This window comes from Dipodomys spectabilis, unplaced genomic scaffold (genome assembly GCF_019054845.1).
Source record: "Dipodomys spectabilis isolate Male_0828 unplaced genomic scaffold, ASM1905484v1 ptg000422l, whole genome shotgun sequence".
NCBI lineage: Eukaryota > Metazoa > Chordata > Mammalia > Rodentia > Heteromyidae > Dipodomys > Dipodomys spectabilis.
This window is the reverse complement of record NW_024871099.1, coordinates 6,564,496-6,702,750: the sequence shown is the minus strand read 5'-3', so window position 1 is coordinate 6,702,750 and position 138,255 is coordinate 6,564,496. Positions and strand designations below refer to the sequence as shown.

At 50.9% G+C, this 138,255-nt stretch overlaps 5 protein-coding genes and 1 long non-coding RNA gene across 13 annotated transcripts; 4 read left to right on the top strand and 2 right to left on the bottom strand.

Annotated features, from left to right (window-relative positions):
* Window positions 1–8,721: 8,721 nt before the first annotated feature.
* On the bottom strand, window positions 8,722–21,049 carry LOC122097399 (cytochrome P450 2B4-like). Its single transcript, XM_042667857.1, has 9 exons — window positions 20,856–21,049; window positions 17,280–17,442; window positions 17,019–17,168; window positions 16,025–16,185; window positions 14,886–15,062; window positions 12,570–12,711; window positions 11,420–11,607; window positions 10,540–10,681; window positions 8,722–9,116 (listed from the first exon to the last, which is right to left on the bottom strand). The coding sequence occupies exons 1-9, from the start codon at window positions 21,024–21,026 to the stop codon at window positions 8,935–8,937; spliced, it is 1,476 nt and encodes a 491-aa protein (XP_042523791.1). The 5' UTR covers window positions 21,027–21,049; the 3' UTR covers window positions 8,722–8,934.
* Window positions 21,050–47,046: 25,997 nt separating this feature from the next.
* LOC122097473 (cytochrome P450 2S1) lies at window positions 47,047–60,523 on the top strand. The gene is made up of 9 exons (XM_042667989.1): window positions 47,047–47,240; window positions 49,210–49,375; window positions 51,843–51,992; window positions 52,349–52,509; window positions 52,610–52,789; window positions 55,193–55,334; window positions 57,221–57,408; window positions 59,650–59,791; window positions 59,937–60,523. The coding sequence occupies exons 1-9, from the start codon at window positions 47,055–47,057 to the stop codon at window positions 60,125–60,127; spliced, it is 1,506 nt and encodes a 501-aa protein (XP_042523923.1). The 5' UTR covers window positions 47,047–47,054; the 3' UTR covers window positions 60,128–60,523.
* Window positions 60,524–65,824: 5,301 nt separating this feature from the next.
* On the top strand, window positions 65,825–91,172 carry Axl (AXL receptor tyrosine kinase). Of its 4 annotated transcripts, none has more exons than XM_042668140.1 (20): window positions 65,825–66,173; window positions 67,064–67,289; window positions 67,593–67,693; window positions 69,402–69,578; window positions 73,782–73,862; window positions 74,003–74,118; window positions 76,534–76,744; window positions 77,054–77,193; window positions 78,143–78,293; window positions 78,638–78,664; window positions 80,672–80,804; window positions 81,050–81,141; window positions 85,509–85,604; window positions 85,781–85,858; window positions 86,851–86,943; window positions 87,391–87,512; window positions 88,545–88,654; window positions 89,620–89,779; window positions 90,150–90,286; window positions 90,727–91,172. In XM_042668140.1, exons 1-20 carry the CDS (start codon window positions 66,098–66,100, stop codon window positions 91,076–91,078), a joined length of 2,679 nt encoding a protein of 892 aa, XP_042524074.1. In that variant the 5' UTR covers window positions 65,825–66,097; the 3' UTR covers window positions 91,079–91,172. The 4 variants fall into 4 exon arrangements, with proteins under 4 accessions (XP_042524074.1, XP_042524072.1, XP_042524076.1 ...); XM_042668138.1 differs by having other exon boundaries at window positions 67,061–67,289; XM_042668142.1 differs by lacking the exon at window positions 78,638–78,664.
* Window positions 83,555–87,529, bottom strand: LOC122097561. Its single transcript, XR_006145544.1, has 3 exons — window positions 87,448–87,529; window positions 84,614–84,659; window positions 83,555–84,003 (listed from the first exon to the last, which is right to left on the bottom strand). It is a non-coding gene; the product is annotated as an uncharacterized LOC122097561 (long non-coding RNA).
* A 4,408-nt stretch (window positions 91,173–95,580) lies between the features above and the next one.
* Window positions 95,581–124,932, top strand: Hnrnpul1 (heterogeneous nuclear ribonucleoprotein U like 1). 2 transcript variants are annotated; one of them, XM_042668143.1, is made up of 15 exons: window positions 95,581–96,140; window positions 99,574–99,699; window positions 102,289–102,442; window positions 104,368–104,441; window positions 105,724–105,863; window positions 109,668–109,767; window positions 111,112–111,224; window positions 113,301–113,567; window positions 115,391–115,513; window positions 115,611–115,739; window positions 120,433–120,601; window positions 121,259–121,543; window positions 122,122–122,408; window positions 123,463–123,654; window positions 124,008–124,932. In XM_042668143.1, exons 1-15 carry the CDS (start codon window positions 95,843–95,845, stop codon window positions 124,122–124,124), a joined length of 2,574 nt encoding a protein of 857 aa, XP_042524077.1. In that variant the 5' UTR covers window positions 95,581–95,842; the 3' UTR covers window positions 124,125–124,932. The 2 variants fall into 2 exon arrangements, with proteins under 2 accessions (XP_042524077.1, XP_042524078.1); XM_042668144.1 differs by having other exon boundaries at window positions 95,952–96,034.
* A 2,530-nt stretch (window positions 124,933–127,462) lies between these two features.
* Window positions 127,463–132,935, top strand: Ccdc97 (coiled-coil domain containing 97). 4 transcript variants are annotated; one of them, XM_042667880.1, is made up of 5 exons: window positions 127,463–127,581; window positions 128,925–129,371; window positions 130,514–130,792; window positions 130,970–131,099; window positions 132,312–132,935. In XM_042667880.1, the coding sequence occupies exons 1-5, from the start codon at window positions 127,536–127,538 to the stop codon at window positions 132,430–132,432; spliced, it is 1,023 nt and encodes a 340-aa protein (XP_042523814.1). In that variant the 5' UTR covers window positions 127,463–127,535; the 3' UTR covers window positions 132,433–132,935. The 4 variants fall into 4 exon arrangements, with proteins under 4 accessions (XP_042523814.1, XP_042523813.1, XP_042523815.1 ...); XM_042667879.1 differs by having other exon boundaries at window positions 128,916–129,371; XM_042667881.1 differs by having other exon boundaries at window positions 127,574–127,637; window positions 128,916–129,371.
* The last annotated feature ends 5,320 nt before the right edge of the window (window positions 132,936–138,255 follow it).

Sequence of the window (138,255 nt, the reverse complement as noted above, 5' to 3'; positions counted from 1 at the left end):
TAGATTTTGAGCCTGAGTTCTGAAAACTCCTCTTTCAAGGAGACTGGGGAGATGGGGTGAGAGGAGAGTGTCTGAGAGAATGGCGAAGGAGTACCTGAAGCCATAGAGGTCAAGGGTGTGTCTGGAGACAGCAGTTGGTAGTCAAAGGTCAACTAACAGTGTCCCCAGCCAGAATGCCTTTGCTACAAGGCCTGGGGAAACAGCCTGGATCTCGAAATTCCACTTCCTAAAGTTCTATGTGTTAGGTGGGACAGCTTGGAAGAAATGAATGGAGAGACCCATGAGAGATAAGCAAGGCTGTGGGAGAAAAGATCCAGGAGTGAGTTCAGTGCAGTGGACCAGAGAGGAGACAGGCCATGGCTTAGCCTAAGATAGTAAGGCCAGCTGCAGACCAATAGCTTGGAGGATCTAGAACAAAATAATCTGCAGCAATTTCTAGAACTTGTATCTACAACACCCAGCCTACTGGAACCCCAGGATTGTCAGCCTTCTAGAAAAATCCATGGTACTCAGCTAGGCTCTCTTTTAAGCCTTGCCAAACCCTGGTACCTGTCTCTGCTGAGATGTAGCTGTAGGAAAGAGTGGAAGAGGCCTGGCCTTTGACAGCCAAAGCACATGTGGTATGAGTGTATCTTCTGGCCTGGGGTGAGGAGTCAGCTTGGGAGGGAGGCCAGGATCCACCCAGAATGACTCAATTACTGTAAAATCTTCCAGTAGCAACCTCTACATCTTTGTTCTGTGCACTTGTTGCTTTGGGGTGAATGTTTAGAGGCTGTCAAGTTATCCTTCAATCATTTCTTCAGAGCTGAAACCCAGAGCCTCAAGTCTATAGTACTAGCTTCTACGAGTCTGAGATCCCAAGGATCAAGGTTCAAGGCTAGGTTGGGCAGTAAAGTCCATTCCATTTCATCTATTAAAAATTAACCATAGCCAGGAGCCAGGGCTCACACCTGTAATCCTAATTACTCAGGAGACTGAGATCTGAGGATCATAGTTCAAAGCCAGCCTGGGCAGGAAAGTCTGTGAGACTTTTATCTCCAATTAACCACCAGAAAACCTGAATTGGTGCTATGGCTCAAATGATAGAGCTCAAAAGCTCAAGGACAGCACCCAGGCCCAGCGTTCAAGCCCCCACAGCTGACAAAAAAAAATTAACCAGAAATGGCCAGGCATTGGTGGCTCAAACTTGTCACACTAGCTATTCAGGAGGCTGAGATCTGAGGATCACAGTTCTAAGCCAGCTCAGCCAAGAAAGTCCATGAGATTCTTATCCCCAGTGAACCAGCAAAAAGCTGGAAGTAGGGGTTTGGCTCAAGAGGTAGAGTGCCAGCCAATGAATGAACAAGCCAAGTGAGAGCAGAAGGCCCTCAGTGCAAGTCCCAATACTGGTATAAAAACAAAGGGAGTAAAACAGAGAGAGAGCACTGGGGGAAGGGACAAGGGAAGAGCACAGTTAGGAAACAGGTGCAGGCAAGTGAGGGGCGGCGGATGATGTTCTCAGGACAGCAAATGGTGGCTGGCCACAGTCACAGGCATTGTTGCCTGGCAGATGCTCTGCTTCTCTTTTCCTTGGGGGCAGCTTCCATCCCTCCTTGTGAAATGTTATTGGTCCTGTCCTTCCTCCAACCCTGGGGAGAAAGGCATGGAGAGAAGCATGTGCACTGGACACAGAAATACCAAGCTTTCCTCTTTTGCAGTGCCTTTGTGTGTGTGTGTGTGTGTGTGTGTGTGTGTGTGTGTGTGTGTGTGTGTGTGTGTGTGTGTTTGTTCTTGAGCTTGAATTCAGAACCTCGGCACTGTTCCTAGGCTTTTCTTTGGTCAGTTGTTGGGCTTGAACTCTTGGTCTGGGCACTTGGTTTAGGCACTGTCCCTAGGCTCTTCAAATCAAAGTGAGTGCTCTAATACTTGAACCACACCACCATTTCCAGTTTTCTAGTGGTTAATTGGAGATAAGAGTCTCACAGACTTTACTGCCCAGGCTAGCTACTCAGCCTTCTGAGTAGCTAGGATTACAGACATGAGCCACCAGTGCCCACCCCCTAAGCTTTTTTACTCAAAGCTAGTACTCTACCACTTGAGCCAAAGTTTCATTTCTGGCTTTTTGCTGGTTCATTGGAGATAAGAGTTTCATAACCTTTCCTGCCTGGGCTAGATTTGAACTGAGATGCTCAGATCTCAGCCTCATGAGTAGTGAGGGTAACAGGCATGAAACACTGGGACACAGCAAGGCATTTATTTGTATTGCTTATTATATCTGGACTTGGCTCTATTTTCAACCAGGCTGAAGTGGTGTTCCTATTAAATCCTGAATACACAGCCGAGCACCAGTGGTTCACAATTGTAATCCTCGCTACTCAGGAGGCTGAGATCTGAGGATCCCAGTTCAGAGCCAGCTTGGGCAGAAAAGCCTGTGAACCTCTTACTTCCAAAAACTACTCAGAAAAAGCCAGGAGTGGCACTGTGGCTCAAGTGGTATTGGGTTAGCTTTGAGCACAAAAAGGCTCAGGGACAGTGCCTAAGGCCTGAGTTCAAGCCCCAGGACTGGCAAGAAAATAAAAATAAATTTAAAGCTCCTGACCACAAACTTGCTGGCACAAAAGAGTTAACAGGCACCTAGAAGCAAGGTAGCTGAACTTAAGGCATCTGGCTTTTTCTAGAAGCTGCCAACCCTACCTCTGCCACCCCTCCAGCAAGTGGCCTCCAGGGGAAATAAATAGAACAATCAATAATTAGCATCAGGTGCAGGTGGCTGCAGGTAAACCAAGCCTCAGATGGCCACAGTCCCTTTATTTACATACTAGTACTTCCTATCTGGAGGCCCCCTCCCTAAATCTGATCCCAGAAGAAAAAGGGAAGTGAGAGGAGGGCCGGGGTGACCTGGGTTATCCTCTCATGCCTGTGTCCCCAACATCAGGCTGGGGTTCCTAGGAGAAATCTGACCACCAAGAGAGACAAGCTGGCCAGCCAGGAGGCGGGGCATGCCGGAGCCCCGCCCCTGCCCCGCCCTCTCCACCCTCCTGCGCCTGATCTCTTCTGGCCCAGCCCCTGGGAGGAGGGGAGAGAGTCGACCTGCAGAGATGGACGCGGCCAGCACCTGGGCGCTGTTGCTGCTGCTGCTGCTGGGAAAACTGGTGACATTGTCACTTTGGGGACCCGGGCCACCGGCCACCTGCCCCCAGGGCCCACGCCACTGCCTCTACTGGGTAACTTCTTCCAGCTGCGTCCTGGGGCCATCTGCTCCAGGCTCATAGGGTGAGTGAGCCTGGCAACGATCTGGCTCGGGGCAGGGAGCAAGAGGGTGTGGGATCCCCTGAGTACTAGGGAAAAAAAGGCAGGTGCAAGGGGTCTCAGCGTCAAAGGGGACCCTCTAGGCAGGAGTAGTGCTGAGAGGGAAGGGGTGTCCTGCAGAGAGATGATCCTAGGCTAGGAGAAGCCACAGAGTCCTCTAAATGGAGTCAAAGTTGGGGGAGCAGGATCCAGGAAGTGGGGAGGGGTCCACAGCACCCTGGAAAAGTGGTGGGCAAGGAAGGACCACAAAGAAAAGCCCTGGGGAGGAAGAGTAGCTGCTGTGGTTGAGTTGAGCTTGTTGCCAGGAGTAGAAGAATTATTTTACCAGGCCTGGAACATGAATTTAGGGCTTGAGCACTGTCCTTGAGCTATTTTGTTCAAGGCTGGTGCTCTATCACTTGAACCACAGCCCCACTTCCAGCTTTTTTTTTACTGGGTCATTAGAGGGAAGAGTCTCATAGACTTTCCTGCTCAGGCTGGCTTTGAAACAGCATCCTCAGATCTCAGGTTCCTGAGTACTTAGGATCACAGGCATGAACCACTGGCACCCACACTAACTTTCTAGAATCTTGAGAAACTGACCCTCCAACTTGTGAAATAATCTGACCACAAGAAGAGCCCTTGTCTTCCAAACTCCTGACATTAAGCAGAGATATACCCTGATGCTCAAGTAAGTTCTCATGAAGTTTCTGATTCTGGGATTGTTTTCCACATTCTAAGATGGCCGACCAAGTGTGTCCCCTATGTGTGCTTTTGCCCTGGGCACCTGGCCGTGGGGTTCATGGCTTCCTCTCCTGTAGGGGGTGGCCCACAGACTCACCTTCATGAAAGAGTGAAAAAGGCATCGATGCAGAACTGCAGCACGTTCCCCAGGAAAGGAATTGGGGTGGGGCCTGGGGGCAGCTTTCCTCCCTTGTTGATTTGATTCCAGGCCATGAGGATGTACAGACAAGACATACTGAGTGCCAGAAACATGGTCAAGGCCCCGCCTAGGTCCACTGTGCCACACGGAGAGAGAGGTTTGCTCCTCGGCTTCAGATCCTTCCTCAATAGTTTCTGGGAGGTGAACCTAAAATCTGAGCATCCTGAAGCTCGGGTGTGCAGGGTGTAATGATTCCTTGGCAGGGGGTTTTTGTAAGTCATAATCTCCCCCCTGAGTACAATATATTGAATTCACCCTTGGGAAAATCTCTGGGAAGGGGCCTTCTCCTTTCTTCCTATTTCTTGTTGGTTTTTCTTCTTCTTCATTTTTTGTCAGTTGTGGGGCTTGAACTCAGGGCCTGGACACTGACTCTGAGCTCTTTTGCTCTACCACTAATAGAGCTAGTGCTCTACCACTTTGAGCCACAGTGTCACTTCTGGCTTTCTAGTGGTTGATTGGAGATAAGAGTCTGACAGGGACTTTCCTGCCTGGACTGGCTTTGAACCACAATCAACAGATCTCAGTCTCCTAAGTAGCTAAGATGACAGGCGTGAGTCACCAGCAGCCGGATTCCAATTCTTAATTTTGACAGGAAGCCAAAGGGAAAAGAATAATCTCTTGGATAAACTGTTGGAGCCAGTCAGAAATGGCACTGTGGCTCAAAGTGGTGGAGTGCTAGCCTTGAGCATCAAAGCTAAGAGACAGTGCCCAGGCCCTGACTTCAAACCCCATGATGAACAAAAATGGGAAATTTGTTCCATAAATACTTGACATCAAGTTAACTTAAAATACCACAGGCTGTTATGGCCGGGCAGGTGTGATGCCACCGGGGTCTGGTCTGGGGCTGGTGTGGTGGTTTGGATGCTGAATGTCCTCCAACAAAGGCTTGGGCCCCAACTGGCTGTGAGTGGACAGAGGTAAAAACTCTAAGAGTCTGGACTTAATGGGAGATGTTAGGTTATTTTGAGGCTGCCTTATAAAGGCCCATGCAGAGTTCCAAGCCCTTCCTCTTCCTCTTCCTCACTTCCCATCCATGGAGGAACAGCTTTGATCTCCCCTTCCTGTTCCAGGTACTGCCTCCTCCCACCTCCAAAGTTCTCTCTTTCACTCTATGACTCTATGACTCTATCTCTCTGTCTCTTTGTCTCTGTCTGTCTGCCTCTCTCTCTCTATCTATCTATCTATCTATCTATCTCTATCTCATGCAAGTAGAGGGGCTTGAACTCGGGGCCTGAGCACTATTCCTGAGCTTCTTTGCCCAAGGCTGGCACTCTACCACTTGAGTCACAGCTATACTTCTGGCTTTACTGTAGTTCATTGGAGAGAGTATCATTGACTTTCCTGCCCAGGCTGGTTTTGAACCACAGTGCTCAGATCTCTGCCTCCTGAGCAGGTAGGCGGACAAGCTTGAGCTAGTGGCCCCCAGCTTTAGCTGTCTCTCACAGCACCTATCACTGTCTGCCCTCACCCTGTTTATTAATCCTCTCCTGCAGTGATGTCAGTTCACCAGGAGAGGGATGTTTCCTTGGTTTGATGGCCAAATCCCAACTCAGCACTCTGCTGCCACCTAGTGGTCAAGGGGGAGCAGTGCATGAGCTCCCCTCAAACACTTGTCAGCCTGTTTGTTTGATGGTGGGTGGGGAAAACGGAAAACTCTTTGTGAACATTACTAAGAATTCACAAAATATGTACTTTGCAACATGAGAGGAAAAAAGTCACCTCATGGACAAGGTACTGGCAAACAAATCAAAATGTGTGGAATTTACAAGTCACTGTGTAGACTTCCCAGTCTTCCTAAGGGCTCAACTCCCCTGTCTAGAACCAAGCATTGTGAAATGTCAAGTGTTTGGTAAATGCCGAAGCTCACACACACACACACACACACACACACACACACACACACACACACACACACACACACACACACACAATGTTCTGTAAGCAGAATATTCTATTTACAGTATTGTGGAATATTCACACAAATACAAAATGTTCTGTAAGCAGAATACTCTGTTTACAGAGCATTGTGGAATATTCTGTGAAGCGCTCTTTCTAAAGGCAATGGGGTGAGTGCGCGTGCATGGGCGTATGCATGCACTCGCCTGAATTCATTCTCTCTCCCTCTTCCCCCACCCTCTCTGAACCTTGCTCTCTCCACTGGTTTATTCTCACCCTACTACGTTTAGACATCTGGCTTCTAACCAGATTCTGCTGTCAGCTCCTTCTCATCTGAGTGGAAATACAAGAGAAATCTGCTCCCAACCGATGTGCAAATCACAATCTAGAAACACAAGTAATATGAAAAGGCAAAGCCACATATCACTCCTTCAGGACCAAAGGGACTCACGAATAAAATCTATCAGATATTTGTAGGCAAAACTATGCTTTGATTTTAAAATGGCCCTCAAATTATCCACCCTCCTCCCCCTCAAAAAAATATAGGAAGGGAAACAATGTTACTGAAATCATTCTATGAAGCCAGTATGAGACCCTATAAACCAAAACCTGGAAAAGACATCACAAAAAGAAAATTGTCACCCAATTTCCTCAATGAGTGTGCACACAAAAATTTCCAAAAAGGCCAGGCACCAGTGACTTGGGCTGTAAACCTAGCTATTCAGGAGGCTGTGATCTGAGGGTTATGGGTCACATCCAGCCAGGGCAGGAAAGTCTATAAGACTCTTCCTCCAATGAACCAACAAAAAGCCAGAAGTGGAGCAATGGCTCAAGTGGTAGAGCACTAGCGTTGAGCATAGAAAGCTAAGTGTGATGTAAGGCCCTGGGTTCAAGCCCCAGTACTAGCACAAAAATAGATAAAAGGATGGACAGATGGATGGATAGATAGATAGATGATAGAGATGGATAGCTAGAGATAGATGAATAGACAGATAGATGATAATGAAGAAAGAAAGAAAGAAAGAAAAAGAAAGAGTAGGTACTCCAAGGTGCCAATATAAGAATCTCACCACTCAGGGGCATGGATCAAGGAGATGCTTGTTCAGAGAGAAGTAGAGGAGGAAGGTGAGAATGCAGGTGGCAGAGGGCTATGGCCTTGGGTGGTTATGATCCTTTCCATTGGGGAGGAACATGGAAAGTACCATGTGGAGTAAAAGCAGCAGACACAGGAGATCACCTGTTTGATTCTTTTTTTTTTGTTCTGTTATGAGGCCTGAACTCTGGGCCTAGGCTCCATCCCTCAGCTCTTCAGCTCAAGGCTAGCACACTACCACTTGAGCCACAGCGCCACTTCTGGGTTTTTCTGCTTATGTGGTGCTGAGGAATCGAACCCAGGGCCTCATGCAAGCAAGGGAAGCGCTCTACCACTGAGCCACCTTCTCTGATTGTATTTATTGAAAATCTGCCGAATAGAGAAGCCAGTCCACACCAGGCCCGTTGCTGGGGGCAAGGACTGGGGGAGGGAGGAATGGGAGGCAGGAATTGAGGGATGATCGTTTTATTAGGTGCCAAGTTGTGGAAGGAATGACCAAAATGTGCTGAACTCAGAACCAGTCATGGTGCAACTCTGTGAATGAGCCAAACGCCACATTGGAAAGCAGTGCATTTTGCATGCTGTGCATCTTTCTTGGGATCTACATGGAGGGCGAGGGGTGGCCCCAGGGAAGAGTTTGGACAAATTCTGGAGTCACACAGAACCCGGCCCCTCCACTCACGCCGGTGTGACCACACACCACCGATGCCATGTTGTGCTAGGGGTCTCGTGTGCATCTGTAAGAGCAGCGTGCAGCCGGGGGCTCATGCCTGTCAGCCTGGCTACTCAGGAGGCTGAGATTGGAGGATCCTGAAGACCATGGTTCAAAACCAACATTCTCCCCAACTCCTGGGCAGGAAAAATCCATGAGCCTCTTATCTCCAACGAACCAGCAAAAACAAAAAAAGCTAGAAGTTGGGTGGAGGTGTGACTCAAGTTGTAGAGCACCACCTTTGAGTGAAAAATGAAGTAAGAACATGACACTCTGGGTTCAAGCCGTAGGACAGGCAAAGAGAAAGGGAGGGAGCAAATGAGCAAGAGAGAGACACAGACAGACGTGGCCATTGTACCCACCCCATTGGACAGACAAGTTGAGTATTGAGAAGGCATAGCAGAGTCCTTGAAATCCTGCAGAGCACGGGAAGCCAATGGATGGGGGGGGGGGGGGGGGCGGGGCATGGAGCTGAGCAAGGGAGCGCCATTTTGCATTAGACAGTGGCTTAGAAACATAACCACACAAGGATCTTGAGCCAAATTTCTCCTCTCAGCCCTGCTTCTGGATATGTACACCCAAGAAAGAGGCTTTGTGGTTGTTATCATTCTTGTTGTTTTGCATGATTGCTTCTAATGGCTGAAATCTTTCTTGTCAGTTATGGGGCTGGAACTCAGGGTCTGGGTGCTAGCCCTGAGCCTCTTTGTGCTCAAAGCTAGCACTTTACCACCTGAGCCACAGCGTCACTTCAGGTTTTTCAGTGGTTCATTGGAGGTAAGAGTCTCATGGACTTTCCTGCCCAGGCTGGCTTTGAACTTTGATTCTCAGATCTCAGTCTCCTGAGTAGCTAGGATGACAGGCGTGAGCCATCAGCACCCAGCTTGCAATTGTTTAGAGGAGAAGAAAGACCTGGTCAAGCTATGAACATGAGAGACTGTTCACATCCAAGATGGTGGATAAGGCTTTCCTACAGAGGTGGGGGACATTTCATGACCTCAAATCCTCTGAGCCCTCTTCTGCGGTTCAGAGGGGCAGGAAGCGCAGCTGGTAGGTGGGGGGCACTCTGCCCACGCCACACTCACGGGGGGACAGGTCAATGTCCTTCGGAGCCATGGGGCTGGCCAAGGAGAAGTGCTGAAGGATGGTGGTAAAGAAGAGGAATAATTCACTCCGGGCGATTCCTTCACCGAGACAGATGCGCTTCCCTGTGGGCACAGAAGAGCAGCCTGTGGATGCTGGGACAGGGCAGAGTCTTGGCCTGGCCTCATCCTTACACCCAGATGCCTGTGCCCTCAGAGGGAATGGACTACAGACTGGAGATTAGGGGTACATCTTTTTTTTGGGGGGGGTAGGGTCCTGATCCTTCTGACGCTGGGAGGAGAAGTTGAGGTGGGTGTCCTGTGTGCATTTCTCTACTTCTTTTGTGCCCACCCTGGGATTTGAACTCAGAGCCTAGGCACTGACCTTCAGCACTTCTCATTCAAGGCTGCTACTCTACCATTTGAGTCACAGCTCCACATCTGGCTTTTTTGGTGGTAACCGGAGTTAAGAGTCTCATTGACTGTTCTGCCTGGGCTGGATTTGAATCCTCAGATCTCAGCCTCTTGAGCAGCTGGGATTACTGGTGTGAGCACCGGCACCCAGCTGAAAAGTAGGTCTTATAGACTGTTAGCTCAACATTGGTTCCCATGAGGAATCCTAATGTGGGTGGGGTGGGTGGGGAATCGCGCCTGCGTGGGCAAGGGTCCAACATCCTTTGGCACCTCTAGAATGGAGGAGGCAGGTGGTAGGGAGGGCTCAGGCAGGCCCTTCCCCAGGAACTGGTTCTGGGACTGGCTTTTCTCCCTTCTTTTTCCTTAGGGCTACTTGGATAACCTTGATATCTCCTTGGTTCTCGTGGTCTATTAATTCAGTCTGTCTGCAGTAGGAAGCCTCTATATGTTTCTTTTCCTTGTTGTTGTTGTTGATGGGGGGGGGGGGGCACATGCACGCCAGACCTGGGGATTAAACTCAAGGTCTTGGTGCTGTCCTGAGCTCTTTCTTCTCAAGACTGTGACTTGAGCCACAGCTCTACTTCTGACTTTTTGCTGGTTCATTGGAGATAAGAGTCTCAAGGATGGGGCTGGGAAGGTGGCTCAGTGGTAGAGCGCTTGCCTTGCATGCATGAGGCCCTGGGTTCGATTCCTCAGCACCACATAAGCAAAAAGAAAAAAAAGCTGGAAGTGGCGCTGTGGCTCAAGTGGTAGAGCACTAGCCTTGAGCTGAAGAGCTGAGGGATAGTGCCCAGGCCCAGAGTTCAGGCCCCACAACTGGACCCAAAAAAAAAAAAGAGTCTCAAGGATTTTCCTACCCTGGCTGGCTTTGAACTGTGATCCTCAGATCTCAGCTTCCTGAGTAAGATGACAGGGGTGAGCCACTGGGGCCCACCCCAAGATGTGTCTTTAGGACATAATCTAACCTCTCAAGTCCCCTCACCAGATTGTAGTGCAGACAGAATGGGGGTGGTTCAGACTAAGCAGCTAGAATGTGCTATATGCTCAATAAACAAGTACCTGCTGTTGTCTGTCTCAGGAAGAGGGTCGGGCCTGCCCTCTGGTGTCCGGGAAAGGAATGGAGGATACCACTTACCAATGGAAAAAGGCATGAAGGCATCATTCTTCTTCACTGCCCCGCTGGCATCCAGAAAGTGGTCAGGGTTGAACTCATCTGGTTTTGCAAAGTAGTGTGGGTCATGGAGAGCAGAACTCAGGATGGGGTAGACTTCAGTGTTCTAGAAAAGGTTACAAGATCAAAGATCAAAGATATTGCTCTTTCTGGGACTGGACTGGAGGTGTGGTTTAGCTGTAGAGCACCTGCCTAGCCAGCGTAAAACCAAAACAAAGTTCAAACACCAGTAGCATCATATATATATATATATATTATACTCACATGTAAGAAAATAGATTAAGTTTTGCAAAAATAACGAGACCCTGTTGAAAAATAGCAACAAGTTGAGATAGAGGGTTAAGGACAGAAGAGATAACCTGGGCACCTGTAGTTCACACCCATAATCCTAGCTACTCAGGACCTGAGATCTAGAGCATCTCAGTTTGAACCCAGCCCAGATAGGAAAATCCATGAAACTCTTCTGTGGTTCAAGTGGTAGAGCACCAGCCTTGAACACAAAAACTCAGGAACAGACCCCAGGCACTGAGTTCAAGGTGAAAAAAAGGAGGGGGAGGCAAAGGAGGAGGAGGAAGGAGGAGGAGGGTAAGGAGAATAAGATGAAGGAGGAGGAGACAGAAAAAGAATGGCAAGGAGAAGAAAAGGAGGAAGAGGAAGAGGACGAAGGAGGAGAAGGAGAAGGGAAGAGGAGAAGAAGGAAGAGAAAGAGACAGAGAAGGAGAGGAGCAGGAGAAAGAGGAAGAGCAGGAGGGCGAGGATGAAGACTAGGTCGAGGACTAGGTCGAGGAGGAGGGAGAGGGGAAGGGAGAGGGGAAGGGAGAGGGAGGGGCCCAGCCTGCCTCACCTTGGGGATGATGTACCCTCGGAACTCAGTGTCCTTGGTGACCACATGAGGCACCCCGATAGGGAGGAGGTCAGAGAACCTCTGGATCTCGTGGATGACAGCGTCGGTGTAGGGCATTTTGGTGCGGTCATCGAGGGCTGGCGGGCGGTGAAGGCCAATGACCTCCTTGATTTCCTTTTGGACTCTCTCTGCACAGACAAGAGGGACCGTGAGCTGCACCTCACGGAGACACTGCAGCGAGGACACTGTTTCCCGAGTGTTCATGATGCCATGACAACCTGCAGCGACTAGCTCCGTGATCGATGCCCTCAGCACAGTCCTCTAGGGGACAGGGCAGGGGGAGACACAGCAAGAATTCACAGCATGTCCCGTCATAAAAGTGTGTGCCCTTGTGGGGCTGGGAAGGTGGCTCAGTGGTAGAGCACTTGCCTTGCATGCATGAGGCCCTGGGTTCGATTCCTCAGCACCACATAAGCAAAAAGAAAAAAGCCAGAAGTGGCGCTGTGGCTCAGGTGGTAGAGCGCTAGCCTTGAGCTGAAGAGCTGAGGGACAGTGCCCAGGCCCAGAGTTCAGGCCCCACGAACGGACCCAAAAATAATAATAATAATAAAAGTGTGTGCCCTTGGGTACCCATGAGTAAATCAATCGATCAATGAGTAGATGGATGGGTGAGTGGATGAGTGGATGGATAGATGAACGGATGGTTGGTTGGGTGAATGGATGAATAGATGCATGGGTTGATTGGCTAGATGAGTGGATGAGTGGATTGGTGGACAGATGGATAGAGTGGATGGATGGATGGATGGATGGATGGATGGATGGATGGATGGATGGATGGATGGATGGATGGATAGATGGATGGATGGATGGATGGATGGATGGATGGATGGATGGATGGATGGATGGGTGTGTGGATGGGTGGATGGGTGGGTAGATTGATGAGTGGATAGCTCAATTTTTTAAGCAATGTGACAAAGGAGTGGAAGAAAGAATCAACAATTCTTTCTTTGCCCAGCAGAGGACAGGCTTAGTTAGGAGGTCGTCCACAGCCTGGAGAGAGGCTGGAATAAGAGGCCAGCGTCTCTCTCATGCTTTGCCCACCTCTGCAGCGCACAGAGGCTCCGCAGGCCTCGCCGATCGGCTGCCCTACCTGCGACGTGGGGGAACTTCATCAAGATGAGGCAGCCGAAGCGCAGGGTGGTGCTGCTGGTCTCGGTGCCCGCAAAGAAGAGCGAGAGCAAGGAAATGATGAGATTCTGATGGTGGAACTCGGTGTGAGGGTTGGATTTCTCCTGGTTTAGAGGAACAGGGGAGGAGGGGGATCAGAGGAGACAGAGACCTCACTGTGGGAAGGTGCACAGAGTCTCCGGGTGCCCTCCCTGTTTTAGGATTCATGCTATTTCACCTGCTTTGCTGTGCTGAACACATCAACCATTCAATTCTGTCTCTGGCTCTCTCTTCCCTCTATCTTACTCTCTTATTCTTTTTGTTATTGTTGTTGTTGGTCATGGGGTTTGAACTCTGGGCCTGGGTGCTGTCCCTCAGCTCTTCAACTCAAGGCGAGAACTCTACCACTTGAGTCACAACGCCACTTCCGGTTTTCTGGTGCTTAATTGGAGATAAGAGTCCCACAGACTTTCCTGACTGGCTGGCTTTGAACAGTGATCCTCAGATCTCAGCCTCCTGCATAGCTAGGATTACAGGAGTGAGCCACCAGCACCTGGCTTCTTCTGTTGTTTGGTTCTCTCTCTCTCTCTCTCTCTCTCTCTCTCTCTCTTTCTCTCTCTCCTCTCTCTCTCTCTCTCTCTCACATACACACACACACACACACACACACACAAATACACATTGTAAAGTTGATGGGGAGGATGTTACAGTTATATAAGCCAATCCTGGGGCTTGAACTCAGGGACTGGGCACTGTCTTGAGCTTTTTTTTTTTTTTTGGTGAATCGTGGGGCTTGAATTCTGGGCTTGGGCACTATCCCTCAGCTTTTCAGCTCAAGGCCAGTGCTCTGCAGCTTAAAGCACAGCACCACTTCTGGTTTTCTGGTGGTTTATGGGAAATAATAGTCTCATGGACTTTCCTGCCAGGACTGGCTGGGAACCCTGATCCTCAGAGCTCAGCCTCCTAAGTAGCTAGGATTAGAGGTGTGAGCCACCGGAGCCCTGCTGTCCCTGAGCTTCTTTTGCTCAACATTAGCACCCTACCACTTGAGCCACAGTGCCACTTCCAGCTTTTTCTGTTTATGCGGTACTAAGGAATCTAATCCAGGGCTTCATGCATGCTTAGCAACCACTCTACCACTAAGCCACATTCCAAGCCCAATGAGTACATTTCTTTTTTTTTGTTTGTTTGTTTTGGGTCCAGTCGTGGGGCCTGAACTCTGGGCCTGGGCACTGTCCCTCAGCTCTTCAGCTCAAGGCTAGCGCTCTACTACTTGAGCCACAGCGCCACTTCCAGCTTTTTTTCTTTTTGCTTATGTGGTGCTGAGGAATCGAACCCAGGGCCTCAAGCATGCAAGGCAAGCGCTCTACCACTGAGCCATCTTGCCAGCCCAGTACATTTCTTTTTAAACACTGTTATCTCCTCCCCACACCCCTTCCAGTTTCTCTCTTTCTCTCCCATTCTCTTTCTGTATCTGTGGGTCTTTTTTCCCCTGGGGTTTTCTTTTTGCTGTTGTTTTATTTTACCATGCCCATTTTCCTCTGACAGTCCCCTTCTCTGGATGGATGGATGGATGGATGGATGGATGGATGGATGGATGGATGGATGGATGGATGGATGGATGGATGGGTGGATGGATGGATGGATGGATGGGTGGGTGGGTGGGTGGGTGGGTGGATGGGTGGGTGGGTGGGTGGGTGGATGGATGGATGGGTGGATGGATGGATGGATGGATAGGTGGGTGGGTGGGTGGGTGGGTGGATATATGAGTGGTTGCATGCGTTGATCAATGGGTTGATACGGGGGTGGATGGGTAGTGGTGGATAAGTGAATGGGTGGATAAGTGGCTGGATAAGGGATGGGTGGGTGGATAGATAGATGGGTAGATGGATGGATAGCTGGAAAACTGAATGAATGGGTGGAGGGTGGGTAAGTGGATGGAGGATGGATATGAGTGAATAGATGGATATTGTTTAGAGGAATGGATGGGCATGGGTGGATGCATTGATGGATAAAAGAGTGGTTGGGTAGATAAATAGATGGGTGGTTGAATGTGTGGGTAAGTGAATGGATGGAGAAAGTGGAAGATGGATTGTGAATGAGTAGATGGGTGTTGGGTAGATGGATGATAGATAGTGGGTGGAGGCCTTGGTGGATGGATGGGTGGATGTGATAATCGATGTCTGAATTGATCCTTCTCTTCCTTCCTTATAATCCTATCCCTGTCCTCTCCACTCTGCTCTTCCTCTCCTCCATTTCCTTTCCTCTCTGGCTGCCACCCTTTTCCCGTGGCACCTACTTTGTCCATGCGCAGGAGGTAGGTATCGATGAAGTCTCTCGGCATGCTGGGGTCCAGGGTTGCCCGGTGCCATTCCACACGCTGGGCAATGAACGCGTTGACCTCCTGCAGGTTTTTGTAGATCTCTCTGTGCTTCCCAGGAAAGTGCTTCATGACACTGGAGAAAAGCTCAAACACCTGCCACCAGAAGCAGGGGCCAGAATATCCGGGGCGGGTCAGGGAGGGGCGCTTCATGTGGAACCCTCACTCCCCCCTTCCCTCCCTTTCTCACACACACACACACACACACACACACACACACATTGTCTTGCACAATTTGCCTCTATTCTGTCTTTTTTTTTTTTTTTTTTGGTGGGCCGTGGGGCTTGAACTCTGGGCCTGGGCACTGTCCCTCAGCTCTTTAGCTCAAGGCGAGTGCTCTACCACTTGAGCTACAGCGCCACTTCCGGTTTTCTGGTGGTTATTGGAGATAGGAGTCTCAGGGTCTCTCCTGCCCGGGCTGGCTTTGAACCGCAATCCTCAGATCTCAGCCTCCTGAGTAGCTAGGATTACAGGCGTGAGCCACCAGCGCCCGGCTCTGTCTTGTCTTCTTATACTTAACTCTTCCTATCTTCTTCTTTCCTTTCTTTGCCAAGTTCTCATTCTCTTGTCATCTCTCTGACTCTCAGCTGGCTTCCCTCTTCCTTCCTTTCCACCTTTCTTCCTTCTTTCCTTCCTTCCTTCCTCTTTCCTTCCTTCCCTTCTTTACATTCTTTCCACTTTCCTTCCCTGGTTCATTCCTTCCTTCCTCCCTCCCTTGCTTTCTTCCTCCTTTCTTTCCTTCTTCCTTTTTTCCTTCCTTCCTTTTCTCCTTCCTTCTTTCCTTCCTTTTCACCTTCATTCCTCCCTCCCTCCCTCCTTTCCCTCTTTCCTTTCTTTTTCCTTTTCTCTCTGTCTCTCTGTCTCTCTCTGTCTCTGTCTCTCTCTCTTTCTCTCTCTCTCTCTGTTCACCGTCTCTCCCTAAATACAGATCTCAGCCTCCCTGTCTCCCGCTGTGGTTTCTGCCTCTTCCATTCCTTTTGAGCCTCCAAAACACATCCTCCTTTTCCCTTCCACCCTGTGTGGGAGCCTCTGCCCCCTTCTCTCCCTCCCCTCCACACCTGGCTGTAGAAGGAGCTGATGAGCGCGAAGCTCTGATAGAACATGTCCAGGAGGTGCAGGAAGTTGTGATCTTTGTAGTCAAATCGTTCTCCAAAGACGATGGAACAGATGATGTTGGCCGTGATGGACTGGAAGAGGAAGGTGGGGTCCACGAGTTCCCCTGGGAGGAGAAGTGGGGGGCACAAGAGTCTGGGGATCAGCTTTCCTCCTCTGTGTGTGACTTTTCTGCATTGCTCAGTACTGAGCATTTTTTAAAAATCTGTCTCTCCTTCCCTGTTTCTCTGCCTGTGCCACTCTGGTTCTGTGTGTGTGTGTGTGTGTGTGTGTGTGTGTGTGTGTGTGCTATTGAGGCTTGAAGTCAAGGCCTCTCACCATCCCTTGGCTTTCTTGTTCACAGCTGGAGCTCTACCACTTGAACCATGCTTCCATCTCTGCTTTTTTTGTTGGCCCTAGGGCTTGAACTCCAAGCCTGAGCTCTTTTGCTCAAGGCTAGCACTCTACCACTTTGAGTCACAACACTACTTCCGGTTTTCTGGTGGTTCCTTGGAAATAAGAATCTCACAGACTTTCCTGATGGGCGTGGCTTTGGATGGTAAATCCTCAGATCTCAGCTTCCTGCATAGCTAGGATGACAGACATGAATCACCTGCACCCTGCTGCATCTCTGCTTGTTTGCTGGCTCGCTGGAGATGAGTATCTCACAGATGTTTCTGTCCTGGCTGGCTTCAAATTGCAATCCTCAGATCTTGGCCTCCTGAGTATAGCTAAGCTGATAAGGCAGGAGCCACCAGCGCCCAGCACTTGAGTCATTCTTGAACATAATCATCAATAATCAATAATCATGCTTATTTCCTTGGGGGTCCACCTGTCTGTCTGTCTGTGTATCTCTCATTCTCGTCTTCATCCTTAGCTCTCTGCTCACATGGACAGCTCTGTCTCTCAATTGCTCCCCACCCCCAGCCCATCCCCCTCCTCTCTGGGCCTGGGCCTCACCATTGGTTTTCCGCAGCTCCTCCACCAAACACTGCGCCTCCTCCTGGATCCGCTCCTCCACACTCCGCTTCCCCATCCCAAAATCCCTCATGGTGGCCAGAGAGAACCGCCGAAGGGTCTTCCACCGCTCCCCGTTGGCAAATACCACACCTGGCAGGGGAGAGGGGTCATGGAGGCAGGAGTTACAGGAGGAAGATCCAAGGAGACCAGGTCCTCCTCTCCCCCTTCCCACCTTCTCCCCTACATCCTGCAGGCCCTTACCATAGTCCTGGAAGATTGGCTGGACGCTGGCAATCGTCCCTCGGCCAGAGAAGGCCTCAGCCTGGTCCACCAGGGCCTCCCGGATGGTGTCAGTCCCACACAGCATGACCACCGGCCTTGATCCCAGATACACGGTGAACACATCCCCATACCGTTCTCGAAGCTGCCATGGCAAGAGTTACTGCTAGTTCCTTATGAGACTGTTCAAACCATTAGATGCAGCCAGCCCTCTGGCTGATGGCTCACGCCTGTAAGCCTAGATACTCAGGAGGCTGAGATCTAAGGATTGTGGGTTGACCCAGCCCATGCAGCAAAGTCCATGAGACTCTGAGCTCTAATGAACCACCAGGAAATCAGAAATGGAGCTGTGGCTCAAAGTAGTAGAGTGCTAGACTTGAGCACAAAAGCTCAGGGCCCATTCTCAGGTCCTGAGTTCAAGCCCCATGACTGAGAAAAAATAATAATAATAACAAAAGCAAAAAAAAAGGACTGTATGTGAGGCCCAAGTGGTAGAGTTTCCTGCACAGCAAAGCATGAGGCTCTTGAGTTTCAAACCCTAGTACCACCAAAAAAATAAATATAACAAATGAATATAAGATACATATAATTATAAGGCAGGCAGTAATTGATCCCTCTGGTGGAATGTTACACAATGAAAAGGATAAGTCTACCGCTATCACTGACAACAGGGATGGAATTAGAAGAGAGAATGTGGGGTGAAAGCAGCTAGACACAAAAACCCCATTTGGTTTGTCTTTTGGTGCTACTTACAGGAAGTTTAGCCCCAGGTGCATCCAATGCCCAGCAGCAGGATAATGACTAGAATGTGGGAGGTGGCAGGTTACCCCAGAACGGGCTCTGGTCTTACTTGGTCTGTGTGTTCTGTTACAATCTCCTCAGGCTGTGCACTCTTCAGGGTGATGGTCAACTTCACTTTTGTTGTTGCTGTTGTTGTCAGTCATGGGGCTTGAACTCAGGGCTTGGGCGCTGTCCCTGCACTCTTAGCTGAAGGCAAGTGCTCTACCGCCTAAGCCACAGCACCACTTCTAGTTTTCTAGTGGTTAATTGGAGATAAGTGTCTCACAGATTTTCCTGCTCAGGCTGGCTTTGAACCGTGATCCTCAGATCTCAGTCTCCTGAGTAGCTAGGATGACAGGCTCACACCAGCACCCGGCTCAACTTTACTCTTGACTCAAATAATCATAGTAATAAGCCTGGTAGCGCCTATCTGTAATCCCAGCACTCACTCAAGAAGCTAACTCCTGGGAGGTATGGGAAGGGGAAACAAAGGAGGAGGCAACAATGCTTGATAAGAAATGTACTCATTACCTTGCCCATGTAATTGTAACCCCTCTGGTTGGATCTTTACTTTTCCCAGTCTGGTTTTGTGTGAGGACTTAGGCTCCTAGAGTCTGTAGTCTCGTCTGCAGCTCAAACACTGGGTTTTCACCAATTCTCTGTGTATATGCACATGTGTGTGCATGCATGCATGTGTGTTCACATGCATACAAAGCCTGGGGCTTGAACTGAGGGCCTAGGCACTGTCTCTGAGCGTTTATGCTCCAGGCTGGCGCTCTACCACTTGAGCCACAGCTCCACTTGCAGTGATTTTGCTGATTCATTGGAGGTAAGAGTCGCACAGTCTCTCCTGCCTGGGTTGGTTTTGAACCACGATCCTCTAGATCTCAGCTAGGAAGACAGCTGTGAGCCACTGGCATCTAGCTAGTTTTCCCCAACATTTCAACCACTGTGTGTCAACTTTAGGAGAATGCCCACCTTCTCTACATGGCCACGATGCTGCAAAACTCGTTTTGTTTATCAAGTTCAATTCATATGATTCATGCGTTGTGTTGTTGATACCATCGGGGTTTTGTTGCTGTATTGCTTTTATGCCTCCACAGGAAAACACGCAGCTGCTCTGATCATCTTATTCCACCCCCAGAAACCCAAAATCCATGTCCTTGCTACATGGAAGATGCATTCCTGCCCCCCCACGAGCCTGACTCATTCCAGCATCGACAGAATCATCTGAAAGTCCAGAGTGTTCGCTGGGTGCCGGCAGCTCACATCTGTCACCCCAGCTACTCAGGAGGCTGAGATCTGGAGGATCGAGGTTCAAGGCCAGCCTGATCTTGGGATGAGATCAGCTGCCAAAAGCCGTTGTTAGTTATACACCTCTTGACTTTGCCAAGTTCTCAGCCTCAAGCGTTTTGTGATATCAACAGGAAACAAAGACACCTGCGAGACACCGTCTTGCCCACCCTCTGAGGCCACTCTGCTGCTTCCATGACCTTTGGCATTGGCTAAGCCAAGTTCTTGCTCTACCATCATCATTGAATGGCTGCCTCATCACCATGGGTGGACCGAAACCCACTCTTCCATGCCCCTCAGCCTTCTCGTGAACAGCTCCTCCAGAATGGCTTCTTCTTCGGGATCATCCTTGCTCCCTCATCCAGTTTTAGAGGCTCTGTTTAACTTCCATCTCCCTTTTTTTTGTTGGACATGGAGCTTGAACTCTGGGCCTGGGTGCTGTCCTTCAGTTATTTTGCTCAAGGCCAACACTCTACCACTTTGAGCCACAGCGCCACTTCCAGTTTTCTGGTGATTTATTGGAGAAAATGAGTCTCACGGACTTTCCTCGCCTGGGCTGGCTTTGAACCACAATCCTCAGATCTCAGCCTCTTGAGTAATTAGGATGACAGGCGTGAGCCTCTGGCACCCAGCTTTAAGTCCCATCTCTTACAGAAACTCTTCCTGGACCTTTGTGTTCTAATAGCAGAGTGTTCTCTTGGCCTCCCTTATAAGCACAAAAGCACGTGTTTGAAACACTGGAGGAGCCAAGCATGGTGACACACTCCTGTAATCCCAACCCTCAGGAGGCAAAAACAGGAACAATGTGAACTCAAGGCTAACCCTGTTTCATTAAGGAGGAAAAATATAAAAATCCAGTGCTCAGGGGTAGAGCACTTGCCTGGCGTGAGCAAAGCTCTGGGTTTTATACTCAACACTGCAAAAAGAATACAATAAAAATGGAATGGCTCTTCTGGGCTCTATTCTGTGCTGGCCCCCTCATCAGGCTTTTATTGACAGGCAGTAGACCCGCCCTTAACCCCCCTCTACCCCCCCCCCCCCGTCCTCCACTGACCTCCCTTTAGTCCTGACACCAACTCCTGCCAGACTTTGCTCACCCTTGTTGATCACAACAAAACCGATTCCGCTGTTACTTCCACCCTGTTTCTTTGTTTGTTTGTTTGTCTCTCTCTTCCAGGATATGTACCCAAGGACATAGCAAAGGGTGACAGAGGAGAGTACAAGTTGACACCCCGACACCCTGTCTGGGAACAGTAGCCCCCCAGAACTTCCCAACAGAGCAAGATTGCTTCTGACAACCTACCCACCATCCGTCATGCTTCAGGATCCTGCCTTGGACTCCTCACTCTCCCCTCCCGCCCGCCCAACCCCTGCGTCTGGAGAGGGGTCCTCGCTCTCTACTGTGTGATCCCCACTCCCCTTCCTGTCCAAGTGGAGGAATCCCCCCACCACCTATATCCCAGGCTCCGTCCAGCCCTGTCTCACCTGCAGGAAAGATTTCAGGAGCCCGTGTCTATCCATTTGCAGAACGTTCCCCAACAAGGGCAGAGGCCGGGGCCCCGGAGGGAGGTGGCCACGGGCCTTTGAGCCAGCCCTGAGCAGGAGAAGGAGGAGGCCAGTGAGGAGCACCAGGGAGAGGAGGACGCTGAGCTCCATGATCCTGGGCTGGGTGGTGTCCACTTCAGCCCAGCCTTGAACTTGCCCTTTTATTCTGATCAAGTCTCCTCACCCAGTTGGCCACGCCTCCCCTTCCTGCCTTTTCCCTCCCCCCCTTCCCCCCCTCCTTGTCCCCAAGTGCCAGCTCAGGGGAGGGGTGCAGGCTCCTCTGCTTCCTGCCCAGCCAGCCTGGCCACTCTGCTCCCCCACCTCAGCCCTAGAAACCATTTGGCAGAAGTGCACGAGTGTGAGTGTGTGTGCACATGTGTGTCTGTGTGTGTCTGTGTGTGTGTGTGTGTGTGTGTTTGTGTCCAAGACTGAGCGGGAGCTCCTATAGTAAAGGTATCTGCTTTACCATGCCAAAGGTGTGTTTGCCTTAGTCGAGCTTGTGGAGGGAGTCATTTGTGTGAGATCGAGGTGTGTGTATGTGTATGTGTGTATGTGCATGCACCTATGCGCGTGCAAGTTGTGCCCCAGCCCCATTGTACCCCCATCCACCCAAGGCCTCCCTGAAGACCCATGGGGCTCTTCCCAGGGTCTACCTGCTCCCGCTGGGAGGTCAAGAGTTGTAAGGCCCACAGGTAGAGGGGCCAGAGGGGACACTGAGGCAGCCAGTCAGATGTGGGGTCCTTGGGTCTCTGACTTCTGCCCACCCTGGTGTCTGCATTGGGGGTAGTTCTTGCTTCCTCTCTCTCTCTCCTCTCCTACTTCTCTCTCTCTCTGCTTCTTTGTCTGTCTGTTTCTTTTTGTGTCTTTCTCTCTCTGGGTCTCTTGTCTCTCTGTTTGTCTGTCTCTCTGTGTCTCCCTGTCTCTGTCTCTTTGTGTTTCTCTGTCTTTCTGTCTCTGCCTCTCTGTCTCTCTCTCTGTCTCTTTTTGTTTCTCTGTCGCTCTGTCTCTCTGTCTCTGTCTCTCTCTGATTCTCTGTCTCTGTGTCTCTGTCTAATCTGTCTTTCTCTGTGTCTCTTTCTCTATGTCTCTGTCTCTGTTTCTCTGTCTCTACATCTGTCTCCCTCTATTTCTCTACCTCTGTCTGTGGGTCACTATGTATCTGTCTCTGTTTCTATCTCTCTCAGACCCCGGACTCCAGAAGCACAAGGACCGTGCCGTGCCTCATTCGATGTTCGGCAGGTGCAGCCGAGGCTGAGTTCGCAGTGGATGGAAGTGCACCTGGCCCCTGGAGCCTGCCGAAGGCTTTTCTCCCAGCACTGCAGAAGAGCAAGCAATGGGGAGAGGAGGGGAAAGTGTGCCAGCCCACTCCCACAACAATGCCATTCATCCATTCCCGGGGCAGAGCCTCGGGTCCCCAGCACGTTTTGGAGATCTCACTTTTTTCCCTTGGACAGTCAGGACGGGGGATGGAATCACAAACAGGAGGATCACAGCCCAGGCTCGCTGAGGCACACAGCGACACTCCTATCTCACAACAACCTGACAGTGGCTCCAGGGCAGAGCACTGGCCCAGCAAACATATGAGGTCTTGAATTTGAAACCCCAGTGCTAGCCTAGTGCTAGCGCTCACACCTGGGATCCTAGCAACTCAGGAAGCTGAGATCTGAGGATCAGGGCTCAAAGCCAGCCTGGACAAGGAAAATTCCATGAGACCCTTATCTCCAATGAACCACCAAAAAGCCACACGTGGAGCTGTGGCTCCAATAGTAGAGCTCTAGCCTTGAGTGAAAGAGCTCAGGAGCAGCACCCAGGCCCTGAGTTCAAGCCACTAAAAACAGTGGGAATGTGGTGAGGGGTGGGGGTGGAGAGTAGACACAGAATCTTCTTGCAGTGTTCAGCAAAGTCAGGGACAGCTGGGTTGCGGCCCAGTGATCCTCGAGAAAAGCAAATAACAAGCAGCCGTCCACGTAAGGGTGAGATATGACTTTATATAATCTTGGAGGACTTTCCTGACCCCAGGACCTTGCTCCCGGCTATGCTGGGTGATATGGCAATGAACATGGGCCCCAGGCTTTGTGGCAGGAAGAGTATGAAGTGCTTAACACAGTACCTCTCTGAGGACTCTCATTCTGGAAGAGAGTTTGTCATCCCCTCCGTTTTCCAGATGGAGGGCAGCAAACAGAGGGAGGTGGAGTCTAGGTGTCATTACAGAGTGGCTTAGGCCACAAGGTTTGACATGGCAGCCCCTGGCCAGACTCGGCTGCAAAACATGGCCCAGGTGAATGGACCCATACCATTGAAATTTTTTTTTAATGAATTAAACTGATGCCAAGAGTCAGATGCTGGTGGCTTACTAACTACTCAGGAGGCTGAGATCTGAGGATCGAGGTTCAAAGCCAGCCCAGGAAGAAGTCTGAGAGGCTCCTATCTCCAATGAACCACCAGAAAACCAGAAGTGGCGCTGTGGTTCCAAGTGGCAGGATGTCAGCCTTGAGCATAAAAGAGCTAAGGGACAGCACCCAGGTGCCAAGTTCGAGTCCCATTACCAACAGAAAAAGATTTCTGAAGAAATTTTAGGGTTCTGATTACCATATGCTTTCACTGCATATCTTAATCAGTGTGCCTCTCTCACACACACTCTCTCCCCATCTCTCTCCAATCTCTTTCTCTAACTTATTTCCATATATCTCTATCTTGCTCTGTGTGTGTGTGTGTGTGTGTGTGTGTATCTGTCTCCATCTCTATCTGTGATAAGAGGTACAGGTGGAAATAGAGAGATGTGGAGGCAGAAGTCTGTCAGAGAGAGACTAGAAGTCTCCGCAAACGAGAGGCCAGAGTGAGGCAGAGACCAAAGATCCGGGAATGGAGGAGGAGCCAAAGGGGTTCAAGTTCAGGGTCCAGTGTCTGAGGGACCCACGGGAGCCACTCAAGCACAGGCAGGGCTGGCATCTGTCCAGATGTGTCTTCATGAAGCCCGCTCCTAATAATGTCTCAACTTTCATTGCTTTCGTGGGCAGCACATGGCAGGGAGGAAAGCGCAGGAGCCCAATTGTGCCATTGTACACACAGGACACTGTGCGCACAACAAGCCATGGTCGCAAGCAAGATCCTAAATATGTCCACTCTCCTGCCCACACTCGCCTTGAACCTCAGTCCTCGGATCTCAGCCTCCTCAGTGGCTAGGATGACAGTGTGAGCCACTGGCACCTGACAATGTGGATGGGGGGGGGGGGGGGGAGGGTTGGTTTTGGTTGTTTTTTTTCTATGTAGAATTTTTTTTCACTTTGATGCATTCCCATTGATCAGTAGTTGCTATTATTGTCTGAGCTATTGAAGTCTTCACTGGAATCGTTCTCTGCCTCAATCTTGATGTGTTTCCTCTCTATTTTCTTCTAGCTGTTTTAAGTTTCCGGTCTTTAATCTATTTTGTGTTGGTTTTTATACAGGGTAAGATGTAGCTTCAGTCTTCTGAACCCATTGTGAAGGAAGATGGCTTTCTTTCCAAATTTTGTGTGTGTGTGTGTGTGTGTGTGTGTGTGTGTGTGTGTGTGTGTGTGTGTGTGAGAGAGAGAGAGAGAGAGAGAATGTATGTCCTGTTGCTGATCAGGGCCTTCTTCACCTCCTTTTGTTTTGGGCGGGGGAGGGGGGAGGAGGATGAATCACAGAGAGATGGAGAGAAAAGCAGCAGAGCAAGGATGAGAAAGACACAGGGTGAGATGCAGAGGGAATGTGGGACAGGCTGAGAGTGGAAGCCAGGCCATGCTCTGGGGACATCCAGGCACCCGCTGCACCTCCTTCTCCTCTTCCTCCTCCTCTTCCTCCTCCTCCTCCCTCCTCCTTCTCTCTCTGTCTCTCTCCTTCCTCTTCCCCTCTCTCTTCCTCTTCCCCTGCTTCTTTCTCTTAGCAGGAAGCCATCAAGAACTTCCCTGCTCTGGGCTGGGAAGGTGGCTCAGTGGTAGAGCGCTTGCCTTGCATGCCTGAGGCCCTGGGTTCGATTCCTCAGCACCACATAAGCAAACAGAAAAAAGCCAGAAGTGTTGCTGTGGCTCAAGTGGTAGAGTGCTAGCCTTGAGCTGAAGAGCTGAGGGACAGTGCCCAGGCCCAGAGTTCAGGTCCCATGACCGGACCAAAAAAAAAGAAAAAGAAAAAGAACTTCCCTGGTCTAGGACTTTGCTCCTGCCTGGGTTGGCATCTGGCACTGAGCCCAGGGCCTCTCCAGCTCAGGCTTTCTGGTTACAAGGTATAAGGTGCTTTACATTGTAACTCACTTAATTTTAACTCTCTAAGAGGACAAGATTGTCCTCACCAAGTCGCACAGCAGGCTAGAGGTAGAATCCAGTGTCACACCCAGTCATGCCCAGCAACCTGCTATCTTCACTGTCTCAGAGGGATGTAGAGGCAAGGAGAGGGACAGAAGCAAGGGCTGGGGATGGGTGGCTCAGGTACGGAATCCTAGCTACTCAGCAGACTGAGATCTGGGGATTGTGGTTTGAAACCAGCACGAGCAGGAAAGTCTGTGAAACTCTTATCTCCAATTAGCCAGCAAAAAAAAAAAAAAAAAACAGAAGAGCTGTGGCTTCTCACCAAGCCTGGTACCCCATGTCCAGGCTCAGCAAACTTCCTTCTCCTCTGGGGAATGTGTATGAGTCTAGCTAGCAGCTAACAGGTGGTTTTTCTCCCTGAAGGTGCTGGACAGGTTGCTGCATGCATGAAATGTAAAGTTTACACAGGAAAACAAAAAACTGGCTGTGAGAGCTGCAAGGCTGAGATAAAAGAAGATGGAAGGAGGTGGAAGGAGATGGAAGGAGGTAGAAGGAGATGGAAGGAGGTGGAAGGAAATGGAAGGAGGTGGAATGAGACAGAAGGAGGTGGAATTGTGGGAGCCAGCGTAGCAGAGGGCTTCCCCCATGCTGTCATCCCTACCATGCCCCACCCCAACCTGTCCTGCAGGGCATCAACATGGGTGGGTCACTGGGCAGCTTGAGGGGCAGGCCACTGGATATGGAAGGGCAGGAGTTCGGGGTCAGAGAAGAAGAGGCCAAGAAAAGTGAGCAGGAAAACAACAGGCTGAAGAAAGGAGATTGTCACTCTTCAGAAAGTTAGAGGACACTCATGCTCCGGTGGGGAATGTCTGCAAAATGGAAAGAGAAAAAAAAAAAAAGGCAAAAAAAAAACTGGTTAAAAGATCTGTCACAAAACTACACCAAAGAAAAGCGACTAGAGAAAAAGGCCAAACAGACTGCCACGGTCCTCACCATACAAAGGGTAATGCAGAAGCAGCGTGTCCCAATGGAATGGGTGGAGTGTACCACTGAGAACTGAAAGGAGGATCTGAAAAGCAAACAAAGATGCTGTGTAAAGGAGCAGCAGGCTGAGAGCAGGCAGTTGAACAATTGAAGGAACTCTTCTGTGCCCCTAGCAGAACACACTTGCAGGTTAAGGAGGCCCTCGAGAAGGAGGTTGGGATCATGAAGGAGAGCTTGAGAGAAAAGGAGGAGGAAAGTCAAAACAAAATGGAAAACGTCTCCAAGCTCCACACTGAGCTTCAGAGTACTAAACAGATGTTAAAGAAATTAGAGACTCCTGAGGTTCAGGGACACAGCCGCGCTGATCAGGTAGCTCAGGAGGCTGTCCTAAAACCAATGGGACCTCTAGAGCTACTAGTCATTAAGATTAAAGGAAGAGACATAAAAAAACAGTGGTGACAAGTATGCAAATGAGGAGACTTCCCTTGCAAGAACATGTGGAGAGGGTGTGTATTTGAAGAACCTCAGTGAATTTTGGGAAGTGCACTTCACAGAGGTAAAGCCTGAAAAATATGGGGATCGGTATCAGTAAGTACTAATGGAGACTTGTTCGGCCTGGGCTGAGGCTTTCCCCACAAAAACTGAAACTGCTCAGGTAACGGTTAATTCCTTGATTTAGCTTACCCTTAGCAGTGGGGTCTGATAATAGCCTGGCCTTTATGGCCCAAGTTACTCAATTATTAGCTGTGGCCCTAAAAATAAATAGGAAATTACATTGTACTCATAGACCTCCAAGTTCAGGACAGGTAGATAGAATGAATAGGACCTTAAAGGAAACTTTAACTAGATGAATGACAGACACTGGCCATGACTGGGTAAGCCTTCTCCCCTTTGCTCTCTTCTGAGCAAGATGGACTATTCAGGACACTCAGAGGATCCTCTAAAGATAAGACTTACCAGGTGTTAATTAATGTTTCTATGGTTCCTTGTTTTTAGTGCATTACTATGGGAAGAGCTTTTCTGCCCACACCTTTGAACAGGCAGCTTCTTTTAATTAGTTGGATTTGCCACACTCTTAGCCAGTTAGATGGGGGAAGGGGAAGTTTAGGATTTGGCCCAAAAGAGGAATGTAAAAATCAATGATTTGGGCTGGGAAGGTGGCTCAGTGGTAGAGTACTTGCCTTGCATGCATGAGGCCCTGGGTTTAATTCCTTAGCACCACAGAAGCAGAAAAAGCCAGAAGTGGTGCTGTGACTCGAGTGGTAGAGTGCTAGCCTTAAGCTGAAGAGCTGAGGGACAGCGCCCAGGCCCAGAGTTCAGGCCCCACAACTGACCTAAAAAAAAAAAAAAATCAATTATTTGATTGGACAGAAAAACCAGTGGGGAATGTGAGAACCAGTGGGGCGGAAGGTTCCTCCTGTTCTGATATCACTGCCATGCCTCACCCCCTAACCCCTGCTGGCAGGGCGGATGTCAAAGGGGCTGGGGCAGTGGGCGGCTTGGGGGGCAGGCCACCAGATATGGAGGAGGGGGAGTTCCAGGGAAGAGAAAAAGCACAGGGAGAGAAGGTGGGAAAAAGACTCCGAGAGGGAAGTGGCAGGACACACACTGGAATGAGAGAGCATGGAGAGAGGCGTGTCTTGCCCTCGGGGCTGGTGGAGAGGCCCTCAAGAGACACGTGAGGCCTGTGGAGAGGTCCGTGGAGAGGCCAATGGAAAGAAAGAGCTGAGAGGCCTGCAGAGAGGCGAGACCTGTGGGAAGGAGGAAAGGCGGGGGAGGGAAAAACTCACTCCTTGGAGGTTGCAGCTGCTCGTAGTTCTGAGGTAGCTCAGAGCAGGACAGTTGCAGACTAACTAGTAAACTCCTTTGTTACCTTTAATCATGCCTCCATGGATTTTCTCGCTTGTAGGTTACTACAGAAAGAGGAGGCAGAAGATGGAAGGAGGAGGAAGATAGGAGGTGGAAAGAGATGGAAAGAGGTACAACGGGAACTACACAAGGGCACACAAGATGCTGCCCAGAGAGCAATGGGTGACATCCAAGACAGGGGGTGCAACACTGAGGAGCACCCACTCATTCATCCACTCATTCATCCACTCAATCCCTCATCCACTCACTCACTCATTCACTAGCTCATCCACTCAATCCCTCATCCACTCAATCCCTCATCCACTCACTCACTCAGGCACTCACTCATTCATCCACTCAATCCCTCATCCACTCACTCACTTAGGCACTCACTCATCCATTCACTCACTCAGGCACTCACTCATTCATCCACTCAATCCCTCATCCACTCACTCACTCATTCACTAGCTCATCCACTCATTCATCCACTCAATCCCTCATCCACTCAATCCCTCATCCACTCACTCACTCAGGTACTCACTCACTCATCCACTCACTCATTCATCCACTCATTCATCCACTCAATCCCTCATCCACTCACTCACTCAGGCACTCACTCATTCACTAGCTCATCCACTCACTCACTCATTTACTCACTCACTCATTCATTCATTTATTCATTTATTCACTCATTCACTCATCCATTACTCATTCAGTCGCTCTCATGGATTCACTCATCCACTTGTTCATTTATTCCTTTATTTCTTTTTCTTTCATTTTGTTTACTCACTTATTAACTCACTCACCCATTAGGCACTCATTCATTAATTCACTCACTCATTCATTCACTCCCCCACTCATTCACTCTCTCATTTACTCAATCACCAATTCACTCTGATTTCTTCATTCACGCACTCAGTCACCCACTTATCACTCTCACTCCTTTATGAACTCACTCATTCACATGTTCATTTATTCATTCATTTATTCACTCACTCATTAATTTTTACAACCAATAGTCAGTCACTCTTGAATTCATTCACTAACTCACTCATTTATTCACTTGTCATTCACTCATTCACTCACTAATTCTCTCATTTAATCACTAATTCACTCTGATTCATTCATTCATTCACCCACCCATCACTCATTCATTCATTCATTTGTTCAACAAACATTTACTGAGCATCTACCATGAGCCAAGCCCTACTGTACGCTCTGAAGATTCCACTTCAGACAAAGCCGGTGGACACCCCATATCTTACAGACTAACCATTCTAGTGAGAGAAACAGATGCATATTGCCAGTGACTGTGAAAATATCACCATGTTTTGTCCTGGCTGGTGGCTTGCTGCCAGCCTCCGGCTGGCTGGGAAAGTGAGTGCTTTCTGCCAAAATTTCCTGGTTTAACCTTTCTGGCAGCCTTTGGCAAGCATAAACTCTGACCAGCCGGGCAGCACACGCTGGGTATAAGGACTTGCACCACTTGTGCAGAGCCAGAAGCACCTCTGAAGTGGACATGTTTTGGGGTGTGGGTACCTGAGTCCCTCCCCACCAACAGGGCCACCGGCCATCTTCCAAGTTTCCCCTCCTTCAACTCCAAGGACAGCCATGAGCCTCTGGGCCACCAGCTCCCTCTGGGGACAGGGAGCCCAGCAGCCAGCCCCGTCCTTGTGAAGCTCAGAGTCCAGACACAGGGGTTTGGGGCGGGGGGGACCAGAGTATCACCAAGCTCACTGCTGCATGCTATGTGTGGTAATGAGGCTGAGACAAGTGGGGATTGGGGGGAGGGGGGGTAGGAGTGAGCCGAGACCCTCCTTCTGGAAGTCCCTGCTCTCACAGGGAGCAGGGTCCCACATGTCATGGTGGGGAAGGACAGGCAGAAAGTGATGGGGAGAGACTTGACATAATTTATGTATGGGTGTGTGTGTGTGTGTGTGTGCAGATCATGGGGCTTGAATCAGGATTTGAGCACTGTCCCTGAGCTTCATTGTGCTCTACCCTTTAAGCCATAGCTCTGCTCCTGGATTTTGGCTGATTCATTGGAGAGAAGAGTCTCACAGATTTTTTTTTCTACCTGGGCTGGCTTCAAACCGTGAACCTCCGATCTGAGCCTTCCCAGTAGTTAGGATGACAGGTGTGAGCCATCAGCGCCCTGCTCTGTTTTGCTCATCTGACTTTTTGTGTTGCCATGCTGAGGCTGTCACTCAAAACTTCCTTATATTCTAAAGGGAACCCTGACCTCTACCCCAACCTTCCATTTACATTCCAAAAGGATCCATGCATCTAGCAGTTAGGGCTGTCTGTGCCCAGGCAACTGAAGACTCTGAGATGGCAAATGGTAGATGAGGGAGCCCCAGGGTCATTGCTCAAATTTCCACAGGAGCAGAGAGCCCAGCCAGGATTACCATCCCCACTCTGTCCCTTCCCTCCAGGGCTGGTGAGCAGCAGAATGTAAAGCAAAGAGACAGATCAAGTGCTTTCTCTCCTCTTTTGCATAACTCAGTTCCCTAGGGCAAGGCAGCTTATGTAGAGGAATTCTGGGCAGTGGGTGACAGTGCCAGCCTGCCCCTGCCCCCCGGTGGAGCTGTGAGTTTACTGCAAGGAAAAGAGTCATCCCACCTTGTGTCCTGGCTTCATTATGATGATGATCGTTTTTGTTCTTGTCCTGGGGCTTGAACTCAGGGGCCTGATAGCTGTCCATGAGCTTCATTTTGCACCTGCTATTGGAGACACCTCCACTTCCAGGTCATTTTTGTTTTTGGTAGTTGAATGGAGATAAGAGTCTCACAGACTTTCCTGCTTGGGCTGGCTTCAAACCACCATCTTCAGATCTCAGCCTCCTGAGTAGCTGGGATTACAGGCATGAGCCACCAGTCTGGCATCTATATATATACATATACATATACACATATACATAATATATACATGTACATATGTATTTTATATATATATAAATATATATATTAAACCCAGTCTGGCTTACTTATTAACAGCATTCTTTCTCCTGCTCAAAACAATCCGGGGGAGGTAGCATACAATATACATTGTTGGATCCCTGATTTTATTTTTTTTGGGGGGGGTCCAGTCGTGGGGCCTGAACTCTGGGCCTGGGAGCTGTCCCTCAGCTCTTCAGCTCAAGGCTAGCGCTCTACCACTTGAGCCACAGCGCCACTTCCAGCTTTTTTTTTTCTGCTTATGTGGTGCTGAGGAATCGAACCCAGGGCCTCATGCATGCAAGGCAAGTGCTCTACCACTGAGCCACCTTGACGTGGCTACCTTATTTTTTTCTTTTATCAGAGTCATAGCTACTTAGGAGGCTGCAGTCTGAAGATCGTCTCTTTTGATTGCGCAGGTGTCAGCCAGGCCTGGCGTTTTGCCGCACCCACACTGGAAAGAGGAGAGTAGTTCAGGGCAGAAAGAAGGGAGGCAAGACTGGGACCTCTTCTTCCCTGGGTCACATTCCTAATTGCAGGCCTCACGGGGACACTCCTCTGAGAGCAAATAAACACCTTGGACAATTGTTCTTAATCTCCACAAGAATGTCTCTTGGATCAGGGCACTGAGGTCAGGGTCTGGGCCTCACCCTCCTCTTCCGTGCTCTCTAAGGCCTGCTAGGCTCCACCATGTTGTTCTCAAAAAAAAAAAAAAGATATCAGATGCCAGCCCTACTCCATCGTAGGAGGACTGCTGTGGTTTGGATCAATCTTGTCTCCCCCAAAGAGTCTCCAGTGTAATGACCTTGAGGGTTAGATCTTCAAGGTACCCCTGTCACAAATGGACTCATGTCTTTCTCAAGAAACTGGGTGCTGGTGGCTCATTCCTGTCATCCTAGCTACTCAGAAGGCTGAGATCTAAGGATCATGGTTCAAAGCCAACCCAGGAAGGAAAGACTGAGATTCTTACCGCTAATAAATCTTTAAAAAGCCAAAGTGGAGATGTGGCTCAAGTGGTAGAATACTAGCCTTGAGCAAAAGAAATTCAGGAACAACACTAAGCACTGAATTCAAGGCCCAGGACTGGTACCAAAAGAGAGAGTAAGAGAGACAAGAAACGGAGACAGAGGCTAAATTGAGTCTGGATTCGTTGCCATGAGAACAGATGGTTATACATCAAGTTTAACTCCTGGCATTTTGGCCTCATCTACACACATCTTTTTACCACCTTCCCACATGATCCCAACCATGTAAGGCACCCACGATGAAGCCTTCATCAGAAGCCTACCAAATGCCAGCACCAGAATCAGGAGTTCAATAAATCTCTTTTCTTGATAAAGTTTCCAGGCTTGGCTATTTTCTGATGGCAACAGCAAATGAGCTAAACAGAAGGGAAGAGCTTAAGTTCCTGTCCTGTTATGTCTGCTTGACTTTATTAACATACTCCCTTCCAAGTACTAGACTTCCCTTCCATGTAGTTGAGACAGAAACTGTGAATAAATACCTCTACTCACTTCTCCTTTCTGCTCAAGTAGACAGCTACAGCTACATTTCCTCTGCAGTGAGGTTGGTGACATGACTGGGTTCTGTGTGTGTGTGTGTGTGTGTGTGTGTGTGTGTGTGTATGTGTGCATGCTCACACACAGATCCTGGGGCTTGAACTGTGGTCCTGGGCACTGTCCCTGAGATTGTTTTGCTAACGGCTAGCACTCTACCACTTGAACCACGGCGCCACTCTCAGCTTTTTCTGAGTAGTTTATTGGAAATGAGAGTCTCATGAGGCCAAGTCCTGGTGGCTCATTCCTACAGTCCTAGCTACTCAGGAGACTGAGGTCTAAGTATTGGCAGGACAGTCTATGAGACTTATCTCCAATAAACTTCTCAGAAAAAGCCAAAAGTGGCACTGTGACTCAAGTTGTAGAGCGTTACCCTTGAGCAAAACAAACTCAGGGACAGCACCCAGGTCCTAAGTTCAAATCCCAAGACCAGTAAAAAAAAAGAAAAAAATCCTATCTGAGCCAAGTACTGATGGCTCATATCTGTAATCCTAGCTACTTAGGAGACTGAGATCTGAAGATTGTAGTTGGAAGCCAGTCCAGCCTGAAAAGTCCATGAGACTCTTACATCCAATTAACCAGCAAAAAAAGGATGGAAGTAGAGCTGTGGCTCAAGTGGTAGAGCACCAGCCAGCCTGGAGTGAAAAAGCTCAGAGATAGTACCCAGGCCCCAAGTTCAAGCCCTAATACCAGCACACACAAACACACAAAATCATGACTTAAACTTCAGACAGCTCTGCCTTCAATTCTGCTCCTACACAGTTCCTTCACTTCCTGGAGTCTATTTGTCTCTCTCTGTTTGTCAAAAAAAAAAAAAAAGCAACCACATATTGTTATATAATGTGTTACACAAGATAAACAAACGAAGCGGGAGGAGAGAGAGTTGAGCTTGGCTTCCTCTGCAGGCCAGAAGATGACATGTGAGCCATGAGCTGGATGCAGGCACCAGGCACAAAATAAGTCATGGAAATATCTAGGGACTGGACACAGGAGCCCATGGCTTGGGCTTTTGTCCCCAAAGCAGAGGGCACTGACATGAAGCACCAGGCAGGAAGGCCCAGTTGGGAAACTGAGGCAGGGAGCCTGCATGGTAATGACTGCATTAGTTGTCCAGGCTCTAGTAAGAAAATAGCATGGGCTGGGTGGTCTCAATGACAGCAATTCCTGTCCCCTGGTGGACGAAGGGTAGAGAAGGCCATGATTAGACTATCAGTGGGTCTGGCTTTTCCAAGGCTGGCAGGGACAATTAGCACCATACCTGTTCTATAGCTCCTGGTTTTGTGGTCATCTTTGCCATGCCAGGACTTGTAGAGGCATCACTTAATCTCTGCTTTTATCTTTAGGCCCCTGAATTCAAGACTCAGAACTGGCACAAAGGAAGGAGGGGCGTTCATGCTGATCCTGCCATCCAAAGGCAGCAGGTGTCTCAGAATCTCCAACCTTTGGCACAGGGAGTGTCCCTGCAGGCTGGGGCACGCTGACTTGGGGCAGGAAGCAAGGGGTCAGGGTGCCATGGTCTACTTGAGACTCTCAGAGCTGATTTATTGGTTCATTCTTTGATTTCATGTCAGTCCTGGGGCTTGAACTCAGGGCCTGGGCGCTTTTCCTGAGCTCCATTTTGCTCAAGGCCAAAATGGTGCCATTTTTGAGCCACAGTTCCACTTCCTGCTTTTTCTGTAATAAATAAGAGCCTCATGGACTTTCCTTCCCGGGCTGGCTTTGTACCTCGATCCTCAGATCTCAGCCTCTTGAGTAGCTAGGATTACAGATGTGAGCAACCAGCACCTGGCTTCTCTGGGCTGTATTATTCTTTCATTTTTTTTCTTTCATGCCAGTACTAAGACTTGAACATGAGACCTGGGTGCTGTCCCTGAGCTTTTTCACTCAAGGCTGGTTGCTCTACCACTTGAGTCACAGTTCCACTTCTGGCTTTGCAATGGTTAATTGGAGATAAGAGTCTTATGGACTTCCCACTCCTGGCTGACTTTGACCCCTGATCCTCAGATCTCAGCCTCCTGAGTAGCTAGGATGACAAGTGTGAGCCACCGGTACCTGGCTCTTAGGGATATTTCAAGATTCTGTGACACTAGTCCCATACTCAGCAGGTAAGAGTTGTTGAACAAAAGTCCACTTCTCACCCTGCTTCTGATTGGCCAGGACCAGTGGTGGGGTGGGGCTGAGGCACTGGGCAGCTGGACAAAGTGAAGACATGGAGGCTCCAGGAGGACAGACGGGGCGGGTTGGGAGGGATAAAGTTGTTCTAATCTGATATGGAGTGCTGTGACCCAGATCTCAGACTCATCCAAGCTAGGGATGTCTCCACATAGCAGCTCACCACACGAGATGTGCAGAGAAAATGGACAATGGAGGTCAAACACCAAGCCTTGCTTTCACCCGAACCCTGGCCCTAAATTATGGGGACATTCTGAGATCAGATTCCCGTCAGTTGGTGAATATTCTCTTTCTAACCTGGCATTCATTTCACAGAAGCTGCTGGAGAGAGGGGCTAAGATCTAGTGGAGTCAAGGATGGGGACCCACTGTCCAGTGAGAAAATGGTGTGTGACAATGCTTGGAGACACGGGGTGCAGGTGGCTCACATCCTGTTACTCAAGAGGCTGAGATCTGAGGATCCTGGTTTGAGACCAGCCAGGCAGGAAAGTCCATGAGTATCTCATCTCCAAGGAACCACAAAAGAGTCAGAATTGGAGGTGTGACTCAAGTGTTATAGTGCCATTCTTGAGTGAAAAAAAAAAAAACTAAGAAAGAGCATGATGCCCTGAGTTCAAGCTCTGGTACAGGCCCAAAGCAAAGCAAACTTCTTTGTTGTTGTTGTTGGTCATGAGGCTTGAACTCTGGTCCTGGGTGCTCAGCTCTTCAGATCAAGATTAGTGCTCTACCACCTGAGCCAATAGCACCACTTTGAATTTCTGGTGCTTTATTGGAGATAAGAGTCTCACAGACTTTCCTGTCCAGGCTGGCTTTGAACTGCAATCCTCAGATCTCAGCCTCCTGAGTACCTAGGATTGCAGGTGTGAGCCACAGGTGTGCCACAAACAAACATTTATTTTTTTAATAAATAAAATATAATATCCATTTTAGAGGTCAAGAGACTAGCTCAGTGTTAGACCACACAGACCCTGGGTTTCATCCTTAGCATGCCAAATAATAACAACAACAACAACAACAGGGCTGGGAATGTGTCTTAGTGGTAGAGTGTTTGCCTGGCACGCATGAAGCCCTGGGTTTGGTTCCTCAGTACCACATACACAGAAAAAGCCAGAAGTGGGACTGTAGCTTCAGTGATAGGGGACTAGCCTTGAGCAAAAGAAGCTCAGGGACAGTGCCCAGGCCCTGAGTTCAAGCCCCAGGACTGGCAAAATAATAATAATAGCAGCAGTAGTAATAAATCACTTCTGTAGAAAATTGGATTTTTTAAATTTTCCTCCAACTTCTAGTGCCTGGGCTAGAAATGGAGGAGAGAGAGAGAGACAGACAGAGACAGAGACAGAGAGACAGAGAGACAGAGACAGAGACAGAGAGAGAGAGAGAGAGAGAGAGAGCGCAAGTCATCCATAATCTTCCCTAGATGTCCCTAGGTCCTGTCCTGAATTTCACAATCATTGAACAGGTGAGAGAATAGGGGGAGACACTGAGACCCAGAAGCTGATCCAGCCCAAAGAAAGATGTCCACAAACCTGTGGGGTGCTTTCCATCTTCCTGAGTTGTCCTGATAACTAGAGAACTGATTGCTTTCATTGTCCTGATTTTAGAAAAGAATGGAGTATGACTGACATAAAGGGCTAAAGAGCTAGTGAGATCTCTCTCTCTCTCTCTCTCTCTCATACACACACACACACACACACACACACACACACACACACACACACACACACACACACACACACACACACACACACAGGTTCGTTAATCAGCTGGGTGAGAGCGCCACCTGGTGGTGTCTGCATGACCTGCTTCTGGAATGGGAAAGAGACACAAGAGGTTTTTTTGGAACAAAGAAAAAAAAAATTTATTATCTTTAAGTAGTTGTACAAAGAAGTTCTCATTCTACAAAACAGTCTATGAGTACAAGGTGTCTGACAACATTGTCACCCGTCGCTCCTAACCCATCCCTTCTCTCACTTTTCTTTTTAAATTGAGATGAGGTGATTACATAAATTTCACATATTTCACAGAATTGTGGAATAGTGATATTTAGTTAAAGTCACAATCGCATTTTAACCTTCACAAGGCAAATCATCATTATCATGGTCTATAAAGTTTGTAAATTCTATGAGCTTTGACAATGCAATTATTTCTTCCACATCAGGTGATAGTTACATTTCTTTCCTTTTGCTTAGTGTAGGCTGTTCCTTCTTTCCCTCTCATTCCTCCCTTCCCATCACTGTCTTCAGTTGCTTAGTTCATTTTCATCTATGTCCAGTGCAGCTGATGGCCCCTTTGTTTGGAACAAAAAAATATTTTTAAAGAGAAAATATATCAGCAACAACAGAATAGTGGCTATGTATGTTGATGCATGCTCTAATCCTGCCTTCTTGGGGGCTGAGGCAGAAGGATCCAGAGTTTGAAGCCAGTGAGAGCCTGTCTCAAAAAAAACCACATGAAAACATAAGTAAAAAAAGGTAAAAGCAATCTTGGCAACTCAATCATATGTGAAAGGACTTCTTAAGAAAAAAAAGCTGATGACACTCTGGTCACAATACAGTATTTACTGGCTCTACTTTAAAATGTGTGGACCAATGGTTCAACTTATACATGTGTCAAACACAGGGTTTGCTGACCAGTTTTCTTTTTCTTCCCAACTTCTGAGCTTCCTTATTCCCACAACTACTAGTATTTGTTCTGCCCAATAATCGACCAATTTCTCTTTTGTTCTTGGCTGGCCACTTCCCTTCTCCAAGCTCAGTCCCACCGTGACTATACTCCACCAAGCTTTGTGTTTCTGATGGTTTCTTTAGGATCTATTTCTATGAAGGCAATCTCTAGGTAATAGATGTGAGGAATATGAACTGTTATAAGAAAGAAAGCCCACAGCTTAAAAGCTCAACTAGTGAAAGCTCATCTGTCAATCACACCACTGACCAAAGTGAATGTGTGACATGTGCCCTTTAATGTAGTCCCCTGGGGATCCAGGATGCTTCTAGATTATTCCACCACCATCTTCAGCAAGTACTTAAGGGCCACTAAGACCCAGAAACAGAGAGCAGAGGAGATGTTTACATCTGTTTCCATACCAGCCTGGAAGCAATATGCACCTGCTACATTCACTTTCCATGATGGAGGGCTGGTGACGTGAGCTGGATGTACCTCCAGGGGAACTGAGGAACAGAACCCCCAGCTGGGCACTGGGGAAGGATATCATCAATGGACAGAGGCCATCTGACCATAAACAGTATGGATTTCCCAAAGCCTTGGATATCTGTCCCCAAGAGCCGGGCTGTTTGTCATGAAGAGCCTTGGTGACTAGGTTTTTTCAAAAAGGAAGGCAGCTAGTGGAACAAATCTTGTTTGTCACAGAGAGAAGCAAACCATGAGCTACATATGGACGTCTGTCTGGGCCGGCCGCAGGGTAAAACAGTGTGAGGCTCTCTCTTGCTCTGGGAGCCTCCGCGCCTCCATCTCCACAGGATCCTTGTACTCCAGACGCACGCCCACCTCCTGCTTTCTAGATACCTCCAGGCCTCCTTCAGCTCAATGACGTTACCCATTGAAGCTGGTGACTCCCTGCCAGGGCTGCCTCTTAGTGGTGTTAGGTTCCTCATATACATCTGCACCACTTGCTCTGTCTTCCTTGCACATTAGAGATGAATGAAGACATCGAGGCCAACAGACTCGGTACCAGCCACTTAAGCCTTTGCTGAAGGCCCATGATGTGGGAGGGTCTGTGGGAACAGCTTCCATTCCACCATTCTCTGGAGTTCTTTTTACTGACTGATATCCCCAGAAACTGCAATGCCATCCGGGCTCTTTCCTCCCCAACAGACAGGAGAGTTTCAGAGCGCAGGCGTGAGCCAGAGCGGAGGAGACACAAGATAAAAAATCATAAGGAGAGGGGCTGGGAAGATGCCTCAGTGGTAGAGCGCTTGCCTTGCATGCATGAGACCCTGGGTTCGATTCCTCAGCACCACATAAGCAAAAAGAAAAAAGTCGGAAGTGGCGCTGTGGCTCAAGTGGTAGAGCGCTAGCCTTGAGTTGAAGAGCTGAGGGACAGCACCCAGGCCCAGAGTTCAGGCCCCACGACTGGACCCAAAAAAAAAAAAAAAATCATAAGGAGGCCCACCGCCGGTGGCTCAACTCTGTCATCCTAGTTACCCGGGAGGCTGAGATCAGAGGATCACAGTTCAAAGCCAGCCAGGACAGTAAAGTTTATGAGACTTTTATTCCCAACAAACAAACCAAAAATAAAAATAAATTAAAAAGCCAGAAGTGGAGCGGTGGCCCAAGTAGTAGAGTCACCAGTAAAAAAAAAAAACCTAAGGAATGGGGCTGGGAAGGTGGCTCAGTGGTAGAGTGCTTGCCTCACATGCATGAGGCTCTGGGTGCGATTCTCAGCACCACATAAACAGGAAAAAAAATCCAGAAGTGGCGCTGTGGCTCAAGTAGTAGAGCACTAGCCTTGAGCTGAAGAGCTGAGGGACAGCGCCCAGGCCTGTGTTCAAGCCCCAGCACTCACACATACAGAAGAAAAAAAAAAAAAAGACTGGGAATGTGGCTTAGTGGTAGAGTGCTTGCTTAGCATGCATGAAGCCCTGGGTTCAATTCCTCAGTACCACATACACAAAAAGCCTCAAGTAGAACTGTGGCTCAAATGGTGGAGTGCTAACATTGAGCAAAAAGAAGGCCTGAATTCATACCCCAGAAGTAGAAAAAAAGAAAAGGAAAGGAAAGGGAAAAGGGGTTTAGAGTGTAACTCACGTGTCAGAGTGCCTGCCCTAGCATGTGTGAGAATTCAAACCCCAGTATTGGTCCCCCCAAAAATCTCAACTTGGTACATATATATATATATGCATATATATATGCTGGTACATATATGTGTGTGTGTGTGATATATCTGTGTGTATGTATGTGTGTGCCATGGGGTTTGAACTTGGCCTGGGCGCTGTCCCTGAGCTCTTTTGATTACAGCTAGCATGCTTCCACTTTGAGCCATAGCACCACTTCCAGCTTTTTTCTGAGTAGTTTATTGGAAATAAGAGTCTCAGGGACTTTCTACCCAGGCTGGCTTCAAACCATGATCCTCAGATCTCAGCCTCCTGAGTAGCTAAGATTACAGGTATGAGCCACCAGTGCCTGGCTTTCGACCTGGTATATATTTATTTGACCTATTTCAAGTTGATTCCTGCAAATTTATCCAAGATTGCCTCCAGTGTACCCCACAACCAGGCCTGGGCATAGCAGAGACTCACCTCTGCAGATAAGTTGAAAAGCCAGGTGCTAGTGGCTCACTCGTATCATCCTAGCTATCCAGGAGACTCAGATCTGAGGATCCCAGTTCAAAGCCAACCCACACAGGAAAGTCCATGAGACTCTTATCTCCAAGGAACCACCAAAAAAAAAAAAAAAAACAGAAAACAAACTGAAAGAAAAAGAACAACAAAAAACAGAAGTGGAGGTGTGGCTCAAATGGGAGAGTGTAAGCCTTGAGCACAAAAGCACAGGGACAGTGCCCAGGCCCTGAGTTCAAGCTCCTGGGCTGCCACAAAGTAAGCAAGCAAGTAAGCAAGCTAAGATGAGGAGGTCCCGGGCGCCTTCACTAACTGACACAGGAGGAGAAAGCTTCTGGATCTTTCCCACTCATCCTCATTCTGGAAGCCAGGGCATGGTAGCAATGGGAAATGAATTCAGTAGAGACAGAATTTACTTTACTTTGAAAAACCTGGGTGTGAAAAGAGTTTGTGACTTCTATGACTAATTCCCACAGGGAGCCAACCTTCTCCCAACTCTTCCAGGGTGGGTCAGGCCTTCTAGAAAGATCGAAAAGCCCACAACAAGCCCAAGCTGGCTCAAGGCAGTTATAGAACTTTAACCATAGAAGCTGCTAATGTCTGACAGGAATGGTGCCTAAAATGGCCAGAGATCTGAGGACCTGGGATAGATGAGGGAAGGAGGCTCCTTTTCTTCCTTTCTTTTTTGTTTTTTGTGGAACAGCTGTTTGAACTCTAAGCCTCATTCTCTTTCTCTCTTTCTTTTTCTTTTGTCTGTCATGGGGCTTGAACTCAGGTATGGGGCACGGTCCCTGAACTCTTTCACTCAAGGATAGCACTCTACCATTTTGAGCCACAGTACCACTTCTGGTTTTCTGATGGTTTCTTGGAGATAAGAGTCTCTCAGATTTTCCTGCTTGAGCTAACTTGGAATTGAGACCCTCAGATCTCAGCTTCCTGAGTAGCTAAAATGGCAGGCATGAGCCACCTCCTCCCAGCCTAAACCTCATTCTTGCTAGGCAAGTGCTCTGCCCACTGGAGCCCATCCAAGTTCCTCAATCCAGGATGAAGATGATAGCGTTGTACCTCCTTCACAGAACCAGTACTTCCCTCCATCAAACAGAATTGACTTGACAGAAGAGGTTGGTTTATATAGGCAGATGGAGCCAAGTATTTCTTGATTCTAGAATTTCCAGGGGAGCCAATGAAGATCTTTAAAAAAAAAATTATGAAGAAAGCAAAAGGAAAGAGGAGGAATAAAAGAAGGAGGACAGGGAGGAAGAAGAGGAAGAGAAGGAAAAGGAGGAAGAGGAAGAGGAGGAGGAAGAGGAGGAGGAGAAGGAAGAGGAGTAAGAAGAGGAGAGGAAGGAGGAGGAGGAGGAGGAAGAGGAGGAGTAGGAGGAGGAGGAGGAGGAGGAGGAGGAGGAGGAGGAGGAGGAGGAGATGAAGAAAGAAGAAGCAGCAAAAATTTGTCATGAGAGTGAGGAAAAGAAGACATTGCACAAAAGGGAATGTATTCATTACCTGACTCATGTAATTGTGATCCTTCTGTACATCACCTCTATACTAGCAACAAAGTAAATTAATTTTAAAATTTCATCATCTCAAAGGAAAATGCTTTGCTCGCAAAGGGAGAAGAATAGAAAGCATCTGATTGCTTCACATAGGGTTAACTCTTTTGTATGTATGGATTAAGGCAGAGAGAAGCATCATGCTTTTTTGTTGAAATGGAGTCTCATTAACTGTTTGCCTAGGCTAGCTTCAAACTGTGATACCTGTCATCAGCCTCATAAGTAGCCAGGGTTACAGGTGTGAGCCATTGTGCCTGGCTGAAACAATTATTTTTATGATGCCTATTTATTTTTCAAATTGAGACAGAGTTTCATTATGTAGCTAAGGTTGGCCTAGAATTCTCAGTGCTCCTGCCTGAGCTTCCAAAGTGCTCAGGTTACAGTCAGACAACATCACACTGAATCTTAAATAACATTTCATAACATATGTAATCTGGAACAATATGATAGCTGGATACAGAAAGGGACCTAAAGATAAATCTAGGTTTAGCCTAATATGATGGCATCTTGGGTGTACTTTTAGCACTTGGGAGGCTAACGCAGGATGATCTGAGTTTGAGGGTAGCCTTGGCCACATAGGAAGAGCTTGTGAAAGAAAAAGGGAAGAAAAGAAAATAGAAGAGAAAAGGAAGGAAAGGAGAAGAGAAAAAAGAAAAGAAACAAGGGAAGGAAAAGGAAGGGAAAGTTGAGACTGGGCCTAGAACTGACTCACTGGAGAGAAAACTGGACTTTGTCATAAGTTATCAGCTATTTTTCTGAGGCTATGGGAGAGTCTTTATCTGAGTAACAATACGGCCTTTGGTCCCAATCATTTCCTCCTCCCACCCTCCCACAAACTAAACAAACTCAATTCTTACTTCTTTCTGTAGCTTTAGGCTGGTATAAAAATTCTGGGAATTTTGTTCTTTTTTTTTTTTTTTTGGTCATGGGGCTTGAACTCAGGGCCTGCGCACTGTCCCTTAGCTCTCTAGTTCAAGGCGAGCACTCTACCACTTGAGCCACAGTATCACTTCTGGTTTTCTGGTGGTTTATTGGAGATAAAAGTCTCACGGACTTTTCCTGCTCGGACTCGCTTTGAACCATGATCCTCAGATCTTGGCCTCCTGAGTAGCTAAGATTACAGGCATGACCCACCGGTGCCCGGCCATTTTGTACTTTTGTGTGACTCCATACATAAGTGCATCATTAAAATGGTTTCCTCCCATTCATGGGTCTACCCTCACTCAATTTGTTCAAGAGATTCAAATAATTGAGAGGTAGGAGGGTAGAGGAAAGGGTAAAGTCCCCTCCAAGTGGAGGAGACAGAAGATAAGAGGTTCTTTGAAGCTGCTTCTCCCTGAGAAACATTGACTCCTAACGTGGACACATGAATCAGCTGGGAAGAGGGTGACAGCCAGGAAGCCCCAATCCCTTCACTGTGTACCTCAAATCCTTTGTCTTGGGCCATTTTGACAGACATCTTGGATGGCCATCTTGGAAGCCATCTTGAACGGCCATCTTGGACAGCCATCTTGGACAGTCATCATAGAAGCCAAGAAAGGCAGACCACTTTGCCATGGGTCAATGACTGTTGCTGTCCCAAGGCCCCACCTGGGCTATCCTGAGACCAAGGGGCTGTCAGACCTTGTCTGATCACCTCTGCTCACAGGTATGCCTTGGGGCTGTTGTGACTGCATACATTCTCCCTTTCTGCCCCCAGGTCTCATCTATTCAAGCCTAACGCAAATGTCTGCACCCCTGGAAGATGGTTGAAGAGATCTTAAAGCCTGCCTTCCTGTGGCGGCCAGGTAATAAATCCCCTTTCTCTGCCCTTCATTCTGTCTTTTAGTTTGGTGGATAGGGGTAGTGACCCAATCTAACAAGTGCAACTCCTAGAGTTTAGGTCTGGGTTCTGAAAAGTCCTCTTTCAAGGAGATAGGGGTAAATAGGGGTTGGGGGAGAGTGTCTGCGAGAATGGTGAATGAGTACCCGAAGCCATAGAGGTCAAGGGTAGGTCTAGAGACAGCAGTTGATGGTCAAAGGTCAAAGGTGTCCCCAGCCTGAATGCCTTATGCACATGGCCTACAGAAACAGGAAGGAAGTTGGGCTCTTGAAATTCCACTTCCTAAAGTTCTAGGCGTTGAGTGGAACAGCTTGGAAGAAGGGAATGGAGAGACCCACTAGAGATAAGCAAGGCTGTGAGAGCAAAGATCCAAGGGGGAGTTCAGTGTAGTAGACCAGAGACAGGCCATGGCTTAGCCTAGGATTTGGCTTGGAGGATCTAGAACAAAATAATCTCCCAGCAATTTCTAGAACTTGTATCTCCAACACCCAGCCTACTGGAACCCCGGTGACAGCCTTCTAGAACAATCCATGGTACTCAGCTAGGCTTTCACTTAAGCCTTGCCAAACGCTGGTACCAGGCTCTGCTGAGATGTAGCTGTGGGGGAGAGTGGAAGAGGCCTGGCCTTTGGCAGCTGAAGCACGTGTGGTATGGGTGTATCTCCTGGCCTGGGGTGAGGAGTCAGCTTGGGAGGGAGGCCAGGATCCACCCAGAATGACTCAATTACTGTGAAATCTTCCTGTAGCAACCTCTACATCTTTGTTCTGTGCATTTGCTTGCTTTGGGGTAAATATTTAGAGTCTGTCAAGTTATCCTTCAATCATTTCTTCAGAGCGGAACCCCAGGGCCTACATCTGTAATCCTAGCTATTTAAGAGTCTGAGATCCTGGGGATAGAAGTTCAAGGCCAGGTCGGGCAGTAAAGTCCAATCAACTTCATCTCTTAAAGATTAACCAGAAAAAAATAAAATAACATAAAATAACCAGAAATGACCAGGCTCACTCTTGTAATCCTAGCTACTCAGGAGGCTGAGATCAAAGCCAGCATGGGAAGGAAATTCCATGAGTCTCCAATGAACCGCCAGAAAACCAGAAGCAGAGCTATGGCTCAAACTGGTAGAGTGCTAGTCTTAAGCAAAAGAGCTCAGGGACAGTGCTCAGGCTCTGAGTTCAAGCCCCAGGACTAACAACAACAACAAAAATTAACCAGCAGGAGGCAGACATTGGTGACTCACACCTGTCATTCTAGCTATTCAGGAGGCTGAGATCTGAGGATCACACTTCTAAGTCAGCCTAGCCAAGAAATTCCATGAGATTCTTATCTCCAATGAACCAGCAAAAAGCTGGAAGTAGGGGTATAGCTCAAGTGGTAGAGTGCCAGCCAATGAATGAACAAGCCAAGTGAGAGCAGAAGGCCCTCAGTGCAAGTCCCAATACTGGTATAAAAACAAAGAGAGTAAAACAGAGAGAGAGCACTGGGGAAAGGGACAAGGGAAGAGCACAGTTAGGAAACAGGTGCAGGCAAGTGAGGGGCGGCGGATGATGTTCTCAGGACAGCAAATGGTGGCTGGCCACAGTCACAGGCATTGTTGCCTGGCAGATGCTCTGCTGCTATTTTCCTTGGGGGCAGCTTCCATCCCTCCTTGTGAAATGTTATTAGTCCTGTCCTGAGGAGAAAGGCATGGAGGAGAAACATGTACACTGGAGACAGAAATACCAAGCTTTCCTCCTGGTTTCATAGTGCCTCTGTGTGTGTGTGTGTGTGTGTGTGTGTGTGTGTGTGTGTGTGTGTGTGTGTGTGTGTGTGTGTGTGTGTGTGTGTGTGTGTGTGTGTGTCCTTAGGCTTGAACTCAGGCCTGAGCACTGTCCCTAAGCTTTTTTATTCAAGATTAGCCCTCTACCACTTGGGCCAAAGCTTCATTTCTGGCTTTTTGCTGGTTCATTGGAGATAAGAGTTTCATAGCCTTTCTGCCTGGGCTAGCTTCAAACTGAGATCCTTAGATCTCAGCCTCCTGAGTAGTGAGGGTGACAGGCATGAGACATTGGCACACAGCAAGGCATTTATTTGCATTGCTTATTATATCTGGACATGGCCCTGTTTTCAATCAGGCTGTGATGGTGTTTCTATTAAATTCTGAGTATATGGCCAGGCACCAGTGGCACATACCTGTAATCCTACCTACTCAGGAGGCTGAGATCTCAGGATCCTGATTCAAAGCCAGCTTGGGCATAAAAGCCTATGAGCATCTTATCTCCAGTAAACTACTCAGAAAAAGCCAGAAGTGGCACTGTGGTTCAAGTGGTAGAGGGCTAGCTTTGAGTACAAAGAGGCTCAGGGACAGTGCGTAGGCCCCAGGACTGGCAAAAAAAATAAAAAATGAAGCCTGGGTGTGAGAGCTCACACCTCTAATCCTAGCTATTCAAAAGGCTGAGATCTGAGGATCATGGTTCAAAGCCAGCCTGGGCAGGAAAGTCTGCAAGACTATTTTTTTTTTGGGGGGGGGGGGGAGGTGTCCGGTCGTGGGGCCTGAACTCTGGGCCTGGGCACTGTCCTTCAGCTCTTCAGCTCAAGGCTAGCACTCTACCACTTGAGCCATAGCACCACTTCTGGTTTTTTTCTTTTTGCTTATGTGGTGCTGAGGAATCGAACCCAGGGCCTCAGGCATGCAAGGCAAGTGCTCTACCACTGAGCCACCTTCCCAGCCCCTCTTCAAGACTCTTATCTCCAATAAACCACCAGAAAAACCAGAAGTGGCGCTGTGGCTCAAGTGGTAGGGTGCTAGCCTTGAGCTGAAGAGCTCAGGGACAGTGCCAGGCCCAGAGTTCAAGCTCCAAGACCAAAATAAATAATAAAAAAATAAATTTAAAACTCCTGAACACAAACTTGCTGGTACAAAAGAGTTAACGGGGCACCTAGAAGCAAGGGTGCTGAACTCAAGGCATCTGGCTTTTGCCTAGAAGCTGCCAAACCCCCCTCCACTGCCACCCCTCCAGCAAGTGGCCTCTAGGGGAATAAATAGAATACATAAAACAATCCCTCAGTATCAAGATGAGACAGGCCTGAGTCTTAAATCCTAGCTGGGGGGGAGGGGGAGGGGGTGGAATTGGAGGCATGGCTCAGTTGGTAGGGCGCCAGCCAGTGAGTGAAAAGCATCAGGTACCAAGCTTGAATCCTGATCTCAAGCCAAAATAATAATAATCCTAGCTCTCTGTGCCTTAACCTGGTGACAGAAGGAAGGGCCTAGCCCCTCCATGAAAGGAAATTGGTTCCAACATACCAAACGTGTACAAACACATACACACATGCACACATACTCAGACTGACCTCTGTGAGAATGGGAGGAAGTCAGAAATAAAGGAGGGGGTGGATCACGGGCCAGGTGGCTGCAGGTAAACCAAGCCTCAGATGGCCACAGTCCCTTTATTTACATACTACTACTTCCTATCTGGGAGCCCCACGCCCTCCCCTCAATCTGATCCCAGAATAAAAAGGGAAGTGAGAGGAGGACCAGGGTGACCTGGGTTATCCTCTCATGCCTGTGTCCCCAACATCAGGCTGGGTTCCTAGGAGAAATCTGACCACCAAGAGAGACAAGCTGGCCAGCCAGGAGGCGGGGCATGCCGGAGCCCCGCCCCTGCCCCGCCCTCTCCACCCTCCTGCGCCTGATCTCTTCTGGCCCAGCCCCTGGGAGGAGGGGAGAGAGTCGACCTGCAGAGATGGACGCGGCCAGCACCTGGGCGCTGTTGCTGCTGCTGCTGCTGCTACTGCTGGGAAAACTGGTGACATTGTCACTGTGGGGGACCCGGGCCACCGGCCACCTGCCCCCAGGGCCCACGCCACTGCCTCTACTGGGTAACTTCTTCCAGCTGCGTCCTGGGGCCATCTACTCTGGGCTCATACGGGTGAGTGAGCCTGGCTGGGGGTGGGGAGGGGGTCCCCAAGGCAACGATCTGGCTCTGCGCAGGGAGCAAGGTGGTGGGGGAGAGGGTCCCCTGAGTGCTTAGGCAAAGAAGAAGGCAGGTGCAAGGGGTCTCAGCGTCAAAGGGGACCCTGTAGGCAGGAGTGGTGCTGAGAGGGAAGGGGTGTCCTGCAGAGAGACGATCCTAGGCTAGGAGAAGCCACAGAGTCCTCTAAATGGGGTCAAAGTTGGGGGAGCAGGATCCAGGAGGTAGAAAGGGGTCCACAGCACCCTGGAAAAAGTGGTGGGCAAGGAAGGACCACAAAGAAAAGCCCTGGGGAGGAAGAGCAGCTGATGTGGTTGAGTTGAGCTTGTTGCCAGGAGAGAAATCTTTTTTTCTTTTTTGGTACCAGTCCTGGAGCTTGAATTTAGGGCTTGAGCACTGTCCCTGAGCTATTTTATTGTTCAAGGCTGGTGCTCTACCACTTGAACCACAGGTCCACTTCCAGTTTTTGTTTTTTGTTTTTGTTTTTACTGGTTCATTAGAGAGAAGAGTCTGATAGACCTTCCTGCCCGGGCTGGCTTTGAACCAGGATCCTCCAGATTTCAGCCTCCTGAGTAACTAGGATTACAGGTGTGAGCCACTAGTGCCTGGCTGAGAGGAAGTCTTTTTGAGGGAAGAGCTGAGATAAAGGGAGATCTGGAGGCTTGTTGCAGGCTGGAAGGAGGCTGCTGCCCCAGGCTGAAGGAATTTGCTTTAGAGCCTCCCCAGGGGGGAGGATGGATGGGTTGTAGCTGGGGTTAAGATGAGATCCAGAAGTGCCTGAGACCTGGATGGGAAGTCAGGAGGAGAAGGCAGCCCCAACCTGCCAGGGCGGAGGGGGAAATACTTCCCCCATTCCAAAAGAACCCCTGGTAGCTAGGCATCAGTGACTCACACCTGTAATCTCAGCTACTCAAGTGGCTAAGATATGAGGATTGTGGTTTGAAGTCAGCCCAGGCAGGCAAGTCCGTGAGACTCCTATCTCCAATCAACCACCCAAAAGCCGGAAGTGGAGCTGTGACTCAAACGATAGAACAGTAGTTTTGAGTGAAAAAGCTCAGGAACAGCGCCCAGTCACTGGGTTCAAGCCCCAGGACTGGTTACAAATGCACACACGCACATCCTGCACGCACATGCAGACAGATACACTTGCACACACACATACACATACACAAACCCTCTGGTACTTCAAGGGCACAGAAAGAGGGTGTGGGCAGGACTGAGGGTGGGAGGCGTAGCTTAAGAGGTTGAGGAAGGGGCAGAGTAGGACAGAGACATCTGGAGACCGATGGATAAGATTTGATTTGGGGGGCTGGGAATGTGGCTTAGTGGTAGAGTGTTTTGCCTTCAGGAAACCCTGGGTTCGATTCCTCAGTACCACAGACACAGAAAAGGCCAGATGTGACACTGTAGCTTATGTGGTAGAGTGCTAGCCTTGAGCACAAAAGCGCTGCGGTAGTTCCCAGGAGCTGAGTTCAAATCCTAGGACTAGCACAAAAAAAAAAAAAAAAAACAATTGTGTGTGTATGTTGGTGTGTATCAGTCCTAGGGTTTGAACTGTGAATCTGGGTGCTGTCCCTGAACTTTTGTTGCTCAAGGTTAATGCTCTACTACTTCAGCCACAGCCACAGCCCCACTTCGGGCTTTTTTTTTTTTCTGGTGGTTCATTGGGGACAAACATTCTCACAGACTTTCTTCCCTGGGCTGGCTTTGAACCACGATCCTCCAAACCTCAGCCCCCTGAGCAGTGAGGATGATAGGCATGAGCCACTAGCACCCAGTGAGGATTGGCTAGTTTTGAGCTGGAGAGTGAAAAGTTTGGTTTGCTTTTTGGGGGGAAGAATTGGGGAGGTTAGGAAAGACCACAGCGGCTTTCCACTGGCAGCCCCAGTGCCCTTCACCCCAACACTGTCTCCTTCTGCACCCCCAGCTGAGTAAGAAGTATGGGCCTGTGTTCACGGTGCACCTGGGCCCCTGGCGGCCCGTGGTGGTGCTGGTGGGTCACCAGGCTGTCCAGGAGGCCTTAGGAGATCAGGCCGAGGAATTCCACGGGCGAGGAAGGCTGGAAACCCTGGACCGGACTTTTGACGGACACGGTAAGTGAACAGCCAGGTGACCCCCACACACAGGTGTAAGCATGACTTGCACACAGCTTAGGGCCTGAGATTCCATGTCTGAAAGGGCGGTTCCTGTCCTAGGGCCCGGATGAGGACTGCAGGGGGACTGGGCCTTGTACAGAGGGAGGGGCTTGCTAAGAAATCCTCATGAAAGGAAGACTGAGGAACTTTCCAGGCTCTGGGGATGGATAGGCCAACACTCATAACCTAGAAACCATGCATTGTGCTAAGACATCCCCTGCCAGGCACTGCTGGGGCAGGGCATGGCACAGTGGGGATAAGGGAGATCACACCTGTCATCCTACCTACTCAGGAGGCTAAAATAGGAGGCTTGAGATTCGAGGCCAACCCTGAGCACAGGAGAGTCCATGAAAGAGACTCTATAATGAACCAGCAAAAAAAAAAAGGGTGAGTGAATCTGTGGTTCAAGTGGTAAAGTGCCAGCCTTAGAAGAAAAAAAAAGTTCAGAGATAGCATTCAGGATGTGAGTTCAAGCTCTAGTACTGGCAAAAGAAAAGAAAAGACTGGGAGGGCGGAAGCAGGCACTAGTGGTTCAGCCCTATAATCTTAGATACTCAGGAGGCTGAGATCTGAGGATCACCGTTCAAAGCCAGCCAGGACAGGAGAGTCCATGAGACTCTTATCTCCAGTAAACTACTCAGAAAACCGGAAGTGGTGCTGTGGCTCAAGTGGTAGAGCGCTAGTCTTAAGTTGAAGAGGGACAGAGCCAAGGCCCAGAGTTCAAGCCCTATAACCAACAAAAAAGAGAAAAGGGGAAGGAGGGAAGAAGGAAGGGAAGGGAGAAGGGAGGGGAGGAAATGCAAGAAAAGGCAGAACATGGAATTTGGACATTCACCCCACAATCTCACTATGCTTGGCACCTACACTGAGGTTTTTGTTTTTGTTTTGTTTTTTGGTCCAGTCATGGGGCCTGAACTCTGGCGCTGTCCCTCAGCTCTTCAGCTCAAGGCTAGCGCTCTGCCACTTGAGCCACAGCGCCACTTCCGGCTTTTTTCTTTATGTGGTGCTGAGGAATCGAACCCAGGGCCTCAAGGATGCAAGGCAAGCGCTCTACCACTGAGCCACCTTCCCAGCCCCTCCTATACTGAGTTTTGAGGACCCAGAAGTGACAGACATGTCCTCCTTTCTGTGGGACACAATGCTTTTCATAAGACAGTGGAGGGGGCTGGGAAGGTGGCTCAGTGGTAGAGCGCTTGCCTCCCATGCATGAGGCCCTGGGTTCGATTCCTCAGCACCACATAAACAGAAAAAAAGCCAAAGTGAGGTTGTGGCTGAAGTGGTAAGGCGCTTGCCTTGAGCTGAAGAGCTGAGGGACAGCGCCCAGGCCCAGAGTTCAGCCCCCCACGACCTACAGAAAAATAAATAAATAAGACAGTGGAGGGAGGGACTCGAACTCTAAAATGAGAAGTGCAGGTTTAAGAGCAGGAAACAGAGGCCCGTGCTGGAAGCCAGTAGAGGAGTTCACGGAGGCCTTCATAGAGGAGGTGGCCTCTGAGCTGACCCAGAGGAAGGATGAAAGAAGGTAATCCTGCACGATCAGGGAAGAGGTATGACAGCCCCATCAGGCAGAGCGCCCAGCAGGGACTAAAGGAGGGAACCTGGGGCCGAGATCATGGCATACTTTGTTGGAAATGAGAAGGTCAAAGTCTAAAGGACCCTGGACAGGCAGGGACAGTGAGTCACACATCTGTTTTTGTTGTGTGTGTGTGTTTTTTTCTGGAAACTATAGATTGTTTAATTTTATTATTATTTTGTGTGTATGTGGTAACTGAGGAATCGAACCCAGGGCTTCACGCATGCTAGGCAAGCACTCTACCACTGAGCCACACTCCCAGCCTTTATAGATTTGGTGTGTGTGTGTATACGGTTGTCCACTCTACTAGGATGTGAATCTAGATCCTCAAACTCTAGCTTGGCTTGTTCCATTCAAGGCTAGCTTGCTATCTCATTGAGCCACAGCTCCAACTTTCAGAGTTTTTACTGGTTCATTGGAGATCAGAATCTCACAGATTTTTCCTACCCTGGCTGGCTTCAAACCCCAATCCTCCCATCTCAGCCTCCTGGAGTAGCTTGGATTACAGGTATGAGCTACCACGCTTGGCTGAAACTGTAGATTTTGATAAGAATTGGAACAGAGTTAGTACATTGCTGTGTACTGAAGGCTGCTAGTCTGGTGAGGGAACCCACTAGACACAAAGTGGAGCCCTGGGGTGGGAATTGGGGATGAAGGCACAGGTAGGGGGGATAAGAGGACCAGATTCATGTCCCCTCTGGCCTTGCGCTAGAGGATGGAGAAGGCCAGTTGGGGTGTGTGTTTACTGAGCACCTGCTGTGTCCTTAGTTCTCAAATCAGGCACAGAGGGACGCAGGCAGCTCATTGGGAGGGAAGATCCAGTCCCTTCTTGAGTCTAGCCTTGGCACACAGGGGTTTTCTTCGCCAATGGGGAGCGGTGGAGGCAGCTGAGGAAATTCACGCTGTTGGCCCTGCGGGACCTGGGCGTGGGGAAGCGAGAAGGCGAGGAGCTGATCCAGTCTGAGGTGCACTGTCTGCTGGAGGCATTCCAGAACACAGAAGGTCAGCAGTGTGGGGTCACGGGGCGGGAGGGGGGCACACACTGGATGTGGGGGTGACCTCTAGCCCGGTGCTGGGGACCTGCAGGAGGGAAGGCCTTGGGCTCTAGCCCTTGAGTCAAAGCTCTGCTTCCAGCTTTGGGGCGAGTTATTGGGGATAAGAGGCTCACGGATATGCCTGTCTTGGCTAGCCTCGAACTGCGATCCTCCGATCTCAGCCTCCCCCAGTAGCTAGGTGACAGGCAGCCTTTTTCATCTTTGTCTGTCCATCTGTCTGTCTCTTCATGGTACATCTGCTTCGTTGGGGCTTCCCTGTCCCCAGCTCCATCACCCCCTCCCCTCCCCTCACCACCCGCACAGGACAGCCCTTCGACCCCTCCCTCCTGCTGGCCCAGGCCACTGCTAACATCACCTGCTCCCTCATCTTCGGCCTCCGCTTCCCTTATGAGGATGAGGAGTTCCGGGCTGTGGTCCAGGCTGCCGATGGGACCCTGCGAGGGGTCAGCTCCCCCTGGGGCCAGGTGAGTATGGGGGAACCCTGTGCCAGCCCCCTGCCCCAGGGGTTCCAGCCAGGCCCCTTTGAGAACCACCTCTCTTCCCTCCCCCCTCCACCCTCACCAGGCCTATGAGATGTTCCCCTGGCTCCTGCAGCGCCTGCCGGGCCCCCACAAACAGCTCCAGTGCCACTTAGCCACGCTGGCTGCCTTCGTGGTGAATCAAGTGCAGAGACATCAGGAGAGCCTGGCCACCTTGGGTCCTGCCAGAGACCTGGTGGACGCCTTCCTGCTCAAGATGGCCCAGGTGCAGGGGGGTGGGGCGGGGCTTGGGCTGAGAGTCCCTGGGGATCTAGTCTCTCCCTTCAGGTCCCTGTGACATCGCACCCCCCCTCCCCAAGTGTTGGCCCTTTCCTCGCTTGCCTATTTTTCCTCTCTTCTCCTCTTCCTCCTCTTCCTTCTCCTCCTCCTCCTCCTCTCCTCTTCCTCCTCCTCTTTCTTTTCCTCCTCTTCCTTCTCTTTCATCTTCTCCTATTTCTTCTTTTTCCTCCTCCTCCTCCTTCTTCTCCTCCTCCTCCTCTTCCTCTTCCTCCTTCTCTTCCTCCTCCTCATTCTCCTCCTCCTCTTCCTTCTCTTTCTTCTTCTCCTCCTTCTTCTTTTTCCTCTTCCTCCTTCTTCTTCTCCTTTTCCTCCTCCTCCTCCTCCTCCTCCTCCTCCTCCTCTTCCTCCTCTTCATTCTCCTCCTCCTTCTTTTCCTCCTCTTCCTTCTCTTTCTTCTCCTCTTTCTTCTTTTTCCTCCTCCTCCTTCTTCTTCTCCTTCTTCTCCTTTTCCTTCTCCTCCTCCTCCTCCTCTTCCTCTTCCTCCTTCTCTTCCTCCTCCTCTTCCTCTTCCTCTTCCTCCTCCTCCTCATTCTCCTTCTCCTCTTCCTTCTTTTCTTCTTCTCCTCCTTCTTCTTTTTCCTCCTCCTCCTTCTCCTCCTCCTTCTCCTCCTCCTCATTCTCCTCCTCCTTCTTTTCCTCCTCTTCCTCCTCTTTCTTCTTTTTCCTCCTCCTCCTTCTTCTTCTCCTTCTTCCTCTCCTTCTCCTCCTCCTCCTCTTCCTCCTCCTCCTCCTTCCTTTTGTGGGGCCCTGAGTTCAGGCTGTATGTACCTACAAGTCTCACCTTCAATTCTCACCATTGCTTCACACCATCAGCCTCCCCCGCTACCTGCTCCACTCCCCATCCACATAGTCAGTGAATTTTATATGAATGGCGATCATTTCATTGGGAAAGCTTGTGATTTAAAATGGTATTTGTGGTACTGGGTAAACGTTGCTGGGCTGACCTGGAACCTTAATCCTACTGTCTCCATCTCCTGAATAGCTAGAGTTATTGGATGACCATTCCTGGGGTGGACTGGGGCCTGGGCACTGTTCCTGAGGTTTTGTGCTCAAGGCTGGAGCTCTGCCACTAGAGTCACAGCTCTACTTCCAGCTGTTCGGTGATTCACTGGAGATAAGAGTCTCTCGGGCTTTCCTTCCCAGGCTGGCTGGGGTTTTTTTAATTATTATTCCTGTTTTGATTTTTACTTTTTCAAGATGTGAGTGTGTGTGTGTGTGTGCCTGTATTTGTATGTGTTTTCTTTTCTTATTATTTGTTTTGAGTATTTTGAGGCAGGATCTCAATATGTAGCCTTGGCTGGCCTCAAGCTCACATGATCCTCCTTTCTCTGCCTCCCAAAGTGCTGGGATTACAGGTGTATGCCACCATGCCTGGTTACTTTTTTCTTTTTTTTCTTTTTGTTGTTGTTGTTGGCGGTGGTGGTGGTCATGGGGCTTGATCTCTGGGCCTGGGCACTGTCCCTAAGCTCTTCAGCTCAAGGCAAGCGCTCTACCACCTGAGCCACAGCGCCACTTGTGGTTTTCTGGTGGTTAATTAGAGATAAGAGTCTCATGGACTGTCCTGCTCAGGCTGGCTTTGAACAGTGATCCTCTGATCTCAACCTCCTGAGTAGCTAGGATGACAAGCATGAACCACTAGCTCCCCACTAGCACCTGATACAAACCATTTTCTTTCAATTAAAAAAAAAAAAAGAGGGGCTGGGAAGGTGGCTCAGTGGTAGAGCACTTGCCTTGCACGCATGAGGCCCTGGGTTCGATTCCTTGGCACCATATAAGCAAAAAGAAAAAAAAAAGCCAGAAGTGGCGCTGTGGCTCAAGTGGTAGAACGCTAGCCTTGAGCTGAAGAGGTGAGGGACAGCACCCAGGCCCAGAGTTCAGGCCCCACGACCGGACCCAAAAAAAAAAAAAAAAAAGAACAACTGTTTGTTTTCAGCTAAAATGAGCTACTATCAGGAGACTACCTCACAACTTTGCCTTTTTTTTTTGGTTGTGGGGCTTGAACTCTGGGCCTGCGTGCTGTCCCTCAGCCCTTCAGCTCAAGGCGAGTGCTCTACCACTTGAGCTACAGCGCCACTTCCAGTTTTCTATTGGAGATAAGAGTTTCAGGGACTTTCCTGCCCGGGCTGGCTTTGAACCGCGATCCTCAGATCTCAGCCTCCTGAGTAGCTAGGATGACAGGCGTGAGCCACCGGCGCCCGGCTGCCCATTTATTTTAAAACATTTATTTGACAAAGCGTTCCCGGTCTGCTGTCACCCAGCCCAGCCTGACTCCATTAGGCTCTGACTGTGTTTTCTGATGAGCCTCCTCCCTCTCTCTGGCTTCTCCCAGGAAGAAAAAGACCCAAGCACGGAATTCACAGAGAAGAACTTGCTGATGACAGTCACTTACCTGCTGTTTGCTGGGACTAAAACCATCAGCTCCACCATCTGCTCTGCCCTCCTCCTGCTGCTGAAATACCCTCACATTCAAAGTAAGAGTGGATTCTGAAGCCTCTCATCCTAGCTACTCAGGAGGCTAATATCAGAGGAGCCACAGTTTGAAGCCAGCTGGGGCAGGAAAGTCCATGAGATTTTTTTTTTTTTAACCAATCCTGGGGGTTGAACTCAGGGCCTGGGCACTGTCCCTGAGTTCTTTTGCTCAAGGCTAGCACTCTACCACTTACCCTTCCAGTGCCACTTCCAGTTTTCGGGGGGTTAATTGGAAAAAAAAAAAGAGTTTCATGGACTTTCCTGCCCCAGCTGGCTTCAAACTGCGATCCTCAGATCTCAGCCTCCTGAATAGGATTACAGGCCTGAACCACCAGCACCCCGGCCCATGAGACTCTTATCTCCAATAAATCAGCAAAAAGTCACATGTGGAGCTGTGGCTCAACTGGTAGAGTACTAGCTTTGAGTGAAAAAGCTCAGAGACAGTGCCCAGGCCCTGAGTACCAAAGTACCCCAGGACTAGCACCAAAGAAAATTTTTTTTTCTTGTCAGTCATGGGACCTGAACTCTGGGCCTGGACACTGTCCCTCAGCTCTTCAGCTCAAGGCTAGTGCTCTACCAGTTGAGCCACAGCACCGCTTCCAGCTTTTTCTGCTTATGTGGTGCTGAGGAAGCGAACCCAGGGTTTCATGCATGCAAGGCAAGCACTCTACCACTGAGCCACCTTCCCAGCCCCAAAAGAAAAAATTTTTTAAAGGAGTACCAGAGCCGGGTGCTGGTGGCTCATGCCTGTATGTAATCCTCACTGCTCAGGAGGCTGAGATCTGAAGATCAAATTTCAAAGCCAGCCCAGGCAGGAATATCCATAAAACTCTGATCTCCAATTAACCACCAGAAAATCAGAAGTGGAGCTGTGGCTCAAGCGGTAGAGTGCTAGCCTTGAGCTGAAGAGCTCAGGGACAGCACCTAGGCCTAGAGTTCAAGCCCCACAACCGACCCCAGAAAAAAAAAAAAGGAATACCAGTACACCAGTGGAGAAGGAAAAAGGAATACCAGTATACCAGTGGAGAAGGAGGTGTGTGGCCCCCAGGCAGGGCTGAGAAGGAACCCCCAAAACTCCAGTATTTCCAAGTTAGGCAGCTGTGTTCAATGCACAAGCCAGAGAGGTGGCTTGTGGCCTTGAAAATGAGACTGGGTGGGGCTGGGAAGGTGGCTCAGTGGTAGAGCGCTTGCCTTGCATGCCTGAGGCCCTGGGTTCGACTCCTCAGCACCACATAAGCAGAAAGAAAAAAAGCCGGAAGTGGCGCTGTGGCTCAAGTGGTAGAGCGCTAGCCTTGAGCTGAAGAGCCGACAGACAGCGTCTAGGCCCAGAGTTCAGGCCCCACGACCGGACCCAAAAAAAAAAAAAAAAAAGAAAGAAAAGAAAAAGAAAATGAGACTGGGTGACAATGGGCAGGAGCAATTGTGACTTTTTTTTTTTTCGGGTCCGGTTGTGGGGCCTGAACTCTGGGCCTGGGCGCTGTCCCTCGGCTCTTCAGCTCAAGGCTAGCGCTCTACCACTTGAGTCACAATGCCACTTCCGGCTTTCTTCTTTTTGCTTATGTGGTGCTGAGGAATCGAACCCAGGGCCTCATGCATGCAAGGCAAGCGCTCTACCACTGAGCCACCTTCCCAGCCCCCAATTGTGACTTTAGACCAGGACCTCTGGGCCTCAGTTTCCTCATCAGGAAAATGGAGGTTAAAATTGGAGGGTACCCACAAACAGCATTACTAGTGGGATTTAGATGCACCCACATACAAGTCTGTCCAGGCCTGTCCCCCATGCTAGCCTCACCTCCAGATGACTGCTACCCAAAGAAGATGAGACTTCTGAGAGAAGAATCGCGGGGTCCCCCCCACCCCTGACCCTCAACCCTCCTGTCCCACATAGAGCGCGTGCGTGAGGAGCTAGCACGGGAGCTGGGGGGCAGCCGGGCCCCCAGCCTGGGTGACCGTGCCCGCCTTCCCTACACCGACGCTGTCCTGCACGAAGCCCAGCGGCTGCTGGCCCTGGTGCCCATGGGCATCCCCCACACCCTCACTAGGACCACCCACTTCCGGGGGTACACCCTGCCCCAGGTAGGTGTGCAGTGGCCTCGGCCCAGTACATCTGAACTGTCTGTCTGTCTCCCCTGTCAACACCTCTTTCCTTCCTTCCCTCTTTCTCCCTCCCTCCCTCTTTCCACCTCTCCCTCTCCCCTCTTCTTCCATATTTTCCCCCTTTCTCCCCTCCCTTTCCCCTTTCTCTTTCTCTCCTTCCCTTTTTCTCCCTCTCTCCTATCTCTCCCTCCATCTTTTCCTCTCTCCCTTCTCTCCCCCTCCCTCCCACTCCTCCTTCTCCTTTTCTAATCCCTGTCTTTCTCCTCTCTCTCTCTCTCTCTCTCTCTCCCTCCACCTTCTCTCTTCTCCCATCTCATTGGAGAGCCAATTCCAACATGCCACCACCAGGGGGCGCTGTATCCCAGATCCTGGCAGCTAAACTACTCGGAGCTCTGCTATTTCTAGTTGAGACGCGGCTTCATCGAAGACTCCATTTTCCTGTCCTCCTTTTTCTAAATTAGAAGCAATAATGATGTGAACTCGGAGCTGTAAGAAAATGCCTGTAAGGCATCAAGTCAGCTCCGGCTGGCAGGGGTCAGGGAGTATTCTAGGTCCAGGGCAGTGGTAATAGGTCATGATAGCAAAATCATGGATGTCCAACCACACTCACAGCAAGACTTCCAGTCCCTCCCATACGTCAATTTTCTCTCTGTGACCCTGCACCGTCATCGTGTGCACATTCCAGGTGAGGAAACCGAGTTCTCAAAGTTAGAAAACTTTTTATGGTTTTGTGGTGGTGGTGGTTGTTTCTTGTCAGCTGTGGGTCTTGAACTCTGGGCCTGGGCTCTGTCCCTCAGCTCTTCAGCTCAAGGCTAGCACTCTACCACCTGATCCACAGTGCCATTTCCGGTTTTCTGGTGGTTAATTGGAGATAAGAGTCTCACGGACGTTCCTACCCAGGCTGGCTTTGAACCGTGATCCTCAGATCTCAGCCTCTTGAGTAGCTAGGATGACAGGTGTGAGCTGCCAATGCCTGGCAGATAACTTATGTTTACCCAGCCATGGAGCCCAGGAAAGTCTACCCTGTAGCTAAACACCCCCTGTCTTTTGTTTACTCTAACAGCATTAACAAGGCCCTACCTATTCCTGGGGTCCCCCCAAGCCCAATGAGCCCAATTCCCCGACCCCACCCTCCCCTACCTGCCTTTCCTCTATATGGAGAAACCCCAGGAACAGAGGAGCTCTGAGCTACATGTACCAAATTTTGGGCAGGAGGAGCCTTGTTTCCCTGCTTCAAAGACTCAAGCTGCGGAAAAAGTAGACTCAGACATTCTGCAGAGATGGACTTCATTATGATTTTTGTGCCCATACTAAGGTTTGAACTCAGGGCCTCACATTCTTACTTGGCCTTTTCCACTCAAGGCTGATGCTCTACCACTTGAGCCACAGCTCCATTTCCAACTTTTTGGTAGTTTATTGGAGATAAGAGTTTCAGGGATTTTCCTGCCCAGGCTGGCTTTGAAACAGGATTCTCAGATCTCAGCCTCCTGAATAGCTAGGATGACAGACGTGAGCCACCCTCACCCTAAGCCTCAGTCTCCCTTTTCTTTTCCTTTCTTTCTTTCTTTCTTTCTTTCTCACTCTATTGCTTGAGCTACCAACTTACTTCCAGATTTTTTTTGCTTTTTTCTTTTCCTTTTCTTTTTCTTTTTCCTTTTTTTGGTGGCTCATTGGAGACAGCCAGGTGCCACTGACTCACGCCTGTCATCCTAGCTACTCAGGAGACTGAGATCTGAGGATCACTGTTCAAAGCCAGCCTGGGTAGGAAAATCCATGAGATTCTTAGCTCCAATGGCCCACTTAGAAAACTGGAAGTGGCACTGTGGGTGAAGTGGTAGAGTGCTAGCCTTGAGCTGAAGAGCTGAGGGACAGCACCCAGGCCCAGAGTTCAAGCCCCACGACTGACAAAAAAGAAAAAAGGAAGGAAGGAAGGAAGGAAAGAATCTGCAGTCCTTTTTCCTTAGCACCCTGAGGGCTGGGATTACAAGTACGCACTACCATACCTGGTTACCCCATCTTTAAAATGGGGATATTATCCATAATTACCTCAAAAGACTCAATGAAGAAAAGGGGGAGAGGGAGAGAGAGAGGGGGAACACAAGTGTTATCTGTGAGATCACACACATGGCTGTCCGTGATAAACACTGATTTGGGGATTTGGGGGTGTGCCTGACTAGCACTGGGATCTCGGGACTGTGCGATGTTTTCTTGTCCCCTCAGGGCACTGAGGTCTTCCCTCTTCTTGGCTCTGTCTTGCATGACCCCAACTTCTTCAAGCAACCAGAAGAGTTCAACCCAGGCCATTTCCTGGATGCAGATGGAAAGTTCCGGAAGCCTGAGGCCTTCCTGCCTTTCTCCTTAGGTATCTGCTGACCCTGGAATCTAAGCAGAAGGCTGACCCCCTTGGGTCATCCCAGTACATTCACTATCCCCAGGACTCCTGCTGGCTCCCCCTGCAGGCCGGGTCGGGAACAGCCATGACTCAGTCCTGTCTCTTTCCTTGCCAGGCAAACGCGTGTGTCTCGGGGAGGGCCTGGCACGGGCCGAGCTCTTTCTCTTCTTCACCGCCATCTTGCAGGCCTTCTCCCTCGAGAGCCCATGCTCACCCAGTGCCCTGAGTCTCCAGCCGGCCATCAGCGGCCTTTTCAATATTCCTGCCACCTTCCAGCTGCAGGTCCGGCCTGTTGACCTCTCCTGATGAAGGAGGAGGAGGATTTCAGGCGTGTGCTACTATGAACAGAGTCCATCTGGGATCATTAAGTATATGCACAGATAATACACCGGTCACACATGCCGTGTGACTCTGTGTGTTCACAACCCACATAAACAACTCACTAGCTTTACAGCCCTCCATCCTGCCTTCATTGCCAATTAGTGCTGCCATCGCTGGGCACCGGCCACTCACTGCAATCATATCACGCACTGTCCACACACGGCACCATCTCGCCCCCCCCAGCAGCTTTCTGCTCAGACCTCCTTGGACCACTGAAGCAATCCCCAGCCCCCTCTCTGCCCTTTGATCATCCAACACCATCCTCAACCCCCTTTTTTTTTGTAACTCACTGTCCCAAATACAATTCTTTCCTCCTTGGTTTTTGTTTGTGTGTTTGGGTTTTAGTATTATTAGTATTTGGCTCTTTTCTTTTTGTCCAAGACTGAGATTCAAACTCCATATCTGATGCTTGCTTTTGCTCACTAGCTGCCACCCTACCACCTGAGCCATATCTCCATTTCCTGGGTTTGGGTTTGTGTTGGATCGGAGGGGGGGAGCATAAGGGGGGTTGGGTTGGTTTAGTTTGGTTTGGTCCGTTGTGTGGCTTGAACTCTGGGCCTGGGTGCTGTCCCTTAGCTCTTCAACTCAAGGCTAGCACTCTACCACTTGAACCACAGCACCACTTCTAGTTTTCTGGTGGTTAATTAGAGGTAAAAGTCCCATGGACTTTTCTGCCCAGGCTGGCTTTGAATCATGATCCTCAGATCTCAGTCTCCTGAGTAGATAGGATTACAGGTGTGAGCCACCAGCACTTGGCGGGAATGAAGTTTTTCATACAGTCCAGCTGGCTTTGAACTCCCAAAGGCTGGTATTACAGGAATGTACTGATACACCCAGCTATCCATAGAATTTGGACACAAACCACTCAGACCCAAAGAACATGACCATCCCATCCCAGCTTATGGAATATTAATAGGGGCTCCAGCCCAGTGCCTGTGGTTCATTCCTGTAATCCTAGCTACTTAGAAGGCTGAGATCTGAGGATCACAGTTCAAAGCCAGCCTGGACAGTCCATGAGCCTCTTATCTCCAAGGAACCACCAGAAAACAGGAAGTGGTGCTGTGGTAGAACACTAGCCTTGAGTTAAAAAGCTCAGGGTCAGAGTCCAGACCCTGAGTTCAAACCCCATGACTGACAAAAATAAAAAGCCCAAAGTAGAGCTGTGGCTCAAGGGGTAGAACATCACCCACGAGCGAAATAGCTCAGGGATAGCGCCTAAGCCCTGAGTTCAAGCCCAATGGCCAGCACAAAATTAATTAATCAAGGGCTATAGCTCCACCCCTCCATGCACACCCCCCACACACATAGATACTGCCATCCACATCCACAGATCCTACACTGAATTTTAGACCCCGTGCAAAGGGGTAAAGCCCTAAGCAATGGCCAGGTTCAAACCCTGAGTCACAGAAAAGGCCAGATGCAAACTGTTTAGGATTAAAGGTCCCTGGTGTGGGGATTGTAGGGGTTGTTTTTGTTTTTTAGAAATGCTTGTTTCTCCTCCCCATCCCCTCCTGCTCCCCAGACAGGGCCCGGAGTACTTGTGCAAGGGGTGTCTGGCTGTAGTAAGGAAGAGGTGGGGATGAGGGAGTCCGCCCCTCCCTAGAGGCCAGGCGGGAGCTGAAAAATACGGTCACCACCCACTCTGGCTGTTGACCTCAGAAGCAGATGTGGAGCTGTGGGGAGTTGGGGGGGAGGGGTCGGAGGGGAGCCGGGAGGGATGGGGCTGGGACTGTTCTACTTTCTTTGTTGCGGGGTGGGAAGAGTCTAAAGCCAATAGAATGAGACCCTGAAGCATCTGGAGCCCCCCTCTCCCCCCACCACCACCACTTTGGCCACTTTGGCCTCTTGGCCCCCTTCCCCGACTATCTCCTGCCTTGCATTCACTAGGAAACCAAATTATCAAGTGCGGAAGTTTGAACACATATCCCGAAGGTCAAACGATGGGATGGACCCCCTCCTCCATCTCTACCCCCCCTACTCCCCCCCACCCCTTGTCCTGGCCCAGTTTCATTAATTGTCATCAACTCCACTTGGGTAGGTGGTTTAGGGACACAGTGCTTGCTGGACAGGGGAGAGGCTTCATCTAGGCAAAGATTTAAAATCAAATAACCTCTTCTTATTTCATCTGTTTTGTGTGTGTGTATGTGTGCACGCACACATGCACTTATGCGTGTGCAGGTCTAGGGCTTGAACTCAGAGCCTCAGCACTGCCCTTTCTTTAGCTTTTTCTTTTTCTTTTTTTTCTTTCTTTCTTTCTTTCTTTTTTTTTTTTGGCCAGCTTGGGGCTTGAACTCTGGGCCTGGGCGCTGTCCCTATGCTCTTCAGATCAAGGATAGCGATCCACCACTTGAGCCACAGCACCACTTCCGGTTTTCTGGTGGTTTATTGGAGATTAAGAGTCTCACAGACTTCCTGCCGGGACTGACTTTGAACCGTGATCTTCAGATCTCAGCCTCCTAAGTAGCCAGGATTACAGGCGTGAGCTACCAGCGCCTGGATCCCTTTGGCTTTTTCACTCAAGGCTAGTGCTCTACCACTTGAGCCATAGCACCACTTCCAGTTTTCTGGTGGTTCATTGGAGATCAAGAGTCTCAGGGGCTTTCTCTGCCCCGGCTGGCTTTGAACCATAATCCTCAGATCTCAGCCTCCTGAGTAGCTAGGATGACAGGCGTGAGCCCCTGGCATCTGGCTTATCTATCATTCATTTAAAGTTATGGTAAGGCAAATCTCAGAAAATAATTGAACAAGCATTTATTTTAAACATTTTCTTCTGGCAACTTCTTTTTTGTTGGTGGTGGTGGTGGTGGGGCTTGAATTCTGGGCCTGGGTACTGTCCCTCAGCTCTTCAGCTCAAGGCTAACACTCTACCACTTGAGCCACAGCATCACTTCCAGTTTTCTGGTGGTTCATTGGAGATAAGAGTCTCATGGAGTTTCCTGCCCGGGCTGACTTTGAACAGCGATCCTCAGATCTAAGCCTTCTGAGTAGCTAGGATTATAGGCATGAGCCACCAAAGCCTGGCTATATTCTGGAAACTTCTATACACACACACAGCAGAACTGAGGGAATTGATAGAGAACACCAGGCCTGTGTCCCAGATTTTCCCATGGTTCAGCTGCATGCTTGGTGACAGGTCTGTCGGCCTGTTCATCTAGCTCAGCTGTTGTAATATCGGTAGTGAGTCTTGAACTCAGGGCTGCACACTCTCATTTGGCTTTTTCCACTCAAGGCTGATGCTGCGCCACTTAAGCCACATCTCCAGCCTTGATTTGGGCTGCTGACTATCTTAGAGATGGAGTCTTACAAAACTCCTGCCCAGGATGGCTTTGCACTATGACCGTCCAGATGTTACCCAGGAGAAAACGATAGCTAATGATATATAGATTCGAATTTTTACTTAAATTGAACTAAGTTAAATTTGGAGATAAGAGTCCAGCAAAGTCTTCTGCCCAAGTTAGCTTTGTGTTGTTGGGTTGGTTTTTTTTAAATGTAATTTTGGTTTTTGGTCTTTTTCTTTTTTGGTGCTGGGGATTGAACTCAGGATGTTGCACTTGCTAGGCAAGTGCTTTGCCACTGAGCTACATCCCAGCCCCCAGGCTGGCTTTGACTCATGATCTTCAGATCTCAGCCTCTTGAGTAGCTAGGATGACAGGTGTGAGCCATCAGCAGGGGGCTGCTTCAAGGAGAGACAGGGAGACAGAGAGAAGAGACAGAGATAGAGAGCACTGGTAGCTCATGCCTGTCATCCATCCTACCTACTCAGGAGGATTGAGGTTCGAACTTTCCAGCCTGGGCAGGAAAGTCCACAAGACTCTTATTTCTAATTAACTATCCATCCAAAAACCAGAAGTCAAGCTATGGCTGGAAGTGGTAGAGCACTAGCCTTGAGCAGAAGAGCTCAGGGACAGCACCCAGGTCCTGACTGAGTTCAAGCCCTACTACCAACTTAAAAAGAACAGAAAAGAATTTTTGTGATCAGCCCCAGGTGAAGCTCAGCCTAGCTGGCTGTTACGTCAAATCTGGTTGTGCAAGGGTCCCTGTGACAGACAATGATGTCACTTGAGGGTGGCTGGCTAGAGAAGTTCAACCTCTTTTGTTGGACAGGGTGCTCAGCTCTTGTCACAAGAGGTGGTCTACAGGTGCTGTCGCTGGATTCCGAAGCGATTACAGGAGACAGAGCTTCGGTTAAGGTCACAGATGGTGACAGAGGCAGCGATGCTAAACTTCCCTCCCATTTTCAGGCGGGCACAGGGTCATCTTGTGCCAAACACAGGAGGCCTGCTACTAAAAGCCCTGCAGGGTCGGGGTGGGGGAGCCAGGGGGGCACAGGATGCACAATCCCTGGGGAGGCACAAATGCAGAGTCCTGGGTACCAAGCTATGTTCCCCAGGTAAGGGTAAGAAACTGCGCATGTGTGGACCCAGCCCCACATAAGGGTGAAAGCGTGTACTGCGTAAGCTGCGTGCCCCACATCAGTGGGAGAGAAACTGCGCGTGCGTGAACCTCCGTTGACCACTACTAGCCAGCCGTTTGGAACCTGTGTTAGCCCCATCTGATGGCTGGACACACTGGGACCCCAGAGGCTGGTTACTGACCTGCCTTCATACTGCTAGGGCTTACGGCTAGGCTTTCAGGTAGAGCCTGTGGACACCTTAAGGTAGAGTGAATATGGCCTTTCTGGGCATTTCTGTGTGTGTGTGTGTGTGTGTGTGTGTGTGTGTGTGTGTGTGTGTGTGTGTGTGTGTGTGTGTGTGTGTCATAGGGCTTAAACCCAAGGCCTGGGTGCTGTCCCTGAGCTTTTTCACTCGAGGCTGATGCTCTACCACTTGAACCACAGCTCCACTTCTGGCTTTTTTTGCTGGTTCATTGGGAATAAGAGCCTCATGGACTTTCCTGTGCAGGCTGGCTTTGAACCACAATTCTCAGCACTCACCCCCTTCCTGAGTAGCTGGGATTTGCAGGCCTGAGCCACCAGCATCCGGCTGGCTTTGACATCTCTGAGCATCCATGTCCCCACTTCCTCCAAGGAGTGTCCCCCAAATGATGCCACCCCAACCAAAGCTTTCATTGCTGAGATTTCGAAGCCCACTCCCCTTCCTTCCCCTCCCCTTCCCAGGCAGTAAGCTCCTGACCCAGCTTGTCTGCGAGTGGCCCTGGGCAGGCATTGTGCCTCTGCGTGTCTCTGCTTGTCCTAGCCTTGTGTGGTGTATGTGTGTGTGTGTGTGTGTGTCTGTGCGTGTGCATGAGTGTGAGGGGGAGTAGCCAGGAGGAGGAGAGGCCTGGCTGGGGGCTGGGCTGGGGGTGGAGGCAGAGGGAAGGAGGACGTCACCAGCTTCAGGGAGTGGAGTTCTGCCGGAATGTTGATTACCAGACCCAAAAAGAGACTTAAGAGGGACAGCGCCCAGACACATAGCCTTTAGCCTTACTTCCCCCCAAAACTGGGAGCATAACCATCTGGATCCCCTTCCCCCTCTCTTCCCAGGCTCCTTCCTAGGCTCCTTTAAGACTGGGTTTGTCCTCAACTCCAGGAGTTAACCCTTGGATGTCCAGGTGGCCCCTTAGGCTATAGCCTGGTGGGCGGAGGAAAGAGGGGGGGGGGCCTGTGTGAGGCGGGGAAAGGGTTGCCCTAAAGTCTAGGGAGGAAGAGAAGGAGCCAGCGCTGGGAAGGGAAGGAGGCAGTCAGTGGCTCAAGCTTGGGGGAAGGTGGTTGTTGGAGAAGCAGAGCCAAGGCGAGGGGCTCCTGCTGTGCCAAGCGTGGGCAGTGCCAAGTCCCCAGGGAGCCCGGAGCTTGGGGGGGAGGGCCGGGAACAGCCTGGCCCTGCCCCCTCCCCCCTCCGGGAGGCGTCCAGCAAGTTGGGAAGAAAAAGTTTGGCTTCGGATCTCTCTCGTGTGCTGATGACCCAAAGGATGGGCAGAATCCCGTTAGTGTGGTGTTTGGCGTTGTCCTGCTGGGGTTATGCAGCCCCCGAGGGTGAGTGCTGGGGGTCTTGTGGAGACCAGTGGAGGGGTGAGGGACTGGATGACAGGTGGTTGGAGATGCCAGACTTTTAGCTTAGAGACATTTCCTGGAAGCAGCAGAGACTTAGAAAGAGGGAGAGAGATGGAAGGACACACAGACATGCTAGGACAGGCATTGGGGGGAGAAAAAGAAGACAGGGGAACAGAAGGAAAAGAAACAGAAACTGCGGGGGTGGGGGGGCAGAGGCAGAAGACATAGACAGACAGATGGACATGAAAAGCTGAGCGATGGATCAAGGCTAACTTTACAAGAAGCTGACGTGGGGATCCAAGGAAACAGGATCGAAACTTCCCCCACAGGGCCGCTGAGGCAGACAGAGGGATGGGGTAGAATGTGAAGTTCTGGGGATCCCTTTGCCACTGTCTTACACCCCCCCGAAGGGAAGGAGTGGCTATGACTCTTCGTGTTTCTTGTCTCTTTCTCTTTGTCTGTCTCTGTCTCTTTATTTCTGTCGCTTTCTGTCTCTCTCTCCATCCCAGCCCCTTTTTTTTTTTTCCCCTCCTCTGCCCACCATCCCAATCTGTTAAAGTCTTGGGGAGGGGGGGGCAATCCAAAGATCAGAGGGCAGCCCTGCCAGGCAGCCCTGGGGCATGGGAAGCCACCCAGATCCCACAGGATAGATGGACACTGGCCCTCGGTCCCCTGGGAAGACTCTCATCCTCTCCCAAGCCTCCACCCTCCACTCCCACCCTGCACTCTGAGGTCACCCCACAACTATGTATGCTGAAGGGCCTGGAAGGGGCCTGGTGGGGGAGAGCTGGCAGGGTCCTGGTACCCCCTCTTCCTGGGTGGGGAGGGGGGGTCCCTCAGCTCCTTCCCTCCCCTTGCTTGCTTCTCAGCAGGTGCCCAGGCTGAAGCAGAGGACCCATTTTTACAAAGTCCAGAGAACATCACCGGGGCCCGAGGAATCACAGGGACCCTTCGGTGTGAGCTCCGCATCCACGGCGAGCCCCCCGAAGTGGACTGGCTTCGGGATGGACAGACCCTCCAGATGGCAGACAGCACCCAGATTCAGTTACCCCTGGGTGAAGATTGGGAGGACGACTGGAAAGTGGTCAGCCAGCTCAAGTGCGCTATGTCTCTGACCAGCCTCGGCACCCCCAGATCCCACTCCCCCACCCCACCCCACCCCCCAGCCGCTCAGTCACGCCACGGGGGGACGTAGAACCCCAGTCTGGCTTTCCGCTTATGATGACACTCCTGAGTTTCATGTTCTTCTTCTGTAAAATGAACTAAAAATATCGTGACCTTTCTGTCCAGACACCCTCTCCCTCCCCACTGCCTCCCCTCCTTCAGTTCTGGTGGACACCCCCCCCCCACCAGCCTCCAACTCAGGTCCTCAACTTCTCTGATCCTCCTCTTCCCTTCCAGAATCTTCTCCCTGAAGCCTGCAGATACAGGACGGTACCAATGTTTGGTGACTCTTGGAGGAAAGACTTTCATGTCCCAGCCTGGCTACGTTGGGCTGGAAGGTAAGTGCTGGGGCACAGTCCTGAGAATTCACCAGGCACTGCAGAATTTGCTGTACCTTTCTAGGGCACATATGCTAATGATCTTGGGACATTAGGGGTGTCCAGGTATAGGAGGATTGTATCCTGGAAGAGAAGGCATTCAACATTTTTTCTTTTTGTGGGAGGAGAGTCAGGCATGATTGGAGTAAGTAGAAGCATCTAGAAATCAGAGGCACATGACTTAACTCTTCTACTCTTCCCCACTCCTGGGGAACCTCGCCGCTTTCCTCATCTGTAAAATGAGATGAGGAAAGCCTGGCATGGTGGTGCACACATACAATCCCAACACTCAGGAAATGGAGGCAGGAAGATCTGGAGTTGGAGGGTAGCTTCGGCTTACCTAGCCAGAGTAGGTCTCTAAATTTTTGGCTTGCAGGTAGGGACAGGAAGGAAAAACTGGGAAAGAGGGAGAGAAAGAGGAACATTGTCCAAAAAGAAATCTATACTTTACCTGATTTAGGTAACTGTGACTCCTCTATACATCATCTTTAATATAAAAAATTAAAAAAGAAAAAATTAAAAATGTAAATAGAAGCCAGGCACCAGTGGCTCAGGCCTGTAATCCTAGCTACTCAGGAGGCTGAGATCTGAGGATCACAGTTCAAAGCCAGCCTGGGCAGGAAAGTCCGTGAGACTCTTATCTCTAATAAACCCGCAGAAAACCAGAAGCAGCTCTGTGGCTCAAGTGGTAGAGTGCTAGCCTTGAGCTGAAGAGCTCAGGGACAGCACCCAGAGTTCTAGCCCCATGACTGACAAAAGATAAAATAAAATAAAAATAAATAAATAAACAGATAAAATAATTGTCAGTGAATTAATTAATGATTGATTCATTGAGGAGTCACAGATTTTTTTTTTTTTTTTTTTTTTTTGGTCAGTTGTGGGGCTTCTCAGAGCCTGGGCACTGTCCCTGAGCTTTGTCATTCAAGGCTAGAGCCTTATGACTTTCAGCCAAGCACCACTTCTGGTTTTCTGGTGGTTCTTGGAGTCTCACGGCCTTTGCTGCCTAGGCTGGCTTCCAACCACCATCCTCAGATCACAGACTCCTTAATAGATAGGATTACAGGCACCCAACAAAAGCAGTCAGATACCTTGTGGATAGAATCTACTCCTGTAAATTCTAGTCACTCAGATGGCTGAGTTAATGAGGATTTTTGGTTCAAGGCCAGTCAGGGCAGACAAATCCTCAAGACTCATCTCCAATTAACCAGCAAAAAAAAAAGTGGAAGTGAAGGTATGGCTCAAGTGGTAGCGTACCTGTCTTAATGGAGAAAGCTAAGGGGAGAACACAAGGTCTTGAGTTCAAGCCCCAGGACTGGCATGTGTGTGTGTGTGTGTGCGTGTGCGCACCCACACACCCACACAGACCTTAAAGGTCAGACATGAGGGAAACAGATGTTAGGATCATGCATTGTAAGGGTAGAAACTGAAGGAGGGCTGGGAATGTGGCTTAGTGGTAGAGTGCTTGCCTAGCATGCATGAAGCCCTGGGTTCCACTCCTCAGTACCACATAAACAAAAAATTAATTAATTAAAAATAAAAGAAACTGAAGGAGGTTCAGATGTCCTGGAGAAGCAGAAAAGTAGGGGAACAGGTCAAACACTCCATAGTGGGGGGGTAGCCCAAGTTTATTCAGAGGGACCCCAGCCTCTCCTCCTGTCCCCCATACCAGGCCTGCCTTACTTCCTGAAGGAGCCTGAAGACAAAGTTGTGGCTGCCAATGTCCCCTTCAACCTGAGCTGCCAGGCCCAGGGTCCCCCAGAACCTGTGAACCTGCTCTGGCTCCAAGATGCTGTCCCTCTGACCCCCACCACAGGCCATGATCCCCAACACAGCTTGTATGTGCCAGGTGAGTGGGGAGGGGGTAGGTAAGGGGAGAGGGCATGGCAGAAGTGGGGAGGGATGGCACTCTTTATTTACTGAATCTGTCTCCCTGGCCTTCTGGCCTGTCTCTGAGTCTCTCTATCTCTGAGTTCTCAGCTCAAGGCTAGCACTCTACCACTTGAGCCACAGCACCACTTCCAGTTTTCTGATGGTTTATTGGAGATAAGAGTCTCAGGGACTTTCCTGCTTGGGATGTCTTTGAACCTGGATCCTCAGATCTCAGCCTCTTGAGTATGAGGGTGATGGGCGTGACCCACCAGTATCCAGTGCAACTCTTAACTCTTTCTTCCTGGGTCTCTGTGTATCTGTTTGTCTCTTACTCTTTCCATTCAACCTCTCTGAATAGCACTCTTTGTCTCCAATTTCCTCTGCGCTTTCAAGTCTGTGGGCCTTGTGCCCTTTTGTGACCCAACAGGGCATCGGAACCATCCGTGCCCTCTTCTCCCCCATCTGCCCTCACATACACACACAGATGCCCATCGATTGCCCTCCAGCGTCCTCTGGGCTTTGGCTCAGGCACTCCTTTGGGCAAAGGAGGGAGAGAAAGAAGGAGCCAGAGAAAGACACCCCGAAGTGACCCAAGATGGGAGAGTTACAGGGAGGTTGGGCTAACAAGATGACTCTCACTCTGCTTGGAGTTTCATAGTGGTCAGAGGCAGAGCTGGGGGGTGGAGGTGGGTGAAGAACCTTCCATTATCCAAGGAGGAGAGACAAATTGAGGTTGTCTCAGTCCAGAGTGGTGGCTGAACCCCACCTGCTTCCTCACTGCCGTTGCTGGGATGAAAAGGGGCCAGAGGTGAAGGGTGGTACCCACATTCTCAGCATTCTAGGGACCCTGAGTGTGCAGGGAAGGGATGGGAAGCATGCTGACCCCCCAGAGGGGTGACTCAGGGCCAGTGGCTTGAGTGAGTGGTAAGGGACAAGAATGAAGCTTGAGTCACAGAAGAGGGGGTGCCAGAGAGGGATGGATATGTGTGTGTATGTGTGTGTGTGTGTGTGTGTGTGTGTCCATGGGTCTCTGTGGGGTGGACGTGTCCAATTGTGGTATCCATGTGTCTGCATAGGTTGAGCCTGTTGGAATATAACTGACACCAATGGAGTCTCTGATCCCAGTGTGTATGTGGGGGGCGGGGGGGGGGGGGCAGGTAAGACAGCCTCGGGTTCACAAGTCAATAACAAACACCTGCTGCTTCCCTCTGGTCTCCTTGTATGTGTATTGGCTCTGGCTTGACTTTTTTTTACTCATGACAGGTGATCTACCACTAAGCCATGCCTCCAGCCCAGCTTTTTGCTACTTAAACAGAAATGGAATCTCAGAGACTATTTTTCTGCCTGGGCTAGCTTTGAACGGTGATCTTCTAGAGCTCAGCCTCCTGAGTAGCTAGTAGACAGGAGACACCAGCCCTGATTACTTGTATGTTTCTTACTGTGTGTGTATGTGTGTGTGACTTGATTTCTGTTATTCACATGTGTGTGTGTGCCACTAGGTTTATGGGTTTGTCCCCATGCTGACTCATTTGTGTTTGTGTATATTTGTGTGTGTGTCTAAGTCTCCTAGATGTGAGTCAGTATGCATTGTTTAGGACCAGCATGGAGTTCAGCTTAGCCAGCTCTGTTCATCTGTGTTTGCATTTGTGCCAATAACGGCTTGTGTGACTCACCGTGTTGGTGTGTCTATGTGTTTGTGTCTGTGTGTCTTTGTGTGTCTTCGTGTATATGCATGGGTCTGTGTGTCTCTATTGCTTTGTGAAGGAATTTTGTCCGTTGCTGTTAAGTCTGTCCCTCTGACTCAGGGCGTGTCTTCCTTCCATCCCTCACATTCCCTGGAAAAGCAAGGCAGGGGTGGGGTGGAGCTGGGGGGGGGGGACCCATCTGGAAAGCACATCTGAAGAGGTCAGGCTCCCCCCCCCCATGGAGGGTCTAGAAGAAGGGACAGGGATCGCCACCCCCCCCACCAGCCCCTTCCCCCGAGCAGACGCAGGGGCCTGAGAAGGGGGGTCCCAGACAGGCGGCCGGAAGTGCTGGGGAGGGGCGGGGTGCGGGGGCGCCGTGACTCATGCGGGGGCAGGAATGCTGCGGTCGGAACACGACCAGGTTCCAGAATCCCCGTTCTCTGCCCCAGGCCCCGCTCGCTCGCTGGCCCAACGGCGTCCCCACGAGCCAGGTGCCAGCGTGGGGGCCCAGCGCGGCCCCCCTCGGACCCCCCCTTCGTCCCTGCTGAGCACCTGACCTTGGCTGGGAACCGGGGTGCCCCCTCCCCGGCCCAGCCCCTTCCGGCCCGGGTCGGCGGCGGCGGCGGGCCTGGACTCCGGCTCCACTCCCACCAAGCAGGGCCGACCACGATGGAGAGAAAAGGAAACTTTGTGTCGGCGTGGAGCTGGGAGGCGCCGCCAGGACCTCGGGAGGTGGTGGTAACAGGGCGTGCGCACGCGCAGTTACACGTGCGCAAACTGCAAGGGGCGCCACGTGCAGCGGGCACCACGTGCAGGGGGGTGTGCAGGTGCAGGAGCACGCCCTGTGCACACCCAAACCTTGCAGGCCAGGACTATGCACACCCAGAATATGCAGACATAAACCAGGCACACCTAGACATTGCATGTCCAGGCCATGCACCACTAGGCCATGCACACCTTACACCACACACACCTTACACCATGCACATCTAGATCACACATGCTTACGCCATGCATGCCTAGACCAGCCTTGCACACTGGGGCTATCCACACCCACGCCATGCAGACTTAGACCACACAAACTAAGGCCATGCATGCCTAGAACATGCATGCCCAGGTCTTGCGCACCCGGGCCATGCACACTTACAACACACATGCCCAGGCCATGCATGCCCAGACCACATACACCCAAACCATGCACTCCAGGCCTTGCACACCCAGATTTGAATCAGGCTGAAGTTTGATGCTCTGAACACGGTGCCACACAAATGTATTGTGTGTATGAATGTACACGTGTGTCCCAGAAGCACCACAAAGCCACATACATAGCAGGAAATAGACGGCGTGTATAGATGAACAATTTTTTTGTTTTTTTTTTTTTCTGCCCGTCCTGGATTTTGCACTCGGATCCTGAGCGCTGCCCCTGAGCTTTGGTGCTCAAGGCTAGCACTCTACCACTTAAGCTACAACTCTACTTTGGGCTTTTTTCGTGGTTGATTGAAGAATCAGATGGACTTTCCTGCCCAGGTTGGGTTTTAACCTCAGTCCTTATAGAAGTAAGCCACCAGCAGCTGGCACCAATGAAAAAACTTTTCTACACATACACCCATACATGCTTTAGTGAGTTTACCCATTCTGTGTGTGCTTCTACGTAGGTTGGCATAGGCCAGTATGAATATGTTTGTGTTTGTATTGGATGTACATGTCTTCTTTATTCCTTTTATTATTTTATTTTATTTATTTATTTGTCAGTCTTGGGGCTTGAACACTGGGCCTGGGCACTGTCCCTGAGCTCTTCAGCACAAGGCGAGTGCTCTACCACTTGAGCCACAACAACACTTCTGGTTTTCTGGTGGCTAATTGGAAATAAGAGTTTTGTGGATTTTCCTGCTTGGGCTGGCTTTGAACTGTAATCCTCAGATCTCAGCCTCCTGAGTAGCTGGGGTTACAGGCGTGAGCCACTGGTACCTGGCTATTCCTTTTATTTTATTATTATTTTTTTGGCTAGTACCGGGCCACTGGAGCCTTCCAGTCTGGCTTCTCTTTTTCTACTCACAGCTAGCAACTACCACTTGAGCTCATACTGCCAACCCTGCTAGTTCACTGGAAATAAGAGTCTCTCAGATTTGTCTGCCCTGGGTTTTTTTGTTTGTTTTTTGTTTTTTTGCCAGTCCTGGGGTTGAACTGAGGGCCTGGGCACTGTCCCTGAGCTTCTTTTGCTCAATGCTAGCACTCTACCACTTGAGCCACAGACAGCACCACTTCTGGTTTTTTCTGTTTATGTGGTACTGAGGAATTGAACCCGGGATTTCATGCATGCTAGGCAAGCACTGTACCACTAAAAACCAGAGTCCCAGCCTCTAACTGGTTTTGACAGATGGCAATCCCCAGATCTCAGCCTTCTGAGCAGCTAGGATTACAGACGTGAGCACCAGTGCCCACCTTTCTACATGAGGCTTCCTCTACTTGACCACTCAGCCCTCTCTCCTCCCCAGGTCTGAACAAGACATCTTCCTTCTCCTGTGAAGCCCACAATGCCAAAGGGATCACCACATCCCGCACGGCCACCATCACAGGTGACAGAAAATGATCGGAGGGGGGGAGGGAGGGAGGGTTATGGAGTGTCTGAAGGAGGAGCTTAGGTCCAGGGTACTAGCCACAGACAGGGAGGGATGAGATGCCTCCAGGGTTATTCTGTCCCACTATCTGCCCACAGTGCTTCCTCAGCGACCCCAAGACCTGCACGTGGTTTCCTGCCAACCCACAGAGATGGAGGTGGCTTGGACTCCAGGCCTCAGTGGTGTCTACCCTCTCATCCACTGCACCCTACAGGTGAGACCTCCCCTGACTTTGGTCACCCCAGTGTCAGCCCTCTTATCCGTACTCACAAGCACCCATCCTCTCTCTAAGAAACCAACAGTAGAATATTCAATTAAGCCAGTGTCCTGACTCTCCTCTCCTCCCTGCTGTCTGAAATACCTTGCACAAGAGATTTAACTTCTCTGGGTATAATGGCAGTTCTGGGGCCTAAACGCAAGGCCTCACCATTCTCCCTGAGCTTTTTTTGCTCAAGGCTAGCCCTTCGCCACTTGAGCTCCCAGCTCTTGCTGGTTCAGTGGAGATTGGTCTTATGGACTTTTCTGCCTGGGCTAGCTTCAAGTCGGAGCCTCAGATCTCAACTTCATGAGTAGCTAGGATTACAGGTATAAGCTACCGGTGCCCAGTTTCATTTATCATTTGAACTAACTTCCTTCCTTCCTTCCCTCCCTCCCTCCCTCCCTTCCTTCCTTCCTTCCTTCCTTCCTTTCTTTCTCTTTCTTTCTTTCTCTCTTTTTCTCTTTCTCTCTCTCTTTTTGTTGTGGGGCTTGAACTCTGGGCCTGGGCGCTGTCCCTCAGCTCTTCAGCTCGAGGCTAGCACTCTACCACTTGAGCCACAGCACCACTTCCAGTTTTCTGAGTGGTTAATTGGAGATCAGAATCTCACAGACTTTCCTGCCCGGGCTGGCTTTGAACCACGATCCTCAGATCTCAGCCTCTTGAGGAGTTAAGATGATGGGTATGAGCTAACAATGCCTGGCTTCGTTTGAACTTTAAAAGCTAGGGTTATTCATCTTGAGATCCTGAGAAAAAAAAAAAGGGCCTGCTCCTCCTCCCCTGCCCATGGCTAGAAGGACAAAGCTGAGATTGAATTCCAGTGACTCCTCAGCCTGGGGGACCTTAAATGCCAGACCAGGTGCCAGCTACACCCCTGCCCCCATCTACCCAGCGTCCCCCAGGAAAGCAGAAGTGGGTGCTCTTCCTCTCCAGGTCTCACTTCCCGCTGCCGGTGGACTGAGGCCGGAGGGTCATGCCTATCCTAAGGAAAGGAGAAGTAGGAGTAAGGATGGCCCCCCCCCCCTCCAATACACCCACCTCCCCTTTGTCCTGGCAGAAGTTCCTCTTCCCATCTGTCACAATTATGGGTCAGGGAGCAGGCCTGGGGGCAGCCTGACTCTGTCTCCTGATGTCTACAAGTTGCCCACCTCCTCCAGTGCTTTCCAGGTGACCTTGTCTCCCAATGTGGGGCTGTATGACTTTGGGCAAGCCACCAAATCTCTATGTGCTCCAGCTTCCTCATTCCCCACCACCACCATCGGGGGTAGGGAGCAAAAGGTAGACAGGGTGACACATACCCGTAATCCCAACTACTCAAGAGGTGGCAGCAGGAAGATGGAGAGTTTGAGGGCAGCCTCAACAAAAGTAGTAAGGTCCTATCTCAAAAACAAAATACAGGGGCTGGGAAGGTGGCTCAGTGGTAGAGTGCTCGCCTTGCATGCATGAGGCCCTGAGTTCGATTCTTCAGCATCACATAAGCAGAAAAAGCTGGAAGTAGTTCTGTGGCTCAAGTGGTAGAGCGCTAGCCTTGAGCTGAAGAGCTGAGGGACAGCGCCCAGGCCCAGAGTTCAGGCCCCACAACTGGACCCAAAAAAAAAAAAAAAATACAGATAGGTGCCAGTGGATCATGCTTGTAATCCTAGCTACTCAAGAGGCTGAGATCTGAAGATCAGGATTCAAAGCCAGCCCAGACAGGAAAATCTGTGAGACTCTTATCTCTAATTAACCACCAGAAAACCACAAGTGGCACTGTGGCTCAAGTGGTAAAGTGCTAGCCTTGAACTGAAGAGTTCAGGGACAGCATCCAGACCCAGAGTTCAAGCCCCACAACCGACAAAAAAAAAAAAAAAAAAATATATATATATATATATATGTATAATATATATAGAGAGAGAGGATAGATAGATAGATAGATAGATAGAGGCCTGGGTAGCTAAGATTAAAGGTGTGAGCCAGGATACCTGACTCTGTAATTATGAATCACTCTACCACTGAGCCACCTTCCCAGCCCTAGATCAACAATTATTTGCTACTTTCTTTTCCTTCCTTTCTGTCTTTCTCTAGTTCTCTCCTTCCTTCCTCTTTCTTCCTTCCTTTCTTTCTTTTTTCTTTCTTTCTATCTTTCTTTTCTTCTTTCTCTCTGTGTTAGTACTGGGGCTTGAACTCAAGGCCTGAATCTTACTCACTCCAGGTTGGTGCTCTACCAATTGAGCCACACCTCCACTTCTGGCTTTGTACTGCTTCATTTGAAGATAAGTCTGTCTGACTTTCCTGCCCAAGCTGGCTTCACACTCAGATCTCAGCCTCCTTGAGTAGCCAGGTTGACAGGTGTGCGCCGTGCTGCTGGCACCCAGCTCTCCCCTCTCTCTTCAGGCTGTGCTGTCCGATGATGTGGTAGGTGACCAGCTGGGAGAACCAGAGCCTTCGGAGGAGCCCCTCACCTTGCAGGCATCCGTGCCCCCCTACCAGCTTCGCCTGGGCAAGCTCCATCCCCACACCCTTTACCACATCCGGTTGTCTTGTGCCAGCAGCCAGGGGTCTTCTCCCTGGACCCATTGGCACCCGGTGGAGACGCCGGAAGGAGGTAGGAAAGGCTGGGCTGAGAGATGCCACCCATGGTCATGCTGGACCTTGCCCGCCTCAGTGCCACCCCCCGGGTCTCCTCTCACCCCTTTTCCCCATGTGACCTCCATGTCCCTCCTGTCCTCTCAGCCCTGCCTGCTGGCATCCTTCCCAGATCTCTCCCCTGGCTTCTCCCCTGGCAAATCCCGCATGCGCTGCCCACGCACAGTGCCCTTTGTACGCAGCCCCCCCCACTTCCTGGGCACCGGGGAGGAGGGGGGTGGTCAGGAAGAGATGAGGATGCTAGCTTCCCCTCTTCCTTGCCCTCCAGTGCCCCTGGGCCCCCCTGAGAATGTTAGCGCCATGCGGAATGGGAGCCAGGCCCTCGTGCGTTGGCAGAAGCCCAAAGTGCCCTTGCAGGGTACCCTGTTAGGGTACCGGCTGGCATACCGTGGCCAGGACACCCCTGAGGTGGGTGCTGCTGACTGGGTTGGGGGTTGGGATGGTGGGAGGAGGAGGAGGGAGATGGGAAGAAGATGTCAAGATGATGCAATTGGCCTGCGCCTAGTAATCCAGGGGAGGTTAAGGGGACCCCTGGGAGGGGAGATGGAATAAATATTTAAGAACCAGTACAAAAGTATTTTAAGAGACAGATGTACTGACTCAAACAGTTTTACTGCAGACACGTATAACTGTCTGGAGGAAGGGGACAGGGCTTTAAAAAATAAACTTGCTAGGCACTGGTGGCTCACGCCTGTAAACCTAGCTACTCAGGAGTTGGAGATCTGAGGATGGAGGTTCAAAGCCAGTCCAAGCAGGAAAGTCCATGAGACTCTTATCTCCAAAGAACCACTCAGAAAACCAGAAGTGGTACTGTGGCTCAAGTCCTAGAGCGCTATCCTGGAGCCAAAGAGCTCAGGGACAGCACACGGGCCCAGAGTTCAAGACCCACAACTGACAATAAATAAATAAACTTGATAAAGGTTTTACCTAGAGCTAGAAACCTCTTAGGTGGAGAGGTAGGGCCTAGATGTTCACAGGGGTTGGAGAGATAAAGGAGAAAGCAACAGAATTCAATTCTTCCACACAGGAGTGAACAGTAGCATATACAATTTATGGTGCTAAGGAATTAAAGGCCAGGCTAGAACAGAGACAGTTCCTGTCTTGGTGTGGCCAGTATCCCAGAGAGACAGAGAGGCAAATGGGGGGCGGCGGTGAATGCTAGGGATGAGGGACGGGGGCCTTAGCTGGGGGCGGGGGGGGGGGGCGGGGAATGAAGGCTGGGGATGAGGATTGAGGCCTGGGGGGCCGGGGAGAATGAAGAATGGGGGTGAGACACCGGCCCGAGCAGAGGCTCAGGGTGATGGCTCACGAGCCAGCTAGGGGGAGTTTTCTAGATTTTTCTGCTTTTGGATCATAGGTGCTAATGGATGTGGGGCTAAAGAGAGAAATGACCCTTGAACTGCGGGGGGACGGGCCTGTGACTAACCTGACCGTGTCCGTGGCAGCCTACACCTCTGCAGGGGATGGGCCCTGGAGCCTCCCGGTGCCCCTGGAGCCCTGGCGCCCAGGTAACACCAAAGCCCCCTCAGCCCACCGTGGGCCTTCCTCCTGTGACACCCCGACTCCGCACCTCTCAGTGCTGCACAGCCCAGGCTGTGTGCCTGGCAGGAAGCCTCCTCCCTCCCTCCCTCCCTCCTTCCTTCCCTCCCTCCTTCCCCTCTCTCCCGCCCTCCCCCCCTTCCCTTCTTTCCTCTCCCTCCTTCCTCTCTCCTTCCCTCTTCCTCTCTCCCTACTTTCTTCCCTCCTTTCCACCCTCCCTCCTTCCCTTCCTCCCTCCCTCCTTCTCTCCCTTCCTCCCTCCCCTGTCTTGCCCTCTCTGAGCACATCTCCTCTCTGTCCTTTCTCCTCACAGGGCAAGGACTGCCAATCCATCACTTGGGTAAGGGCTTCTGAACTCTACTCCCTCCCTCCCCTAACATACCATGAGGGCCCTGTACACACACACACACACACACACACACACACACGTTTCTCACACTCATCTAACCTGCTTCTTAGGTTTGTGCGGGGCCCTGGAGGGGGAGGGGTCTGGGATAGCCCAGCACATTGGGGAGATGGCCGGATGGGTGCATGGGTAGATGGAGAGTGAGTGGATATGTGGACAGGTCAAAGGATGGATGGATGGATGGGTGGATGGATGGATGGATGGATGGATGGGAGAAAGAATGGTGGGCCTAGCACTGTTGGCTCACACTTGTAATCCTAGTTACTCAGGAGACTGAGACCTGAGGGTTGTTAGAAGCCAGCCAAGGCAGAAAAGTCCCTCTTATCTCCAATTAACCACTCAAAGACCAGGAGTGGCTCAAGATGATAGAATGCTAGCCTTGAGCAAAAGAGCTTAGGGACAATGTCCAAGTCCTTAGTTCAAACTCCACAACTGACAAAAGAGAAAGAAGAGAGAGAGAAGGAAAGAAGGGGAGGGAGGGAAGGAAGGAAGGAGGGAGAGAGAAAGAGGAAGGAGGGAGAGAGAAAGAGGAAGGAAGGAAGGAAAGAAGGGAGGGAGGGACGGAGGGAGGAAGGTGGGAAGGGAGGGAGGGAGGGAAAGATAGCTGGTTGGATGGATGGACAGATAGATGGAAGGATGAGCAGGTGGATGGGTGGAAGGCAGAAAGGAAGGTTGGATGGATGAAAGGAAGTATGAGGGGATGGAAGAAAGGAAAGACAGTATCCACACATCCATCCCACAGGTTTTTCCCCAACAGTTCTCAAACATCCCTTCTGGAACACCACTGTCCCCTCCTAGCCCTCTCATGAGTCACCACTTGTAACATTGTAACACAGCCACTACCCTGAGCTGTTCTTCACATACCTTCTTCTCTTGCTCTTTGTTTAATCATTAAGACTGAGGCCTGGAACCTTGCTGAGACCTGGAACTCTCATTTAGCTTTTTGTTTTCTTTCCTTTTCTTTTTTTCTTTCTTTCTTTTTTTTTTTTTTTTGTTTTGTTTTGGTCAGTTGTGGGGCTTGAATTCAGGGCCTGGGCATTGTCCCTGAGCTCTTCTGCTCACGGTTAGTGTTCTACCACTTTGAGCCACAGCTCCACTTCCAGCTTTTGAATGGTTAATTGGAAATAAGAGTCTCACAGGGACTTTTCTGCCAGGACTGACTTGGAACTGCGATCCTTAGATCTCAGCCTCCTGAGTAGCTAGGATCACAGGTGTGAGCCACCAGAGCTAGGCTAGCTCTCTTGTTTATAATGGGCACCCTACCTCTTGAGCCATACCTCCAGCTCAGCTTTTTGCTAGGTATTTTGGAGACAGAGTTCCACAGATTTTTAAAAAAAATTTTTTTTAATCCAGAGATCTGGTCTCAGCCTCAGTCTTAGACACAGTAAATCTTAGGAACCCTGAATCTCTAAATGAATTACAAGATTGAGCCCCTGGCTCATTCGAACTCATTGAACACTCGCTCCACATAGCCCTTAGTTTTTGGCCCCCAGCCTCACACTCCCTGCATATTCCTTGCCAGATACCTTACACACCATCTGATACTACAGAGATTCCCTTCCCTACTCAACCTCTTTTTCCACACCCAGGCCCACTCGCCTAGCACAGTCATTCCATTGTCAACCTTAAGCCTCCTGCACTACTTCGGATGGGCTCACACCTCTCCCACGCTCATCAGCTCACCATCCCATTCCACCTCTTGCACACCCAAAGAGCAGTTCTGTCTCTCTCTCGCTCACCCTACCAGTTTCTCATGCTTTCTACCCTACCTCATGTACCACGACGCCCTTGCCTAGCTCAGTGTCTGGGATATGAGAACACATCCATCATTCAAGTGCACCCCACAACTTCTCCCATGTCCCTTGACTCCCCACATCACACCCCCTTGGCTCCCAGACCTCTGCCATGACCTGTTCCCCGTACCCTCCCCCCCTCCGACAGTGAGTGAGCCCCCAGCTCCTGCCTTCTCGTGGCCCTGGTGGTATGTACTGCTGGGAGCTATCGTGGCTGCTGTCTGTGTCCTCATCCTGGCCCTGTTCCTCGTTCACCGGCGGAAGAAAGAGACCCGCTATGGGTGAGTTAGGATGTCATGGGGAAAGGCTTCTGTGGGCTGGGGGTGGAGAAGCCGGAGGCAGGGAGGCCAGTAAGGAGGCTGGGGCAGAAGGGGAAATGACCAAGAAGGGGAATGAGGCCAGGGAGGCAGGAATGAGAGGGCTGGAGAGGGCTGAGGGCAGGCCTGGGGGGCTGGGGATGGTATTTGGAAGGAGGGGGTTCCATGTGGTTCTTTCCTGTCCTCACCTTCTCCCCCACTCCCCCCAGCGAGGTGTTTGAGCCCACAGTGGAGAGAGGTGAGCTGGTAGTCAGGTACCGTGTTCGCAAGTCCTACAGTCGGCGGACCAATGAAGCCATCTGTGAGTGAACTCTATGCTTTCTTGCTCTGGTCTAGGCTCAAAAAGCAGAGAGAAATGGGCCTGCTAGGCTTCTGTAGGTGCATGAGCCCCCACTTGTGAAAGCCTGGGGACCACAGTCCCTGAAATGATGGAGCTGTGGAACCATACATGGCTCTAAAAACTAGAATGAGCCGGGCACCAGTGGCTCACGCCTGTCATCCTAGCTACTCAGGAGGCTGAGATCTGAGGATCGCGGTTCAAAGCCAGCCCAGGCAGGAAACTCCGTGAGACTCTTATCTCCAATAAACCACTAGAAAACCAGAAGTGCCACTGTGGCATTCTCCTTGAGCTGAAGAGAGCAGGGACAGCACCCAGGCCCAGAGTTCAAGCCCCATGACTGACAAATAAAACTAGAATGAGAGGGCTGGGAAGGTGGCTCAGTGGTAGAGCGCTTGCCTTGCATGCATGAGGCCCTGGGTTCGATTCCTCAGCACCACATAAGCAAAAAGAAAAAAGCCGGAAGTGGCGCTGTGGCTCAAGTGGTAGAGTGCTAGCCTTGAGCTGAAGAGCTGAGGGACAGCGCCCAGGCCCAGAGTTCAGGCCCCACAACCGGACCCAAAAAAACAAAAACAAAAACAAAACAACAACAACAAAAAACTAGAATGAGAGGCATCTTTGGTTTGATTTAGAGTTGTTTTTTGTTGTTGGGTTTTTTGGTTGTTGTTGAGACAGTGTCTTACTAAGTTGCCCAGACTGACCTAGAATTCATGACTCTGTGGCTTCAGCCTCTCAAGTACTGGGATTACAGGCATGTATCACCATGCCTGGCTAAGACACTAGAATCTCAGACGCAGTAAATCTTAGGAAACACCAAGCCTCACCCAAAGCCATAGAAATTTAGAAAAATATGATGGTGATGATGGTAATGGTGGTGATGATGAAGATGGTGATGGTGATGATGAAGATGGTGGTAATGATAATGACAATGCAGGTGGTGGTAACTAAGGTGATGGTAGTGATGATTAAGGTGGTGGTGGTAGTGGTGATGATGATAAAGATGAAGACAATAGTAACAAAGGTAATGGTAATGAGGTGGTGACAGTAATGGTGAAAGAGATGGAGATGGTGGCAGTGGCGATGGTGGTGATGATGATGGCCATAGGGTAGACTTCCCTAGCACCTGCTACGAGACAAGCACCATTAAGCATTCTACACGTATCACCTTATTTAATTGCAACAATCACCCAAGGACCCAATGTCACCTCACACTTGCTTCCCAGATAAGGAAGCCAGGGCAGCATGACAGAATTTGCTCAGTGCCACAGAGCTTGTGGTGTAATTTAGTTCGGAAGTGTAGACCTGACACATGCTAGATAATTCTCAGCCTTCCCAGTGCTTGGATTATAGGTGTCTACCACCACATTTGGCCTGAAATACATACTCTTCACTCTCATACCCTATGGCTTGTTGGAATTGTAGGATGTTAGAGAGATAGAATCTTGGCCTGAAAAATGACAACAATCAATACTATAGTTTTGAAACTCATAGGGTCAACTGGTTGCTGGTGGTTCATACCTGTCATCCTAACTACCCTGGAGGCTGAGATCTGGGGATTATGGTTCGAAGCTAGCCTGGAAAGGAAAGTCAGAACCAAGAGAAAAGCAGAAATGGTACTGTGGATCAAAGTGGTAGAGCCAAGTGCTGGTGGCTCACACCTGTAATCCTAGCTACGCAGGCTGAGATTGGGGTTCAAAGCCAGCCCAGGCAGGAAAGTCTATGAGACTTTAATCTCCAATTAACCACCAGAAAACCAGAAGTGGTGCTGTGGCTCAAGTGGTAGAGCGCTAATCTTGAGCTGAAGAGCGCAGGGACAGCACCCAGGCCCAGAGTTCAAGGCCCACAACCAACACCCCCCGCCAAAAAATTATAGGATCAATTCTCGCCCCTTTTTTTTTTTTGAGAGAGAGAGAGAGGACACATAGCCCAGGATAGATAGCCTTGAACTCTCAACCTTCCTGTCTCCAGCTCAGCTATAGATTTATTCTTTTAGTGTCCTCAGAGGTCAAATCCCAACTCTCTAGAAAATAAAAAGGATGCAGCCAAATCTAAATGTAGCACCAAACAAAAAGGCTTCCAGGCCTGAGGTGAGGGCAGTATTGGGAAAGGGCTGGGAAAGAGATTTAAAAAGAGAAGGAAGAAGAAGCAGCAGGGGCTGGGAAGGTGGCTCAGTGGTTAAAGCGCTTGCCTTGCTTGCCTGAGGCCCTGGGTTTGATTCCTCAGCACCACATAAGCAAAAAGGGAAAGAAAAGCCGGAAGTGGCGCTGTGGCTCAAGTGGTAGAGTGCTAGCCTTGAGCTGAAGAGCTGAGGGACAGCGCCCAGGCCCAGAGTTCAGGCCCCACGACCGGACCCAAAAAAAAAAAAAAGAAGAAGAAGCAGGAAGGTTGAAGTCATTTAATGGAATATTACACAGCTTTCATTTCCCAAAGTGTGAACCCCAGGTCCCCTGGGTTCCGGAGACCTCGGCAGGGGTCCATGTGGTCAAAACTGTGCTTGTAACACCAAGATGTCCTGGCCTTTCTTCACTGGTATCTTCTTCATGATCTCCCAGAGGAGTTTCCCAGATTCCTTGACCCTTGGTGATGAGGTCATCAGTGATTGGCCAAACATGTGCTTATGCCATCTTTGTCTTCAGAAGCTACTGTGGGGTTTTTTTTGTGTGTTGTGCTTTTGTTTTTGTTTTTGTTTTTGAAGCTACTGTTTTAGATTAGGCATGATGGCTCACGCCTGTAATCCCAGCACTTGGGAGGCTAAATCAGGATGATCAAGAGTTCCAGGCCAGTCTGGGCTACATGTTGAGGCGCCTAATTCCAAAAACAAGGAAACTGGAAGGGAAAAAAAAAAAAGATCCTTATTTCAAGAGAGGTCAAGGAAGGGCTGGGAAGGTGGCTCAGTGGTAGAGCGCTTGCCTTGCGTGCCTGAGGCCCTGGGTTCAATTCCTCAGCACCACATAAGCAAAAAGAAAAAAGCCGGAAGTGGTGTTCTGGCTCAAGTGGTAGAGTGCTAGCCTTGAGCTGAAGAGCTGAGGGACAGCGCCCAGGCCCAGAGTTCAGGCCCCACGACCGGACCCAAAAAAAAAAAAAAAAAAAAAAATTTGCTGGGCGCTGGTGGCTCACGCCTGTAATCCTAGCTACTCAGGAGGCTGAGATCTGAGGATCGCGGTTCAAAGCCAGCCCGGGCAGGAGAGACCGTGAGACTCCTATCTCCAATAAACCACCAGAAAACCGGAAGTGGCGCTGTGGCTCAAGTGGTAGAGCGCTAGCCTTGAGGTGAAGAGCTGAGGGACAGCGCCCAGGCCCAGAGTTCAGGCCCCATGACCAGACCCAAAAAACAAACAAACAAAGAAATGTGGAAAACTAATTTTAGTATCCATTTGCTGAATATTTCCACCTCTCTTACATGTCTTACTTGAAAGACTGGTGTGATGGCACATACCTGTAATCTCAGTTCCTTAGGAAGCTGGGGCAGGAGGATCATGTGACTGTCTCAAAAGAAACAAAGAAAACAAATTTTAGTTGAATATAGTATCTAGTCTGTCTTTTTTCTTCCTTTCTTTCTCTCTCTCTTTTCTTTCTTTCTTTCTTCCTTTCTTTCTTTCTTGCCAGTTCATAGAGCTTAAACTCAGAGCCTGGGCACTTTCCTTGAGCCTCTCAGTACTCAAGGCTGAGTATACTTGAGCCACAACGCCACTTCTGGCTTTTTTCTTTTTGCTTAAGTGGTGCTGAGGAATCGAACCCAGGGCCTCAGGCACACAAGGCAAGCGCTCTACCACTGAGCCACCTTCCCAGCCCTGAACCTAAAATCTTGAGGCAAGTCCGTTACTACTGAGCTACTCCCAAATGTCTTCTAGATGGTAACTTTACATTTTGTAACTGACATGGAACAATTGTACATATTTTCATAGTTCAGAGCAATAATTGGATTGTGTATACACTATATAATGATTACAGGAAATTAATTAGCACTTCCTCAAGCATTTCTCATTTCTTTGTGTGTGGAGGGGAGGCCTGGAGGGGGCCTGAGCTTTTTCATTCAAGGCTGGCACTCTACCACTTGAGCCACAGCTCCATTTCCAGCTTTTTTTGTTGTTTTGTTTTGCTTTTTTTTGGTGATTCATTGGAGATAGACCTTTCACAGACTTTTCTGGCCAGCTAGTTTTGAACCGCGATCCTTACATCCTAGCCTCCTGAGTAGCTAAGATGACAGGCCTGAGCCATGGTGGCTATAGTGGTGGATTTTGAACAAAATGTCCAACAGTGAGAATATGGTTCCTGGCCAGCCTTACTTCTGTGTCAGCGTTGCTGCTTGTCTCCATTTATCTTCCCTGCAGTGAACAGCTTGGGAATCAGCGAGGAGTTGAAGGAGAAGCTGCGAGATGTCATGGTGGACAGGCATAAGGTGGCTTTGGGGAAGACTCTGGGAGAAGGTAAGGACTCTGCCCCCCAGGACACATGCATTTCCCCCCCCCCAACCCTGAGATGCTTCACTCCTGCACTTTTACCCAACAAAAGGAAATACAGCCCCACCTCCCTGCCTCCCTGCCTCCCCACCGGAAGTCAATGGTGTATCCTTCCCCTCCCCACCCCACCCACACACACACAGGAGAGTTTGGAGCAGTGATGGAGGGCCAGCTCAACCAAGATGACTCCATCCTCAAGGTGGCCGTGAAGACGATGAAGAGTAAGTCTGAGCATGCATGCACATACAACTCTACACCCCCACATCCAGACCTGGAGCCCTTCCCCATACCCCTTAGGGAGGGCAGGAGAGCAAAACACACACACACACACACACACACACACACAGAGCTAGTCACCTGGTACTGGTGACCCACACCTGTCATCCTGGCTAGCTACTCAAGAGGCTGAGATCTGAGGATCAGGGTTTGAAGCCAACCCAGGCAGAAAAGTCCCCATGAGACTCTTATCGCCAATGAACCAATCAAAAGCAGATGTGGCACTGTGGCTCAAAGTGGTAGAGTGCTAGCCTTGAGCAAAAGAACTCAGGGACAGAGCCTAGGTCCTGAGTTCAAGCTCCGTAAGCAACAACAACAATAACAAAAAGCTAGTGACCCCAGTGTATCAAGCTGGGAAACAGATGCTTCAATAGAAGAAATTGAACATAAGGACATTGCTACTTTGGCAGAGGAGAGACTGAAAAGCAGAAACTAGACTGATAACAAAACAGGAGATGAGCAAGAGTTCTACTACCGAGCTATACCTAACCATTGCTTTCGTTGTTGGTTGGTTTGTTTGTTTTAAAGACAGTAATGCGGGCTTGAGCTAAGGGCCTGAGCACTGTCCCTTGGCTTGTTCCATTCAAGACTGGTGCTTTACCACTTAAGCCACACTGCTGCTTCTGGCTTTTTGCTGGTACACTGGAGATAAGTGTCTCTGGGAGTGTGGCTTAGTGGTAGAGTGCTTGCCTAGCATGCATGAAGTTCTGGGTTCAATTCCACAGTACCACATAAACAGAAAAGGCTGGAAGTAGCCCTGTGGCTCAAGTGGTAAAGTGCTAGCCTTAAGCACAGAGAGGCTCAGGGACAGAGCCCAGGCCCTGAGTTCAAGCTCTAGGACTAGCAAAAAAAAAAAAGTAAATAAAAGAGTCTCTGGGACTTTCGTGCTGTCCCCTCCACCTTTCCTGAGCATCCCCTCCCCCCTCCCACCCGCAAGTTGCCATTTGCACCAGGTCGGAGCTGGAGGATTTTCTGAGTGAAGCTGTGTGCATGAAAGAGTTTGACCACCCCAACGTCATGAGGCTCATCGGTAAGGGAGAGGAGGGTAGGAGAGAGGAAAAGAGGGAGGAGAGATAGGGAGGAAGGGAAGGAGGTGGGGGAGCCAACCATTCCCATGTGGCCCCATACCAGAAGGCAGACACCCCCCCCCCTCACTTTCCCTGTAGTAATAGATCCATCAAACGCCCAGGCTCCCTGCTGCTCCCCCATCCTTGGGGACCCGAGAGCTCCCCTTCCTTTTCTCCTTCTGCTTGGAATGTGACCTCTGACCCTTCCCCAAAAATAGCCCTCCCTAGAGAATCTCCGGAAAAGTCCCTGGGAAATGAAGGCCTCAGACTTCCAATCCTGGCTACTGACCCCCTTCCCCCAAACCATGTAGCAGCTAGATTTGAGGGCTTGGCGAGGGAGAGGGGCTGGGCTCCCCTTCTTCCCAGCTGGAATGACCCCACTGCCCGGTTGTGGGGGGGGGTCCCCTCAGGGGTCTGTTTCCAGGGCTCAGAACGAGAGGGCTTTCCAGAACCCGTGGTCATCTTACCTTTTATGAAGCATGGAGATTTGCACAGTTTCCTCCTTTATTCCCGGCTTGGGGACCAGCCAGTGGTGAGGGGACATTTCTCATCCTGTATGCAAGTTATTAATTGAGCATCTATCAGGTACCCAACACTGTCACATACAGTGAAGGTTACCACGAGTAAAGGTTACCACGACCTTGAACTTGCTTTCTTAGTGTAAGGCTTCCTGGGAGGGAACCAGGAAATAAACATACTAACAAATATGTAAACTGGACAATTAAAGGGCTAGAAAGGAAACCGGACTGATGATAAGGATGCAGGGAGATTCTAGGCATAAAGATTTTAAAGCGGAATGGGGTGGGAGGGGGCATTTCCTGCCAAGGGTATACAGAGATTCAGGCTGGAAGAATCTCCATGAAATCACAGAATGTGGGAGCTAAGGCTGGCTTGTCTAAAGACCCAAAATGAGAGCTGGAAATGTGGCTTCGTGATAGAATGCTTGCTTTGCATGCATGAAGCCCTGGGTTCAATTCCTCAGTACTGTACACACAGAAAAAGCCAGAAGTGGCGCTGTGGCTCAAGTGGCAGAATACTAGCTTTGAGCAAAAGAAGCTCAGGGACAGTGCCCAGGCCTTGAGTTCAAACCCCAAGACTGGCAAAAATAAAAAATAAAAAAAATGGAGCCCCCTGGTGTGTAACCAGTGACAGAGAAAGACAGGATTATATCATATAAAATATTGTGGATCCCCTGTGGGGCACCTGTGGCCCAAGCTTGTCATCCTAGCTACTCAGGAAGCTGCGATCTGAGGATCCAAGTTTGAAGCCAGCCAGGGCAGGAAAGTCTGAGACTCTTATCTCCAATGAACCATCAGAATACCAGAAGTGGTGCTGTGGCTCAAAGCACTGGAGTGTTAGCCTGGGACACAAAAAGCTCAGGGACAGCTTCCTATGTTCAAGCTCCATGGTCAACTGTTGGCTACAGAAAGGGGTTGGAGTTCATAGCAAAGCCCGGGAAATCATGACAAGAAGAACAGCACTAGCCCAGGAAGGGAAAGAGGAAGAACTTTGGTGTTCTTCCTCTGCTGACTCCTCTCCCTCCTGTTGCCCCCCTCCCCCCCAGTTCTTGCCCACTCAAATGTTGGTGAAGTTCATGGCAGACATCGCCAGTGGCATGGAATACCTGAGTACCAAAAGATTCATACACCGAGACCTGGCTGCCAGGAACTGTATGTGAGTGTGTTATACTGCCATTCTGTCCAGGCTGGCTTTGAACTGTGATCCTCAGATCTCAGCCTCCTGGGTAGCTAGGATGAAAGCCTTGAACCACCAGTGCCTGGCTTTTTTTTTTCCATATTTCCTAATCTATTCTATTTTTTCCCTTAACTCTCTCTCTCTCTCCCTTATCTCCCCTAGCCCCTCTCCTTTTTTAGTTATATTTCAAATAGAGTCTCATATCATGTTTTTACCGGGGCTAGAATGACAGGTATGGCCAACCTTCTTGGTTGAGATAGTGTCTTGCTAACTTTTTTTTTTTTTCATGGCCCAGCCTGGAACTATGAACCACTGCATCTCCACCTCCCTCAGTAGCTGGAATTACAGGCATAAGCTACTGCACCCAACAAGAAAACTCATGAGTAAAACCCAAAATTCTTAGGAGAAGCTTAGAAGCTGGCAAAAAGTGAAAGCTGAGCTGGTTCATTGAAGACTAATACCCATTTTCTTGTTATAAGAGGGAACAAGAAGCTGGGCACCGGTGGTTCATGCCTGTCATCCTAGCTACTCAGGAAGCTGAGATCTGTGGATCAAGGTTCAAAGCCAGCCCTGGCAGGAAAGTCCGTGAGACTCTTACCTCCAATTAACCACCTGAAAACTGGAAGTGGTGCTGTGGTTCAAAGTACTAGAGCTCTAGCCTTGAGCAAAAAAAAGATCCAGGACAGTGCCCAGGCCCTTAGTTCAAGCCCCATGACCGAACTTCCCCCATCCCTCCTCCCCCCCCCCCTGCAAAAAAGTGAAGCAGTCTCCTTAGGGACTGGGGTGAGGGTACAGAAGAAAGACACCCTCCCACCACCCCCCACCCCTGCTCCATCCAATTCCAGGCAGGGCAGTGAAGGGGTGGGGGGGTGGAGGTATATGTGAAAATCTGGGCCGGCTTCCTGGTGGAGGAGGCTGATGGCCTCTCTCCCTCATGTGGACAGGCTGAATGAGAACATGTCCGTGTGCGTGGCAGACTTTGGGCTCTCAAAGAAGATCTACAATGGAGATTACTATCGCCAGGGACGCATTGCCAAAATGCCAGTCAAATGGATCGCCATCGAGAGTCTGGCAGACCGTGTCTACACCAGCAAGAGTGATGTGGTTTGTGGGGGCTGGTGGGGAGGAATGACATGGTGGGAGGTGATGACTGCCTCTCCCAGCTGTCAAGGTCAAGGCTCCTCTGATCTAGCTAGGGCAAAGCCTCTATGCATTTGTTAGGGATGTGTCCAAACTCGTGCATGCATGGTGGCAGCAGCATGGCTGGCAGGTGCACATGGCCCCACTACCACAACGTGTACATCCTGCAGGATTGGATATATGTGTGCATCAGCATGCCTTGCCCATGCAGATCCCACAGGACCAGCTGGGAACATGCGTGCAGGGATCATGCGTGTACCTCTGGGCCTGTGTGTTTGGGGGTGGCTTTGTGCAGCAGAGGCCCCTCTAATTCCCTTCCCTCTGTTCCGCTTAGTGGTCCTTTGGGGTCACAATGTGGGAGATCGCCACCCGAGGCCAAACCCCATATCCAGGAGTGGAGAACAGTGAGATTTATGACTACCTGCGCCAGGGGAACCGCCTGAAGCAGCCCGTGGACTGCCTGGATGGCCTGTGAGGACCCTCAGGGCCCCTTTTGGGGGCCCCACCCCCAAAATGCACTTCACACCCCCTGAACCTCTACACAAAGCCCCAACATCTCCTGAGCCCTGTAAAACACTGCTCAGAGACAGGTACTGTGGCTCATGCCTGTCATCCTAGCTCCTCAGGAAGCTGAGATCTGAGGATCATTCAAAGCCAGCCCAGGCAGGAAAGTCTGTGAGAGTCTTATCTTCCACTGATCACTAAAATAAATAAATAAATAAAGCCAGAAGTGGAGCTGTGGCTCAAGTGGTAGAGTGCCAGCCTTGAGCACAAAAGCTTAGAGACAAGACCCTGAATTCAAGCTCTGGGACTGGAAATAGAACTTCCCAAATCCCCATAGGTACCCTCAAATCCAAGTTCCAGAATGTCCCCCCCACTTTCCTGAACCTCAGTCTCCCACCTTTCTTTAGGTATGCCTTGATGTTCCGGTGCTGGGAACTGAACCCCAGAGACCGACCAAGCTTTTCAGAACTGCGGGAAGACTTGGAGAACACACTGAAAGCCCTGCCCCCAGCCCAAGAGCCTGAGGAAATCCTCTACGTCAACATGGACGAGGGTGGGGGCCACCCAGAACCACTGGGAGCAGCTGGAGGAGCCGAACCCCCAGCCCAGCCTGACCCTAAGGATTCTTGTAGCTACCTCACCGCAGCTGAGATCCATCCTGCTGGACGCTATGTCCTCTGCCCTTCGACAAGTCCTGGACCCTCTCTGCCCGCTGATAGGAGGTCCCCGGCACCCCCAGGGCAGGAAGATGGTGCCTGAAAACAACCCTCTACCAGGGAGACACCCTCTCAGGACCCAAGCTAGGCACTGCCACTGGGGGGGCGCCTCCTCCTTGCCCCCCCCCCCACTTTCCCACTCTAGGTCTGGTCTCCTCCATGCCGGATAGATTTGCTTCGTCTTTTCTGTGCCTTACCATTCCCCTCCCTGCCAGGAAGGGGCTGGACTGCAATCTCTCCAAGGGTTCTTCTCCAGGTCTCACAGTCTAGAATATTGTAGGTCCTGAGGCTTAAGGAGTCTAGAGTTGGTTCTTCTGAGGGCCTGAAATTCTAAAGTCCCTGATTCTCAAAATGTTAAAGGTTCTAGATATGGAGATTTTAAGGCCCACTGGTTCAAAGGTTCTCAGATTTGGTGGCTCTAGATTTTTCTAGTTGTCAAATTCTTTATAAAAGGCCCAAGATTCCAAGTTCTAAAGTCCCAAGATTCTTCTAGGACCTAAGGCTTTATTGTTCTTGATTCTTCTAAAGTTCTGAATCCTGGGGTGCCTTAGGAATCTAGGTTCTATGATCCTAAAGATTTTATCATTGTAAACATGGAGGTCCTAAGGCCAATTATTTAAAATTTTTGACGTTAAGGCTCTGAGTTTAGATCTTCTGGCTGAAAGACTCTAGATCATGAGGCTCCAAAACCTTATCTTTTTTCTCAAGTTCTAAGCTTCTAATGGTCAGTTATAGTCTCTGAGGCTTTATAATCATAGATTCTCTTCTATGTGATCCTGGATCTAAGAATCGAAGATTCTAGTTGCTGTTCAGAAACTCTAAGAGAAGAAAGATAGATGGTTCTAAGATATAATGTTCTAAGATGTGACATTCTAAAGCCTAGTCTAAGAAGCTAGCTTCCTTGGGTTTAAGATTCTAGATCAGATGCTTAAAGGTTCTAGATGATTATGCTGTTAAGATTCTAATGTTGGCCTGTTTTATGTTTCCAGGCACTGCATGGTCTATAGTTACAAAATTGTGGGTCCTATACATCTAAGATGCTTACTTGTCACTAATTAGACACCAGAGTTAATCATCTTTAATATTGGAGACCATCAGGTCCTCTAAGCTGCATTCCTCTTATTTAAGACAATACTCAAAGGTCCAAGAATACACATTTCTATCAGCACTGTAGTTTAAGGTTTAAATGTTCAGAAATGGAGCTGTGGCTCAAAGTGGTAGAGTGCTAGCCTTGAGAGAAAAAATTTTAAAAAAGTTCAGGGACAGTGCTCAGGCACTGAGTTCAAGTCCCATGACAAAAAAAAAATTTGGAAGCCAGGCACGGGTGGCTCGTGTGTGTCATCCTAGCTACTTAGGAGGCTCAGATCTGAGGAAAATGATTCAAAGCCAGCCAAGGCAGAAAAGTCAATGAGACTCATCTCCAATGAACCTCTAGAAAACCGGAAGTAGAGCTGTGGCTCAAAGTGGTAGAGCACTAGCCTTGAGCAAGAGAGCTCAGGAACAGCACCACCCAGGTCCTGAGTTTAAGCCCCACAGCCAGGAAAAAAGATTTAGATGTTCTGAAATTGTAAGGGACCACAAGTCTGGGACATCGGTATGATCCCGAAGTTATAACTTTGTAATATTCCTCTGTGTGCCAGGTACGCTTTCCCTTTCCCTCATCTTGGGGGTGTGTGCCCCTCAAGCCTGTGCAATGCATTAGGGATGCTACCTTTCCCCCCAGGGAATGGACCATCTCTCTTCTTTGGGGCCATGCTGCCCCCTTGAGCCAGTCCCTCATCCTTGGTCTACAGAATGTGGGCTCAGGATGCCTCCACAGGGCCTTATAAAAACAATGTCAATCACTGCTTTTGTCTCTTGTTTCCATTCACCATGATTTGTGCCCTTCCTGGCAATTCTATTTCCCCCAGGGTAAAAAGAAGGATTGGTGAGCCAGGTACTGGTGTCTGTTCATGACTTCATCCCAGCTACTCTGGAAGCTGTGATCTGAGTGAGGATTTGGGTTCAGAGACAGCCCAGCTAGGAAAATCCATGAAATGTCTCTTCTCCAATTAACCAGCAAAAGGCTGGAAGTGGAGGTGTGGGTCAAGTGGTAGAGTTCCAGCCTTGAACAAAAAAAAAATAGTGAAATCCTGAGGTCCTGAGTTCAAATCCTCATACCATCAACCCCCCCACCCCCCCACCCCCAATGAAGAAGGGTTGTGGTAGTGCATGTCTGTAATCCCAAGTGCTTGGGCAGGCTGAAGTATGAGAATATTCAATTTGAGGTCATCCTGGGCTACAGAGCCAAATCTTATCTCATTAAAAAAAAAAATAGAATACAATGTAGAAAGAAGGATTTGGTGGGTCTGGGAATTCTCCTCATTGAAGAAAGAGGATAGAAATAAACATAATAAAAGAGAGCTAGGAAACCACAAGGCTTTCAGAAAACCCCTCGTGAGGAATATTCTTATAGATTCAGGATCCTAGGGGTATCTACATACCCTTCAATTAAAAGACACGCTCAGGAACACTTGGCCACAAAGACACATCTAGTAAGAGAGACTGGCAGAAATCACACAGAAGACATTTTACAGTCATGCACGGGCAGGTACCCAACCAAGAACAGCAAGAAATCAGAGTAAATCAATGACACATGAAGATACCAACAGGTCCTCAACACACCCCCAACCCGTGCAGACTCTCATGGAGACAACAGGCACCAGAACATCTCGATCCACAGATTCACAAAGGGACTTTCTCCAAGATCAGGCCTTCTGGATCTCCACCAAGAGCCCTGGCTGCCACTTGTTCCTGGGTGGGTCTGGTTTACAGATGGAGGAAAAATCCTAGGCAGCGCCCGGACGCCCTCTGCTGGTGAGTCTCAAGAACAGTATAAGCCCAGCTACAAAAAAGTTTTTGTTTTGGAAGCAATCTTTTGTGGGGAGCAGGGAGGGGAGAGGAAGTCGGGCGTGAGTGAGGGGCGGGGTGTCTGGACTGGAACCTCAGGGCCCACGTGAGTGTCTTGTCCTGCCGCTGAGTGGGTGCCGTGTTAAAGGTCAAAGTGAGGTTTGTCTGGCCTTGCACATCTGGGCGGCAGAAGAGGCTTTATCTGGATCGCAGGATATCATATGACTGCTATTGGTTTATCGTGTGCTGTGGGTAACTTTTTATGTCCTGGTCTTGAACTCGGGGACTGGGCACTGTCCCTGAGCCTTTTTTCTGCTCCAGGCTACTTAGGGCTCTCCACTTGAGTCACAGCTCCACTTCAGGCTTTGTGGTGGTTCACTGGCGATGAGTCTCACAGACGTTCCTGCCCCAGGCTGGCTTTGAACCTACAGTCCTCATATACCAGCCTCCCGAGTAGCTAAGATGACAGGTGTGAGCCACCGGTGCTCAGCAGCTATGTGTCTTTTGTGGGTGTCTGCACCGTGCATCCTGATCGTACATCTCAGTGAAGCTCTGTCTTCTGAGTTAAGACGCGGACAGGATTAAAGACCTTGTGACACAGTCACAGTTCCCTGTGTTGGTACAGACGCCAAATAGGCAGAATAGATTTGAGGATTTCGGGAGGTGGGGTGGTGGAAATCTACAAACTTCTGGAGCTCTTGGAGGGCAAAACTCTATGTTCGCGTGCAGAGCGGCCGTCCACTTCGGGCAGAGATGCCAGGATCGTGGGAAGAGCGCCCCGTGAGCAGGAAAGGCGGGGGGGGGGGGGGGGGGGGGGAAGGGACAGACTGCGACTTGCTGTGCAACTTTTTTCTCGTTCTGACTCTAAGCCCCGTTTGCAGCCCTTCAACACTCTCTAAAATGGAAAAGTTGTTTTGTTTTGTTTTTTAACATGGAAGCAATTGAGTTTCTAACCGATACTAGGTAGTACCACGACTTACAACTCAACTCCCTATATTTTCCAGTGTAGATTAATGGGGGAAAGAAAAAAAAAAAAGTCGTCTGCAGAATGGCCAATACCGTTAGCTTTTCCTAAAGCGAGCACGATAAACCCGCTTTAGTGAGATAAAACCAGAACTGTGATTGGTAGACCGCTTGTTTTGAAACCGCCCTAACGGCAAGGGGCGGGCCATCTGTGAATTCATCTCTAGTTCCGGTTTCTTAAAGACAACAGGAAAGAGGTTTTGACGGGCTTTCCTCCTCCCTCCTCCCCCCCCCTCCACTCCCACACACACTCGTCCTGCCACGCCCCATCCAGCCCCGCGATTTGATTGGTGCTAGTGATTTTACCCGCTCAGACTTCTCAAGGGGCGGGAGATCTACACCAATCAGAATGGGTGTTACAGAGACACTTTAAGCGGGGATGAAAGGACGGGATAGGAAAGGCCATGTGGGGGGGTAGAGGAAGGGTGGCGCTCCTTCTGAAATCTCATTTCCAATTGGTCCAAATCATTACTCCCTTTCCCTCATTTGACCTTCAGGAAGCTGGCGCGCGGACGCTAGCCAATCAGCACGCACTCCGCCTCCTGCCTTTTCCCGCCCTCCGCTCCGGGCCGCGGCTTCGACGTAGGCCAACGCTTCCTCTTCGGCAACTCTAAAGGCCCTTCCGCTGTTATTTATTCTGAAAGCCACAGTTTGATTGGCTGAACCTCCCGGTCCGCGCCCGTTGCCCTCGCGCACCGGCCAATTGGCACTTGTGTTGCATCCTCCCGGGGCACGGACGAGGGGGGGAGGCGGCGGCCATCTTGAGCCGCTGCCGCCATTGGAGTGCCCCCCCCTTTCTCCCCCCCTTTTGCCTCTTGACAGGAAAGGTTTAAGGGGGGAATCGAACCCTGGGAGGCCGGGCCGGGCTCGGGGGCCGCCCCGGGGGGCCCGGGCCATGGATGTACGTCGTCTAAAGGTGAACGAACTTCGCGAGGAACTGCAGCGCCGCGGCCTGGACACTCGCGGCCTCAAGGCCGAGCTTGCTGAGCGGCTGCAGGCGGCGCTGGAGGCCGAGGAGCCCGACGACGAGCGGGAACTCGAGGCCGACGACGAACCGGGGCCGCCCCCCGGGCACCACAACGAGGAGGTCGAGACCGAGGGGGGCTCCGAGCTGGAGGGGACCGCGCAGCCACCGCCGCCCGGGCTGCAGCCGCACCCGGAGCCCGGCGGCTACTCGGGGCCGGATGGACATTGTGAGAGTGCGCGGGGCGGGGGGCGGGAGGCCCGGAGTCCGGGGGACGCGGGAGTCCGGCGCCGGAGGTCGGGGAGACGGTCTCGAGCTTCGAGGGATCGAGCCCGACACCCACCGCTTGGGGAAACGAAAAAAAGAGAAGAATCAGGGGACCTGGGCCTCGGGGAACGAGCGGGCGGACCGAGGGCATTGGGTGCGGTGGTGGTGGTGGTGGTGATGGGGGAATCCGAGATGAGGGGGGGGGGGGGGTGTCTCGATATCCTACATGCTCGGGACCCTGGGAGGTCCAGAGACCGGAAACTGCTGTTTCTGGAGCTGGAGAAAGTCGGAAGAACTACAGACCTTTTTTTTTTCTTCTTCTTCTTCCTCTTTTTTAGGGGGTCCAAAAAAAGGGCTCTTGGACGTGGCAATCTTAAGTTTGGGGTGCGCTGATTTGGGAGGGGAACCTTGTTTCCCTAGGGTCGGGGAAGGGAGAGTTTTCGAAGGTTCCTCGAGTTTGCAGGCCGGAGGGAGTTAACCGGGGATTGTGCGCTTTGGGGTTCTGGGGTGGGTTGGCGAGGTTGTCGGTGGTTGTAGGGGGCAGAGCGCTCTTCGTGTAAGGCTGGTGATGCATTTTGGGGGGGGTGTTTGCAATAGGGACTGTGATTGGACTGTTCGGAACCCGCATCTCTCTTCCAGGGCGATGGGGGGCGGGGAGCAACTTTAAGGGGCACGCGGCTTGGCTGGGTGCTGGGAGGTTTGGGGGGGCTTTTCAAATTGACTTTCTGGAGGAGACTCAGGGAAACTTTGGTGTCGGGCCAGGGAGTGGCTGAACTGGACAAAGGATTTGGGGGACGGGTACCTCTGTGGTTGCTGCAGAATAGGCTTGGGTTAACTGGGTAGCAAAGGATGGATGGGGGCAGAAATCAAGTTGGTAGTACTGCAAGTGGATTCTTGAGTCCAGCAGGGAAAGAGTGGGTAGTTGGGCTTGCACTCATACCCCAGGGGAAAGCTTGTAGGATGTAGTAAAGAGAAAGGAAACCTGTTGACTTTGCTGAGGACCTCCCTGAGGCGCCAGTGGGGTGGGGGTGGGGGCCTGCGGTGCTTCTGGGGCTGAATGCTTCCAAGAGAGGGCTCCTGGGTCCCTAGAAGCAATTACTTGTGTGCCCCAAGAGAGGGTGGCTGGGGGTAGTGGGGAGCCTCTGTATCTGCTCAAAGATGTGATTGTGGGAATAGAAGGGGTTCAGGCAGATCTGAGTCCTCTGAGGAGAGAGAGAGGGAGAGGACTCTAGGAATGGAGAGAATAGAATGACTGGAGTTCGAAAAGGGCTGCCTGATTCTGGCGTCCAGGGTTTGTGGTGTTTCTCAAAAAAGAGGGCCCTCCCTGGGGCTTGGAGCTAAGACTGAGGAAAGAAATGAGGTCACAGAAGGAACTTGGGATTGCCATTAGGTATACTGACTTGTTCAAGAAAGATGGGATCTCCTGGAAGGGGGCAACCTGAGTGTCAGTTTGGTCTAGAGTGTAATTTTAGGATACCCAAAATGTGCTGGGAATTCCCACAGGAGTGACCTATACCCCTCCCTGGCAGTGTGGCCTGTAGATGTGTTTGTCTAGAGCTCAGGGACCCTGGCAGGTGCAGCAAGGGGAGACTGCCCTCACCTGACTGGCTGCCAGAAGGGTCTCTGAAAGGTGAGTTTGGGGCTTTCAGGGAACCTGGCTCACTGAGTCCAATCTGGTTCCATGGTAGGCAAGTCACTTCACTTCTGTGAACCTGTTTCCTTGTTTGTAAAATGGTTACAATATTGACCCCAGGATTGTTACAAACTCACACGGGGTCTACTTGTTATTAGAAAGAAGATGGCAAGGCAGCATCTGTGGGTACAGGAAAAATGTTTAGGGAGAGAGAAAAAGAGAGACACTTTGTGGGGGGGAACACTGCTTAAAGCCTGGTAAAAGCAGAATAGTTTTGTAAGGGCTGGTTGTTCCAGTTAAGAAGATGAGTTCTTCCTCTCTCCCTTATTCTCATTGACAAAAATCCTCTGAGCCCCCGCTTCATGTCCCCCCTGCAACTTCCTTCAGTGTTCGTAAACAAATACTGTAGCCACGTGACTTGGGGCTTTTCTCCCTTTGGACTGTACCTGGTTTGTACCCAGATGTACTTGTCCTCTGAGAAAGGATCCAATCAATTAACTAACGAATGGCAAGAATAGTTTCTCCTTGCCTGGTTCTGCCTCACTGCGCCTAGCAAGGGCTGCAGCAAAGCACGCAGCAGAGATCCTGCCCCTGGGGCCAGTTGCCTGCACACTGCCCATCCTAAGTTTTCTAAAAACTTCTCTTTGGTTTGTCTGCGAGATTCTCCTTGAAGCATCTGGTCTGGTGCTTTGTCCAGTCTCTTTGTTCAGTCTAAGCTTTCCCATGTGTGCTCCCAGCCCAGGAGTGTTCTGTGTTCGCATCCATGAGTCATTGCCTATGTATCCTTTGAGTTGAGGCTTATGTTCCTTTCTAGGTCCCTTTCTCGGCTCCTAGTATTCCTAGTCCCTGACACAATCAAAATGAACTTACTTTGGTATAAAGATCTGCTCAGTTAAGCTGCTCAGGCCTCACTGGGGCAGGCTCATCCTCAGCTGTATCCTGGGTCTGGTGTGTTGTATGCACCTCACCAAGAACATTGCCAGTCTTGAGCTGAGTTCCCCTTAGCCACTTCTGACCTAACTCCGGCTGTGCTAACAGCTCAAAGACCCCCTCTCCCCCCCACCTTAGGGTCCCTTTTCTGTTTCCTCTAGCTAAGGTGGCTACCCTTTGTCTTGGCAACTGTTATCAGTTCCAGGAGGTTCTTAAAAGAAGTTGGCTTGCACCTGTGATCCTAGCTCCCTCAGGAGGCTGAGATCTGAGGATAGCAGTTCAAGGCCAGCCCAGACAGGAAAGTCTGTGAGACTCTAATCTTGAATATTGGAGAGAGCCAGAAATGGACCTGTGCCTCTGGTGAGCACTAGTTGAACAAAAGAAGCTCAAGGACTGGCACTCAAAAAAAAAAAAAAGTTTGGCTATACTGATGGGGCAGAGGGCCAGTGTGTGTGCTCTGAGTATTTTTTAAGCCTTGTACCCTGAATGCCTGTCCCCAAGCACTGCACTGTCCAGAACAGCTAGGGCTGCTGGCTTTAAATGGGGCTCTATGGAGTGCCAGATGCCCACAGAACTGGCATAGGGACTTGAGAGGCCAAGCTGGGCCCCTGCCCTGACCCAACTTCTCCATGGTCCGTTGGGTTTGTATGTTGGGTTTCTGTAGGACCCAGTCACAGGTGGGGACCTGCAGCCTTTTGAGGGGCAAGCTGGGGCCGCTTTGTTGTGGCACAAGTGTTCCTCTTCTACAGACCAGCCGGCCCAGTGAGGTGGTGCAATCTAGCCTAGGGCCTCCAAAAGCACCCATCTAACTGCCCATTTCTCTTGTCTTAAGATGTCATGGACAATATTCCCAGGCAGAACCAGTTCTACGAGACCCAGGTCATCAAGCAGGAAAATGAGTCAGGCTATGACCGGAGACCGCTAGAAATGGAGCCGCCACCGCCCACCTATCCCCCAGGTAGGAAAGTCCTGTACTCCCGCTCCTGATGGAAGCCCAATCCAACTGAGCCTTTGCATCCAGCTTGGGCAATTTTCTTTTGGGGCTTTTGTCACTGTGTAAGGTTTGCTTTGATTTAGGGGCATGAGGGGGAAGGTTTGAACTTAGGGCAAGTGTTTGCTAGACAAGTGTTCTACAGCTCAAGCCACACGTCCAGCTGTTGCTTTAGTGTTTTTTGGTTTGGTTTGATTTTTGCTTTTTAGAAGAGGGAGTGGCAGTGCTGATTTGAACTCAGGCCTCCCAGGGCTAGGCGGAAATGCTTTTACTGAGTCATTCCTCCGGCCCTTTTAGAGATAGGATCTTGCATCCCCGCTCATGTGTGCCTATTGTGGGCTTTCTGGATGACAGGCATACACCACTGTGCCCAGCTATGTGGCGTGGAAGGGGTTTTGTAAACTTTTCTATTCTGGCTATTCTGTTCTCATACAACAGTCCTAGGCCTCCAGGAGGAGGACTAGCATTCGAGGCATCAGCCACTAGTACCCGTCTGCTTTATTTTTCAGATTGGATCTCCTACTTTGCTTGGGTTCAACCATGGACTGTGATCCTCCTATCTCTGCCTTCCAAGTAGCAGGGATCATAGGCCTGTACCAGAATGGCCAGGGTCTTGTCGACATTTTTCCCTAGTACTAGCCTCAAACTGCATTCCTCTTGTCTCCTCCTCTCAAGTAATATACCTTCCCATGCATGGCTTTGTCTGATTTTGCCATAAAAGAATTCTGGCACACTCTATGGTGTTGGGAAAGGAGATTTTTCATGATACCTTTTTAGATTTTAGTACCAGTAACCCAGGGCAGTACTTGAGGTCAATACTTGAGTCCCATTTAGACTCACAATGTGGAGGCCAGAAAGCCTTGTAAACCTAGCCTGGTATCCCTTGTTCTGAAGAATAATTGTTCTAGGATATCATTGCTCCTTGAAAAGGGTTCTTTAGCCAAATGCATCTAATCTCTCTTGGAGATTACAGCATTAAAGGCTTTACTTTAAGAAGTCCTGGATTGAAGTAAACCTGGTATCATCTCAGGGTTTCTCTAACTTGTAAAGACATCATTGCAGAGCATAGTTCCCCCATCACATAGAACCCAACTTCTCTTGTTTTATAGATTGAGTTGGTAGCTTGTCCTACTGCAGAACTGAGGCTGGCAATTGGGAAATGAGCTCTCGGCCATTGTTCATACAGGACTGACTGTTTTATTTATTTGTCAGTCACGGGGCTTGACTTCAGGACCTGGGTGCTCTCTCTGAGCTCTTTTGCTCAAGGCTAGTACTCTACCATTTTGAGCCACAGTGCCATTTCTGGTGGTTAATTGGATATGAGTCTCATGGACTTTCCTGCCCAGGTTGGCTTTGAACCAGATCTCAGCCCCTGAGTAGCTAGGATTATAGGCGTGATCCACCAGCACCTTGCTCAGAACCCTGTTGGAACATGAGTCTGAACTTAGGTCCCCCCTCCCTGCCCTTAATGTTGTAGCCCCAGTGCCCTTGTTCTTTTAATTTGTGTTTTGAGACTGGATCTCACTATGTAGCCCAGGCTGGCCTTGAACTTGTGACTCTCCTGCCTCAGCCTCCCAAATGCTTAGTGAATCTAGTTAATTCTGTCTAATTCTATTTTGGTCCGTCCACAAAGTGCATTCCCTGGTGTTTGTGTGTGTGGTTCAGGATGTTGATGAGTAGAGGTTAAACTACAGATTTGTATCAAGGTCTACGGCCTGTGGGAGCATCTGGCCAAGGTGGGTGTTTACTGTTATCAGCAGCCATTCACTAAGGGCCTGCTCTGGTAGTCATAGAGCTATCTTCAGTATGACCAACTATCATTGCTGTCCTGGAGACTAAGGAGCCTTGCTGGGTCCCACAAAGGCTGGGAGGTGATTGGGTGGACTTGGGTAGAGTGCTGAGATGAGCCACAGCAGCAGGCATGGGGACGCTGAAATACTGCAAGGCTGAGTCCATGATTTGTCCTTAGTTAACTGGTTTTTGGAGTTTGTCTCAGACTAGAACTCTTATCAGTCCCTGGAACGTTAGCCCTCCTTGACTTGGAGCGTATAGCATGACTTAATAAGGTTGTTCCATCTTTGTGATGACTGGGCTACAGACCCTTCCTTCTGGAGTAACAGCACTTAGTAGGACCACAAAATGGGTAACTGGGCTTAGTAGAACCACCATGATCTTGTCAAGTCGCCCCCTCTTTCCCCTTGTCAGACTGAAGTTGCTATGTAAGGTACAGATTCTCGGGGAAGAAAAATTGGAGAGGGTGAAGTCAAAGCCTCTTAAGGGGCTCCCAAAGGCCCATAATGAGCTTGTCCTCTGTAGTGCTAGGGTGCCCCTTCTCATGAGCCCTGAGAGTCCACTGCATAACTTGTGTCAGCCCGCCTCCTGCATCCCACCCTGAGCCCCTCACAAGAGGCCCTGGCCTGCCCACCAGGCTCTTGTTGGGCCCAGTTTTCATCATGAGTCAGGTGCCTGTGACCTTTCCTGGAGTAAAAGGGCCAGAGAAATAGTAGCTGAGCCCTTTTGTGAGTGTCTTGACCATCTGACTTGTCCTGGCAATAGACATAAAAACAGAGATGAAGCAAGAAGCACCCCCCAGCTTCCTCCCACCCGAAGCATCTCAGCTCAAGCCAGACAGACAGCAATTCCAGAGTCGAAAGAGGCCTTATGAAGACAACCGGGGACGTGGCTACTTTGAGCACCGAGAGGACAGGAGGTGGGTGTAAGAAACGGCTGCTGGCTCTTCTCCCCACACTTGCTGCCAGATCCAACTTCCTTCAACTTTTACTCCTTCCTCTTATTTCCTCCTTGCTTTTCACCTGCACAGCCACTTCGGAGCACCCTACATTCTTAGCTGTGGGATTGTAGCCCGCCTTGGCCTTTTACTTTAGTGTACCTGCATTGCCACAGGGGCCTGCTCCTGGCTCACCTGCATCCCTCCAGTGAAAGCTTTTCTTTCTTTTATTTTTATTTTGGTTGTTGTTGTTATTCCTGAGGCTTGAACTCAGGGCACTGTCCCTGAGCTCTTTTGCTCAAGGCTAGTGCTCTTATCACTTTGAATCATAGCACCAATTCTGGTTTTCTGGTGGTTTGTTGGAAATAAAGTCTCATGGCCTTTCCTGCCCAGGCTGGCTTGGAACCATGATGCTCTAGATCTCAGCTGGGATTACAGGAGTGATTACATGCATCAGGCTTGAAAGAGCTTTTCTAATCTGGACAGTAGGGTTGCCTTTTACTGCCCTAGGGTAGGTACTAGACAGACCTTGTACACAACTAAGCCACAAACTCCTGGAGGGAGTAGCCAAGATGCAAGTGAATTTTAAGAGCTTTCAAGAGGGATTGGAGGGCTGGGAAGGTGGCTCAGTGGTAGAGCGCTTGCCTTGCATGCTCGAGGCCCTGGGTTTGATTCCTCAGCATCACATAAGCAAAAAGAAAAAAGCCGGAAGTGGCACTGTGGCTCAAGTGGTAGAGCACTAGCCTTGAACTGAAGAGCTGAGGGACAGTGCCCAGGCCCAGAGTTCAGGCCCCACAACCGGACCCAAAAAAAAAAAAAAAAAAAAGAGGGAGTGGACTCTGCACTGACCTTTTCCCTTTCCTGACAAACTGTCTCCCCCTTCTTTCCCCTCTCCCTTCCCTCCTCTCTCCTCCCTCCTCCCTCCTTCCTCAAGGAGTCTGAAGCCTGTTCTCTTCATGGCATCCCTTCCCCTGCTCCTCTGGACTGTTCTTCTAACACATTGTGTTTCCTGCCTGCGGAAGTCCACTCTAGCTAGCTTGTTGGAAAGGGCTTGAGCGCTGTGCTATAACAAAAGTCAGGACACAGAGCCCACACTACGCAGGTTCCTTCCACTGCTTCCCACGAAGCAGAGGTTGTGTAGGAGCTACTTGCTGATTATTTAAGATATGACAGGCACCCTCACACTGGGCCCTAGCTGCTCTGGACTGGTGGGACAGGAAGCCTGCTGCCAAAGGATGCCAGTGGCCAGGTGGGCCCTATGGGCACCCAGGTGGGCATGAGATCTTGCACATAGTGGATAGAGCTATGCAGGCTGGGCATCCAACCACCGCCTTGCACCCTTCTCTTCTCTACAGTGGAAACCAGGAGTATTTTAACATGATTCTTTTTTTAGTGTTTTAGTAGGAAGATAATCATGTACATAATTGAGGACACTGAGAGACTGAGAATGTGGGTCATAGCAAAATCCTGTCCAATGCAGGGTTTTAGGAAGCCTGGTGTGTGGGTAGATGTTAATTACTGGGGTTTGTCCAGGCTCTTGCCCTCACCCTGCCTGCTCTCTAAAACTGGGGCACCCTGGGCTATTGTAGCCTACAATCAATGGCAGCCAAGCAATAAGGCAATTCTGGTTAGGTCAAAGGCAGGGATCTGAATCTTGGGGTGTCTAAGAAAGCTTCCTAAATGGTTCTGGTGCCTCTCTTTAGCAGAGTACCCCCTCTGGTGCAGCCCCATCCTGGGAGTTCACAGTGATTGCTTTGGGGCAAGTAGGTAGGGTTCCAGAATTCTTTTGCTAAACTCTAGAGGCCATTGGGGGGAGGGGGCATGCGTGAGTCACCACAGAGACTTTATTCCCCTCCCCTGCCCTCCTCCAACTGTTCTCGTGTGACTCCATCCTTTTCCCAACACAGGGGACGCTCTCCTCAGCCTCCTGCCGAAGAGGATGAGGACGACTTCGACGACACCCTGGTGGCTATCGACACGTGTGAGTCCCTTGGGAAATTGTACCCCAACCTCCAGAATCCCAGGTACACTGGGAAACATCACCGTTGCACAGGGGAGGCCAGCTGAGCCTTGGAGCCTGGGCAGGTCATTCCACTTCCCCAGGCTTCTCTCCAGGGAGGAGACACACCCAGAGGTCTTTCAGTGAGTATCCTCTGAGAGCTTGGAACCGCCCTAGGTGCCTGAAGAGTTACCACCTAATCAGGAAAGGAATCTGAGTGCTACTGGGGAAACTGAACTCAGTTTCCATCAGCTACTCACATTCGTGGTGAAACCAATGCTGCTTTGTCCTCAGCAGTAGTGTGGCCTCCCCTGGGCTCTGCCCATCTGCATTTGCTCTCCACGGCATCAGTGGCTTCCACCCTGACTGCATTGGAGCTCAGAGCCCTTGAAGGAGAAGTAGGGGGTAAAAAGCTCTAAGGGTGTGGTTCAGCATGGTGCAGAACAAAAGCCCAGCAGTTCATTCTGCATTTCCTGAAAGAGTACTGGCCTTGTGCTTGGGGAAGAGTCAGAATGTCTTACACCCAATCTCATTGCAGGCTCTCAAAAGACAAAGTCTACCCAGAGTAAAGTTAGCCGTTTTTGAGCATGGTAGGGAGCCGTGGTCTGGGAGATGATCTGAGGCAGTAGAGTCCCACCTCTGGAGAAGGGAGAGCCTATCATGAGCGAGGTGGGCAGGCAAGGCTTCCTTGGGGGCACAGCAGGAGATGGGACAGGAGCCTGTACCTCCAGGGCATCAGTCTCAGCTGGCATTGTGTGCATCAGAGTCACAGCTTTTTTGGTGTTCTCTTTTTGGTGGTTTTTTTTTTGCCAGTCCTGGAGCTTGAACTCAGGGTCTAAGCACTGCCCCTGAACTTCCTTTGCTCAAGACTAACACTCTACCACTTGACCCACAGCACCACTTCCAGCTTTTTTGTGTGGAACTGAGGAATCGAACCCAGGGGTTCATGCATGCTAGGCAAGCACTCTACACTAAGCCACATTCCCAGCCAGAAGTCTAAATTTGAAAGTGCTGAAATGAGGAGATACTCCTGTCGGGGCCGTTCATCTACATTTCTCCTGGGTCCCATTATTGGACTCCCATAGCTGAAGTCCCTTTCCTGTAGGTTAGCAGGAGGCTAGTGTGCACTAGACCAGACTTCCTATTCAAAGTGAGAGTGGCTAGAGAGTGCATTGGTTGCCTGGAACACTCCCTGGCAATGTATTTTGTTACTCTTAACAAAACCTGAAAAGCATCAGCCGATTGCAGGCCTTTTCCTCCACAGATAACTGCGATCTGCACTTCAAGGTGGCCCGGGACCGGAGTAGTGGCTATCCACTCACGATCGAGGGCTTCGCATACCTGTGGTCGGGAGCCCGTGCCAGCTACGGGGTCAGAAGGGGCCGTGTGTGTTTCGAAATGAAGGTGAGAGGGAGCAACAGAGCAAAAATAAGGACAGGAAGCAGGCCCAGCCATGGAATAGACTGTCCCCAGCCACCTTGATCAGAGCTCACAACTGCAAGGAATTGGCTGTGCCCAGCCAATCTACTGATAGGTTTGTAGAACTAGGCACAGGCAGTGTGGGGGTGGGGAATGACCTAGAAGCCAGGCATGGAAGCTCACGCCTGTAATCCTCGCTATTTAGTAGGCTGAGAGATGAGGTGTAGAGGATGGCAGTTTAAGGCCAGCCCAGGCTGGCCTTAGAGATGGACTCCATCTCTAAGATAACTAGCAAAAGAGGGGACGAGGGAGAATGATGGGAAGGGGTGAATAATCAAGATGCACTGTATGTATAAATGTATACATAAACGCACAAATGTTCAAATGGAGGAGGAAGAAAAGTTCTATGAAAAATGTACACAGAGCCAGGCACCGGTGGTTCACACCTATTATCCTAGCTACTCAGGAGGCCGAGATCTGAGGATCACAGTTCACATAGCCAGCCGGGACAGGAAAATCCATGAGACTCTTATCTCCAATAAACCACTCAGGAAACTAGAAGTGGCGCTGTGGCTCAAGTGGTAGAGCGCTCGCCTTGAGCTGAAGAGCTAGGGACAGTGTTCAGGCCCAGAGTTCAAGCTCCATGACTGACAAAAAACAATAAACAAAAAAAACCCAAAACTGGACATTTTTTTTCCGGTCATGGGGCTTGAACTCAGCCTGGGCGCTGTCCCTGAGCTCTACCACTTGAGCCACAGCGCCACTTCTGGTTTTCTGAGTGGTTTATTGGAGATAAGAGTCTCATGGGCTGGGAAGGTGACTCAGTGGTAGAGCGCTTGCTTTGCGTGCCAGAGGCCCTGGGTTCGATTCCTCAGCACCACATAAGCAAAAAGAAAAAAGCTGGAAGTGGTGCTGTGGCTCAAGTGGTAGAACGCTAGCATTGAGCTGAAGAGCTGAGGGACAGCGCCCAGGCCCAGAGTTCAGGCTCCACGACCGGACCCCCAAAAAAAAAAAAGAGAAAGAGAGAGTCTCATGGACTTTCCTGCCCTGGCTGGCTTTGAACTGCGATCCTCAGATCTCAGCCTCCTGAGTAGTTAGGATAACAAGCATGAGCCACTGGTGCCCAGCTATATCTACAGTTTTTATCAAAGCTATATTAGTTAAATGCAACTAGCTGAAAATGTTTCTTATAGAAATTACTTTTTTTTCTTTTTGTCGGTCATGGGGCTTGAACTCTGGGCAGGCTCTGTTCCTCAGCTCTTTAGCTCAAGGCTAGCACCCTACCACTTGAGCCACAGCACCACTTCCAGCTTTTTCTGTTTATGTGGTGCTGAGGAATCGAACCCAGGGCCTCATGCATGCGAGGCAAGCACTCTACCACTGAGCAAACTTCCCAGCCCTCTTACAGAAATTTCTTAGTGACAAATTTCCATTTATTTAAGCAAATGGTAGTGAGCATGTTTGAAAATTGAAATCAGTGTACTTTATTAATTTCTAATATGTTACAAAAATTCATCATAAAGAGTTAATTACTGACAAACAGCAAAACAAAGCAGAATTCCAGATGTATAGATCAGTTAAGTGAAAAACACCAATTTAAAAAATACTCCTCCTTACACTGGGCACCACTGGCTCACACCCATAATCTTAGCTATTCAGAAGGCTGAGATCTCAATCTATATTCAAAGCCAGTCTGGGCAGAAAAGTTCAAGAGACTCCATCTCCCATTAATCAGCAAAATGCCAGACTGGAGGTATGGTTCAAGCAGTAGAGAACCAGCTGTGAGCAAGAAAGACAAATGAGATTATATAAGGCCCTAAATTCAAGTCCCCCTCCTCCCTCAAAATTTTTTTCTTATCAGCTATTGCTCTTTTGCTATAGTAATTCATTTTGAAAATGTGCAGATTTCCTTTTTTTGGTATGGTTCAATTGCTGGACCTTAAGCTCACTGGAACCCAAGTGATAGGTCCCAGTACTGACCCCCACAGAAAGACATCATCAAATAAGGGGCATCTTATTTTATGTGCCATTCAGGGAAATGCTGTCAAAACTACATAGTGCTTTCTCATTTTCTGGTGTTTTTTTTGGGGGGGGGGGGGGGATCCAGTCATGGGACCTGAACTCTGGGCCTGGGCGCTATCCTTCAGCTCAAGGCTAGTGCTCTACCACTTGAGCCACAGTGCCATTTCCGGCTTTTTTGTTTTTGCTTATGTGGTGCAGAGGAATCAAACCCAGGGCCTCAGGCATGCAAGGCAAGCGCTTTAACCACTGAGCCACCTTCCCAGCCCTACTTTCTCATTTTCTAAAACAGTGCTTTGGAAATTAACAGAAAGGGAAAGGATTTTCTTTTTCTTTTTCTTTTTTTTTGGTTGGTTGTGGGGCCTGAACTCTAGGCCTGGGCGCTATCCCTGAGCTCTTCAGCTCAAGGCTAGCGCTATACCACTTGAGCCACAATGCCACTTCAGGCTTTTTCTGCTTATGTGGTGCTGAGAAATTGAACCCAGGGCCTCATGCATACAAGGCAAGCACTCTACCACTGAGCTACCTTCCCAGCCCCACAAGCTCTTTCTAATAAGGAGTAACTAACAGAAATGTTTGAGAAAGACTTTTGGTAGTATCTTCCAGTAGTTTTAGGAACAGATATTGCTGTATCAGACTTGGGTCTTAACACCCCAAACGCAACAACTACACAGTGCTCTCACCATGGATTATTACTTCACAGTTTTAAAATACACCCCAGCCGGTATTCCAAAGGCCACAGTAAAGATGGGTAGGTATATTAAGTAAGCAGTTGGGCCTCAGACATAGAGACCAAGTCAAAAGGTGTTTGTGCCCCCAGCCCCACATACACACACACTTGTTACTCAATACTGAGTATCTTAGGCATTGCTCCCCAGCAGTGTACTTGGACCTGCCTGTTCTCTGTAACTGCTGCCTGTAATTTGTTTTAAGATTGTACTATTACGTAACCAGTGTCTTGTTGATGGTTCTTTCTGACTTGCAAATGTAAATATAAAAAAACCAATGCTGCATTGAGTTTCCTTGCATATATACAAACTTGCATGCATGAGTGTATCTGTAAGCTATACTAGAAGTGCTGACTTATAAAGCACTGTTTGATGTTGGTTTTGTGGTGCTGAGAATCATACATAGGGTTTCATGCATACTAGTCAGGGGCTCTACCACTGAGCTACCCCTTCCAACCTGTGTTTAGTTTTTCTCTTTTTGTTTTGTGCTGCCACTGGGGCTTGAACTCAGGACCTGGGCCTTATCCCTTGAGGTTTTTTTTTTCTCTCTCTCTCAAGACTTGTGCTCTACCACTTGAGACAAGATTCCACTTCTAGCTTTCTAGGGCAGTTACTTGTAGATGAGAGTCTCACAGGCTTTCTTGCCTTGACTGCCTTCAGACTGTGATCCTCCAGGCTCAGTCTCCTGAGTAGCTAGGTTTGTGCGCATGAGCCACCAGCTTTTGGCTAATTTAGTTTTGATAGAGACAGTTAGATTGCCCTGTACAGACATTTATCTTCCTCTCAAATATTTTGATAGTTCATTTTTCCCCTGGAAGGGTTAAAAGTGAAAAATCCCTATTTGAAACACCACTGGCCTGCATGCTCTCACTCCCTTCAGAGGCCCTGGTTTTCTCTGCCACAGGCACTTCAGAGCCTCTTCCCCTGCCACTGTAGCCATTGCTAGTTGGTTAATGCCTAATAAACTTCCCTCCTCTTATTTCCTCATAACCCACCAGCTTCCAGAAATTCCATCATGAGCCTTGTTGTCTTTTGTCCTCAGATCAATGAGGAAATCTCCGTGAAGCACCTTCCTTCTACAGAGCCTGACCCCCATGTTGTCCGTATTGGCTGGTCCCTGGATTCTTGCAGCACCCAGCTAGGTAAGGAGAAGTCAGCCAGGTCATCCTGAGGAGAGAGCATTGCCCCTGGCCCCTGGGTCCTCAAGACTCCTGAACGTCCCTCCCAGTATTGGCCCAGAAGGACATGTTCTTCCTGTCCATGGGCAGCCTGGCTTCAGTTGGAAGGACTAATATTCTAGAGTAACCCTTCTATGAAGAGCTAACAGGAAAGTCCAAGATGGTCTTCAGAAAACTATTCCCCTTGCTGGGAAGGTGGCTCAGTGGTAGAGTGCTTGCCTAGCATGCATGAGGCCCTGGGTTTGATTCCTTAGCACCACACAAGCAGGGAAAAAAAAAGCTGGAAGTAGCTCTGTGGCTTAAGTGGTAGAGCACTAGCCTTGAGCTGAAGAGCTGAAGGACAAGGCCCAGGCCCAGAGTACAGGCCCCCCGGACCAAAAAACAAAAACAGAAAACTATTCCCTTCTTTAAAAGAAAAGATGAGTTTCCTGCCCTCAACACCATACTGAAAATAAGTTCCTCAGCCCTGTGTACTTCCCAGCAGAGCCTGATCTAGTCTGAAAAGGGGGACAGAGCTGGCACCATGGTGGTACTACATGCCTGTACTCCTAGCTACTTGTGAGATGAAGATTAGTAGGTAGAACTGTGGTTCCAGGCCAACCCTGGGAACAGAGAAGGCAATTGGCCATGCAACCCCCATCTCAGTAAGAAAGCTGGGCACAGTGGTGTGCATCTGTTATATACCAGGGATGGAAGAAGCATAAATAGGAGGATCACAATCCATGTTGGCCCAGGCAAAAAGCGAGACACTAGAAAGCAAAAGGAGTTGGGACATGACTTAAGTGGTAGAATGGCTATCTAGCAAGCACAAGGCCCTGAGTTCAAATTTAGTACCACCAGGGGAAAAATTCATGGTGGGACCACAATGCTTTTTATATTTGAAGACAAAAATCATTGTCTTGAGTTTTAGTAAATTCGGTCGCTCTTGTCTTTGGAGATTGGGGGAAGAAAAGGTTGAAAGGAAATCCTTCAGCACCAAACTTTGGTTGGCTTGATATGTTTAAGTGTGCTTGGTCAGGAAGCTGAAGTCAACCACTCTGCAGAGAAAGGGAAAATTTAGAAAGAAGGAAGGGGGAAGGTCCTGGGGTGGAGAAGACTGAGCCAAGACTTAACCCTTCCCTGTGCCATTCAACATGCAGTCGGTCTACTAATACCATCTATACTGGGGTGCCGCTGTGGTTTTGTTTCTGGAAGAGCAAGAGGACTGATATATGGGAAGGGTGCTGGCTGACACCTAGGCGCTGAGATGTGGTGGTTGTGACTTGTAGCGGTAGAAGGTGGAACCTCCCCTGCCTTTCTCTTGTTCAGGTGAAGAGCTTTTCTCCTACGGCTACGGAGGCACAGGGAAGAAGTCTACTAACAGCCGCTTTGAGAACTATGGAGACAAGTTCGCAGAGAACGATGTGATTGGCTGCTTTGCGGTGAGTGCTAGCGCCACATGCTGTATACTTCCATAGCAGGATGGGGGGCCCTGCATAGCCAGCCAATAAGAGATAAGAGCCTCACTCACAGACTTTCCTGCCTGGGCTGACTTTAAACTGGGATGCTCAGATCTCCAACCTCCTGAGTAGCTAGAGTTACAAGTGTGAGCCACCAGTGACCAGCTTCAATTGTACTTTTATGGCAGAAATCAGACCCTGTATTTTGCTTCAGCTTGCCAACTTCCTTAGCTGAGCTTCCTTAGCAATAAGCTTCTTTCCTGCAGCCAGAATTACCTTTCTAAAACACAATTTTGACCAGGTCCTTCCCTTGTTCAAAACAACTGTGGTTGAACTTAGCTCATTTGGTAAAGATTTTACTAGAAGAACCTGGATTCCATCTCTAGTACCCTACACACACACACACACACACAATTTTTTTAAAATTCTGCTATCAAATCCAAACTAGAACATATTGTGGGGAACAAAGTAGCTCAGTGCCTAGCACATTGTGTTCATAGCTTATATTCACATGTTGATTGTGTTTAAACCAAGTCCAAGAAAATCCTGTGCACTTGAAAGTAACTTGTCTGTTGGGAATGTGGCTTAGTGGTAGAGTGCTTGCCTAACATGCATAAAACCTTGGGTTTGATTAAAACAGAAAGGGCCAGAAGTGGCACTGTGGCTCTGAGTTCAAGCCCCAGGACTGGTTAAAAAAAAAAAATTCTAAAGAGCTGGGAATGTGGCTTAGTGTTAGAATGCTTGCCTAGCACGCATGAAGCCCTGGGTTCGATTCCTTGATACCACATAAACAGAAAAGGCTAAAGTGATGCTGTGATTCAAGTGGTAGAATGCTAGCCTTGAGTAAAAGAAACTCAGGGATAGTACCTAGGTCCTGAGTTCAAGCCCCAGGACTGGCCAAAAGAAAAAGGAAAAAACTTGTCCAAGGCCATAGTACATGATCCACTAAACCACAGCAACAAACAACTGTTGGACAAATGGGTGGGTGGGTAAGTGGATGGATGGATGGATGGATGGATGGATGGATGGATGGATGGATGGATGGATGGATGGATGGATATGGTCACTTCATGGTTCTCCAGCTGTATGCAAAACTTCTCCATCACCTTTGTGCTTCAGTCTGTCTGACCGGGTGTTCTCTCACTGTGGAGCTTGTATGTGCAGTACCTCTCTTAATCCAGGAGTCCCTCCTACTCCCCCAACTTGCCTCATTTCCATTGGCTGCTCACACTTGGCTTATGGGTTGGTTCCTTCTTCAGAGACCTTTGCATTGGGAGGGGTTCTTCCTGAAATATGGTGTAGAATCCTTGTCTGGTTTCCACCTGGTCCCTAGGCTCTGTGTAGCTCAGGTCACCACAAGGCATGTGGACAAGGAAAAGTGGGAACTCGAAGAATGTGTATTGAATACATAGGTGCATGCATTTGCAGAGCTGGACTTGGCTTTCCTTCCTTTTTCATCTTTGTAGACCTCCCTCGGCAGTGTTGACGTCAGGGTAGAGCATGCCTGTTCCTTTATCTTTGACTTGGCCTAGGCACCAGGCACAGATGCTTGGAGCACCCTAAATTATTTCACCCCCACCCGCTTCTCTGAGCTGGACAGTGGGCCGTGTTTTCCCTCCATGTCACCTTCCCCTTCTGTGACTCCAGGGCCTTAGGCTCACAGTGGACAGTTTCTATCCTTACGTTTTCTTTAGTTTTAGTTGTTTGCATTGGGGGGGGGGGTTGTTTTTGTTTTTCGTTTTTTGTTTTGTCAGTCTTGGGGCCTGAATTCTGGGCCTGGGCACTAACCCTGAGCTCTTCAGCTCAAGGCTAGCGCTATACCACTTGAGCCACAGTGCCTCTTTGGGATTTTTCTGGTTATGTGGTGCAGAGGAATAAAACCCAGGGCCTCATGCATGCAAGGCAAGCACTCTACCACTGAGCATCTTCCCAGCCCCTGCATTTGTGTTTTTGAGACAGTGCTATATGTAGCACACGTTGACCTCAAACTTGAGATCTTCCTGCCTCTTTCAAATAGGCACTACCATGTGTGGCTCAAACTTCCTCTTTCTTTCCTAGGACTTTGAATGTGGAAACGATGTGGAACTTTCCTTTACCAAGAATGGAAAGTGGATGGGCATCGCCTTCCGAATCCAGAAGGAAGCCCTGGGGGGGCAGGCCCTCTACCCGCATGTCCTGGTGAAGAACTGCGCAGTGGAGTTCAACTTTGGCCAGCGGGCAGAGCCCTACTGCTCTGTCCTCCCAGGGTTCACTTTCATCCAGCACCTTCCCCTTGGAGAGAGGATCCGGGGCACCGTTGGACCAAAGAGCAAGGCAGAGTGTGAGGTGAGTGTGGTTCCTTCTCCAGAGCTGCCTTGTGGTGGCCAGTGGAGATGCTGCTGCCCAGGCACCATGAAAGGAAGACAAGCTGTCCACATGAGTGACTTTGGGGGCAAATGCGTCTTCTCCTACCTACTCTGAGAAGGGAGGTGAGGGCATTGGTGTGGCTTATGCCAAAGAGGGAAGGAAGCAGTCACACTGCCTCCTTGATAGGGCCAGAAATGGGAGAGTAGAGAGATCCTGACACTTCATAGTTAAGTGTACTCTGTCCCCAGTATTGGGGGGAGAGGGGGAGCTTGAATATGGACCCTCCCCCACCAAGACTGCATAGGAACATGAAGGACAACGGTCTTGGCTCCTAGTGCTACACTGATGACCTGTTTTTAGATCTTGATGCCTTTCTTACAAGTGGTTATTTTTTTGTGCTAGAGGATAAGTTTCTGAGCGCTAGCTCACACCTGTCATCGTAGTTACTCAGGGTCTGAGATCTAAGGATCGCAGTTCAAAGCCAGCCTGGGCAGGAAAAAGTCCATGAGACTCTTACCTCCAATGAAACATTAGAATACATGGTGGGTGCTGTGGCTCAAAGTGGTAGAGCACTAGGCTTAAGCAAAAGAGCTCACCAACAGCACCCAGGCCCTGATTCAAGCCCCATAACGGACCAAAAAAAAGAACAAAGTTACAGAGTTTATCTTAATTCTTTATCTTTTTATGCACGCTCATAATTGAGATCTCATAACTTTGGCATTCTGCCCTTTTCAGTTAACATTTCTTTGTATGCTTTATTCTCCTACATAAAAGCCATTTGGGTTTTTTATTTGTTTTTTGTCACATGATGGGTCTTGAACTCTGGGCCTGGGTGCTGTACCTGAACTCTTCAGCTCTCAAGGCAAGTGCTCTGCCACTTGAGCCACCGCACCACTTCCAGTTTTCTGATGGTTAATTGGAGATAAGAGTCTCACATGGGCTGGGAAGGTGGCTCAGTGGTAGAGCGCTTGCCTTACATGCATGAGGCCCTGGGTTCGATTCCTCATCACCACATAAGCAAAAAGAAAAAAAGCTGGAAGTGGTGCTGTGGCTCAAGTAGTAGAGCGCTAGCCTTGAGCTGCAGAGCTGAGGGACAGCGCCAGGCCCAGAGTTCAGGCCCCACGACTGGACCCAAAAAAAGAGTCTCACAGACTTTCCTGCCCAGGCTGGCTTTGAACTGTGATCCTCAGATCTCAGCCTCCTTTGTAGGCAGGATTACAGGTATGAGCCACTGGCACCCGGCTTGTTTTTTGTTTTGTTTTTACAATGAAGTCTTACTGTGTTGCCTAGGCTAGCCTTGAACTCCTAGACTAAGTGATCTTCAGCCTCAGCCTCCCGAGTAGTTGGAACTACAAGCATACACCAGCATACCTAGCCTTGAACATTAGTTGAGTGGCCTCAGAAACAAATCATTCCCCTTGTTGGGTATTTATGCCCCATCAAGTGTCTATTGGGTTCCAGATGGAACATGTGGTTTTGTAGGCATACCTCGGGCTCCAGTTCAACTCCACAGTTCTGCCACTTTTCCTGCCCTCTCCATGGGCCAGTCCCACTTGATGGCCATCCCTGTATTGTCTTGATGCCTACTGGCAGAGTCTGACTGGTGCTAACCCAGTGTTGGTCTTGTGCTGAGAATTGGGTAAGCATCATGTGTTTGGATCCTGGTAGCTATTCTATGAAGTAGAGACGTTGCTTCCATTTTCCAGAAGCAATTCTGGGGTCCACAGTCCCTAGCAAGCCATGGTGGTGCTATGTCTCACTGCTGCTCTTTGATAATCCCCCCATTCCTCTCATCATTGTAGATTCTGATGATGGTGGGCCTGCCTGCTGCCGGCAAGACCACATGGGCCATCAAACATGCAGCTTCCAACCCTTCCAAGAAGTATAACATCCTGGGTACCAATGCCATCATGGATAAGATGAGGGTAAGAGAGGGGCCTTTGGACTCAACTCAGCCACCGCACACCCCCTAGCTTCTGCTCTGCCCTGGGCCACTTGGTCCTCACCACCTCCTGCCCACAGGTGATGGGCCTGCGCCGGCAACGGAACTATGCTGGCCGCTGGGACGTCCTGATCCAGCAGGCTACCCAGTGCCTCAACCGCCTCATCCAGATTGCTGCCCGCAAGAAACGCAACTATATCCTCGATCAGGTACTTAATAGACGAGAGGGGCCCTGGCGCCTACCTGGGACTTCCCCCTCTGGTCCTTTTCTCTTCTCCCCATAATGCTGGAGTAACTATACTACTCAGAGTCAGCTGTACAGGGGGAGCTCAGCCTGTGGGTGGGGTGGCGCAGCAGGGGAGGGAGGGCAAATTCCAGGTCAACTAGCTTAACAAAGAACCTTCTTTTTGTTGTGGTGGTAGTGCTTGAACTTAGGGTCTGGGCTCTATCCCTGAGCTTCTTTGCACTTAAAACTAGGATTCTACCCCCTGAGTCACACACCACTTCCAGTACTTTGTTTTGTTTTGTTTTTGTCGGTCCTGGGGCTTGAACTCTGGGTCTGGGCGCTGTCCCTCAGCTCTTCAGCTCAAAGCTAATGCTCTACCACTTGAGCCACAGTGCCCACTTCCAGCTTTTTCTGTTTATGTGGTGCTGAGGAATCGAACCCAGGGTTTCATGCATGGGAGGCAAGCACTCTACCACTGAGCCACCTTCCCAGCCCCACTTCCAGTTTTTGAGTGGTTAATTGGAGATAAAGAGTCTCACATGGACTTTTCTGCCTGGACTGCCTTCGAACCACTTAGATATCAGCTTCCTGAATGGCTAGGATTTAGGCATCAGCCTGGCAAACCTTCTTAGTGTGAGCCGCAGAGTAAAATAGGCAAGATAGAGATCTCTGAACTTGACAAACTAGGGCTTCGACCCCAGCTCTACCCCTTCTTGGTCATGTGCTTTTGGTGCTAACTCAATCTTGTGACTCGTAGTCTCCTAGGGTGCCCGCTGGAGAGTCTAGTGGCCCTACTCACCAATCTAGGAGCATGCCATTTACACCATAGGTGTGGCCCAACTTGAGGTTCAGCAATTTGGAGTTTGGCTAGGAATATGGTTCATGGTTTTCAGCATTCCCAAAATGGTAATGGATCTCTGTCCCCAAGTAATGACGTCCACATGTTCACAAACATCTGTCCTGCGGGCTTCCCAAAGTGCCAGGGTGGCGCTGTGAATGAGCCTTGCCTCCATGCTAAGAACCTGTGCCAACACATTGTAAGCCAATGCCCACCCTGGAGACCTGGCTCCTTAGCCCTGTTGAAGGCCTCTAAAGGACCATGTTGCCTTTAATGTGGGATAGACCCTATACCACGCAGCTGGGGCTAGTCTGTCATAGTTACTCCTCCAGCTCAGTTCCTCCATTAACCAGCCTGCTGCTTTACCTGTTTCTCTTTGGAGACTTAATTCTTTTTAAAAAACACTTGGTTTCGTCCTGAATGGCCAAGTGGGGCTATTAACACTTTGACAATCCTCTTCTGAATTCCCTAAAAAGAATTCCTGGCCTGATTTGTTTTCCTCAACTCACTGCTTAAACCAGCTATGAAATCTACTTCAAACCTGTGGCCCAGTGGAAGGGGTTTCCAAATGGATTGTCTAAAACTCCTGCCCAGGTGGCCTGTCCTGGTTTTCTGTAGTGCTCAGGCACACAGGAGCAGAGCACTGTGAAGGCTACAGCTGGTGCCAGCTGGTTCGGAGATAGGACCTGGGCTGTACCAAATGTGCCTGTGCTCTTCAGGGCTGCTGGCTCCAACGATAGAGCTGTGTGAGTCAGGTGATCTAGTCATGTGATTCAGACCGGTAGCAAAGCAAAGGCCCTGATCTTTGAAGGTGAGGAGGAGAGTTTTAAACGACCTTCCCCATAGCTAGGCACAGAGGCTGAATTCCAGGCCTGAAGCTAAACCATTCAGACTAGAGAAAGAGAATCTTGACCTGTTTGGCCTCAGTCCCTAAAATGAGGGTTCCAGAAAATTCTGGTTATGAGAAGAAAGTGTGTGGGTAAGGAAGAGTCAAAGCAGGCCCCTGGCCAGCTTTGCCACATGTAATTGTTTCCTGGGCTCAGTGCCATTTCCAAACGGGAGGGCAGAGCATCAGGTCAGGTCCTGCCGTGGAGGCCCAGGCGCAGGCGCCTCCCCGTTAGCTGACACACTAGGTCTTTCCTGTGCCTCGTCCTGTCCCCAGAGCACACAGCCTGCTCTGCTCCCCACACTGGCCAATTCTCTCTCCATTGCTAGCCCTTCACCTCTTGGAGCCCACACAAACCCATCATACTCACCTTTAGGTCTTCTCTCCACCCAGCCCTGTTGAGTGTGATGGCCCACGGTCCTGCTAAAGAGCTCAAGGTGTCAGCCAGTCACTGCTGCAGTGTCTCCCCTCCACCTGCCACCCACCAAAACCAGCTCTCCAGCTTCTCACCTAATTCTTGGGTTAGCCACAGTCCAGAGCCAGAGGGCCTAGACGGCCTGGGCATGTGCACTCACTTGCTCTCTCTCCCCCCCTTTCTCTCTCTTCCCCCCTCCCCTCTCTCTCCCCATCTTCAGGCAGGGTGGGACTGGAAAAGCTGAGCTTGTTGTTGGCTTGTTTCCTGGCAACAGGCCTTGGTGACCACAGCTGTGCCGGGTTGGCCCCAGGGCTCTGAGCTCACCGTGTTTGCTGTGGTAACAGCCGCCAGCAGCTAGCAAGTCCCTCTCCTCCAGGAAAGCCAGCCACTGGCACTTGTGCTTGGCGCCATGTCGCCCCCTTCTCCCATCCAAACCAGGGTAGGCAGGGGAGGTCCCTGCCCCGCGTCTCCTGGAGGACCTCTGGGCCCTTGCATTCCCCGGTACCTGAGGAGCCACAGGGACAGCCATCTTGGCACAGCCTCCCCTCTTCTGTCCCCTTGGGATGTTGGAGAATAGCTGACTTTGCTCAAGGAAGTAGTAGAGTTGTGAGGGGGGAAGTGGAAAGGAGGACTTCACTTTTCCTACCCTTTGTGGCATCTCCTAGGCTCATGCTGACCGCCCTGGGAGCAACACCCCACTTGGAGTTCAAGGGTGGAGAGGAGTTACCCACCCCCCCACCCCCCCCGCCCAGCATGAGTGCCTGGACCAGGCTCTAGTTGATTTAGGGAACATTTGGCCAAGGTCTCCCATATGTCTTAGCCAGAGCCCCTGGCCTGTTCCTTGGGTCCTGGAAAAGGAACCTTCATAAAACTTCACTCAGAGCCTGTGACAACCTCTGTCCTGTCAGCCATGTGTTCAAATCCACTCTCTGTTGACTTCTTCCCCTTGTCACATGTCAGAGCCACTAGAGTTTTCCAGATACAATTAACCAGTTGCTTCGCTTCTGTTAGGTTCCTGGTTTGGAAGGACCCTGAGGATATCCCTGTAGGATCAGGCCCTGCCTCCAGCCAGTCGCGGGAGTGCCTAAGTGAGATTGGGCTTATAAAGTCTGACCTGCTGCCACTAGAGGCTGACTAGAGTCCAGAAGCCCTGTGGCCCAGATCACAGAGACTGCGGTCCCAAAGGACCTGGTGCTGTTTTTCAGTCATATACATGTGTTCTAGTGCACCAGTCTGTGCCCGCACCTGCTCACAAAGGAAGGGGCAACACAAGGGGAGGCTTGAGTGGAAGAGCCACACATAACTGAGTGGCCCCACAGAGTTATAGCAGCACACGCTGTATACCAGCACTCCACAGACACCTGAGCATCAGGTGACTTCCAGGCCTGGGCTTCATATCTCAAGAGGAAATAAAGGGGGACTGGGAAGGTAGCTAAGCAGTAGAGTGCTTTTCTTGCATACATGAGGCCTGGGGTTCATTTCCTCAGCACCACATATGCAGAAAAAGCCGCAAGTCGCACTGTGGCTCAAATGGTAGAGTGCTAGCCTTGAGCTGAAGTGCTCAGAGACAGCACCCAGGCCCAGAGTTCAGGCCCCACAACCAACAAAAAAAACTTCAGAAGAGTGTATACCATAGAATTCTGTTCATGTCAAGGACCCACACAAGTGTTTGTGGAAGACTGTTGAAGAAATTCAGTCAGGGGGCTGGGAAGGTGGCTCAGTGGTAGAGCACTTGCCTTGCATGCCTGAGGCCCTGGGTTCGATTCCTCAGCACCACATAAGCAAAAAGAAAAAAGCCAGAAGTGGCGCTATGGCTCAAGTGGTAGAGCGCTAGCCTTGAGCTGAAGAGCTGAGGGACAGTGCCCAGGCCCAGAGTTCAGGCCCCACGACTGGACCCCAAAAAGAAAAAAAAAAAGAAATTCAGTCAGCCAGGCGCCAGTGGCTCAAGCCTGTAATCCCAGCTACTCAGGAGGTTGAGATCTGAGGATCCCGGTTCAAAGCCAGCACGGGCAGGAAAGCCTGTGAGACTCTGATCTCCAATAAACCACTAGAAAACCGGAAGTGGTGCTATGGCTCTAGTGGTAGAGCGCTCACCTTGAGCTGAAGAGCTCAGGGACATCACAGCGCCCAAGCCCAGAGTTCAAGCCCCACAACCGAAAAATTAAGTCAGAGGCCAGGTGCTAGTGGCACAGGCCTGTTATGCTAGCTATTCAGGAAGATCTGAGATCTGAGAATTGCATTTCAAAGCCAGGCCGACGGGAAAGTCCATAAGACATTTTATCTCCAATGAACTACCAGGTTGTCTAGTCCAGGTTGTCTCTGGGAAGTAGGGCTGGCACAAGGTGGGTGAGAGATGAACTTTTGGCTAGTTTCCTATGAGCACATAGAGCACAGTTAGCATAGAGAAAGGGAGTAGTAAAAACAGGATGGAAAGGCAAAGCCTAGGCTAGCTGTGGGCACCTCCCGTCGCTGCCCTACTTAATTCCCGCCGAGGAAAACTACAGCAACAAACCCACCTCCCCTTCTCCCTGTTGCAGACAAATGTTTATGGGTCAGCCCAGAGACGAAAAATGAGACCATTTGAAGGCTTCCAGCGGAAAGCCATTGTCATTTGTCCCACTGATGAAGACCTAAAAGACCGAACAATAAAGCGGACTGACGAGGAGGGGAAGGACGTCCCGGATCATGCTGTCTTGGAAATGAAAGGTAGCAGTGACCAGCTCTCTGGGGCTGTGTCCACAGTGTCCTGCAGAGAAAGGGCTCCAGTATCCCTGCCCACTCATGGTTCCTCTGTGGATTTGCCCCCTCCTCTTTTTTTTTTTTTCTTTTCTTTTCTTTCCCAGTCTTAGGGCTGGAACTTAGGGCCTGGGCACTATCCCTGAGCTTCTTTTGCTCAAGGCTAGCACTCTACCACTTAAGCCACAGCGCCACTTCTGGCTTTTTCTGTGTATGTGGTACTGAGGAATCAAACCCAGGGCTTCATGCATGCTGAGCAAGCTACTCTACCACTAAGCCACACTCCTAGCCCATCCTCTTGTTTCTGCTGGGTCTAGATTAGATGGATTCAGGGAGAAGGTGGGGGAGCCCTGGGTGGATTGCTCGAGAATGTCAGTTTCTCAATAACTAGGGACGTGGGTCACCTGCCCAGTCACTCACGAGTGAGGCCAGGAGCGGGGCAAGCTCTTCAGGAAATTAAGGCAAGAGTTTTGTCAGCTTCTGACAGCAAACTGAGGGCTTAGGGCCCCATCTTAACTCTTATCTCCTTCACTGTCCGTGCCCTCCTCCTGTCCCCGCTGGCGGGCCATCGCGCTGCCTGTGGAAGGGATAGCTGCCAGTGGGACTGACCTTCCCCCCCTTCCCTAGCCAACTTCACCTTGCCCGACGTGGGCGACTTCCTGGACGAGGTGCTGTTCGTGGAGCTGCAGCGGGAGGAGGCGGACAAGCTGGTGAGGCAGTACAACGAGGAAGGCCGCAGGGCCGGGCCACCCCCCGAAAAGCGCTTTGATAACCGGGGTGGCGGTGGCTTCCGAGGCCGTGGGGGTGGCAGCAACTTCCAGCGCTACGACAACCGAGGCCCTCCGGGAGGCAACCGTGGAGGCTTCCAGAACCGAGCAGGAGGCAGCGGTGGAGGAGGCAACTACCGAGGAGGTAAGAGATCAGACTCTGGCCTTGCTTCCAAAGCCCCTGTGCCCACTCGTGTGCCCCAATACTCCTCAAGGGGTCCCGGGGCCCACCTCGGGACCTGGCACAGGGCCAGGGTTAGAGAATTTAATTTGCATCCTCCCTCCACTGTCTCTGCCGTGAAGTGTCTTTATTATAACTTAACAAATACGTCCTGAGCTCTGCTCGGTTTCAGTGCTCTGCCAAGGCGTTATGATGCAGCTGGGGCCCAAATACCTTAGTAGCTCCCCCCTCCTCCCCCCAGTGAAGCTGCTGGGGACATGCAAGAGATGAGAGAGCTGAATAAAGGCTCTGACCAGAAAGGACAGGAGAAGAAAGGGCTCCAAGGCCACCATGCGCAGCCAAGATGAACGGGACGCAACCGTCGTGTTCTCTCACCCTGGACCCCACCCTGTGCACCCTGTCCTGCTTCCTGACCCCTCTTCCCAGCTCATTCCACAACTGTCGGGGTGTGGTCACCGTCCAGCCGTAGCCCATGGTCAAGGTTGCCAGGACCCCCATGGTGCACCCTAAGAATGACAGGCTCTCATGGGTCTCCAACCCAGGCTTCAACCGCAGCGGAGGTGGTGGCTACAACCAGAACCGCTGGGGTAACAACAACCGGGATAACAACAACTCCAACAACCGAGGCAGCTATAACCGGCCGCCCCAGCAACAACCGCCGCCCCAGCAGCCGCCACCCCCACAGCCACCACCCCAGCAGCCACCGCCGCCACCCAGCTACAGCCCTGTGCGCAACCCCCCGGGCCCTGGCAGCTACAAGAACAGCAGCATCCCAGGCTCCAGCGCCAACACCAGCACCCCCACCATGAGCAGCTACAGCCCCCCGCAGGTAAGGGGCCACCCTGGCCTTTTACATGGCAGGGGACCAATCAGAGGGGATCACCTGTGCATGCTTGCCTGCAACTGCTTTCCCCTTACAACCTGCCCTCCACAGCACACTCATGTCCTGGGTGGTGGATCACTGGCGCCAGACCTTGTCTTCCCTCATACATCACCACTCCACCCCATTGGGCTATACTCACAAGCCCTGCCTGGCAGCCACCTCCTATGTCAGAAGTCAGAAGACCTTCCTCCTAGCCCCTCAGTACCCTGGCTGCTGATTCTCCCCCTATGAGCCTTACCTGGCCCCCAAAGGACTAGAACTAGGGAAGTTAGAACTCACAGGCCTAGTACACTGTCACTTGAACCATGCCTCTAGCCCTTTTCCATCTGTTATTTCTGGGATGGGGCCTGGGCTCCTACTTGTGCCTCCCCGGGTTACTGGCCCTGATAGGTGCCGTGGCACTGTACCACAGCGGTGAAGGCTTTGGGATTCGGTTCTATGACCTTGGCTCCATGATTGTGCCTTGTTGAGGTTCTAGCTGCCTCTGGGCGGGGCTTCACATCCATACACTCCAAAAATCTCAACTATCCACTACCGGCGTTTATTGAGTATTTATTGAGTTCGTTGGAAATTCAAGGCAGTGGCAAAGGCTAGGTATGTGGTGGTCCTTGTTTTATAGAAAATGAAGCCAACTAGCCGGGCGCTGGTGGCTCACCCCTGTAATCCTAGCTACTCAGGAGACTGATATCTTAGGATCGTGGTTCAAAACCAGCCCAGGCAGGAAAGATCGTGAGACTCCTATCTCCAATAAGCCACTAGAAAACCGGAAGTGGCGCTGTAGCTTAAGTGTTAGAGTGCTTGCCTTGAGCTGAAGAGCTCAGGGACAGTGCCCAAGCCCAGAGTTCAAACCCCATGACCGACAAAAAAAGAAAATGAAGCCAGCTCCCAAGTGAGGCCATGTTCCTGGCTCCCCATGGGTCTCAAAGATGAGGGCCGAGCTGATCCCCTCCAGTCTAGTTAGGAGCAGTTTCATAGCTTTGGTGTTTCTCTCCACTTGCAGCCGAGTTACAGCCAGCCACCCTACAGCCAGGCAGGCTACGGCCAGGGCTACACAGCCCCACCGCCTCCACCTCCGCCGCCACCTGCCTACAACTATGGGAGCTATGGCAGCTACAACCCAGCCCCCTACACCCCTCCACCACCTCCCACAGCACAGACCTACCCACAGCCTGCCTATAACCAGTATCAGCAGGTAAGTGCAATCAGGGCCCCCAGGACTTTGAAGGCCCTGCCTTAGCCCTAAAATGGTAGGCAGCCGGCTGGCCTCAAATAAGCCCTTGTCTAATTCAGCCAGATGTAAACACATCTGCACTGGCTGTCAGCAGTGGAGTCCTGCCCCAGGCCCACGCCCCACATCCCATACCCACTATAGCTGTCTTCTCACTGATTTGAGGACTGTGTCCAGATCTGGGCCGGCCAGCCATTCAGTCCCTCAATGCCCCCATGCAGCATTGGCTCAATCATGCATCCTCCCATGGTGCCCATATGTGGGCCCTGGGGAAGACAGGTTGCTGGGCAGAGCTCACGTGTTCTGTCTGTCCACAGTACGCCCAGCAATGGAACCAGTACTATCAGAACCAGGGCCAGTGGCCACCATACTATGGGAGCTACGACTACGGGAGCTACTCTGGCAGCACACCTGGCGGCACCAGCACACAGTAGCGGAGGCCAGGACTCCTCCACCAGCGCCTGCCTGCCTGCCTGACCGACCGCCTGCTCCGGCCCTCCCCACCCCTGTGGGTCCTGGGCTGCAGGGGACGGCACGTCCTGGGCTGCCTTCCTCCAGAGGGGACGGGGCGTCCTGAGCCACCTTCCTCCAGGGGGCTTCTTGCCCTCCTCAGGCCAGGCATTTTTCTCTGGATTCAGATAGGCAACAATGACCTTTTATTTTCTGTTTATCCCCCCCCCCTCCACTTTCCCTTCTTCCTCCTCCTCTTCCCCCCCCCCCCCCATCTCCCAAGTCCCCTCTCTTTTGACTAAAGAGTGCCCCTTCCGCCTTGGTCTCAGTGACTGGGGGGACCTGCCTGTCCGCACCCCCAGCCCAGCCCCTTCATGCAGTTGGTTGTAAATTCTTCCAGGAGCTGTTTTACTGTCTACTTTTCAGGATTAAAAAAAAAAATCAAAAACTTAAAAAAAAAAAGTTTAAAAAGCAAAATGTGGAGGGAGGAAGCAGTGACATATTTTTTGGTAATTATGCTTTTTTTTTTTAATTTTTAGAATTTGTCTGTTTTTACTGTGGGTCGGCGTTGATCCTTCAAAATAACCCATTTCTTTGCTGAGTTCAGGTGACCGAGGAAGAGCCACACCCTCGAAACAAAAAAAAAACAAAACCACAAAACCATCTTGAAGCTAACTTTTTCTACGATGTCTCAGTCCCCCGTGACTTTGCACACGAGCTTCTTTGTTCGGTTGAATTGTAACTGCTTTTTTGTATTTGGAGAGAGTGTGACTATTGAACTTGAAACCTTTTCTTCCAGGTGTCCTGGTAGTTTCTGGGGGGCTCAAATGGGTGAGAGGGTGAGGGGAAGATGGGAGGGCAGGGCACCTCTCTCCCCAGTGCCAGAGCCCAGGGTTTTCCTACATCCATCTCAAGTCCTGCTTCCCCCTTCTCCCAGGTGTTTTAACAAGCTCCTGACAACGCCACATTTACCAAATGTTTCTGCCCCATTTTGTTTTGTTTGAATAAATGAGATGGTAGCTCCTAGAAGAAGGAAGCAGGCTCAAGACCCTGAAAGTGGCTCAAGTCTCTGGGGGCACTTTCAGTGGAAGGCACAGATGAGGCCCACAGCAGACACAGATTAGGCCACAGGATGGGGAGCAGACTGCTCTGTGGAGGCCATCGCCAGGTATCGCCTGACCCTGGGCATGGGCAAGGCTTGTGGGCTTATACTTAGCACCAGACTTTCTGTCTCCTGTGCTATATAGGCTGGTTGTTAGGGGCTTCATTGCTCAGCCAATCCATGCTAGGTGCTTGTCCTAACAAGGTAATTAGCCCTGTTCTCATCCCCAGTTCCACAGAGCACCAGCCAGGGTCCGTTGAGCATCTGGGCAGTGTGAGCACCAGGTTTCCTAGGCCTCTTGTACGGCACCTCCATTCCTATGGCCATTGTCCTAGTAACTTCCGTTCTCTGTCCCCAGGGCATATGTTCTCAGGTTAGGAGCTGGGAGCCCTGGAAATCTGCAAAAGCAAGAGGGGGCTGGGTTGAGCCAACTGAACATAAGAAGCCAAGGTTGGCTGGATGAGGGCAGAGGGCCTGGGTCCCCTAGTCTGGAAAAGTCCCATTTCTGGGCAGGTGCTGCTCAATGGCGCCCTCTGCTGACACTTCCTGCTGGTGCATCTGTGGATTCCACACATGGATTACTGGTTGCTGTCCACGACTCAGTAAGACTGAGGAAGTTCTTCCTCTGTTCTTAGCCAGTCCCAGTTTCCTCCCAAGTCCTTACTCTGATCCTCTTGCCCAGTCCTGAAGGATAAAGCTAAAACCACTTAATAGGATTTAAGAGGGTCCACATGATCTGACACCTGGTGACCCTTAGCAGCTTTGCCCTCAGACTGAAGTTCAGACCAGTGGTTCTTCCTAAAAATCACTGTTCCTTTTTGGAACCTCTCACTGCCATGGGCCTCTGCTTGGGAAATTTGCATACTTTAGGGTTTTGCCTAAAGATTTATGAAAGGGTCTAGCAGAGTGTAGTGCATGTGTATAGTCCCAGCACTCCAAGGTGGAGGCATGTGAATGCTGAATACGTGGCCAGCCTGGGCTTCTATGGGGCTCTCCAATCCTGCCCTATCAATTTAGAATCTTTCCTCTTTCCTGGTCATACTGAAGGGCAGGAACTGCCTGCCTGGCACCTGTGGCTCACGCCTGTAATCCTAACTACTCAGGAGGCTGAGATCTGAGGATCATGGTTCAAAGTCAGCCCAGGCAGAAGACTCATCCGTGAGACTCATCTCTAATTAGCCACCAGAAAACCGGAAGAGGCACTGTGGTTCAAGTGGTAGAACACTAGCTTTGAGCTGAAGAGCTCAGGGATAGCACCCAAGCCCAGAGTTCAAGCCCCATGACTGACCAAAAAAAAAAAAAAAAAAGGAACTACCTATGTCTGTCTACCTATGTCTCCTGCCTAAGACCCTTCTCATGCCAACAGCTGCTCATTTTTTAGGTCTCAGCCATGTCCATTAGCCCTGGCCACTGGTGCCTGGAGATGTCTGTGGGCACAGACCCTGAATATGAGTCCTCACCCATCCCATAGGGCAGTTGCCACCCCTGTTCCTCCTCCACAGCTGCAGACTTCCTCCAGAGACTGGGCACACAAAGTGGGAAGTTCTACTTCTGATACCACCAGCCGCATGCTGAGGCTTAGTACAACATATTCCTTGAGGTGCTGAAGAAATGGGAGATACACAGGAGTCTAAAAAGAGCTCAAATATGTACAGACTGTACATGTGGCTAAGTGGTAGAGTGCTTGCCTAGCATGCATGAAGCCCTGGGTTCGATTCCTCAGTACCACATAGACAGGAAAAAAACCTGGAAGTGGCACTGTGGTTCAAGTGATAGAGTGCTAGAGTGCTAGTCTTGAGCAAAAGAAGCTCAGGGACAGTGCCCAGGCACAGAGTTCAAGCCCCAGGACTGGCAAAAAAAATAATAAAAATGAAACGGCTGGGAAGGTGGCTCAGTGGTAGAGTGCTAGCCTTGAGCTGAAGAGCTGAGGGACCGCCCAGGCCCAGAGTTCAGGCCCCACGACCGGACCCTCCCCCCCCCAAAAAAAAAAAAAATGAGACAGCCCCAGGTCTTGGAAAGTGGTCTCTCAGCCGACCATCCCAAATATTAAGCACACCCCGAAGGGTCTCAACTCCATTCCTTCTTGACTGGGAAGGTCAACAGACCAAGGGAGAAAGTGAGCTTGCGCATAAATAAGAAAGTCCGCCCTGGAGCCGGAACTTTGGTACCGCTCGGGGTGCAGTGCAGCACCGGACCAGTGGAGCGGGTGCACCCGGAAGTGGGGGCTGAGCGCGGGCGGGCGGATCGCTGTGCGGAGTCCACGGCGGCGGTGGACGGGACGGAGAGGCGTGACATGGAGGCCGGGGCTGCTCCCGCTGCAGCGAGGGAGCCTGTTGAGGGTGAGATGCTGGCCAGGCGGAGACCGCGGGAGGGAGTTGCGAGGTGCCACCAGGAAGTAACTCCTTGGGAACGCCAAGGGGGGCTCTTTCTAGTGGGACACCTGCTCCCAGCCCTTCCTGCCCGGCCACCACGGTGTCCACAGTAACTTGTTATGGCTTCTTCTCCATTTCCTCCCCTGAAATTAACGTTTCCTGTGCCCCAGGCTAGCCCATTTCCTTACCAGCCTACTCCTAAATGACTCAAACTTCTTCTCAGCCCGGGGCTAACTCTAGATCTCAGACCAGCCCTCCTAATTCCTTATCTGCCCTCTGCCAAACTGAGCTTTCATTTGCCCCAGGTTAGACCTTCCCCCGCCCCACGCTGTTACAGGCAAAACTTCCCCCCTGGTTCCAATCTGTCTCTCCTCATTCCATTTTAAATCTGTTCCCTTCAAGTCTGGGGCCAAGCCTGCCTTCTCAAAAGGCCTTACACCCAGTGTGTACTCCAAAAGCCTTTTATGTTTCTTTAGGCTGCTTATCTGTACCTAAAATGCATTTGCATTTGCTTGTCTTATTTGTGTATCTGGGCCTCTCATGCCTGCCTGGGACTTGAACTCAGCACCTTGGCGCTGTCCCCGAGCTTTTTCACTCAAGTCTGGAGCTCTGCCATTTGAGCCACAATTCCACTTTTAGCTTTTTGGTGGTCTATTGTGGATAAAAGTCTCACAAAGTTTCCTGCCCCAATTGGCTTCAAACTGCAGTTCTCAGATCTCACCCCCTGAGTTTGCTAGGATTATAGCCAGTGACTCCTGAATTCAAGCCCCACAAGTACCAGCACACAAAATAATATTTGCAACCACCCCCTTCCATTCCCTCATCTTTCCTTCTACTTGTCTAAAGCCAAGGAAACACAACACACTATGTGTTTTCGGTAATTATGCTCGTCCGTGTCCCTACTTAAGTCAGGTTCAGCCAGGCACTGGTGGCTCACACCTGTAATCCTAGCTACTTAGGAGGTTGAGATCTGAGGATAGCGGTTCAAAGCCAGCCTGAGCAGGAATCTCTAATGAACCACCAGAAAACCAGAAGTAGTTCTGGGGCTCAGATGGTAGAGTGCTAGCCTTGAGCTGAAGAGCGGAGGGACAGCGCCCAGGCCCAGAGTTCAAGCCAAAAAAAAAAAGCCTCTCGCTCACTGTGAGCCCTCCTGCCAGGCCCAGGACACAGCCGGCATCCAGTACTGGTGAGCCAACCCAGGGAGGAGCACACAGACCCCTCCTCTAATGCCTTCCCTTCCTCTGCCCCTGCCTCTTCTCTCTGAACTAACAAACAACGCCCTCCCCCCTCATTTTCCTCAGGCTGTGCAGAGCCCAAACCTGGATACTGGGGGGAGCTGAGCCAGACCCCTGTCCCATCCAGACCCCAGGACAAGGAGGAGGTGGCACAGAGCCCTCTAGAGGCCCTGGACAGTGACACTCCCGGGGCTGAGAACGCAGCAGTGAATGCCATGCTACGAGCCGTGGCTGCCAGCCGTCTGCCCGTGTGCAGCCAGCAGCAGGGCGAGCCTGACCTGACGGAGCGCGAGAAGGTGGCCGTGCTGAGCCAGCTGTACCACGAGAAGCCACTGGTGTTCCTGGAGCGCTTCCGCACGGGCCTCCGGGAGGAGCACCTGGCCTGCTTTGGCCACCTGCGTGGTGACCACCGGGCAGACTTCTACTGTGCCGAGGTGGCCCGGCAGGGCACTGCCCGGCCCCGCACCCTACGGACCCGCCTACGAAACCGGCGCTACGCAGCCCTGCGAGAGCTCATCCAAGGTGTGCAGGGCACCTGGGCAAGAGGGGGAGAGAGGAGAGACTGAGGCAGGGAGGGAAGAGCAGGGACACATGGGGAGAGCCTGGGAGGTAGGTTTGGTTGGTTGGTTGTTTTTTAGGTCCGTTTTGGGGCCTGAACTCAGGGCCTGGGCGCTGTCTCTGAGCTCTTTTGCTCTACCACTTTGAGCCACAGCACCACTTTCAGATTTCTGGTGGTTCATTGGAGATAAGAATCTCACAGGGACTTTCCTGCCCGGGCTGGCTTTGAGCCTCCATCCTCAAATCTCAGCCTCCTGATTAGCTAGGATTACAGGCATGAGCCACCAGCACCCAGGTTGGGAGATAGGTTTTGAACAAAGAAAGACACGGAGGGGCTGGGAAGGTGGCTTAGTGGTAGAGCGCTTGCCTTGCATGCATGAGGCCCTGGGTTCGATTCCTCAGCACCACATATGCAAAAAGAAAAAAGCCGGAAGTGGCGCTGTAGCTCAAGTGGTAGAGCGCTAGCCTTGAGCTGAAGAGCTGAAGGACAGCGCCCAGGCCCAGAGTTCAGGCCCCACGACTGGACCCCCTCCCCCCCCAAAAAAAAAAAAAAGACATGGAGAGGATGAGATTGAACTAGGGAGAGGGGTGGAGACAGGCCCTGAGGAAGTCGGGGGAGAGGATTTAGCAGCTGGCAGTGGGTGGAAGTACTGGGGATCCAGCTCAGGGCCTCGTGCCTTGAGCCACAGCCCCAGTCCTTTTTATTATCCATTTCTGTTTTGGTTTGGTTTGGTTTGGGGTTTTTTTTGTCAGTTGTGGGGCTTGAACTCCGCCTGGCCACTGTCCCTCAGCTCTTTAGCTCAAGGCAAGCGTTCTACCACTTGAGCCACAGCGCCACTTCTGGCTTTTTCTGCTTATGTGGTGCTGAGGAATCAAACGCAGGGCCTCATGCATGCAAGGCAAGCATTCTCACGCTTTTGCTTGAACTAGCCTAGAATGAACTAGCCTAAATTTTTCTGTTTCTGTATCCTGAGTTCGCTGAGGGATAGGGGTGTGTGCCCTCACACCCAGCCATACAAGCATGATCACACATCCGTGTGTGGGCCCTGTCAGCTCAGACACCACTACCACCACCAACCCTCTGCCTGTATGTCCTCTGTGTACAGGGGGCGAGTATTTCAGCGATGAGCAGATGAGGTACCGTGCGCCACTGCTGTACGAGCAGTACATCGGCCAGTACCTCACCCAGGAGGAGCTCAGTGCCCGTGCCCCAGCCCCTCTGGCGGCCCGGCCCGGCTCCCCCAGCACCCCTGCCTGCCCACTCTCCGACCTGCTGCTCCAGTCCTACCAGGAGCGCGAACTGCAGCAGCGGCTGCTCCAGCAGCAGGAGGAAGAGGAGGCCTGCTTGGAAGAAGAAGAGGAGGAAGAGGACAGTGATAAGGAAGGTGCGGGCCAGCAGCAGGCAGACCCCAGTGTCTTCCCAGTGCCCTCCCAACCACACTCCTCAAAGGAATCGAGTGATCCCCACTCCTGGCATCCATTCCCAGGGTATCCTCTGCCTGGAGCCTCCTCCACTGCCTCCCTTCAGCAGCCCCTGTGGAACACCTATTCTCCCTTCACAGACCAGAGGTCCAGCAAAGACTCAGAAGCCTGGGTGCCGGACTCGGAGGAGAGGCTGATCCTGCGGGAGGAGTTCACCAGCCGGATGCACCAGCGTTTCCTGGATGGCAAGGACGGGGACTTTGACTACAGGTGCTCCGCGCCCTGCCCCCTCCAACCCCCCCCCAGGCCAGCACCCACGGCCCCAGACCCCTTGCAGGTCCCGTGTCTATTCAGCGTGGCTCCGCTTCGTGGTGTTCGAAGGCCCCAGGAGAGTTCCCAGGCACGGGTGCTGGGGTCAGACAGGCCTGGCGTTTTGATCAGCCAGAGACAGAACCAGGGAAGACTACACTCAACCTTGAGTCTCACAGCCCTGCCTCAGTTTCCCCCTAAGATGTGAGAACTGGACTCACATCGACTCAGTTTCACCCTGGAGAGTGACAGCAGCTTGGCAGCCCTCCACTACCCTAAGTCCCCTGGTGTGCCCAGGGTACCCCACCTCTTCCCAAGGCCCCCCTGTTTTAGTTACTGACTCCAGTGTAGCCCGAGGGATGCGGGAAAGTGATGGAAGCAAAGGGAAGTGGTTTGGCCCCTCCACCCCAAGCCAGTCAGTCTACCTAGTGGTCCCCAACATGGGCCAGGCTGTGGGGGCCCCAGTGACACGTAAGCCACGGCCACACACAGGTGGCTCCTCCACAGGCCCATGAGGAACATGGGACCGGTGCGTGGCAATGCATGGCGGTCAGCATGCCGGCCCACTCCCGCATCCTCCAGCCCAAGTCCATCACAGGACAGCCACAGGGTGGTGGACAGAGGGCTGAGCACCTAGGTGAGCAGGCCCAATGCCACCCCTAGATCCAGTACTCAAGGACAGTGGAGAGGGGAGCCCGGCATGTCCTTGTACCACCATTCGACCCACATGCCTGCCGTGTCCTGGCACCTGGATCAGAAGGACAGCCCCCCTGTGTTGATGCCCCAGTGATGGGCCTTGCAGAAGCAGGCGGGGCATAGAGGCGGGGTGCCCTGGGGTCCCGGAGGTAACACCTGCACACGGAGGCCAGTGGCAGATCAGAAGTGGAATTAGACTTGAGGAGCCTGCCACTTGGGGTGACCCCCTCACCCTGGAGCCAGGCAGTCCCTCCCCCCTACCAGTCACCAACCAGCCCTGCCTTCTCTGCCCCCTCCCCACCCCTCCCACCCCGCCCCATGGAGATAACACCATCCTGGTGAGGAGGCCTGTGTATCACCCCACCTTCCAATGACCAGAAAGGCCCAGCATCCCCTGCAAGGGTCAGTGTGGACCTGATGGGCAGCTGCCTCCAGGCACCTGGGCCTCTGGGCCCTCACAGCCTCCTCCCCCTGCAGCACTGTGGACGACAACCCCAACTTCGACAACCTGGACATCGTGGCCCGGGACGAGGAGGAGAGGTACTTCGATGAGGAGGAGCCCGAGGACGCGCCCAGCCCAGAGCTGGGTGGAGACTGACCATGGCACTGCCCTGTCCAGCCCTGACCCCGGCCAGGAAGCTCCCCGATGGCAGGATGGCTGCTCAGCCACTGGGCCGTCTTCCCTCCCCCTCCCCCTTTGCCCTCCCACCCGCTGCCTCTGTCTTGTGCTCCCTGTGACTCGGCTCCTTCCATGTCCCTCGCTCCGTCTCACTCTGTGATCTCCCCCTTTTCCTGTCTCTGCCCCCCACCCCCACGCCTTTGTCACATTCTCTCCATGCGTCCGGCCCAGAATGAATGTCTACCCCCTTGTTCGAGGCCCATGGTACAGGCCAGTTCACCTGGGGCCCAGCCCAGATCTGGCCTTTCTGTACCTGTCTACCGGCTGCCTCGTTGTACCTCTTAGAGTCTGTCTGTCCTTTCCACGCCCCGCTGTCCCATTCCTCTCCCAGCTGCCCACTGCCCTCCTCCCCAGGCCTCACTACGCCAGGGGGACCCCACTGTGGCCACTAGCTACTGCTTCTCCCTTAGGAAACTGGCAGAAGCACACCGGGGGGGGGGGGGGTGGTGGGGGGGGAGAGGCAGCTGGAGTGAGGGGAGGGGTTCCCCCTGCCCAGCCACAATTTTCCCTTTTTTCCCGTCCTCCGCCTCCCTCTCCTGCTCCTGTTTACTCTCCCTGAATCCGCACAGGCTGTTATCATGGGCCTGAGTCATCTCCCACACAGCCTGCCCCGTCCCGCCCCCAGCCCGCCACAGGGCCGCCCCGCAGCCCCCCGCCGCCCGGCCTAATGGGAGCCAGATGGCCGCCTGTGACTCAGCCTGTGGGAACCCAGGCGTCCCACCTTCCCATGCCCCGTGCCCCCCACACACACAAGGGGCTGCTCGTGAGGTGGGGGGGGAGGGGGCAGAGGCCGAGGGGTGGCCAAGGCTGGGCTGTTGACACTCCTATGAGACCGGCAGCTCCACACCTGAAAGACACCGGCTCCTGACCCCAAGGCCTTCATTCTGTGCCCTGGGTCCCCTGCCAGAAGCAGGTTCAAAGCCAGCCCAGGCCTGAGCCAGGGACCTACCTCCAAGCAGCCCCGGACCTGGCTGTGTGGCCAGGGAGGCCTAGCGCAGCCCCGCAGGCCAGGTCCCCAGCTGGACCCAGGTGGCGCCGTGGACTGGCTTCCTTAGGTGGGAGACAGGAGAAGAGGCAGGTGCTGCCCCGAGGCTTCCCGTGGGGCCAGGCCCCATCCCACACATCGGCCATCTCCACAAATCCCAGAGGACAGCAGCTTGGCCCAAGACACGATCCAGTGGGCCAACCCCACAATCCAGAAAGATAGGGGTCCTTGCCCATGGACCCTGGGCTCCCAGGACCCCTTTCTGTGCAGTACCAGGCAGCTTCCCCCGGGCTGCCATCTGCTAAGTAAACTCGTTTATGATCCGCTCTGCTGCCCCCGAGTTTGTTGTGTTATGTAACAGGAGAGGAGCGGCGCGGGCAGCCATTGAGTCAGTCGGGGTTAGTCAGATGGCGGAGGCTGAGCGAGAGGTGGGCCGGCAGGTCTCCGGGATTAGATGAGGAGACAGGGAGGTGGAGACGACGGGACCGGGGATGGGGCTGGGGCTGCAGACACCCCCCCCCCCCCCCCCCGTCACAGCAGCCCCCACGAAGACGGGACAGATGCACACACGCTGGGGATGGGGTGGGCGGAGTGGCTGAGTCAGGGAGGGAGAGCCCCTCTGATGACGTCCAGCCCCCACCCCTGTGTCTCCTGGCTGTCCTGCCCACCCACGTTCTCACCCCCCCCCACCAGAGCCCAGGGCGACCCTACGCTTTGTCACCAAGGTCCTGTCTGTCTCCACTGCCCTCCCCCTCATGTCTCAGTACCTGTGGCCACCCCCCAGCCTCCGCTCTTCCTCTCTCCATCTCTGCCTTCTCTTCCCAGCCCCACAACCCAGCTTCTGTCACTGTCAGAGTGATTCCTCTCTCCTCGCATCTTCACCCTCATTTTTTCCTGTTCCTCTCGCTGCTGCCTCCTGGCCCCGCCCCCTCCCTCCGTGTCTGCCTCCCCAGCCTTGGGAAGTCTAGGTCAGAGCTCCACTGGTGATCCCTGGGACCCCAGAGTGAAGGGTCACCGTCTGGTCCCCACCCACGAGGGGGCAGAAGGCTGCGTGGCTGTCTGGGAGAAGGAAATGTCTGTCCTGTGGCCCAGGACCTGCCCGCCACTGCCGCCCCCGGACCGGGGCCGAGTAAACACAGCCAGCAGCCTGGGGATATTTATACCGGAGCTGGGCATGGGGCCAGTGCCCACCACAGCCCCTGCCCGGCCCTGTCCCGCTGCCACCGCCAGCCCAAGCCAGCGTGGCACCAGCCAGCCAAGGGGACGCCGCAAGCACTGGTCACATCGCTGCCAAGGCGCTTCATGGGACAGGACAGGGACCCCCCAGGGACCCCAGCCCCCCTCACTGAAGCCCCGCCCACAGTGGGGTCACCCAGCAGACTCCACCTGCTCCAGACCCCAGCCCAGACAGAACAGAGCCCTCTACAAGTGCTCAGCAAGCTCACCTCTAACCTGGGGACCTGGCATGGCACAGAAGTGGGACAAACACTCAGCAAGCTGCAGGCCCAGGGTTTTAGCCCCATTACCACCAAAAATATAGCAGTTGGCATCGGTGGCTCCTGCCTGTAATCCTAACTACTCAGGAGGCTCAGACCTGGAGGACTGTGGTTTGAAGCCAGTCCAGGCAGAGTTCTTGAGACTCTTGTCTCCAATTAACCAACAAAAAAAAAATATACTAGAAGCATGGCTCAAGTGGTAGAGCACCCCAGGCATGGGGGGGGGGGGGGGAAGCCAGGCAGCAGGGGCTCACAACTGTAATCTTAGTTACCCAGGAGGCCGAGATCTGAGGATGGAGGTTTGAAGCCAGCTGGGGCAGAAAAGTTCATGAGACTTTTGTCTCCAATGAACCACCAAAAAAAAATGGAAATGGAGCTATGGCTCAAATGGTAGAGCATCAGGGCTGGGAAGGTGGCTCAGTGGTAGAGCGCTTGCCTTGCATGCCTGCCTCAGCACCACATAAGCAAAAAGAAAAAAGCTGGAAGTGGTGCTGTGGCTCAAGTGGTAGAGCGCTAGCCTTGAGCTGAAGAGCTGAGGGACAGCGCCCAGGCCCAGAGTTCAGGACCCATGACCGGACCCAAAAAAATAAAAATTTAAAAAAAAAATGGTAGAGCATCAGCTTTGAGGAAAAAAAGCTCAGGGTCAGCATCTGGCCTGTGATTTCAAGCCCCATGGTCAGCGTACCAAAAAAAGAGAGAGAGAGGACTGAAGGCAAGAGTTCAAGCCAAGTACTAATGCATACGAGAGAGGAGAAAGAGAGAGAGAGGAGAAAGGAGAAAGCCAGCTGCTGGTGGCTCACACCTGTAATCCTAGCTACTCAGGAGGCTGAGATCTGAGGATCGCGGTTCAAAGCCAACCCAGGCAGGAAAGTCCATGAGACAACTCCATGTGGCTCAAATAGTAGAGCGCTCGCCTTGAGCTGAAGAGCTGAGGGACAGGACCCAGACCCAGAGTTCAAGCCCCAGGACAAAAAAAAAGAAGTAAAACATATAACACTAGCTTCCCCAAATATCATCTTTCTCACAGACCCAAGAATACATGCAATAAGCACCTCGAGTTCAAGTACAAATGATACAAATGACACTGAGAATGCAGAAGTTCACACCCAGAGAACTGTGAAGATGCTGAGAACACACACACAAACACACACAGCAATCAATGCCAGGAGAGAGCCACAGAAAGGCCCCAGCCTTCATCACAGCCACACACGGAGCCAGACACGTGCTGGAGACGCACACCCTGAAATGACAATGCCAGCCAGGCCACAGGCGCCGGGCCCCCGACGCTGCACACACATCACACGCACAGCACAAGAGGATACCTGCCCAGTTACAGCCGAGACAAGCCTGTGGAGATGCGGGAAGTGGGGTGCCCTCCCCCACCCCGCCCTGCCCTGGTCCCCACAGGTCCCTCTAGGGGGCAGGAAGACTTAGCTGGCCGGGGCCGCTTCCTGTCATGCCGGACAGGAAGCCCAGGCTCCAGCCGGAACCCAAGCTCCCCCCCCACAACTTCCCCCAAAGCCCCTGGCTGATGCCCGCAGAGGTGGAGCAGGGGTGCGGCCAGGAGGGAGCAGGGCACCCTGAACCCCCTGCCCTGCGGTCAGCCCGTGCAGGCGGGCAGGGCAGGGCAGGGCAGGCGTGTCCTGACTGGGTCAGGGCCAGGCCACCCAGAGGGCTTGGGGTGCAGAGGGGAGGGGAGGGGGGCAGGGCAGAGGACACACAGCCAACACAGGTGCTGAGCCCGCCCTGCTTTGCCCAGCACCCTCACCCCTGCCAACGGAACCTCACTGCAGGAGTCGGACAAAGCCAGTATTCGTGCTCCCAAGGCCTGAACGGACCTCAAGACCTCTGGGGGGGAGGGGTGTTCCTACAAACTGCTAAATATGGGCCCCTGGGGTGTAATGGGGGCCCTCAGGGTGACTGGAGACCTCAGGGGTTGAAGGGAACCCCAGGGTCTAATGGAGACCCTCAGGGTGATGGGGGACCCCAGGGTGTGACAGGGACCCCCGGATATGATGGGAGCATGGCCAGCTGTGGGGCCATGTGGGGCTCCCTAGGCAGGGACAGAGAGCTGTCAGACAGTGCGTAGGACCGGCCTCAGCCTCGGTCTGGGACTGTGACATGTGTCAGCTCCATGGGTGGCGTGGGTGGGGCTCTGGCAGGTCACACGGTGACCATGACCCATGGAGGATGTTTGTGTAAGTGCGGGGCGGGGGCTAGGGGGCCTCATTTCCTGACGGGGCTCTGATGCTCTGCTCTGTGTCTGTGTGACACGGCCTGGAGCCATGTCTGGTGCGAGGTGACCCTATGGAATCTATTTGTGTGGCTCCTTTGACTGGTGTCATGTCCTAACAGAGTTTGCTGCGGGGCTGGGCTGTGTTTATGGGATGGGGTGATGCTGTGTCTGTTTAGATCTGTGCAACTGTGACTGCACACAGTCCACTTATCCTGGGATATACGGCAATCCAGGTGTCTATCAAGGCGAGGTTGCGTGTGTGTGTGTGTGTGTGTGTGTGTGTGTGTGTGTGTGTGTGTGTGTCTCCAAGTCTCAGCCTCAGTGGTTTCTGCACACACAAGGCTGGTGACAAAGGCAGCCCCACCGCCACTCATACCCCGCCCACTGTGGCTCCCAGACAGGAAGAGACTGAGGGAGGGGGTGGCAGGACCCTCTCTCACCCCAACCCACTGCTGCCAATGGCCCTCAGGCCCCCAGGCCCAGCCTCTCTGCCCCCTCTCACAGATGATCCCTGCACCAGGAAGACATGGAGGGGCTTGGGAAAGGCAGGGGGAGGGAGGAAGTGAAAGCTGGGTGGAGAGGAAGCTGAGAGGCCCAGAAAGAGGAAGTAGGGGAAAAGTCATCAGCGGGTCTCCACAACCGGCCACCCCTTGAGTGGACCAACTCACTCCCCCTTGTTCACAGGCCTGCCGTAGCTCCCATGTCCCACCAAGCTCCCGTGGCCTAGGGGAGGGCTTACATACACAGACCCTGAGTTCAAATCCTAGCTCTGCCCCTTAGGAGCTCTGTGAGCTTCACAAAGTAACTTAACCTCTCTGCGCTTGACTTTTTTTTTTTTGGCCAGTCCTGGGGCTTAAACTTCCCCGGAATCTCTTTAGCTCAAGCCTAACGTTCTACCACTTGAGCCACAGCTCCACTTCTGGCTTTTTGGTTGGTTCACTAGAGATCAGAGAGTCTCATGGATATTCCTACCCAGGCTGGCTTTGAACCACCGATCCTCAGATCTCAGCCTCTTGAGTAGCTAA

What these genes read in the sequence shown, in the direction of transcription:
- LOC122097399 (XM_042667857.1), bottom strand. Translation starts at nt 21,026, where the DNA reads ATGGAGCTCAGCGTCCTCCTCTCCCTGGTGCTCCTCACTGGCCTCCTC. An exon ending in GAGGGTACATCATCCCCAAG is followed by an intron (nt 10,682 to 11,419) that starts GTGAGGCAGGCT and finishes AACCTTTTCTAG; the next exon opens with AACACTGAAGTCTACCCCAT. An exon ending in CTTCATGCCTTTTTCCATTG is followed by an intron (nt 9,117 to 10,539) that starts GTAAGTGGTATC and finishes CTGTGCCCACAG; the next exon opens with GGAAGCGCATCTGTCTCGGT.
- LOC122097473 (XM_042667989.1), top strand. Translation starts at nt 47,055, where the DNA reads ATGGACGCGGCCAGCACCTGGGCGCTGTTGCTGCTGCTGCTGCTGCTA. An exon ending in GGGGGTACACCCTGCCCCAG is followed by an intron (nt 57,409 to 59,649) that starts GTAGGTGTGCAG and finishes TTGTCCCCTCAG; the next exon opens with GGCACTGAGGTCTTCCCTCT. An exon ending in CTTCCTGCCTTTCTCCTTAG is followed by an intron (nt 59,792 to 59,936) that starts GTATCTGCTGAC and finishes TTTCCTTGCCAG; the next exon opens with GCAAACGCGTGTGTCTCGGG.
- Axl (XM_042668138.1), top strand. Translation starts at nt 66,098, where the DNA reads ATGACCCAAAGGATGGGCAGAATCCCGTTAGTGTGGTGTTTGGCGTTG. An exon ending in GGCCGTGAAGACGATGAAGA is followed by an intron (nt 85,859 to 86,850) that starts GTAAGTCTGAGC and finishes CCCACCCGCAAG; the next exon opens with TTGCCATTTGCACCAGGTCG. An exon ending in GGCTTGGGGACCAGCCAGTG is followed by an intron (nt 87,513 to 88,544) that starts GTGAGGGGACAT and finishes CCTCCCCCCCAG; the next exon opens with TTCTTGCCCACTCAAATGTT.
- Hnrnpul1 (XM_042668143.1), top strand. Translation starts at nt 95,843, where the DNA reads ATGGATGTACGTCGTCTAAAGGTGAACGAACTTCGCGAGGAACTGCAG. An exon ending in CTCGGGGCCGGATGGACATT is followed by an intron (nt 96,141 to 99,573) that starts GTGAGAGTGCGC and finishes TCTTGTCTTAAG; the next exon opens with ATGTCATGGACAATATTCCC. An exon ending in GCAACTATATCCTCGATCAG is followed by an intron (nt 115,740 to 120,432) that starts GTACTTAATAGA and finishes TCCCTGTTGCAG; the next exon opens with ACAAATGTTTATGGGTCAGC.
- Ccdc97 (XM_042667879.1), top strand. Translation starts at nt 127,536, where the DNA reads ATGGAGGCCGGGGCTGCTCCCGCTGCAGCGAGGGAGCCTGTTGAGG. An exon ending in CCTGCGAGAGCTCATCCAAG is followed by an intron (nt 129,372 to 130,513) that starts GTGTGCAGGGCA and finishes CTCTGTGTACAG; the next exon opens with GGGGCGAGTATTTCAGCGAT. An exon ending in GACGGGGACTTTGACTACAG is followed by an intron (nt 131,100 to 132,311) that starts GTGCTCCGCGCC and finishes CTCCCCCTGCAG; the next exon opens with CACTGTGGACGACAACCCCA.